The sequence below is a fragment of the Sylvia atricapilla genome, chromosome 1 (genome assembly GCF_009819655.1).
Source record: "Sylvia atricapilla isolate bSylAtr1 chromosome 1, bSylAtr1.pri, whole genome shotgun sequence".
In the NCBI taxonomy this organism is placed as follows: Eukaryota; Metazoa; Chordata; class Aves; order Passeriformes; family Sylviidae; genus Sylvia; species Sylvia atricapilla.
Window position 1 is genome coordinate 35,770,011 of NC_089140.1, and position 144,179 is coordinate 35,914,189.

The following is a 144,179-nucleotide window of genomic DNA, read 5'->3' on the forward strand; positions in this document are numbered from 1 at the left end:
GTCGGCGCCCGGCAGGGCGCGGGAACAGCCGCTCCACCGCCGCCCCCCGCCCTTCCGCAGCCCCTCGGGTGGGTGAAGGGCCCGGGGCCCCGACGGCAGGAGCCGCCGTCCGGGGCGGAGGGGAGCGGAGGATGCGGGGGCCGGGGAGCGGGCTCCTTTGTGCCAGCGCGGAGCGCGGCCGAGCGGCGCGGGGCGGGAGCGTGCGGAGGAATCCCCCGGCGAGCGCGGGCGCGGGAAGGGGCGGGCGCGGGTCCTGCCCTCCGGCGGAGCGCCCCCGAGCTGCCGGAGCGGGGCGCTGGCGGCGGGGCCGCCAATCCGCGCGGGGCCGGCCCTGTGACTGGCGGCGGCGGCGGAGGGGGCGAGCCCGGATCGCTCGCTCCGCTTTCCCCGGAGAGTTTCCTCGCGGGGGCGGCCGGGGCTGCCTCTCCCCTCGGCGCTGCCGGCGCTTCCCCCCACGGGACCGCTGCCGAGCGTCGGGCCGGGGAAGGCGGCGGCGGCGGCAGCGGCAGAGAGCGAGGGAAGCAGCCACATGAATCAGTTTCTCTCTGTATCCGGCTCCGGGCAGAGGCGGCGACCATAGCGGGGAGGAGGGGAGAGGGGGAAAAGCGGCTCCTGCAGCGGCGGCAGCCGGGGGCTCCGCTCGCCGCCGAGGTGGGTATCGGGGCCGCAGCGTGCCGGCGGGGGGCGGCTGCGGGCGGGGGTGCCGCGGGGGCCGGGGCTGCCGCTGCCCCGGCCGGGCTGGCTCCGCTCTGGGGCGGCTGGATGTCGGCAGGCAGCGGCAAGGGAGAAAAGTTGCCGAGGGCGCCCGGGGGCTGCCCCGCGGGGCGGCGGCGGCGACCCTGCTCGTGTTCCGCCGCTTCTCGTGGCCGGAGAGGGGCTGCGGGATCGTCCCCGCCGTGCGTGGGACGGGCTTTCCCCCGGGCCGGGGCCGGAGGCTTTGGGGCATGTTGTTCTGCAAGTTCTCTTTTCGCTCCCGCTTCGTTTCTTCAGCGATTGTGGGTGTCGCTGTGTCAGGGTGAGAAAATACCGCCATCAACGCCTCTCGTTTTTCCCGGCTGAGCAGCCCCAAAAGCGCAGTTCCTCCGGTCCCCTGCAGCCTCCCCCCGCCCCGCGGTGGCCCGGGCGGGCTGGTCCCTGTCCCCGCGGCGGGGACACCGAGCTCTGCCCGCTCTGTGCCTTCGCGGGTCGCGCGTGTGCGGGCGGGGACCCCGGGCAGCCCCTCTCCTCCCACGCGTGTCCGTGTGTGCGCGCAGGGCAGCGCGCCGCGATGCGACGCTCCCCCGCCTCGTGTGAGGACCGGTTGTCACGTTTCGTCTCCTTTTCCCTCCCCAGGTGCTGCGGGACTGGTGCTCGCCGAGCCGCCACCGACACGTTTCGTCCGTCCCCCCTCCCTTCTTGGAGCTACGCGGCCTCGGCTGCCAAATGCGCGGGGGGGAGAGACTTTGGCTCAAAATCCCCCGATCGTAAATAGAGAGAAAGCGGAAGGAGAGCCACCGCCGAGCGGCCGCGGGAGGAGGGGAGCGGGGCAGCGGCGGTGCTTCTGCCGTAGCCAGGGAGGCTGATGGCGGAGTTTGGCAGCGGTGGCGGCACCGGCGGCGGGGGGCTGCCCTCCTCCCCGGGGCCGGTCCAAGGAAAGGTGGCGTTCAAGGCAGGAGATGGGGAAGGAGGAGGCGGCGGCGGCGGGAGATCCCGCTTTGACAGTGCGGGCAGCCGGGTCTCCAACGGGGACTGTGCCCAGCCGGGAGCTGGTGAGGAGCCGGGATCAGCTCCTCCTGCAAGCCCGGAGAGCAGCAGCAAAGAAAAAGGATTTTCCACCAGTCAACAACGAGAAGGCAAACCCGGCATCCCCCGGAGGAGCAGCATAATTAAGGTAAGAGCTCTTGCTCCTCCCCATCGGCGTCTTTTTCTCGGTGGCAGAGGCAGGGAGATAACGGGCAATACATTGGGTTCACAGAGCCTTGGTTCTAGATGAACGGACAGGCAGCTTTTTTCTTTCTCTTCTATTCCTCCCCCACTGTGGTGAGGGGACTTGATTTTTCCTTTGTCAGAAGTGGACAGCGGTGGGAGGATGGCTTTGTATACATCCACGCTTGGAGGTAGCAGGGCGTCATGTTTTGAGGTTTATCAAAGTAGAAGGCTCTAACTCCTGTTAGGGAAGGTGAGAGAAACTAGCTGGCTGGTGACAAGACAACATGGGCACCAGCCTGGCAGCGAAAGACGTGAATTGCACAGTATGCTTGTTATTTGGGATGCACCTGTGCAGAGCAATTTTGTGGCTTCATTGGCTTGTGTGTGTGACAGGCACACAGCAGGTGATGAGAGATTCAGGATCTCATTGGGCTGGGGGTGGGAGAAGGTATAATAGGGAACATTCTTCTTGTTAGAAATGACAGCTCGTTTAGCAGTAGGCTGAGTTGTACTTCACCTATAGAAACATCTTTATACTTAGCTCTGCACATTCTGAATGCTTTTATGTTTCAGCTTGAAAGGTAGGGGGAGCATCAGTGGTAGAATGTAGCTTGGGCAAAAAGGAATGACATTTTTTTTTTTAAATGCAATTCTTTCTACAAATACTCTTATTTTGGTTTCTTAAATCCACGGTTCCCTAGATATGTGTTGGGTTAGCTTTCCCAACTCCAGTGAAAAGGCTGAGTGAACATAGAGGAATTGCTCCAGTGGTATAACAGCTGTGAAATGAGGCACAACTTCAAGTACTTAAGATCTGAGTTTAATCAAGATCAGCTAGATCTAAATTAAGCTAGATGTGTTGTCTTCTTAGATATTTATATGCTTCCAAATTCAGCTGTGGTGGGATGACCTTGGCTGGATTTCAGACACCCACCAAAGCCACTCTGTCACTGCCCTCCTCAGCTGGACAGGGAAGAGAAGATAGAATGTAAGGCTGAAAGGCTCATGGGTCGAGATAAGGACACGGGAGAGAGCTCTCAGAAATTACTGCCATGGACAAAACATGACAGTAATTTGTTAATTACCGTTAATTTGGGGAAATCAATATATTACTAATCAAATCAGTATAGGATAATATGAAACAAAACAAAATCTTAAAAACACCTTCCTTCCATTCTGCCCCTCTCCTGTGGTGCAGGGGGATGTTGTGGTCAGTTCATCACATGTTTCTGCTGTTCCTTCCTCCTCGGGGGGAGGACTCCTCACACTTCTACCCTGTTCCAGCATTGCGTCTCCTCCCATGGGAGGAGAACTTCTCCAGCCTGAGTCCTACCTACAGGGTGCAGTTCTTCATGAACTGCTCTGGTGTATTTCCCACATAAGGTCACAAATCCTTGCAGGAGCTCTCTCTAATGTGGGTTTCCCACAGGGTTGCAGCTTTCTTCAGGCACTCACCTCCTCTGTTATGGAGTCCTCCACAGGCTGCTAGGGAACATCCTGTCTCACCATGGTCTTCTCTGTGGGCTGCAGAGGTGCACTTGGAGCACCTCCTCCCACCCCTTCACTGACCTTGGTGTTTGCAGTGTTGTTTCACTTGTCTAGTCCCCCCCCTTCTCTGGCTTCAGTTGCTTCTGAACAGTTTTTTTCCCCTACCCTAAGTCTGTTATCCCAGGGACACTACCACAGTCACTGGTGGGGCCCTTGGCCATCTTGGAGCTGGCTGGCGTTGGCTGCGTCGGTCATAGGGGAAGCTACTGGCAGCTTCTCACAGCAGACACCCTTCTAGTCCCCCTGCTACCAAAATCTTGCCGTGCAAACCCAAGAGACATTCCATCCCTTGTCATTAAAATCCACATCCATCCTACAATTTTCACAAATTTCAGTCACATCAACAAAAAAGAATTTCCCACGCCAAAATCAAAAACAACACCATCACAACACCAAACAAAACACGCGCAATTTACCGCAGTTAGAACATAAATTTCACTCAGTTAGTCCATGTTTTGCCCATTATCTCTGTTGTTCTGTTGATTGGATGACAGAAAAACGTGTGGAATATCAAGACTGGTAGTGTGTTGAAAGTTGTGTTACTGTCTCCTGGGCCTTGCTGTAAAAGCCAAGGGGAGAGCAAGGGCAGTCAGTGAGCAGTCGAACACATTTGACAGGCTGTACCCACCCTTCCTGTTTGAGCAGTGATGCTGGGCGTGTGTGTGTGTGTGTGTGTGTGTGTGCGCGCTAAAGAAATCATAACAATGGACAGAGGGCAGCTCAGCTTGGTATTGGAATAACTTTATATATGCTGGATTTGCCAGTGATGTTTTTTTACAGGTCTGATACTTAATGCTTTTACGTTTCTTCTGTGTGAGCCCAAGAAAGACAGAAGTGTTGTTTGCAGTGTGTACCATGCTGTTGTACACTACTTTGTAGTGTATGATTTAATTATACAGCAGCCTTCTGCCTCTCTGGGGACCCAGCAAGGTCACAGTACCTAGGGATTTGTGATATATTAAGATCAAGAAGCATGAGATAAGGAAATAGGTTTTGAATTACATTTCATGGATACTCGAGTCAAGGTTCTTAGTTTCTGCAGCAATGGTAGCACTTTAGAATACAAGATTATTCAACTTTCTGCTATTATTGCTGCTGAATACCGTTTTGCAGATGTGAACAGTAATCTGTGCAGCAGCCAAGAACTGATTTCTAAAACTTTGTATTATTACTTGAATAATTATCTCGAGTGGAAAACTGTGACAACACTGCATTTAAGGTTATGTGGTCCATATTTATTTTAGATATGACTGTTTTAATAGTTTTGAGGAAAAAATCACTTGTCTAAATATATTCTGAACGTGATTCTGCCTGCTTGGTTCAGCAGTTCAGGCGGTTTGAGTGCTGGTGCCTGGTTTTCACTATGAAACCTTCTGGAACATCTGGCATATGGGTGCTAAACCTTAAGATGCTTCTTGCTTGCTCTTTCAGAGTAGAAGTCTGTAAAGAGTGGAAAAAGTAAGACGTAATATGCTTTCGGAAAGTGTTCCTGGAGTTTTAATAGCTTATATTGCTAAAACTGCTGTTAAAGAGGATACAAAGTAACCTCAAGGAACAGGTTTGTTCCATGCAGATGTAGATTTTGTACATTCATGCAAAACATGACTTTTAATAGTAGTTGATCTGTAAAATGCCCCTTTATGGAATACCTAATACTTAAATGTTGTGTCCGCCAGTTACTGTGTAGGTGTTTGGGTCATAAATGGAAAATTGACGTTTGAATAATAGTTCTAGTTCAGATTAAATTCTTTAGAACCACATGTTTGTGCATGAAAATCAGGAGCCCAGATCCGTGTTTTATTTTGGTTTCAGTCTGTGCTTCCATTGGCTGTCTATTTTCATAACTCTGAGAAGAGCAGTTGCTGCCTTTTTCCCTTTCCTTTCTTACTTGCAGTCTCTGTTCCCTTTTTCCAGTAGCTCCATATTTTTTCTGTCTTATTTATTTTGTGCACCTGCTAATTTTGACTTTTTCTTTCTCGTTTGGTGTAAGATGATGTACTCTTAAGGCCGGGGTGTCCCCTAGGATGATGACAGGTGGTACAGCTGTTATTACTGGAAAAAGTAACGCAGTCTTTATACGTAGTAGTTTACTTGGCCTTTCGCTCGTGTATCAGCTGTGTTTAGGGTGAAAGGAATAAAGACTGTACTCTTCATTTGTAGCAATTTTTATGGAATAACCTATTTTATTGCTTGCCTTTGTTGAACCAAATTTGAGGGCCAGGGACTACATACATGTGTTTATAGAGACCTTTTCACGTCTATTTCTTATTCTCAGTATTTATGAGATTCTGAGTTTTCAAGAGGCAATAATGATGATACATTGTGTATCCATAGGATTAAGGCTCTTGGAATACCTGATTTGTGAACTTATTCAAATGCTGCTTGTTTGTATGTACTGGGTTTTGGAGTGACTGTTTTGTTTTTCCATAATATTTTCCTTGGTGCAGCTAGCTGTGGTTTCCTATTATGTAATTTCCTACAACATTTCCTATAATATTCTGTGAAACAAATTCACATCTTGCAGTTCAAAGTGGGTTTAAGCATCCTGTGAACTTTTCTTAGCTTCCCTGACAGTTGGCAGTGAGCTTGCTTTATTTTTGTGTGAGGTTCCTTCACGCCTGTCTTAAGGAGACTTTGGAGGTGGTAGGCGTTTGAGAATCTTTGAGGCAGCAAGTGGTGTATGGATATGTTTCCTCAGAGCCTCCTGCTTCCAGGGGAGTCCAATAAATGCTTACAGAACCTCATGGTTTCCCAGAGCTATAGGCCTAGACAGAAAGAGATCCATGGGGATAAATATGTCTCTATTAGGAGACAGGTTGCACTAATAAAATGGGAAGGGATACACTTAGGAGAGATTGCAGTTATTTAGGAAGGCAGCAGTGAGAAACACGTGTCGAAAGGTGGCTTTTCCATTCTGTGAGCAGGAGTCTTTTTATCAACATGTGTGTGGAAGCAAAGTCCAGGGTGGTTTTTTTTGCATATACCAATACTGTGTCTCAGTGTCAATAAATTTCTTGGCTGATAACGTAAACAAATTTGTATCTTTTTTATTTTTTTCTCATGGGTCTAAACTCAAGCTTTCGTTCTGTAAAGTCATGTACTTGCTGAGGATTATAAACTCTTAACTTTCGAAGCCTGTAAAAAGAGAGGAACCAAATTTAGCAGGTAGATACTCTAGGGTATAATTTTCAGCAGAGCTTTGCTTTTGAAACTAAACGTATCCATGTCTTGCTATGACAGGGAATTTAGACAGCATATACATCACGATCTTCTTTCTTGTTCGAATGCCAGTATATGTTGCTAACTTGTTCAGTCTTTTGTGATCTCTAGTTCATCCTGTAAAACCATTTGTATCAGGTGTAAAAAATATGAAATATGGAAAATGTTGGACAATGTTTTCTGCAATTGTGATAATTTTTAAAAGCTTTTATATAAACCCTTTTGTGTTCATGGTATACTCTAGTGTCTCATTTTCAGTGGACTTAGGTTCTCTGCAGTCCTAAATTATCTTAGCCACGATGTTTGCAAGTCTTCATGGAGGCCCAGGAATAGGTCATACGTATTTGGCTTCCATCTGAAAGAATATCAAGGAATTAGGTTGTCAGACTCAGTGTAAAGTATGTGAAATTACCCGATTTTCAATAATTTTTCATATTGCAAACAAACCCGTGTAACGATGCAAGGAAATTCGATTAAGCAGTCTGGCTTGAAGATGCAAAAGTTCCCTAATTTCAAAGAAAACAGCCATGGAGAGGAAAGAAGGGGAAAGCTAATGTGTTTGGTTTACTCATGCCCTTCCCCTTTGGAAACAAACTGTGACAGTATCGGCTGAATTCCTTCTGGTTACAGAAGATCTTTGGAAGACCAAGGTGGATCTCCCAGCAGTAAAAGATATTTTGCCTAGAGCGCGTGTGCTAGTTGACACCCAAACTGACAGCACAAAAAAGGCACATATTTAGGAAAGAAGGCTGTGATAGTTGAGCTCCCCCTGCTTCTTACCCTGGACAGTCATTCAACTACACAGCCAAAGGTTTGTTTGGTTTTTCTGGGAGGCTCTTCCTGGATTTGTTTTTGCTTGTTTCTTAGTTTTTTTCTTTTTGTATTAATGCAGATCTATCTTGTCTCTCAGATTTGTCAGTATGAGAAACCTGAATAGGTAATTGCAGCTGTGTGAATCCTGGAGCTTTCTTTTAGAGGATGTTGTCTCTATGATTTGTTGGACTCTCAGCTAGATTCCAGAAGGTTACCAGCCTATCCATATCTGCATTCCTTCTCCATCCTCTACTACTGATTGTGTACCAGCTTCTTAATTTTTAAAAAATAGAATATTTTTAGAAGAATATTTGACACCATAAAGGTCATATCCTCTGTGATACAAAAGCTATATACCTTAAGTATTTGCATAGAGTACCATATATATACATCAGACCCATGTCCCAGGCAGTTTACTACTTGTTAACTGTAACACTGTATGTCACAGCCACCGAGTGGGTATGTTGTGCACTGCGTTTTGTGTGTATTTTATTTGCATGAGTAGTTTCTGTAGACCATGGTAATCAAAATTTTATTTGAAGATATGCAACACACACACAAAAAAGTTGTTTGTAGAAATGCATACATGAGAATACTGCCTTTATGTAATTTAGTTAGCTTATGTGCTATTGCGCACAAAGAGAAGTACTTTTTCTGAGAGCTGACTGGGAGCGGGAGCTTAATTTGGGTGAATTTAGCTTCTCTGACTTCTCTTCTGGAAGATCTTATCTGTCTATTTCTCTTGACTGGGTAAAGAGCTTGGCTAGTTGTGAATAATAGCAACTGCTTCACCCCCTCTGCCCACAAGACCTTAGACTATCCACGAAATGTGTTCAGTGGTGAAAAATTAATTAATGAAATTAAAAATCATTATGAATACCTGATGAGCTTTTTACTTATGCCTGTTATCAGGCTTGATCAAAAACATGACTAGTTTAGCCTATTTTTAAACTAGGAATTAGAGCAGTGGTGTCCTGCCCATGCCTTACAAATAATACGCTGGGCTCTCATGATTTGCTTGCATTCATGGAAGATTAAAGAGTTTAAACAGAGACTGACAGGACAAGTTAACTGTGTAGTTTCCCAGCCTTTGTTGGTCCATGGGTGATATTGTCATCAATCCTTGTATTATTATTTGCACCGACTCTGTTAGGAAAAATCCTTATATAAATTCACCAAGTGTCAATCTCTAAGAGCCAAATTAAGTTGGAACACATATTGTAATATTAGTACATGGATTCTAGATTACTTATTTTTTCACACAAATCTGGGATTGTGTTCAAAATTTAGAAGTCGAAATGTAAACAGACTAGCAGGTAGATTTTGGGGGAGGAAAGAAATATAATAATTTATGTGTAATATACACGGAGAAGAGGAAATTATAAAAATGTGATAAAAATCATCAATGTATATGTATTGAAGAATGCTTAAAAATAGGGCTGGAAGAAACCTCAAGAGGTCAGTCTACTCTGCTCCACTGCTCTGCTACAGGATCAACTGTTAATAAATTTCAGTATGGTGCTTTTGTCTTTTAATCACCTTTTTTATGTGATCCTTCTATGCAGGCTGCTCCTTGATTGTTCCTCTTTGTAATGGGCAAAAGTAATCATCTGCAAAAAGCTTGTACTTGTCCTATTAACTGCATTCTAATTATTTCAGATTATACCTTCAATTTGTCATGTTCTTTCTGATTTTAACTTACCTTCTAGCATACATGCAGCTCTTCCATCTTCAAGTAAACATCCTGTTTTAACTATACTCTCATTTTATCATACGTCATATGTGATTTTTTTTCTTAAGTGATTGTAGATTTTGGTACAAGATCATGTTATATATTCCATGGTTATATAAAATAAAAACTGGTTATTTGTATGCTTTACCACCTCTAGATAGAGAAATATGATGTTGCAGAATCGAGTTAAAAAATACAATTTATGAGAAAATATTGTTCCTTCTAAATATATTAGAATAGTAGTCAGTAAGTACAAATTGATACTGTTATTATTACTGGATTGCAAGCACTGGCACAAAAAAGGCCCTTTGGAAGGGGCTGGTTTGTTTGTCTTTAAGGAGAGTAGGTAGCAAGTAGCCTCTTTCCCTGTTTTGCAGCTGTGTTTATGAAGACTATTGTTACTATTTTACAGTCGATCTTCACATCTGGTGTGCCTTTTACACATGAGGCAGTACCATCACTGCACTTACTTTTCCCTGTTGTAGAGGACTGTGCATGAAGCAGTCCTTTGAAAGGATTGTTGCCCATCCTCTCAACTGCAGTGCATCTCTTAATATCTTAGTACCTACTTAAATCACTTATTTTGCAGAGCTGTCTGTATAAACTCCCCTGTCCCTTGTTTCTGGAGAGGAACATCCCTGAGTTCACTCACCTGTTCCCTCCCAGACCGTGACCTCACAAAACATGAATGTTCAAAACAGTGAAGAGTGCACTATAGTGAGTGACTGGAAATCAGCAGTACTGAGGCTGGCAGTGTTAACTGGTGCAGCCTTGGGAAAGTAAAATAGCTGTGATTAATTTCTGCTTCTCTTGGGGTTCTTTTTAATGTCATTTGGCCTTTTGAAGTAAGTACTAAAATATCCCTGAGTACTTCAGATTGTATACCATGCTCAGGGATGTATTCAGATACCAAATATTCACATTCTGGAAATAAGTGCAGGCAGACAGGAAGTATCTTTAAACAAACAAACCAGCTCCTTTTCAGAATAGCAGCTGACAGTTTTATAAAATGAACAATAAAAAAAAGTAAGATATTAAGCTGGATTTCAAAATTAACTGTAAAAAATCTTTGAAAAAAGAAACTTATTTAGGTGTTTTATTTTGGTATAAGAAATGGGCACCTTTACAAGTACATGGCAGATAATTGATATTATGCCTATTGGTGTAAAGACTGTCCTAATGCCTTTGCTAGAATTGATTAAAATGGTTTAATATTTCCTTTAAATTGTGAGATAATCAGTACTGCAGAAGAAAAAGAACTGCTGTTTTTTTTAAAAAAAACATGTCCACGGAATTTTCAAGATCTTTTTGTGGTTGAGTTTCTGTGATTATAGCTTTTCCCCTCTATTTTCTTTTTTATTTTTTTTCTTCTTACCAGCATTATTATTTTGCTTACACTAAAAAAAGGCAGAGCATTATACAGTTCTGTATGTGCTTTGTTGTTTTGGCATCTGTGAACATATCCCCATCCTTTACTGCCCTTTTTAGTGTAGGATAGGAGAGGAAGAATGGTTGTGAAATTCTGCAGCAGCAGAATGGTCTGCATGGGTTTAGTTTCATAAAGTACCTCATGATGGAAAATTCAGCATGCTTTATGTATTTCATTACCTAGTTCCCTGTGTTAAAAGTGTTTGACATTGTCCACTGTTTGCTCTAGCTGCATTCCTTAAAATAAAATGTAAATGACTGCTTACTTAAAAAAAAAAAATACAATTTTATTGCTTTGTATTACCAAAGTGGACTAAAAGGACAGGATTTCAGCTTGTGTTGAAGCTTTTGTTAAGAATGTTTTCTTTCCTATTGTTGGGGGTTTTAGTATAGGCAGTTATTTATTGATTTTAAGTAACTCCTGTGAGCAGTACAGGAACACAAAAAAAGAGGCAAGACAGTGACTTTGTATATCTGCTATGATCTTTTGTTTAGTAAATTTAAAGCAGAGTGAATCTCTTTCATGTAGGTATTGTAGCAAATATTAGTTTCTGAGTTGCTGAAATAATACTTAGATCATTCCAATATTCACATGCTTACAATGTGAATTTTGCTACATATGGCAGGAAAAACTTTGTAATAGTTGGAAATGCATTGCTTCAGGAAATGGCTTGAATCAACTGCAATGTATTTTGTTGTTTACAGAGAATGGTCCCTAAATAATTTTTGTTTTGAGATACATTGGTAGTGATTTGTTACAAAAAGTCAGTGTAAATTCTAGAGTTCAAGACCAATATTTATGTGAAATGAGAATGTATTTAGTCATGGCACATTACTACCACACAGTGGAGAAAGCTAGATCAGACATGAGTAGTTAGAGTCCCTGTAGTATTAGGTTTCCTTGCTTTTGAAGAACCCCCCCAAGACTTTTGCATGGCTTACTGGATGTACTTCATTTGTTAAACCCAAGTGTCCTCTAATTTCTTATTGTTCTTCCCTGTTGTAGTAGTTGTGGAGAGTTGTGTTTCACAAGCATGGTCTGAGATTCACACTTTCCAGCTTAAATAATGTGTTCCATGTTCCACCTCACGCTTGGTCCTTCTTCAGTGAGCGGCCAGCCTGCTCTGGAATCTGCTCTGGGAGCAGTGGTGTGGTGTGAAGGCACCGAATGCTTTCAGTTGTGGCAATTGTCTTGTGCTATTTTGTAGATTTAGAAAGATGCTCTGGAATCGATAGTGTTGGTCTTTCACTAGCCTGCTTGGCCTGGATCTGGTTCGTGTCTGTCACCTCTTCTGTTGTGTCACCCTGCCTGCTTGTCCCTCCCTTTCTTGGGTCTCTACATCCCTCATACAGCTTGGCCTTCCTGCTTCAGCAGTAGCAGCCTGGCCACACTCTGCTTTTTGTCTGGGACAGCTGGTGGAAAAGCTTTTATTCCCAGCAAAGGGCTGGAGCAGAGCAGAACTCTGTGTGCTCTGTGCAGTACTCCGTGTCTGCTTGTGAATCCCCAGAAAAGGAGCGATGAAAGGGGAGTGCACATTCCAGTGCAAGGCGCTCCACCTTCACAGTGGCTTGAAGTCCCACAGGCTTTGGGGCTTGAACCTGTGATGAAGGCTGACTGCACAGCTTGGGGTAGATGCCTCTGTTTCCCCCGGTCTTCAAAAGCTCCCAGCCCTTGTGAATTTTAAGGATGGCTTGCCAGGGTCAGGCTGAAAAGTCTGTTTCGCTCATGATGTTGCCTCCAACAGGAAGAATAGGAAAAGCCTCCTTTCCTGACATCTGCTTCCAGCCTTTAAGTCATCTGGAGCTAAGATGCATTTAATCCTTATGGGTGGTTTTTCTCCCCAATTAGTTGTCAAAGGCCAGTTTGAGTTTTGGAAGCTTTTAACATCCTATGACAGTTTCTTAACTAAGTGTTATGTGAAGAAGTTGTGTTGTTTTTTTTTTTTTTTCTTTGCATGATTTTACCAGGCGACTATTTGCTTGTTTACCTGGTATCCCCTGGTTCTTATGTTAGAACAACAGTTTCTCTTTTCCACAAGTGAGCTGAAAGGTATTCCTCACATTTGCTTTATGTAATTTTTCTTTTCTGGGCTAAAAAATCTTGATGTTTTTAGTCGTTCCACCTATTGAAGCTTTTCTATGCTTCTTTATTCTGATTCTCTTTTATATAAATATTTTTTCCTTCAATTTTATTAATTTTTTGCAGGGCAGGACTAAAATGGTATTCCAAATGTGTGCCAGTCAAATGTGTAAATCCACTGTAATGTAACGAAGGTTTAGCAATATTGTGATACTAAATTGGACTGTAATTTATTTATTTTTAGAGTTGTCTTCATCAAATATTTAAATGGTATCACTGCTGCTAATTGGCAGTGGGAGAGTGCTGTTAAAACCTCTTGCTAAATATTTAAAACGTTCTTTTTAAAGAACTGTCTAAGAAAGGCAATACTGCTGGTGATACTTGTGTTGGAAGTGGCTGCCATTAACGTCTTTTAATGTGTTACAGAGTCTTTTCTTGGTGCTGGTGACACCATTGGTGATTAGCGCATCGAGCTTCCAGCTGTGCTTGACTTTTAAGGTTCTTGTTCAGCACTCACATTAATGGATTATTTTATTCAATCTTTTATTACTTTCGCTTTATAATGTCTGAGGCTCTTCAGAATGACTGTGTCAGTCCAGAAGAGTCAAGAAGGCATTTTTATTCTTTAGAAAACTCAGACAAAGTATAACAATGAAATCAGATAGTTTCCTGAAAATAGAACATCTAAAGTTTCACTTCAGAAAATCATTCAACTGAGGATTAAAAAGATTATTAAATACAGTAAGCAATGAAGGACAAAAATAACTAGAAGTTTCTGTGTCCCACAAGATTGATACAACATTATCTTGGAAGGAAATCCCAACACTGTTGCTTGTCCGTCTTTCTCCTTTGAGGAGGGAAACTGATTTGTTTTCTTTCCCTTTTACAGTGCTTTCTCACTTCTGAGAAGGAAAGTAATCCCTATTAGCCTTTTCCTGCTCATCTGGCCTGCTGTGTTGAGACATACCTTGGTTATTCCTGAATTCCTCAGGATTTTTGAATCCTCATGCTTTTGTGTGCCCATTTTGTGACGAGAGTCCAGAGTCTGACTCCTAATTTCTTAGCATCACTGTCAGCAACATTATCTTTATGCAATTAAGTCTCAAAGCTTCAGGTACTTCTCCTTGTTCTAAAATGTCTAATTATGTGCTGTTTTTCTTCTGTGTGTAAGTGACGTACACTCAGTTGGAGTAGCAAGAATAGAACATGACATGGATTTTCATTATTTCACGTGTGGAAATTAATATTTCTGTCCATAAGTGTTGAACTTCAGCTCCAAAAATAGTAGTTTGGGAGTTCTTGCCCTACTGGGAGAAAATTCACCATTTTTTTGTCGTGATAATTGCTGATGAATTTTTCTATTAGTTGGAAATCATAGCTCAAGTATATACTTTCATTGGGTTCAGCTGCAGAAATTTCTTTTTTTCTACATCTAATCCCAAATTCAACTCAGTCCTTAGTGGATATAAAAAGTTTACTATAATCATTTGAGGACCTTGTGATTAAAGCTTTGGCTACTAATAATGATTTAGAAGATCAACCACTTGCTAAATATCTAAGAATCTTAAATTAATTTTATTTCAAGAAAAATGAGATTCTAATGTTTAGATTTATAATACAGTCCGCAAACCATTTCTTCATGTGTTGGAAGTATTCTGAATTGAAGTTACAGAATTACTGAATTAATTTCTGGTCTTTCCCACTTTTTCTGGTGAATATAGTAAAATTGCGTGATGAGATAACATCAACTAAATGCATCTTTTGCTGAGAAAAACCTTTCACTTGGTAGTTTAACCTAAGGCCTGATTATCCACCATCATGTAGGCTTTATGTAAATCTGCCCAATGTACTTTATCAAATGGTACCTTTGGCTGAGGTGATGGAGCAATAAGATTTTTCTGATATGTTCTATTGAATTACAGCATAGCCGTTAAATATTTAAGAAATTTCGTGTAAAATAAATCCAAATTTTTTTTTAGGTATGTAAGACAAATGCAGAGCAGTATTATGTTTTTTTCTGTTTGGTTCAGAACCTTACTCCTAGCTCCCATGTCACTGAATTTTGCAAGAGTCAAAATGAATCGTGGTGAAAGCTACTCCCTACCTTTTTTTCCTTACCATTTAAGATATTTGGAATACAATTCTGTATTCTAGAAATATACACCTTATAACCCTTTCTTATTTTAAATATCTCATCTGCCCTTCTAACAGTGGTTGATGGGAATAAGTCATGGGCTTCTGCTGAAAACATCTGTTGGCTGGTTTCCTTGCAGGACAATGTAAAGTGTATTGGTCTTGCACCGATCAGGTGATTATGCAGTTAAAGATTCTTAAAATGCTGTTGTTGGCAGACAAAACTCCAGAAAAAAAGAGCAAGGCCTCAATTCAAAGCTCTCAATTTGTTATACTAGAAAGGATGAAAAAAATGTTCTGTATTATTTCAGGCCAACGACTTGGCAGGAATTTAAATCCGAGTCCAAGGTTCCTGAAACCAGAGGCGTGAGAATGCAAGCAGGTTGTGGGGGAAAATACAATGATTTCACAGGCAGCTGAGATATAAATCTTAGTCACCATGTTTAGAGGAATTACTTGGAAAATGTAGTATTCCATATGATAACAAACAGAGGTGTGTTAGGTGTGGAATTTATTCCTTGTTGTTAAGTAATAAGGCAGTTCTTGAAAGCTGGTAAAAAAATAATGGATTTTTGGCCATAGGTCAGGGTGAGTTTTATGCAAAGAATAACATGACTGAAGGAGGCAAAATATTTTTGAGTTCTTTTCCTACAAGTTTGGTAGTTTATAGTTTTCACAGATTTTTTTTTTTTTTTTTAATCAGTTAATTTCTTGCTGGAAAGTGTCTTGGGAGATCTTATTGTGAAAGGTATTGTTGAACAGCACCAAAGTCACTCTCTGGGCTTGTCAAATCACCTTGGAACACTACAGCGTATGAAATTACAGTGTATTAACCTTCTTTCTAAAAGGAAATATGGTCCTTTTAATGACAGTTCTTAATTTATAAGATTTCTTTTTTAATATAGACAGAATAAATTTATGTCTAATGTTTTTGTTTTGTTACTACCCTGTTTTTAATAAAAGTCATGGTCATCTTAGGGAGCAGGCTTCTTCCAGTGGGAAAACAAAACAGGACTGCCATTCTTGCACTTGCTATGTTGAGAGAAGGGAGAGAGGCAACATCTAGAGAAAATAAAAAATGTTTGAACTTGTGTCTTGCATTATACTACTGCTAAGAAATGTTCTCATCCAGCTGTGTTCAGATGATACAGGAGAACTCTCTTCACTCTGTGGTCATTCTGTGCCTTACATTAGCTGCAGGTCTGTGAGCAGAAATTCTGCTGCTTGAAACTTCATTTCCATCTCTGTTGTCTTTGTAGCTTGCCAAACTCATTACTTGTTTTAAATAAGCAATGAAAAGCCATTTCTTCTTGCCTCCAGGAAATCTTTGTTTTAATGTAATTTGTTACTGTAAAACACAATAAGAAATGTAGTAAAACTCTAGGAGACTTTGAACCAAACTCTTACTGAAAAATGTACTTAATTCACATTATATTTTTTCTTTCAGTATTCACAATAGATAACTGGGATGACACCTACTAGAATTTTATAACACTGTTTTGCTTATATGTAAAAATTTAGAACCACTGCTTACTCCCCCCAAAAAAAACCAAACCCCACATTTTAAGCTCTAACTTGAAAAATATCAGAGTTTATGGGCATCTTTTCTCCAATTCCTCATCCAATTTATTTTGGAATTCTTTACTGAAGATACTTGTTATACTTAGCTGTCACAACCTGTTTTGCTTCAGTTATTGCAAAGCTTATCGGGTCTGAGATACTTGTTTTTCCTAGGGAAACAAATTCTCAGAAATCTATGTGAGGGGCAGAAGTCTTTTCCTTACAAATGCTGTTCCAAATGCTTTGGAAAGAAATGTAGCAGATTTTAAAATAGAGTAAATAAGCAAATGAACCAGGAAGCTGACTTTTAAGGTGACATAATGTAAATCCTTCACTTTAAATTCTGTCCGTGTTACCCTTTTGTTTGTTTGTGATTTGGGGGTTTTTTGTTTCTGGGGGTTTTGTGTGTGTGTGAGACTGAGGGGTCGCTTGTCTGGCCTGAGTGTTACGTGACTTCTAGTAGTTGACCTGTGCTGGTAGGTAGGAACAACAGAAAGAATAGAGTAATTATATTTTTCTCTACTATAGTATTATTTTAATATATCTGGTCCTTGATTTTTGTAGCATGTATACTCAGTGTGTATCACTCCATGCTTTTGAAACGTTTTCTTTTTTCTTTAAAGGAAGTTGCATAAGGTGGTGTTATTTTCTTGGGTCAAAACTGTAAGCTTATTCTGTTTACTTCGATGTGCAGGATTAATTGAATAGACTGGTTTTAGTTTGGTGGATATATATTTATATACATATAAAGGGGAAGATGAAATTACCAGGAAGACAAAATACTCAGTTCAATATGAGCGAATCAGAATTGTAGTTTTCATTTTATTTCTCCCTGATTCATAGGGTTCATTGGAAGAGACCCATATAATAAAACAGAATAAAATAAAATTCCACTTACATTTAAAATAGTCTATATAAGCTTAAAGGCAGAAATATTTGAACTATTCTTTATTTATTTGACACCAATTAAAAATAGTTACTTTTGGGGTTTATTTCAGGGCTTGGAGACTATCAAGTACATGGGAAGAGAATATTGTATTGCTGTGGTGTTCCATGTGCTGGGCCAAGCAGCATCTGGTCCATCATGATACCAATTTGCTGTTCCAATAAATTTATATTGTTAAAAAGCCATGCCACAAAGCAGGTCACAGCCTTAAGAGGGAGAGTGCTTATTTAAAGAAAAGAAAGAAAGTTACAGAATACTGAAATTTCACATCTTTTGTGCTCAATTTCTTTAACATTTCATTTTCCTTTACACTTTCAAACAGCCAAGGATAATGGAAATGGAAAATATCTCGAAACTCACCTTGAGCTGCAAGGGGGAGTGGTTTTAAACTAAAAGATAAGAGGTGTAGATTAGATGCTAGGAAGAAATTTTTTACTCTGAGGGTTGTGAGGCACTGGAACGGGTTGCCCAGAGAAGTTGTGGATGCCTCATTCCCAGAGGTGTTCAGGGCAAGTCTGCATGGGTCTTTGAGCATTCTGGTCTAGTGAGCGGCATCCCTGCCCACAATGGGGAAAGGGAGGATTGGAACTAGATGATCTTTAAGGTCCATTCCACTGTAAGCCATTCTGTGGTTATATATTCCTCTTGGGGCCATCCACAAAGATGATAATAGGATTGTTGCCATGATTTGCTACAAAGGCTCTCTATGTAAGTTCCTCAGTAAAATGCTTCCATCTAGCTTGTGTTACTCCTGAGAAATAAAAGGTGGGCTTTGGAATCTCCTAAACTGGTGGTCGTGAGCTGCTCTGTTAATTGGTGTGCTGTAATGCAGGCATGGCAATGCAACCATCTCCACAGTGTGAAATGGATCAGAGACCAAAAAACTGGAATATAAATTCAACTCAAACACACAAATAAACAAATTCCTAAATGCACAGCTTTTCATAAGCTGTGTGAAGTCTTCTGTTGAGAGTGGCCTTTTTACATCTAGCTCATCATCCTATCTCCAGAAGGAGAATCTTCTGGAAGATTCTTCTCTTCTCTGTAGAAGAGTGCTCGAATGTGGGCTCTGAGAAGCATGCAAGGAAGGCAAAGCTGAAGGTTGTCTAGTCAAAAGATAAGCAAGAAGAGAGAATGAACTGCTGTATGTGCCCACTAAATAGATACTAGGTGGGAAACTCTGCTCAGGAGAGTACAGGGAGTGCAGTTGCATGGTTTGGTAAAGGCTGAACTCCTAATGACTGAGAAAGATAACTCAGTGCTGAATGTCCAGGCTTCACTGTCCCCAGTCCACAAGCACTGGGTGGATTCTAACGCTGGGAAGGACAAGGTAACAATCACACTGGATTCCCTCTGGCAGGGCAGGTACTTCCCGCTGGGTCACCTGGAGGGCATGGTCACGCTGGGGCCAGTGCAGCCATCACTGCTGTCTGCCTCCTGGGCTGCTTGGTCCTGGAGCTGTTGAGAGCAGCCAAGGCAGCCAGGAGAGGGATGCTGGGTGAGAGCTGCACCAGGCAGCCAGGCATCCAACTGTGCAGCCTCATCCCCTGTGCGGAGGGTGAGAGGCCTCAGGGAGGTGCCCAGCTGCTGTAAGAGCCTCTCAAGCTGGGTCGTGTGTGGAGGTAAGGATGGCAGCCCCCGTTGTCTCAGAAGCCTCAGTGTGCACAAAGGAGACAGGCAGTGAAGTGCTTTGACTTTTCATTACTGAAGTTCATTGCTTCCCCCTGCCCTGCTTTTTGTAGGGAGAAGTGCAGTGATGAACTAACCTGTATCATTATCCCTCAATACTGACCTAGTAGTTTTCAGTGACCTATTGCTCAAGGGTTCTTGGGGTCAGCAGTGGTATGCTCATATTTAGTATCTACACTTAAAGGATAGGTTTTGCTCCCATTATTTTTTCCCAGTTTCTTTTTGAGGCCTGTACACTTTGGCATCTGTAACACAACCTGTGGCTCAGAGTTTTGTATCTTGGATGTGCTGGTGAGGAAAAGGTACCCACTCTTCTTTATTTTGAATCTGCCACCTGCTAATTTCATTTGGTGTGTCTTTATTCTCTTTATAGGGTGAGATGGTGAGAAATCATTCCTTATTGTTCTTAGTTTTACTTTGTATTCTGATGTCATGTTTGCTCTCCTGTAAATAAATCAGGTATGATATATAGATTAAAAGATTTCTTAAGACTTTGACATCTTATTTTAAACATAACAACTGTCCTGTCTACTTGGAAAGAATTGAAGTCTTTCATTAATAATGTGTCGTGTTCCTTTGCTTCTTTTGCCTCAATACGTGAAAGTAGATTGGTCTTGAAATCCCAATGCATAAGGATCTTGTGATATGTTTTGACAGAGGTAGTTTATCTGATTTAACTGTAAGGCACCTTTCATGGATAGCAGAGCCCTCTACAATAACAACTTCTTTTGACTTGATGAACTTCTGTGCTGGCAATAATTTCCCATTGATAGTCTTCATTACCTGGAGTTTTGGAAACATCTGTCACATCAACATCCTCATTTAAGGTTTGGCATTCCTGCTTCTCCATCTTGTTTGTCTGCATTATTTAAATATCTCTGTTCTGTTTTATCCTCTGTCTCTATTGAAGTGGAGTCACTTTCTATCCTCTCTCTTATTTGAGTATATAACGTTAGTGTGGTTATTCCACAAAGGATTCACAAACTGTGAGCTATTGAATCCTTCACAGCTTTTCTCAGGTATTAAAATTTAAAAGGTCACAGGAAAATATTGAATTAAATCACTGACACTGTTCTTTTTTGGTTTAGAGGAAGCCTTCTTCTTGCTTGTGCTCACTCTGTTTTTTCCAATTTCAGCAAATCTACTTGGAATTATTCTTCCCAGAATTAGCCTCTCTCGGGAGATAGCACTTATTTTCCTCCCCTTCCATTCACCTCTTTCATCCACATAAGAAAAAAAACCCTTCTTGGCTCTGAAAATGATTGGAACAATTTGATGACTTCTGTGTGTGGGAGAGAGGAAAGTTATTTTCATTACTTTTCATGCCTTTTTCTCTTTTTGAGGAGTTCAAGCTGGCCTTTTGTTAACAGAAATTGCTTGCTGCTTGAATCCATTAAAGTTCTTGCATTGAACTTAAGATACCTGTGGCAATCTCGTGGTGGGCACTGAAATTATTCCTTCACACTCAGCAGAAGAGGGAAATGTGGTGTGTACGAGTGAGGAAAATGAACAGAAAATTCTTTGCTGGTTGTCCATGTGTTTAGTAATATACTGATGGGAATTCATAAAATCCAGTTGATCTGAAGGGTCCTTAGCAGGTCCATCTGAATTATTTGGAACTGAAGAGTATTCTGCAGAGGTGACAGTTGTCAGTGTTCATCTTAAAAACTGAGTCTGCAAGGAAACTTTTTCTTCCACAATTCCTGATAAGGATTCAGGTCTTATTGCTGCCATGTATTTATTATTGATTTGTTCAACTATTTGTGCTATCGTCATGCTTTTTTAAAAACGGTATTTTTTTATTTTAAATTGTAAATCTAAGTTAAAACATAGAATTAAACACAAACCCTAGAACTGTAAGGAAGATGACCTTGTAAATCTGGTTGCTTATAATGACAGTTTCTGCCTGGAATATTCTTAGAAGTTATAGTTTTGCTTTCAAGTGAGAATTTTGTTACTTTTGGTACTAGTTGGATTTGAACTCCAGTCCATGTCAAGAACTTTGGGAGAATCCTCCTTTTCTCCCAGGGAAAATACAGAGAATGGATAGCTCCTCAGAAGATTGTTGAACATGTTTTGTCTAGAGTACTAGAAACCAGAGATAATTTGGAAGTAGGATCTAGAAAAAACAATCTGGACTGTGACTGGTTAGATTAAACAAATGGTAGTTTCTGTGGTACTGAGAAAAAAAAAATGGAAATGCTTTGGCAACACAGCTGTTGAACGATGTGCTAAAATGACTCCTTCTAACTTAAGGATTTAAAATTATTTCCCTGACTTATACAAATGTATAAAGGTTTAGTATCAAAGTAATGAGAAGAAACTGAAGAAATTGAGTTAGTAAGTTTTCTTAGTCAGATACTTGCCCATTTTGTTATTTCTCTGCAGCATTTTTCTTGGGTGTTTTCTTTTCTGTTTTTTCCCCTCTTTATATTGGTATTTTAAATACAAGAGGAGAATGTTGATAATTCCAAGAAGATGCCAGTGATGATCCTTTTAGCAGAAGACAGGGTTGGAAAGGATCTTAAACTTACCGTGTGCAGTGGGTTGGTTGACCTTGGATGGCAGCCAAGCACCCACATGTTTGCTCACTTGCCTGCCCCTCCCATGGCTACAGGAGAGAGTAAGAACAACAAAAGCAAAATATCATCTGGTTTAAGATAAAGGCTGTGTAATAAGTGAAGAAAAGAGGAAAGAAAAATAAGTGATGCAAAGGAAATGACTTTCTACCTCCCACAAGCATCTTGGTGGCTCCCAGCAGTCAGACACTTCCTTTCTGCTACCTGAATTTTGTGGCTGAGCGTAAGGATTATACAGCGTGTAATATCCCTTTGACCAGCTCAGGTCATTTCTTCTGGCTCTTTTCCCTCCCAGCTTCTTGTCCACCCCTAGCCTATTTGCTGGAATGGGGCCAGAGTGAGGGGGTGAAAAAGGAGCCCTAACACTGTGTAAGCACTGTCCAGCAGCAGCCAAAACACTGGCTTATCCACACCCTTTTAAGCACAAGTTCAAAACACAGCTCCATACAGACTGTGAAGAAAATTAACTGTCAGCCAGACCATGGGTTTTTCCCATGTGCTAGGGTAGAATCATCAGAGTAAAACAAATCTCTGAAATAAATACATGATTGTATGGTCTGGAGTTTCTCTGCATCTTTCAATTTGGTACACTGATGTCTTTTAAATAAATCTCTTCTGGTAGTTTGATATTGATGTATGTAAGGAGTATGATAGATATGTGATCAGAAACCTTTGTATAGCTACTATGGCTTTGAAAAGTGATTGCATTTAAATGCTCAACAGCTCCTCAGAGTACTTAATTTTTTAAGTATTACATACATTAATTAAAAATTTTGACTCAGTCTGTCATAGGGATTGAATCATTACAAAGCTGGCACAGTGCGCAGGCCATCAAGTCTGGCTTTATAACTGCTCTGTCTTCAAACTTGCCTGGCTGCTGCTAATATAATTTTCTGTCTCTTCTACCGTCATAGATGCATCTTCCTGTCATTTTGCCAGTTGAGGAGAGTGGCATTCATAAAAATAATCCTGAGTCTGTCACGTGTTTTCAGCCTTAAAAGAAAAAAAAGGCTGATGTTGGTCATTTGGAGAGGGATCCAGTTTCGCTCCTCTCAGTGCCAGGGAGCTAAAATCCTCATAGATTTTTGAAGTACCAATTTTAATAATAGTAACAAGGGAAGATTTTCATCAATTCTGCCTTTCATTTCACAATCCATCCTGTGCATCAAACTTCCTTATAACTTCAGAAATCATATGTTTAGGAATGTAGGTCAAAAAGTCTGATAAGATAATACTTTCATAATATCGTAAAACAATTGCTTCTGAACTATAAAGATTTGTTTTGAATTCAAAGAGGAAGTGCTATGGCTTGTAATCTAAAGTACTTATACTGGGGAAAAGTGAGCTTATCTTTTATATAAAAACTGTTACACAGAAACGATCATAGTTACTGTTCCATTGTTCAGGCTGATTTATATCCTCTATTATTACTATACATCTTAGCAGGGATTAGAGAAATAGGTCCTGGATTTTGTATCTCCTATTCTTCTGTGTGTAGATATTTACAATAGCACCTTAAGTTAACTGGTACAGAATGCCCTTGTGTATTTTAGTTTGCATAAAAGTTTGGTTTAGATGGTTGATTTATTATATCCTTTAGTTAAAACTGGAAGTTGCTATCTTCATGTAAAAACAACTAATGATTTCTGATTATCTTAGTTATTCTTCAGCCTATATTGATTTTTATAAAAGTATTATATGCTTAGAGAAAATGCAAAATTTGACTTGAATTCTTTTCCTGTAACCTAACTACATTGGCACAAATAGGTGCAATTTTATACATGAATGGTTTTGAATTAAATGAGAGATACACCAAGTGCTAAATTAGCATTAATTGAATTGGCATACATCTATTACTACTTTCTGCAGCCATCAGAATATTGCCAGCTAAAGTGCTCTTTGGTTGACATGTGAATGCATATTGTACACTCTCTGCTTAATGTTTCTTTGAATATTTCATAAAACAAGGCAGTGTTAGTTTTGCCTCTGTTTTGTTACAGAGCTCAGTATGTGAGTGCCCTTAGCATCTCAGGCTCTTCTTGTGGTTTTATGCCTCACAAATGGAGGACTGGGAAAGCCCTTTTGCCTGAACTTGCACTTTGGGTTGCTGTGCAGTGCTCTGGCCTTGCTGAACAGGCAAGCAAACAGGTCGTCAGAAGGCTTGAGACACAGACGGCTGAGAAGGCAGGCGTAGATGGAACTGCCACCGATGGAAAAGTACATTCCTGAGCTTGGCGTCTGAGCCTCTCCCAGCCAAAAACATCCCTGAATGGTCTGTCTGAAACATTAGGGAGGAAAGGTCAAAAAGGAGCACAGTAATAATACTAGAAGCAGGAGAAAGCAGTGCCAAGGCAGTGTTGGATTTATCCTCCGGCCAGTTTTCTCTTTTGCTGCAGTAGTGGTAGAAGGACAGAGTGTGAGGTGCAGACTGTGTTTCATTCACCCCATACAGAAGCTGCAGAGAGAGGAGTGCTGAGCTATCAAACAAGTTTTGATCAACTGTCACTAAAATGACAGATAGTTGGGTTTTTGTTTGTGCATTGTTAGGAAAAGTTCATTAGTCCTAAGGCATGTTGGTTCTATTAAACTTGGGATCTTCAAACTGGAGGGAAAAACTGCTCTTGTTTTAAGATTTGGGAACAGAACAGTATTGTTAATGTTGGAACCAAGGACATCACACTGTTAAAAACAATAGTTTGAAGCTGGTATTTTTATCATGTATTTCCTTGGCGTTTTTACACTCATTCCTTAGTTGTTGTAATTTTACACTCATTCTTTAGTTGTTGTAATTTAACATATAAAACTTGCGAAAGTTAAAAGAGAATGTGGGAAGAGCATGGTTCTTAATTAGCATCCATTTAGAAGTTAGGGAACAGCAGTGGGGGGAAAATTTACTTTGCAGAGTCTAATATTTCTTCTAGCTTCTAATACTGACAAGTGTTACTATGTTCTTAGTCTTTGAAATATGAAATAGTGTTTTTTTTTTTTTTTTTTTAATGCTTGGAAGCTTTAAAGATACAAAAAGATAACATTGAATAGATGAAGGTAGAAAGAAGTTGTGAAATGTCACATGTTACACAGCCAGCTGCTTTTTTATTTGGTGGAGTACGGAAATGAAGACAAACCTTACTTATATTGCACTTTGCACTCACTAAAGCAAAAGTAAGCAGCTATTATATGACTCAATGTTAAACACATTAGTGCAAGGGTCATATCGGTAAAAGCAAAAAATTAACTTCCGGTGTTGTGTACAAGAATTTTTGCTCGTGCTATTCTCAGAATAAGATCTGACCTGAAGGATAGTTTATGCTAGTTTTAAACAATGAGATAATCATCACACTTTTCTGCATTGCCTCCAAGCATATGACTGTGCAAACATATGCTGGCTCCTCCCCACTTCATTAAGTTTATCCGTGGAAGGAAACTTTTCTCTAAACAGCACTGCTGTTTTGGTTTGTAGTCAGAAACAACAAGAAAATTGCAGATAAGCTTCAGTACTTTGTTAAACAAACAAACAAACAAACCCCAAAAAAACATGAGTAAAACCATTTCTCTAAATTGCAGGAGTATATAGTTTGAACACACCTGAAATTAAAAATACAACTTTTCTATTTCTTTTCAAATTTTACCAGACTTCTTGCAGTACTTAGACAAGGAGCAGTATGTTAAAACACGGTAAAATAGCAGCAAAGTCATGCAAGCTTGAAAATAGATAGGTGATTCTTAGGTTGCTTGGATATAATTAATAAAAAAAAGATTGCAGAAATACACAAATGCCATGACCACTTTCAGAATCTTTTTGTATAAAGATTTGTACTCCTGCAGAGACAGTAGCAGACCACAACAACCTAATTTGGTCTGCCTAATATTATCTGCTCTTGGTCACAGTATAAATATACCTTTTGAAAGGAGGTAGAAAGGAATCTTTAGTTGGAGACTTATTCAGTTAAGATGCAGATGTTTAAAACTACCGATTATTAATGATAATGTCTTTTACTGCTATTAATGATAATTAATATCCTTATTCCAAGGGGTAAGAATGAAAATAGCTCTGTACTATCATGTCTAAATATGCCTGCACAACAGCATTCTAAAGCTAGTGCGTTTACCTTGCAAGGGACCTGTGCGCTGGGGAAGGAGTATTATCCCTGTCCTGCAGACGTAGTTTCTTGGGATTGAGTTTCATTCCACTGCTGCAATGTTTCTCAGTGAAAAGTGGCCCAAAGGTGATAGGTTAGTTACCATGTGAAACATTGCTCACAAGTCACCACTTCCTTTTTACTTTACCCTTTTTCCTTGTGAGGCTTCTTCAGGCTGCGTTTGCCTTTTCCTGGAGTTCCATGGTCTTGAGGGTGAAGCAGAGCTTTCCAATCTTCATCAACTGGCACAAAATCCGGTCTTAATTTCTTAAAATCAAACAAACAAACACCATAGAGAAGTAATGTGGCTTTTGCCTTCTTCACCAGTGCTGATTGTTTTCTTCTGGTTGCCCTCATTATGCTACTTTCTATAACGATACAATACCTTGTTGTTTACCTCGCTTCTCTATGCATCATTTTCCTTTTATTTGTGCTTTCCTTAGGTTCTACCAAGTTTTATCCCAATGGGATACCCGTACAGACCTTTACCTTGCTAATTGCAAATGCTGTCTTATGCTCTCTGTGCTGTTTATTCTGCGTGCCCTGTCAGCAGTGAAAGGCAGTAAACCTGTATGTGATTTTATGCTGGAGGGTCTGGTAGTGTATCAAAAAATTCTTGATCTTTTAATGACACATTCAGCCTAGTTGTTTTGCAGTTTATAGGCTGCAGAGCAAAACCTATGGACTCTTGATTTATTTCTGTAAACTCTGAAACTGCCAGTGTCTAATAACAATATTCAGGTGCCTTTCCTAGCTGTGCCTCTGGGTGCTATCACAACATACTGTAGTAATTGTTTAACTGACATAGTTTTGTATTCACTTCTGTTCAAACTTTGGAGGTTGGTGTAGAGGTTGTGCCTCTTCCTACTGCTGGCCTTCAGGAATTAGCAAAATGCGTGCAAACATTTGTAATCTCTCACCCAAGAGCAGAATAAATTTACTGGGATAATTCTGTAGTATGTTTGCAGTAGCTGTTAGCATTTGCTTTGAATTTATGGCATGGCAGCTAGAAATGTGAGTATGTAACTAAGAGAAATTAGTTAATTACAAAGCAGCAGCTTCTACCCGTTGTAAATAATGATAGGTGAAGAGTGCAGCACTGGCATTAGCAGCTTGTTTCTGTGGTGTATACGTAGGTACACTATCCAGCTTTTATATTTTTGTTAAGCTTAAAAGTATTCATATTTGCCCTACTGATGTCACAGTTTCCTGGTATTTATTTCAGTGTATATGCGGTTTAAACAAAAGTTCAAGTGAGATAGTGAGATAAGGCAGTGTTTTGAAAGCTACTCCTGATATTCATATAGAACGGCCTCTTTCACTGTGGACTTTGTGGGTAGAATAGGGTAGCATTATAGATCACAAGGTAATAGTAATAAGAGCTTGAATTTGGCAAGGTTATATACAGTATGATGACAGAAAAACGGGCAAGATACTGACTTTCAAGTTTCCAGGTATAATGGATTAATGTAAATCAATGTTACCCATTGTTATTAAGGCCTGTGATAGTAAACTTTCAAATCAATACAGGTGTTTAAATAGCTTCATTAGAAATCAGAACTTGAAAATTATTTTGTGACTGGTGTTGACATTTTAAGGTATAATGGGTAATCCAACTGTTTATATCATGTTGTGACATACACTTAGTAAATGCAGAGTTCAGGCTCATTCCTCACCGCTTTATTGAGAAGCAGGAGGACTTTTTGTTTCGAGTGTCTGATTGTCAGTGGTCACAGGAAGTAATTTCTTCCCCTCCCAGCCAACACAATTCCACATTTGGCGTTGAGAGTTGCCTGAATTGCCCCAGTATCTGAAAGACTTGTATAACCTTTTATACAGAGTAATTTTTTGTTTATCAGATCATAATGATCTATGTCATTAGAAAAACCATGTAATTGTTTTCATACATTGATTGTGTGTGCAACCCTTGTGTCAGTATAAATAGGAGATGTAGTACTGGAAGTGGAGTATGCGAAGTACTGATTGCTTAATAAACGTTATTACTTCAATTACTTATATTTATTTGGGTACTTGACTGTACTGCTGATGCAATCAGAACTTTCATAATAGCTAAATCTGTTGACATTCTGTATAGACAAAAATGTGTTGGGAAAAGAGATCTCTGAGAAACATTATATCAATTCATTGCTAATGCAGATGTTTAAATTAAAGTTGCTATAAAAATGCAAAGGTATCATATTAGGGTTCACGTGTCCAAAGTCTTTTGGAAATGTTCTGAGGCATTTCACATGATTGTCCTGGTAGGGATTACATTCTGCTGAAACATTCAATCTTGTTACACTGGTTATCTGAGGAAAATTTTTTTGTCAATATAAACATATACCAAAAGATAAGTCTGTGGTTTTTTTTTTTTTTTGTTTGTTTTTTTTTTTTTTTTTAACATTTCATGTTATAAGGTTCCTGGCCAACAAGAAGTCTTGATGCTGATGTGGTTCTTAATTGGTAAACTTTTATAACCTCATGTAAGTGTAGATGAAACTAAAGGTTCGTTTTGACCGTGCAGCCTAGGAAAACCCAGAACTCGCAACTTGTTTCCAGAAGAGGTAACAACAACAGTTGACTTTGCCACATTCAGGAAGTAATTGAAAATATCTGTTTTGCTACATTTTCGGAACATGATGTTCTCATTGGCAAAGGATTTTTAAAGGGAAGAAATAAATCTTACTTTTTGATTTTTGGAAAGTAAAGTGAAAAGAGCATTTCAAAATGGTGTGATGTAAGTTGGTTCAAGGTCTATTTTTTAGCAGCACTGGATATGTATAAGCTTTCTATACATTTATATGTGCATGAGGAGAGGTAGAAATTAATAGAAAACATCTAAAAGCTGTAGTCAGTGTAATGACTGTTGCTATGTTTGGAGTCCCCTTATATCCACCCAGTATTCCCTATTACCCTGATTGAGATTCAAGTCAGGATTCTTTAAGGGACTCATGCTGAATTGTTCTTGAAGATGTCTTGATTTTAATATATCCCATTACCTATCAACAGTCTTCAAACCTCAGATGTACCATTTTCTGCTTTGCATAAGTAGCACTAGCTTTTAAAAGCATAGAGCTAATTTATTCTGCAAACCAAATCAGGTCATCAGTTCTCATTATTTTTATTCTTAGCTGACTGCAATTCTGTAAAACTCAAAATATGCCCATAAAAGCAGTAGTAAGACAAAAGATGTTTTAAAAACTGCACTTGTAAATTGAGAAATTCTAGTCTAAAATTGCAACTGCATAAGCTGCAAATGAATCAGACGTTTCTCTAAACTGCATTAACTTCGTCATGAAAAATAGTTCACTCTAAAAATATGAGATGTAAGCCTTGGTATCTTTCTGAGCATTCTATAATCCAGAGAAACTTCTGATGTTCCATAATCGGTTCTACAGCCTGGGGGAAAGGGGTGTGCTTTATTTATAGGACGATACACCACGAGGGTATTCTGGGGCTGATGAGAGATTTCTGATTACCATCTGCTGCAGCTACTCAAGTTTCAGACTGGATTAACTGTGTATACCAAGACCTTAAGATCTTAAATCCAGCTGTAGGCTGTTTATCAGTAGTGGTAGGCTATGTAAGATCTCCTTGAGTAGAGTGTCTGAGCCCTTGTCTACAGCAAAAGAAGTTTGGCTGTTGAAAGTCAGTGTTAATAAAACAGTTTTCAGTGAAAACACAGATTTTTTATTTCTTGAGCACCACGTTTCCATTTTGGAGAAGATGAAAGTGGAAATGTAATCACTTGGGTCTAAAGGTGAGCCACTGGCCAAAATGACATTGCAGGAGTTTGCCAAATCAGCAGCCATCGTTTTGCTGTCTGAAGAAGCTGAGGATGAGGATAGGATTTTGTTTGAAATTCTGGGTCTAAGATATCTGATTCAGCGCAGATCTCGAGATTCTCGATCACTCGCGCATCTTTCTGTTTAGGAACACAAGGTGTTTTACAGTTAGTTGAAAAAATGAGGCTTTACAAAAATAATTGTCAAGTTTGAATAGATATCTTCAGGAAACGAAGAACATGAGGATCATGATGGTGAAGTTCTCATGTTAAGTCCCGTTCTTGAGGAGGCAGCTCTATAGGTAGCTATAGGTTGGCCAGTTGGGTGATGGCTTTTCATGAGCATTTTAATTTTGCCCATTTTTTTTCTCTCTCTTTCTCACACTAACTTTGGGAAAACCACTGCAATAAAATAATGTTAAGACGTCTGTTTCCTTTTTCAGACTTCTTTAAGATAGGCCAGTACATTTAAAAGCTCAAACTAGGGGACTAAAAGAGACAGCTAGGTGAACATTTAAAATATTTACTGATTATCTGTGTTCTTAGGGAAAGTTGGTTTAAAATACAGACTTACATGTGTCTGAAGAAAGAAACTTAATTGCATCAATAGGGATAAAAACCTCTTTCTTTGGAGGAATGCCAAGACCTTATGTGACTTCTCTTGTGCCTCAGTTGTCAGTCTGTCATAAATTTCCTGCCTGACATTCTCCTGTAGGAATTTACTTTCTTTTTAGGGGAGCTTTTTGCCATTGATATGTGATCATAATATAACTCTGGTATACTACTCATGCTATATAATTTTTTCTTGCACTGTAGTTTGTAACTGTAGCCTGACTGAAGAAGCTTCCTAGTTGAATATGTTTTGCATTCCTTCAATCTGCTGCATCCTCTCTAACTCCTGATGCCAGGTTACTCTGTCATTTGAACCCTACAGTCTGAAAGGGGGGCAGAGAGGCTTTTTAATTATTCTTAAAACAGCTGCAACAGGAAAGAGAATAAACTGTACTTAAACTCTTTTTGGCCCAGTGCTTTACCAAGCTAATTTTAGTAAATACGTTTTGTAAAGCCTGTAAAATTAAAATACATATTCCAAGAGCTTTTTTTTTTTTTTTTCCCCCTGGATGTGTGGATTGATTTTTTTTTTTCTTTTTTATTGCAGTGGTTGATCAATTAATGTTTGTGGTATAGTCATTGGCCTTGTGGCTGGTAGTTAGAAGATCTTGTGGTTGAGGACTTGGCAAGTAATTCTAAATGAGAAACACTTGCTACATTTTGTAAAATGGGTGTTAATCTCTCTGGCAATCTGAAGTAGTATTATCAGATGGAAAAACACATTTTTACTGTTAACTAAAGAATTCACTTTCTAACTTTATGTTGCCTCTGGATTAATACAAAAGGATTTCACCCTTCCTTGTCTTTTTAGCTGCCTAGGAGCAATTGGTTTACACTACTGCCAAGTATAGAATTGTAGAATTTCACAAACAACACAGTACCATGCTTAGGAAATGATGAGTAATTTTGACTTTCTCTGTCATGATTATTGTTGTTGGAATGCATGCTATGAACATTTTTGTAGTGTCTGCAAAGGAAGAAAAACCCACACATGAACTAAAACTTGTACATACTAGAATAAATTTTCTGTGAAGTTACAGAAGGGCGTCCATGGAGATTGTGAACAATAGGATCACCAGTTATGTTCTAAAAATGTCCAGAATAAGCCAGTTCTAGTGTAATTTTAAGGCTGTTGGGTCAAATTCTGCTTAGTTGCACTGCACTGCACTGCAAAACCAGAGTACTTGATTTTAATATTTGGTTTAGAAGCAGGTCAATAAGGGGAAATCTGGTTGCTGTTCTGCAGGTAGTAGTTAGAGAGTACCTGAGCTGACAAAGTTTCTCTTGGGGAAATTAGAGACAGGGTCATGAATTTTGGAACAGAAAATTCTTATTAAAACAGCATTACAATATTTTTTTCTCTTGTTTTCTAATTTCTATTTAAGTTTTTCAGCTTTTACCTGGAATTGTTTCCTGTGCTCTTCAGTAACTCCTCGAAGACCTCAGGCATGGTTTCAGTTTGCAAACCACTAGTACTTACTTAAGAAATTCAGTTGAAGGCAAATAATACACGTAATAAGAAGAGGGGAAGAGACCATTGTTTGATTAATATAAAAAAGTGTGATAGTATATTTGATTAGAAGTGCAACCTTTATTTTTTGCTTTATAAGAGAGAATTTTTTTCCACATATAGTCATTCTTATAAAAGGAAAGGTTTCTTACTCCACTGCAGCTTCTGCTTATTTGTGGATGTTGACTTTACAGGTTCAGAATCAGTTGCAAGGATGGGTTGCAGAGCAGATGTGATCTTCATTCATTGGCATTGTCTGCTTTGTCTGAACTGGATAAACTTATTTTTAGTCATCTCTAAGTTTTCAGTTTTCTGGTTTTTACACACGAATTTCTTTCAGGTTAAACCTATGGAGTCATGTGTTACCCAAGCAGGCGTAAAGAATTCAGAAACTACCTGTATCACAGAAGTTCCAGATCAGTCCCTTATGTATGTGTTTGTGTATTTGCTATGGCATTCTAAATGCAGGTGTTTCTAGGAGAGATTAGGAAAAAACTGTGATTCCAAAGTACATGGATCAAAATATTTTTACCTCTTTCCGGTCAGAATATGTAACTAATACCCTTCAAAATGTTTGTTCCAAAAGTACAGGACATTCCTTTGGGAGTAACTTGCTACTCACTTGATAGTAATTGAATATGTCTTTAAATATTTGCATTGAAATATGAAGGGCTAGTGCTCTCGGGGGGTAATTTCAAGACTTAGAGAATGTTGAGAATGTCACTTCATGCAACAACAAAGGAGCTTCTCCTTCCAATCTGTAGGTATGATCACTTGACTGTGTATTTAGAAGTAAGGAAATGCCTGGAAAAGTTTTCTGACTTATTTCTGAGAACAATGTGACATATTTTCATTATTCTAAAATGTAGAGAATGTACTGTACAGATGTAAAGATGTAGAGAGTATGTTTGGGAAATAGTTGGAGACCAAGCTAAATAAACATTTATAATTCTGTTTTCATTTTCATTCCTTTTTGGTACATTTCACTGAGCCTTCAGAATGAATACCAGCTATTGTTTTCTCTTTCCCACTTATATAGTGCATGCAATATTTTATGCATCATTTGGGCCTCAGATGTTGTGGGTGAACCTTGTAATTCAAATAACATTTTTCATTGGAAGGCAAACACATTGTTTTCAGAAACTGTTGTAAACAGTTTTTTCCAGTGATTATCTATATAATTTATTGAATTCATTCCCCCATAATTTATGGATCTGGATAATTCTTAGTAATTGTAAAGCAGTGGAAAAATCAGGTTGAAGTGTGTTGTTTGATAAAGTTTTGAAAGCTTGTTGCTCTGAATTTGGGGCACTTCTGCTTATGACAAATGCTATGGAAATATTCTGATTCAATCAAAGCACACAGAGCAGAAGATGTGTAATGCAGGTAGCAAAATTTGGTGGAATGCAGGGCCTTGTGCTTGGTTTCAAAGTAGTAACTATATGAGACTGGAAGATGGTTATTTTCCCATCCTGCTTGACTTTTTGTATTTACGTGTATTTATATGTGCACACCCAGTGTCGCCTAAATTTCTCTCCCATCCAAGGTAGAATCATTACACTTGTACATTCATTTATTAGAGTACATGATGTGCAATGCTTGGGAATCATGGGTTGGTTCCACCAAAGGAGACATCCTTCTTCAGAAATTTGACCTTTACTGTGAAGTGTTTTTAACTCTAGAAAATAAGCTGTATATAAGACATTATTTTAATATTAAAAATAAAATGTATAAGAAAGCTAAATTATAAGAAAGTAGTTTGTCCTCTTTTTTTTGACTTTAAGAAAGCATATTGCTTTTTCTTTTTGGAATGGATAAAAAAATCTCAGAATCTTCAAAATTTTTATATCAGTTTTTAATTCTTAATATATTGTGGAGTTTGGTTGCAGGTTTTTTGTTTGTTTGTTTTGTTTTGTTTTTCCCCTTGGTGTTTTTTTTTTTTTTTTTTTTAAAATCAGGTTTGGAGAGTGTGATGATCACTTTTTCCACTGTGCTGAAGAGGAATAGGGTCAGCTGTTTTGGAAGTGGTTCAGAGCTGTGCTTTATTCTGTCTGAAGTCTTGAGCTTGGAGGATGATGCCAAAACTCTTACTGATCTTCTGAATATGTTTTGTTGAAAGAATCTGTAGATGATAGAAGTCCACTGGCTTTTTTACTGAGTGATGGCATCTTCTACAAATGAGTTTTATATATATATATATACTACAGGCTGGCTTGTCTAGTCTCCTTCCAAAAACAGGACATAATAAAGAGCAGATACGCTTCTATATTGTTGATTCAAAATTGTAGCAAAAGGTTTATAATTGTAGCAAAAGTAAATAGAAAGCTGTGATTCTTTCAGAGAATAGTGCAAATTAGTTTCAAATGTAAGAGTGGCTATAGTAAACAAATTAGAAAGTTCTGTGCGGCAGCATGGCTTACTGTATATGAATGGAAACATTTCTGATAAATGAGAAAATACCCAGGTTTTACTGTGTTTTCTCCAAGTCTGTAGTCTTTTCTCTTCTGTAAAAGATATCTGGTTTTCATAAACCCAGCAGGAGACAGATCTTTTGTATGTGCTTCCTGTCTGAAGTGCTCAGACAATATATTTGCCATATAATGTGTTTTCCCTTTAATGATCCAGAGATCCAGACAGATCTCCTTACTTAGCTGGGGGGAAAAAAACGCCAAAAGAGGCAGTGTTTATTTTTCATGGCAATAACTTGGGGAAAGTGCAGCCACTTTCTGTTCTTTTAGCGTTGACTTAACTGAGCAGGTGCCAGGTCTGCACTGCCAGGCCTTCCAGCGCAGGTGCTGTTCCAAAGGAGCCGCGACATGTGCTGTCTCTTGGCTCTCCTGCAAGCCATGCAAACAAAGGAAAGCATCAGGATTTGCATGAGCTAGGTCAGGAATATTGCTGGAGTTGGGAGGGGCGCATGAAAGATGGGAAGAGGTTAGTGGAGAGGAGTGAGCATGCTTGGGAAGATCAGGAATGTGATCAAACATGAGACTTACTGTGACACGAGGCCGCTGTGGAATCTGGCGATGGGAGAAGATGTGGCTTCAGGCAGTGGTCAGGTGTGTTGGGGCTGAGAATTAGTGTTTTCCTCCCCATGTTCTCCGCTGTCACTTTCATTGACAGGAATTCTCCCTGAAGCCCCCTTTTAGACTTGGGCTGTCTTGTGGGGCTGCAGCAGCTGCATGGCTTCGATGCGGTGCTGTGGGTTGCAGTCATGCATGGTACATGCAATTTTAACATGTAAATTGGAGTCTCTTGAAACTTCTGCAATTTACAGTAGCTCCTGTAACCTCAGAGGTTGCCCTGGTAACTGGTGTCCCAGGAGCCTCTGGAAATACACTTGAAAAGTGTCTCAAAGTCTGCATGCCAATGTAATGTCTAAAAATATTGAGTAATTATGTTTATATTTAAAACTGGTTATCAAGATGTCTTTGGTAGCAGACTTCCCCAAATGTATAAGAGAAGAAAAATTGCATGCACTTTGAAATTATGTGGCTTAAAAATTCCTAAGAAGGCATCATGAACAGTCTCCCAAATTATGAACCATTGTTTGATGATGCTTTCTACTTTCATTTTAATAACATAATAAAAGATTGTATTTATTTAGTATTTAAGTCATTAGAAGAATGACTTCTGCCTTCATATGTCAAAAAAGAGAGGTGTGGGTTAAAGTACTTTAATATTGTTGGTCTCCAAAAGAAGGAAGCCAAGAGGATACAATATTTTGACTGAGAGACAAAAGGAATGCTGCCCAAAGCATTTCTTCTATAAAAGCTTCAGCAGAAAATAGTTATGTAATGGTGGAATGTTCAACCTCCCTTCATTTTAAGGAATAATTCTCATAATTTTAAGCATTTGTTCCCTTTGTTTACCTCCCACTCTCTCAGTTGTCGACCTGGAGCATAAACTGACTTAGCAGTGTTGGCGCCTTGCATTTGTTTATGCAGTTAGAGGAAGACTGAGCTGCATTAGTACCAGCTTTTCATTGGAAGGTGAGCAGTACTGCCCAAGTCAAAGAATGCCTGCTCTCTCATAGTTACCTTGGCTTCTGAAATGCTTTTACTTTTTTTTTTTTTTTTTTTTTTTTGCGGTTTTTCATAACTAGCTATAAATAAAAATTGTAGAAAGAAGTCTAGTTTGTTCCATGTAAGAAAAAGTGGGACTTCTGAATCCTTACTTAAATCTTGACATGTGGTGAGGATTTAAATTTAGTTGCTCTACAGCTTGGTTTCAAAACATACCTCAGTGGAATTTCCTTAGTAAAACAGGAAATTAGACTAGTTCTACTGTAATCTCAATAAAATAAGAAAACCAGATAAGTGTACACCACTGATGATTATTGGATGGTGAATAAAAGAATTGAACAACAATGTTAAAATATCAAAGGGTGTAACAGTGCATGCAACTGATATGCCTTTGCATTTTGTAGTAAAGTGAGAGTGGTCCACTTCTGAAGGAAATGCTGATTTGTTTTCCAAACGGAATCAAAGTGATATTCTTTAAACCAGTTCGTGGTTACAGAAGTAATTTATCTAAATACTGTCTTTAAATAAATAAAAAAGATTACCAGATGAATGTTATGACTGTATCAAACAAGCTCCAGAATGTTACTGGTTCTATAAATACTGGCTTGCTGGGACAACATGGAAAAAACCCAAAGAAAACATATGCAAAAGTCCTATTCATCTGTGTTGCTATATATTAGGGAGATGACTGTGAGGTAAAGAATATATGATCAAACCCCTTGTCTTCCATGTACCTGCATCCTTGTCTTATCTTTATATCTTTCATCTTTGTCATTCTTCATCTGATTACAACAAGTGAGCCTGTCCATTTTCCTTAGGCTTAGGCTACATTTGTAACATTTACAGTTTGTTAAAACAAGTGAATCTTACACAGTGAGGCAGAGTTGTGTAAGATTGAAATGTAAGAACATTAAGAAATTAAAATGTAAGAACATTTTCTTGAAACTGGTTAAAGTCTTAGGATGTGAAGCATCCAAAAGATTTGCTGTTGTTTACCCTTTGGGTTCAGCTGTTCAGTTTGTTTCTGGAAGCAGCCAGCGGATGTGTGTGCAGTCTCACCACCAGCACTTGTTGCCTTCCAGTCACACATTTTTATGAGTTTTCCACACACTGCCAGATCCAGAGCTGTGACAAGTCTGCCAGTTTTTCCTGAGGAGTCTTGTATTGCTAATGTGTATGTTGTTCAGTTATGTCCACAAGAAAATGATATGTATGGCAGATTTGCTGTTCATAAAGTTATGTTTATACCTGGTGTGTGGTTTTGGATACAGTAATTTACTCCTAATCCCAAGCAGAATTGCAGCCCTATTACCATAGAACATAGAATTTTAGGAAGGTTGCCTGTGTAAACATTTCTCTTGTTAGCCACCAGTATCTTATAAATCAGTGAATAATACACTTGGATACATCCATAAAATATATCTATTTTCTCTGCATAACATTTGTTCAATCTGGCATATGGGAACAAAACTAGAATTATAATTCTGTAGCTGTGATATGTTCACATAAAGTGCAGCGAACAGCTAAAAGGAGGAGAAAAATTTAGGATATGTTTTCATCCATCTTGAAGTATAATATTGTTGGTATGATGTTACTTCACCTACTCTTAGTTAGTTAAGAACTGGAGAAGGAATACAGTCCTGTATGATTTGCTTGAAGTTGAACATGCAGTAATGAGGAGCTGATGATGATGTTCACTTTGGGGTTCCTGACTTCCAGCACTTCCTTAAATAAGTAATTGATTATTGCTAGGGGTCAGGAAAATGGATTGTTTAAAAAGGTTCGCTGGAAAAAGCTGAAAGTTGAACTCCAAAAATAAATAGCTGTTCCAGAAAGTTTGGGCCTGTGTAATAACACTTAATTACATTTTGGAATTTTCTCATGGTTTTTAAAGTGTATTTTAGTCTTACCTACTTTATGCAGAATTACCTGGTAGTGTTATACTACTGTAGGGAAGGTTTCTAACACCGTGTGTGCTTTGAGTTGTGTTTTCTATATTGCTTAGAAATTTACCAGAAACTCTGGGAAAAGCACAGACTGTAAGTCTTAAGTCTTGAAGAGCACAGAAGATATTCTCTTCAAGTTTTCAGAATGTTTATAATCAGTATTAACAAGTTAATCAGTGAAATGTGGTATGTGTAATATGGTTTTTAAGGATTTTTCAGTGCTGCATCTTGGTGTTTTCTCATTAACCAGCAGGTAGGCTGTGTGCTCAAGTGGTATCTTTTCTCTCTAGTTTACAGAGTATAGGCAAATGTGTGAGTTAACTGATCACTGGACAGATCTGAAGGGTGGCGATGAGTGGAATTATATCTGTCTGGTGGCTGGTCTCCAGTGACGTTGCCCAGAGCTGAGTATTGGGCAAGCTCTGTTTGCTATCTTTATCTGTGATCTGGATGAAGGGATGGAGTGCACCCTCTGTAAGTTTGCAGGTGATGCCAAGCTGGGCAGGAGTGTTGATCTGCTGGAACGTGGGAAGGCTCTGCAGAAGGATCTGGACAGTCTGGATCTTGGGTTGAGGCTAAATGTCAGAGGTTCAACAAGGCCAAGTGCTGGGTCCTTGCACTTGGGTCACATCAACCCCAGGTAGTGCTACAGGCTGGGGCAGAGTGGCTAGAAAGCTTCCTGGAGGAAAAGGACCTGGGGGTACTGGTTGACAGAAGCTGAACATGAGCCAGGAGTGAGCCCAGGTGGCCAAAAAGGCCCATGGCATCCTGGTTTGTACCAGCAACAGTGTGGCCAAGCAGGATCTGGGCAGTGATTGTCCCCCTGTACTTGGCACTGGGTAGGCTGATAATGATTAGTGGAACAAGTTATTAAATAATAGGCAAAGGGCTTCCTAACAATGGATAAAGAAACCATGGCCAGCCTTGGCACTTTGTTGAAAATACAAACAACTGCTAAATTACTCTGAAATTATAATAAGTTTTAGCCAATATGAACGCTCTGTATAATGGATTTTCATTCCGTTTATGTCACTGAGTACACTATATTTAGGACCAAACCTCCTAAAATGGACTGTGTTTAAAACAAACAAATTACACAGAAATGGTTCTAAATTGCAATAAAATTATCAATACTACATGTGTTAACTTTTCTTTTTCCTATTGACAGTCTCTTTAGCTATTTTTAAGACCTGTCAATGAAATTTGTTCATACTTTGCTGAGGAGGAACTTAGGGCCCTGGTGGACGAGAATCTGGCACTTGGTCAGCAATTCATCCTTGCAGCAAAGAGGGGCAACAATATCCTGCAGGTAGAGTGCTGTCAGCAGCTTAAGGGGGATGTCAGCCTATTTTATTGATTACTAAATGTTCTTGGTATATTTGGGGCAAAAATTATGCAGGATTATCCACCCACGTGTAAAGAGTTCTCCAGTTACTGTTATCCTTTGGACAGACGTGCACGAAATTGTCTTAATGATCAGTTATCAGTAAATGTGACTGTGGGTATCCTGAGGTTACTGACCTGTGTGTGGGAAGCTCAAAGTCTGCTGCCCCTGAGGAGCAATGTCTGTGGAAGACTGCTCCAGTCACCCTCGTACAAAGCTCTGATCTCCCTGTGGAAATAAATCATCTGAGATTAGGGTAGTCTGAGGAGAAGTAATTTCTGAAATCTTATGGTTTAATGCAGGTGTCCCAGCACAGATGAAAGTGTCTTCATGCAAGGAAGGTCCATGACTTTCTTGTGCGGGTCTGTCACCTGTCAGTATCTGCTAAGGGCACTGGGATGGCTGGTTTTATTCAGATGCAGTTTGCAGTTGTCTTGGTGAAAAAAGAAGGTGAATAATACAGTGCTGGTTTTAAGCACTTCAGGCAATACATGAATTTCTTACATGGAAAAAAATAGTTTGTACAGTGGAGATTTTGATACAGGTTAAGATCTCTTCTGAAACCTTTCTGATTCCCTTTCAAAATTGCTGGGAACTTCTGTGGGAAGACAGCAGGTCGTGCTCTGATGAGATAAGCCTCTCTGGTGTATCCTAGAAGAGATAAGGAATCTCAGTCTGTGTAGTAGCAGAGAATGCTGTCTTTGAAGAGGCAGGTACTCTACACCTGCCCTTCTTAGAGCAGGGTTTGATTGATAATGTTAAACAACATGCTTTTGTTTTTCTTATCGAGCCCTTGGGAGTCCTCGGCTGTGCCGTAATGTCTGCTCAGGAAATCTCAGTGAGAGGCAGTAAAGAGTTCAGATGTTTAGATCTTAGCATTATATATCCATTTCATTTAAGTGAAACCAGAATGGGGAAAAAAAAAAAAAAAAAAAGAGGGGAAAAATTGTTCTTTGGGCGAAGATTTTACATTGTGGAAAGTATCAGGTGCACCAGCTCCAGTGGGATTGTGTCTCATTGGTTGACTTGGGGATCAAAGGAGGTGTGAACTCCCAGTCTAAAGGTTTTTTTATAATCTGAATTTTACTGATTCATTTTTTTTCTTCTCAACTGCCTGGTTTTGGAAAGTCTATGGAACCTTGTCATCTTTAGATCTCCTCTTTTATCAGATTTATTTGAAATCAAGAAATAAATTTTAAGGCCAGGAGAATGTGTGTTTTATGCATTCTTAGATGATGTGATCCCTAGGATTATTTTCCTAGGAAGCCATCTAAAATATAATATATGGCTCATTGGTAGCCCTGGAAACAGCCTGCTTCCGTCTCAATCACTTTTATCATCACGAAGCTTACTCTTCCACAATTTCCTTTCTTCTCATAAATCTTTTAAGAAATAGTTTTTATTGTAACTAAATGCCATAGTGAGAAGCGTGCAAATAATGTGGTAGGGAAAAGATTCTAGGACATTTCTGCTGTATTCGAGAGCAGATCATTTAACAGAGCTATCTGAAGGTTCAGTTCCTTAACATTCTGGAAATAATATTGTGCTGGATGAGACTGGCAGAAGATGATGGGTATTTAAAAGAAGGGTATTTATAATAAATTACTGAGGCCAAAATTTATTCTTTTTTATGTAATGTGTGCAACTAGGACTATTCTTAAAAAATGTTAAAGTAAATAATCCAGTGCAACAGGCTGTGACCAAATTGTTGTTGATTTTCCAAATTTGTAAAATTTCTGTCCTATTTCTACAAGTCCAAATAGGTAATTCACACTTGGTTGGAAGATAGAGTTGCAGCATAAAACAAGTTGTTGAAATAAGCATTCAACATGTATCAAATGAGAAGTTATCAAATGTCAGTGTGAAATGGTTATACCACTTATTGTTTGTTCTTTTCTACTGATCTATACTGACAGTTAAAATCCACTGATAAGGAAAAATTGGCCAGCAACAAGTTGCTGCAAATATGAATAGACAGTACTGTTAATATTGCCTGAATATTTTTGCTCTGTTCAGTTAACTTTGTGTCTCAGAGAATTGGTTGATTTATAGCATTTTCAATTATAATGTGACTATTTTTAGATCAGGATTCAAAGTGGGTAATAGATACTGAATTCTATAGTCACATGTGTGTATATATATATATACAAAATGCAGTATTCAAATTATTTAATATTTTTGTTAACTTTTCAATTAACTTTCGCATCAAGTTAGTTCAGCAAATTGTTTTCCTTTGGATGTTTTCTTTCTGTTCTCTCTTAGTACAGCAATATAAATCTTCTAAAGCAGCATTCCTTTAATGGCACATCCGCTTCTTCTCAGTACTTAGATTTCCCTTTACTTTGTAAGTTCAAACTTCAGTTCTGTTGAGTCCAATGGGGCAAGTCATGTTGCAGTATGAATTTACAGAAATGTGTGGAAATCTGGGTAAAGCTGATTGAAGATGTGCTTTTAAAATGTTTTACATATAGTCTATTTTTAAAGAAAAAGATTAAATGCCGAAAGCTTTGAATTTTGATATCAGTGTTTTTCATTACTGTTTTTTAAAAAACCTAATAATCTCTCTGGTTTGGTAAATTAAGGGTTTGCTATTTTAGTTTTTGTATCAGTTAAACTATTCTGAGAGTTCTTAAATGTATAAAATGTTGTTCCTTCAGATTTCATTATGGCGTTTGAATGCTTGCCTTTATTTTCAGGGTTCAAGTGTAAGTATTAATACTGAAGGCTTGTCTGCTTTTGCCTAGATTTATTGGTGTAGGAGACATGAGGGCCAGCTCCATTTTTGGGACCACACAAATTGTAACAGCAGTCTTTTCTTCCTGGCATAATTCAACTACTGGGAGGAGTAAGCTGGGTAACCAAAAGACACATTTGCAAATATAACCGTGTCCATTCTAGTGTACTTTTCTTGGTTCACTGGTGTCATTTCAGCTGGGATTTTCTTTACATTACTGTCCACTGTACAGGCAAACTTCCAAGTACAATCTAAATTTACTCTCTACCACATCTTGATTAAACTTTCTGCATGCTTTAGGTACCAAAGTGGCTCCTGTGATGTATTTTCAATTCTGACTGACAGTTTCAGGAAAAGAAAACATTTTTTTTTCACAAAGATTTCCATGTTGAAGATGAATGTTCAAATAATTTTAAAACAAGAAAATATGAACTATTAAAATAATATATTTGGAAAAATTTGTTAAACCAATAGTTATAACAAAAGAGGAAATAAAGTCGGATGTAGGAAACTGGGAGAGTGAGGATGTTGACTGTAAGGAGACAGTTCTAGTTTCTGTCTTTGTTGCATTGAGCAAGAATGAAACTTCTCCCTGTGAAATCATTTAATCACTGGGAGTTTTCACAGTGGGTGGCCATAATGTTGAGATAGGGCAAATTTATGTAGTTTCTAAAGATTGTCTGAACTTTACTTCTTCAGCCTTGTTTTGCCCACCTTAGGCATGCACATGTTTTTCCTGTTGGTTTAGGCAGGGGGCCCTTCATGGTGCGACCCGAGTTGATTTCAAAGGACAACATAGCTGTGAGCAGAATCAGTGGAGCCCTTTGGTTTCAGAGTGAACAGAAAGAAAATTCAATTTGAAGAAAACAGATGAGAAAATTGTTTTGATTCTGTGATTTGTTTTAGTTTTGAATATCACATGAGTTAATTTTTGTGCTCTACAATGGGGCTGTTTGAGTATTTGTGATGTGTAAAAGATTTAGAGAGCTGCATACAGGGTATTGAGATATGGTACATGAACATAGTAATAAAAGATTAATGATATTTCCCTTGTACTACTTAGTGGTTAAAAAAGGAGTCTTGTTTTCCTAGTAATTATTTTTTTCCTTCACAAAACACTGTTATGGTATTAATACATTTTCATTATTGCCTAAACCAAGTATAAATACAGTGAGTTCTGAAAATTACAAGTTGGATTTTTTTGCCTGCCATATTGTACTGAAGTTTGAATGCACGCTATATCCTTAGCCTTCCTTCACAACTAGAAGGGTTATAAACTGTATTTGACAATATTTTAAAATTCTTTCATATCGTTTTACCATCCCAAGTGCTATAATTCTAATTTATATTGAGAATTTCTTAACAGCTACGTGCTAACATGCTTCTGTTGCAGATTTAAAAATTCTTTAGTGTATTTGTTCTTGACTCTTGCATCCTTTAACATCTTGAAACTGTAATGTCCTGTAGTGATACTTCTTCAGCATTCCTCACAAGGCCAACTTGAAGCAAACGATCAAAATAGATCCCTTTAAAATACTAAAAGTCTGAAGAAAATTGGTATACCTGCCAATTTTTATTTGTTTAGTTTTAATTATTTGGTAAAACATACTGATGACTTACTAGGTTTGATTTGTCAAAACGATGAACATTTATATAAATATAAAGGTTGCCTGCCTTGCTTTTTATTTTGCTTAGGATAAACAAATACTTTATTTGATTTTTGTAGTCTCTCTCATGTCTTTCTGTTACAGGCATCTTGTATTAAATATTTATAGTTCACTGTTCTTTCCTAAGTGCCTGTAACTGTTATGAATAATTAAAGAACTGAGTTAAGGGGGGGAGAAGGGCATTGATGTAGCATTCAGCATGAGAATTTCCTGTTATTTTTTGACAACTCTCAATTACATACACCTGAAAATCAACAAGGAAAACAAGTCAGAAACTGCTTTCTGTGGTTAGCAAAGATACTTGGGTACTCATGTCTTTTCTGCCTAGAAAGTGTTTTTTATCAACATCATAAGAATTGTCCTTAAAAATCAACAGCTAGTTATCACTGTTTAACTGTTGTTGCTATCTAAGTAATAAGGCTGAAGCGGCAACTCAAGAATTTGTAAGATAGTATTTGTTTAGCAAGCTGTAAGTTTCTATAAGTTCTAACTTTTGTATTTAATTTAATACTGAATTATTTGCATGAACTCTTTGTGGCATTGAAGAGTTAATATATTGGTAATAGTCACTCTCCTAATTGACAAAAAGGAACTTCTGTCAAACCACACAAGGAGAACAATTCAGTTCCATTTCTTTCTTAAAAGTTATCATCTGAAATTTGCTAGTCCAGTTACAATTAGTCCAGAAGCAAATCTGAAGACACCATTCATCAATCACTAGAATGAGGAAAATCAGTTGATGAATTGAAAGCTGCAGGGCAGTGATAATGATAGTTTTAGAATGAAAAAGAATTTTACATTTAATGCTCTGTAGCCTGAATGTCTGACTTGCAAGAAATAACATATATGTGATCGTTTTACTTCTGTGTTGTTCCCTGGAAAACACCCAGTGACAGGAAAGGACACAAAAACACCGGGAGCTTTCCAAGAGAACAGATGACATTTGGATCGAAATTTGAACAAAGTACACAAATTGACAGCACAGGTGGAAGTGAACATTTTATCATATCAGGGAAAGTAAAAATGCATGATTAAGTCATAACATTGTGCTGAGAGGTTGTGTGGGATGACCTGTAAGGATGTGTGAAAAATCCATTTCTATACATCAGATAACACATTCCTGGTCAATCTGGTTTTTATTTTTTGTGAACAAGAGATGTTGACAGTTAAGGGAATGTCATGTAGACTTTCTCTTGCAGTAAAGGAGAAAGACGGGGTACTTTTCTGCTTTCTGACTAAATTAGTCAATCATAACAAACACAATTATTTTCATTTGTTGGCTGCATATGCTTCATCAAAAATCTTGTCTGCATGGAGTAAGGTGTCATTTTCCATATTACTGTTTTTTTAGTATTTAAATATATCTAATTTCATGGAGTAAGAACCTGTTATGGCATCCTAAGATGCACACTCTACAAGCTTGTTTTTGTCAGGTGGTTTCTCCTGGGTTTTCTTTTGAATCTGTCAGGATAATATCTGTGCCTGCTATGCTGGAAAGTTGGTAAAAACCCAAACAGATAAACCAAACCAAACACTTATGTCTATGGGAAAACCTGGAAAAGCTGCTGGGAAGGCTTTCTCAAGAGTGGAAAAGGGCTGGGAGTCTTGAGCCAGTGCTCAGTCTCAGCTCTTGGTGGTGGTGCTGTTGGCTTCTCTTCTTCTGTGACGCTGAAGGGCAGCAGCAGAGGGAGAGGTAAAGCAGCTTTCTGCAGAGCCTGCATCTGAAATTACAGAAATCTTAAATGTAATTACTCTGTTATAGTTCAAGTCATCCACATGCTGTACTTTTGCTTTAAAGGCTGACAGCTGTGCTATGTAAAATACAGTGAAATTGCTGTTTATGACTGAAACAAGAAATGGAAAAATGCCATGCTTTTTACCAGTGGAACTAACATGCAGCTATGAATACTTGAAAGGGGTATGATGTTCAACTTCAGACTGCTGCATATTAAACCTTGTTGATAAGTTTTGATTAGAATGCTCCTGAAAGTTTATCTTAGCTATAATGTTTGGGTATTTAAAACATTATTGACGACCTGAAGATGAAAATGCTTAGAGTTTAAATAGGTGGGCATGTATGCAGAAAGAACATCTTGCTGGTTATATGTATAGCAGTGAAGACTCAGAGCCTTCTTCCCTCGTGAGCTGTGCTGAAACCTGTTGAACCTTTTTGTTGAGCCAATTTCAAGTCCTTTAGTACCCTTACATGCAGCATCAGCTTTGTCATCTGCAGTTATTCAAACTAAAAGCATCTGTAGCTTCTACTTTTTCTGATAATTGATGGCAGAAAAAATAAATGGTTATGATTAAGTTTCTCTATAGTAGTTAAAATTACCTGTTTGTCGTAGTTTAGATATAATTTCTTAGTATGTGTGAAATTAGGAATCCAAAAAACTCACTACTTACCTAGGGTTAAAAAAACTCTTCATGCCATCAAGCAATTTTTAGCAGCTTTTTCTCAGTGCACTTTTCTCAGTTTAAGACTCAGTACTTAGTAACTGCTTTTTTTTCATAAATAGTTATTGCAGTTTATATGGATTTGGTTAAGATGTTGGATATTTGGATGTGAAATATGCATGTTTTGCTTTTATTGAGTTTTTGAAAATGGGATGCCTCTTTTGCTCCGTTGGAAATTCTCCCCAGAAGTCTGAACTGTAACTGACTCAGTAACACTAAGAACTGAGATATTCATGCCAAGCATAACTCAGGCTTTTGCTCTCCCAGTGCTCACAGCAGTCTGGTAGTTTCCTTAAATGCTTCTTATTTATTTTCTTTTCAGATCAGACTTCCCTCCCCCCTTTTCCCCTCCTAATCTGTATTGTAAATTAACCCCTGAAACCAAATGGCCCTTCATTTTAATTTCATAAATATGCAGATGAATTTATGCAAGAAAGAATGCCTCAATGGTGTTTGAATTTTGCTTTTGGTACTGTGTTTCAATCTTCATATTATATATTTTACATATATATAATATATTAAGGTGTTATAGAATTATAATGTCATACATAATATAATATAATTAAATTATAAATTTATGTCATAAAATGACAGAAATAAATATAAAATCTTAAAATGGTATATCCTATAAAATCTGAGAGTGCTGCTAGAATGCAAACATACATGGCAGCATTAAACTGCAGAATGTAAAAGTCTTAGTTGCCACAGAGTTTTTAAAGTTTAGGTCAAAATCAAACATAGTACAAGTGGCTTCAAGTCCTTTATTTTCAGCAGAATAGGCAATATCAGATTGTCTAATTTCTCTTCAAAAGAATATGGAGTGGTTTTATGAAGAGCCAAGTGAGAAGAGAGCAAGCGGCATCATGCCCCGTGGATGTCTTCAGCATCTCTGTGGAAGAAGTCCGCAGAGTTGGAGTTGATGATGCTCGCTGGGTCCTGTCCGATTTAGAATATTCTGGGAATCTGTATCTGTGCCATGGAGCATAGGGAAAGCTCCCCTGTGACATCCTGTGAGAGCACTTGAATAATGAAAAACCTGAGGATACTTGAGACAGCAACATGAAAAACATATTAAAAGATGGTTTCTTTGCTCTTGGTAAGCTGATCAAATGACTAAATAAGCTCTTCTGTGGAAAATTTTGCAAAGAAAGCCTTTAGTCTAGACTCTATTTGCAAAACTATCCTGTTACCTCCTGGTTCGTCGCAGTCTTTTGAGTTAAATTGCTGCTATAACAGCAGCAAGGCCAACACAGGCTGCTGTTTTTCTCTGCTCTTTCTAATAGGCAGTATGAAAGTGATCTCTCTCATATCATAGAATCATAAATTTTCTAGTGTCCTGTTTTCTTGAAATGAGGCAGAACAAAATGAGCCCAAGAGCCTGAGAACCTCAGTTCTGTTATTTTATGATGTTGGCAGTTCTGTCTTATAGCTTGCTTTATTGTTTTATATGTTTGTGAAATTGTTGCTGTACTCTGCGAGGTGGACCAAGATGAGAGATTTTGTTTTGCCTAATAGAATTGTTTATGTTGGAAAAGACCTCTAAGATTATTGAGTCCACCACAGCACCTAATGACATAAAACTCTTCTGTCAGTTCATGTGGGATCGAATTTCAACAGAACAGTTTCAACTACATTGATTTTAATTGAATTAATTTCTTGATAAAAGTGAGTGTCTCTGTTCTTTCCTCCTATTTTTAATCGGTTCCTTGATTCTAGTGGTTATTTTGAACCAGCTCTGATACTTAGCTGGTCACATGGAAAATTGTTTCAGCTCACTAAAATTGCAGAAAACTAATTTGGAAGAAAATAGATTTTTTGTTTCCTGAGGTAGTGAGGTAAATTAACTTACTGTGTGTCAGACAGCTGCTAATGAGGGCCTGAGGAGCTGAAGTGGGGAGAAGGGAGATGCAACTGGGGCAGGAGGAGGAAGAGACAGGACGGAAAATTAATGTTTTGAAGAGGAGTTGAAGAGAGAATTGGTTTAACTGTATCATGAACCATGCAGTTTGCTCATCTGAAATAATATAGGTCATTTTTGTTTGAATATTGAACACCTGTGTCCATATTTCTTTAATCACGTAATTCCTTTAGTAAAAAACAAACAAACAAAACCACAAACCCAGAATTGTTCCTTGTTCAACGTATCATATTTTCATTCCTCCTCATTGTTATTTATAACGTTGTGTAACTGGGTCTGGCTGGGGTCAGCCCTCCACACATTAGAAAAATATGTTCGTCTTAAAAGATTTCTGCAAACAACAGATACATCATGAGTACTTTTGGGGGAAATATTTCAATGCTGAGCACAAATACAGTGATTCACAACAAGTGGGAAGACTTGTGTTTTCCAAATAGCTGATGTTTTGTCTCTCCTCAGATGGTTGTTATTTCAGTCGAGGGCTCTGCTTTGTTTTACACACAACTGCAGTTAAACAGTGCCTGCAGAAACTGCTGGACACAGTCTGATTTTGATATAACAGGTGCTTTTTTCTGAAGTGTTTGGGATCCTGTCAGCAGAACTGCTGATTACTTAGAGAGTTTTTTCTTGCTGTGGTTTCTGCATGCTCTGGGAGCTTTGGGCAGCTGTGTTACAGCACCGAAAAGCGCGTGCCTTTTGGTGAATCCGGGTCACTGTGCTAGTGAGAATCTCCGGTAATGGCAAATTAGAAGGTGCTGACTAGGAAGAGAGGATGCTCGGCTGGAAGAGAGGGGCTGAGTGGTGGCTGTCAGCAGATTCTTCTGCTGAGTTGTTGATTCCAGGAGAATTAGGCTGAGAGGGTGCATCGAGGACAAGGATGTAGAGCTCCAAGCTCCTGCCTTTGGGGACGTGGCTCCTGATGGTGAAGTGCCTTTTCTGCACCACCACCCCTCTCCTTCCTCCTCCCAGCTCTTTTCTCCCTTCTCCCCACACGCTCTTCCAAAGAAGAATCACTCTGCCTTTAACTGCACGTAACTTTTGAAATTGGTGCTAAATTTCGTGAAAGATGAAACATTGTTGATTTGAGTTACCTGATGTTTTCCTTCTTTTTTTCCTACTGCCTCTTTTACACAAAAACTTGCTTAGCTTCCTTTATAATGCTGCGTTCTATGTTGTAGAATGAGTTGGCAGCTGTGCATGGGTAAACTGTACATAATAATATTTGTTTTTTTGTATGTGTTTGCAAAAACAAGTGGTCCTGTTCATTATTGATGTTTCAGGTGTTTTTTCAAAGAAAATCCTAAATATTTTTGTGCTAAAAATATTTATAGAAATAAAGATGATATGATATTGACATCACATTTGTAGCTCATTTCCCCATCTACAGTAGCATTTTTATCTCTAAAACACAGGTGGAACCTTAGAAAAAAACAAGTTACTGATACTTTTAACAAAATGCATTAAAAATTAGTATTTTAAAGTACTAACTTAAAGATGTAGGGTTTTTTTCTTTGAGTAGACTTAACTGTGTACAGACATGCTTCCTTAAGTGTGAAGAAATTCTATAAATTTCAAGTTTTTTGTTTTGAAGAAAAATGCTTAAGAATCTTAATTAAGTAAACAAAGCATCAATTGTATTTTTTTTAACTTACCACTTCATGAAATAGGCTGTTTTGCATCATGTCTTCAAGCTAGGTGATTTCAGAATTACTGCTGAATTTGATTTGATGAAAACAGGCAGGTCTTGTACTCAAATTTGCTACCTAAGTATCACATCTACTATTAAAAAAAAAGGTCATCACTGAGCTGTGTAGTGTCAGAAGAGTAGTTCACTCTGTGTTCATTATGTAGATCATCAGGCTGCCTGTTCTCATCATAAAGTATTGAATTTTACTGAAACTGTACATTAAATTACATTTAAAACACCTTTCAGGCTATATTACATGCAAATAATGGTGTAATTTGATAAAAATTAAAATTACCAAACTTAGGTCTGGCCTTTCTTCTCACCCACTCACCTGTAATTGCTCAGTGTTGGCACACCACCGGCCTTCAAGTTCACAAGCATGCCACTTAATTCAGAACTTCTATAAAAAAGAAAAAAATTACATTTGAAAGCTCTTGAGACAGTGTACATGATTGCAGTCTTATTATTACACCTCTGTACAGAGGTGTACTTACTAGGCTGAATGGCTCACATTTATCTTGTTTCTAAGCCTGTTTGGGATGAACTAAGAAGACATTCTTGGAATTCTAGCTCCTGCAGACTCTGTACCATCCTTTCCTCTAGTGTGTGGGTTTTCTCAGAGGTTATCCAAGCTCAGCCCTTGGAAATCAGAAAGCCTGCAGTGAGGTGCTGCACTTCAGGGAGCGTGTTTGGTGGTTTTGTTTCTTGTGTAATCTCTTGGCTGGCAGAGCACTCACCTACTCAGGGAGTGGTTGGGCTCTGGTCCCTCTGCTTGGGCATCTTGGAGTGCTCAGCCATGTGCCCTCGAGACATGGAGCTGCCTTCCATGCTCTGGTGAACCTCTTTTCTTATAAAAATGAATGAAAATTCTTTATGGTTAGAGCATAAACAAGTAGCAGCAGGACCTGGGGAGGTGCATATTTAGAGAACAAAATTCGGTGTTCAGGTGCTTGCTACATAGACAAAATTTGGCATTCAGGGTCACCAAGTGAAATGTTTGTTTTATTACATCAGAGACTTTCACTTCTCAGACGAGTACTCTAGAAATCTGTCATTGTGCCGCTTCCTCTTGTTACCATTGTCTTTCCTTTTTGAAGTCCTCTGTTTAAAAGGAGCCTTTTAGTGGGCTAAATGCATGTAGAGTCCTGGATTTTCCAGTCTAGGAAGTACCACCTCAAGGCTGCAGGTGGTTTTAGTCACAGGGAGAGGCAGGACCACAGGCACCCATCTCCAAAGACTGCACAGGTCAGTGTGGGAGCCGTTTTGTGTTGGCAGGTGGATGAGTGTCCTGCAATGTGCTCTGGCTGCAGCTCCACACTTGCCACTTTGAGAGGTTGGCCAGCTCCTGCCTTGGGCTGTAAATGTTCTTAATTCCACTGGACCAAGTGGTACCTAAACATCTTGGCAGCTTGGTGTTTAAATATTTTTTAAGTATTTCTTCTGGAGCATGATTCACTCTTTAGGTCATGAAGCTCACTTTCTGCTTCCTTTCCTTTAGGAGATAGTTACAAACTTTACACTATTCATTATTTTCTCTGTCATTCTGATCTATTACATTGTCAAATCTCTGTTTGGATTCTACTGCTGGCCCTATTAGTACCAGTGGATGTTGGCCTTATAAGTAATTTTATCATAAAATTGCATAAATTAAAAGCTCTGCAGTTCAGGAATTATGTGCATCTCTGTCAATGTTTGATTCAAGATTCTCTGTTGTCTCCAGAATTCTATTTTGTGGATAGTGCTGTCTTAGTCACACAGCTATTTCTTTATTGGCACCTTAAGAGGAATAAAAAAAGTTATCATGGATACATTCTTCCCTCCTTATGCTTTTAATCCATTTTCTCCAGCTGTGTCTGTCGCTTAAGTGCCACAGGTGACAGCTGAGATTATTTCTATTTTTTAAACTGCTAGATGCTTTGCTTTCTGTTGCTAGGAACTCCTGGATAAGCTAAACTCTTTGTGTGGTTGCTTGTAGTCGTTATGAGCAATGTTTCCAAACAGTTCTATCTGTGGTCTCGTCTGTTCCTCAAAACGTCTTGCAGGTGACCTTGGCTGGGGCATGAATAGTATAAGGAAATGTATTGATGAGGTGGTTGTTCTGGTTTCAGTGATTGTCTTATGAAGCACAGACAGTCTTTAGGGGAAATCCTGTAATGATTACAGGACGTTATAAATGATTACAGGATGTTATAAATTGAAGATTGACATGGTCTTCATTGTGTGAGAGGTCCTAGAATGAATGAAAGTTGTTTCAGCACAAAAATTGTAGCTGCTGCTTTGGACTGAATTGTGCATGTGCACTACACAGTCAGTGTCACTTTGAGCACGTTCAACAGCAAGAACTTTGTAAGTCTCATGAATGCCAAGAAACCACTCCTATGTTTGTTCAGATATGTGCAGTTTTTTTGATGTGCCATTCTTATTGATTCAAGGCAGACCTAAGACCATGAGAGACTTGACCCATTTCATAAATGCCACCTGACTTTTAGGGTAAAATTCTCCACATCTTACAGCAGAATAAATCTGTCTCCTCCATACCAGACTATATTGCCAAGGCTCACAAGTGAGTTTCACACAGTTTGTGAATCCTCTATGCAATTGCGTTCTCAGCTTGTGGTGTGAGAGTTTCTCTTCTGTGTCTTTTCAAACAGGTGGGTAGTTCAGACAGGTGAATTCTTCTCAACAATATCTTTGGTAAAATATCCTTGAAGTTACTCTGATCACACAGATTGATCATGACTGCCGTGTCTCTGTCACGATAGGGACTTGACAGGCAATCTGGTAGTTCAGGATTATTGATCTCTGGTGAATAAGGGTTATGAAGGGTTTTGGAGCTCAGGATGTTTTCACAGTAATTCACACTGTGGTGCTGGCTTTATATAATCTGAGTGGCTAGAATTTTGCCCTCCAAAAATGAAGAGTACTGCTGAACTGGCTGCAAATCTATCTGGCAGGGAGGCAAAATAATCTTACCTTACTTCACCAGGTGATATATTGAATTGTTCCTCTGATCCACATGCATGAACTCCAGTTCAAACTTTCAGTAACCAGAGCTGGCAATGGAATTGCCTTGAGATGGGCTTGTTTACATCAGATGGTGTCAAGAAATGGAAGATATTTTTTTCCTTCATGGTTCAGTGACTTGGATCAGATACAGTCCTGATCATAGAAAAAGGTGTAGACCTTTCTGCTGATCATGGTCAGGCAAGGTAATACTTGCTGGACCTTGATGTTTCTGGTGTCAGGAGGTTATTTGTCAGCTGTCTCTCACTCAACAGTTTGAGAAATGTATTCCTCTCCCAGGTCTATGACTGAGAAAACTGGAGTGTTAAGGAGTTTCAAAATGCTTAATTCCAAGCCCTGAAGTACCAGGCAGAAATGTCATTGCACGTTTATGTGGGACTGTCCTTTGCCACTTTTTCAGGTTAGGAGATATAAATAGGTAGACAAACAAGTCAGGCTAAAAATAGAACAAAAACTGCTGTAAACAAAAATCACATTTGAATTATTTATTATTATTTTTTTTAAAGTTAAGGAAATTTGCTGTTGTTTGAAAACAATCCTTATTCCTAAACTACATGTAATGAGATTCTGAGAATCAAGCCTGTGCAGTATCCATTGCAGGTGTTTGATCTGCAGTTGGAAATAAAGCAGTCCTCTACAGGGTTATTCGCTTTTACTGGTCTCTTGAGAACTTGAACAAAGCAAATTCTGCTGTCATTAAAGGTGCAAGAATAGTATGGTTGATTAATTTTCTCAAACATAGAGGAGCAAATATAAAGGCTGCTCACTTTACTAATCATTGTTTTCAATGAAAGACTTCTCAGATGTTTATAAATTAAAACCAGGACTCTGCATTTTTAATTTAATGAAATTAAACATACAGCACATGTGCACTGAGCTTGAAATGCATTTTGTAATGGATGGTTTTTATTTGAACATCTGTTCAGCATAGCAATTGTTAAAAGTTTTCTTTCACTTTCCTTTCTGCCATTTAAGCAATGCTGATTTGCACTGGAACATACTTCAAATGGAAAACTATTTCAAGGAATATAAACTTTTTTTTTTAAATAAAGCTGGAAAAGTAATTTTTTTGCGATGTGCTGGTTTATAAGAAGAACATTTCGAATTAAGGTATCTAATAGAAAAATATTCTTAATGTAAGTGTTATTTCAGACTAAAAGTTACCTTCTCAAGACACATTGCTTTCAGAAAAAACATCCCAGCATTTTTCAGTCTCAGAAAATGCAGATAATGAAAACACTCTTAAATTTCTTAAATTCTTAAGTTTCTTAAATTCAGTTCTTATGAAATTGATTGTACTTATGTCATGCATTGCTGATTTATTTGCACTTGTTTTAATTAATGCAAATAGGTACAATGAAGGTAGCTAAATTACCTTTCCTCTCCTTTCTTATGCTTATATATCCTTATATAGCTAAGCTTTCTCTAGTGAAGCAAGACCTCTGGGTTATCTCATTGCTTTAAGAGCAATGGTGAATCACTTTTGCTTCCCTTCCTGACCAGATCTTCTGTTCAAGTTCTTTCTAATGACATGAAGGTTCTTCAGAAACAGTTAAACTTCAACCGTCTCAGGAGTTCCCTTCTGAGTCACTGCTCTATTTTCTGAAACTCACAACTTGCAGAGCTACATCTGCTCCAGTCCTATTCTTTGTGTTTCAATCCAGCTTCTTTAGACTGTCATGGGTATTTTCCTGCTAAGGAGAGGGATCTGTGAGTGCTCTGGGCAGTCTGAGGGAAGAACATGGATGAGTACACTGGTGAAGGAAGCTTTGCATAAAGAAGTGCTGTTAATGTCTTGTGTGCTTAGATTAAGGCCACGTCCTATGGATTTTATGTAGTTAGGACTATGTCCTATGGATTTTATGTAGTTAATTGTGTATTAATGTTTCTCCAGTGTTCACAAGGACCATATCAGCATAGTATCGAAGCATTATATTCTGTACTGACATGTTTGGCAAGTATCTGTAGGACTGTTTAGGGACGTAGAGAAAAGCTTGCTTCCTACTGCCTTGACTTTAGAACATGTTTTCTCTCTGAGTAGGGTACAACTCATAAAATGCACATATGTGTATGCAATAATGCAGCGTTATTATTTTGTTAACATTCAAAACTTGTTTTTTTTTCTCATTTTGTGTCCATCAAAATTACTAAAAATAAACTCTGGAAGATTATTTATAGAAGCAAAAGCAAATATTAAGGCATTATTAGTATTAGATACCAGTAAGAATTTCCATCTTACTAGTCATCACACAGACTTTATCGACCTACTTGATGAACTTTCAGCTCTAAGTTAGAAACCTATTTCAGTGTTGAGCAAAATCATACTGATACATTATTTTGTTCTCCACCCCGCCCCCTTGTTTTACCAGGACGGTACGAAACAGAAACGAGAAAGGAAGAAGACCGTGTCGTTCAGCAGCATGCCCACAGAAAAGAAGATCAGCAGTGCAAGTGACTGCATCAACGCCATGGTGGAAGGCTCTGAGCTCAAAAAGGTCCGGTCCAACTCCAGGGTGTACCACCGATACTTCCTGTTGGATGCTGATGTGCAGTCTCTGCGCTGGGAGCCTTCGAAAAAGGATTCTGAAAAAGCAAAGATCGATATCAAGTCGATCAAAGAAGTGAGAACGGGAAAAAATACGGATATCTTCCGCAGCAATGGGATATATGACCAGATATCGGAAGACTGTGCATTTTCAATTATATATGGAGAAAATTATGAGTCATTAGATCTGGTTGCTAACTCAGCAGATGTTGCAAATATTTGGGTTACTGGCTTAAGATACCTGATTTCTTATGGAAAACATACTCTAGATATGCTGGGAACTACTCAAGATAACATGCGGACTTCATGGCTGTCACAAATGTTCAGTGAATCAGATGTAGATAATTTGGGACATATACCCCTATGTAATGCTGTACAATTTATAAAAGACTTAAACCCTGGTTTAAAAACTAATAAAATTGAATTAAAATTCAAGGAGTTACATAGATCCAGGGAAAAAACTGGTACTGAAGTAACAAAAGAAGAATTTATCGAAGTTTTTCATGAGCTTTGTACCAGACCTGAGATCTATTTCCTGTTAGTTCAGTTTTCAAGCAATAAAGAATTTCTAGATACCAAGGACCTCATGATGTTTTTGGAAGCAGAGCAGGGTATGGCACAGGTCACAGAAGAAATAAGCCTTGAAATTATTCAGAAATATGAGCCAGCCAAAGAGGGCCAGGAGAAGGGTTGTCTTTCTATAGATGGGTTTACGAATTACCTTACTTCACCAGACTGCCACATATTTGATCCAGAGCATAAAAAAGTTTGTCAAGATATGAAACAACCTTTATCTCATTATTTTATAAACTCATCTCATAACACATACTTGATAGAGGATCAGTTTCGAGGGCCTTCTGACATCACGGGTTACATTCGTGCTCTAAAAATGGGCTGTCGAAGTGTCGAACTGGACGTGTGGGATGGTCCAGATAATGAGCCTGTGATTTACACGGGGCATACAATGACATCACAAATTGTCTTCCGTAGTGTGATTGACATTATTAACAAGTATGCCTTTTTTGCTTCAGAATACCCTCTTATTTTGTGTTTAGAAAATCATTGTTCTATTAAGCAGCAGAAAGTGATGGTACAACACATGAAGAAAATTTTGGGGGACAAACTGCATACGCAGTCTCCAAACATTGAAGAGTCTTATCTTCCATCACCGGAATCACTTAAAGGGAAAATACTAATTAAAGCAAAGAAGCTTTCTGCTAATTGTTCTGGACTAGAGGGAGATGTTACAGATGAAGACGAAGGAGCAGAAATGTCACAGAGAGTGGCGAAAGAGGGGGTGGAACAGCAAAACTCAGTGACAGGGAAACGATTCCAGCTCTGCAAAGATCTCTCTGAGTTGGTAAGCATATGTAAATCAGTTCAGTTCAAAGAGTTTCAAGTTTCATTTCAGCTCCAGAAGTACTGGGAAGTGTGCTCTTTTAACGAAGTGCTTGCTAGCAAATATGCCAACGAAAACCCAGGAGACTTTGTAAATTATAACAAGCGTTTTCTTGCAAGGGTTTTCCCCAGTCCTATGAGGATTGACTCTAGTAATATGAATCCCCAGGACTTTTGGAAATGTGGTTGTCAGATAGTAGCAATGAACTTCCAAACGCCTGGCTTAATGATGGACCTTAACATTGGTTGGTTTCGACAAAACGGCAACTGTGGCTATGTCCTTCGTCCTGCTATCATGAGAGAAGAAGTTTCCTTCTTTAGTGCAAATACAAAAGACACCGTGCCTGGAGTTTCGCCTCAGCTGCTTCATATTAAAATCATTAGTGGGCAAAACTTCCCTAAACCCAAAGGATCAGGTGCCAAAGGTGATGTTGTGGATCCTTATGTCTATGTTGAAATACATGGAATCCCCGCTGACTGTGCTGAGCAAAGGACGAAAACTATGCATCAAAACGGGGATAATCCAATTTTTGATGAGAGCTTTGAATTTCAAATAAATTTACCAGAGCTAGCTATGGTGCGTTTTGTAGTACTGGATGATGATTACATTGGGGACGAGTTTATCGGGCAATACACTATTCCCTTTGAGTGTCTCCAGACTGGGTATCGGCACGTTCCTCTGCAGTCATTGACTGGTGAAAGTTTAGCTCATGCTTCCCTGTTTGTGCATGTGGCCATTACTAATCGAAGGGGTGGTGGGAAACCTCATAAGAGGGGCCTCTCTGTGAGGAAGGGCAAGAAATCCAGGGAATATGCTTCTATGAGAACATTATGGATTAAAGCAATAGATGAAGTATTCAAGAATGCCCTCCAACCTATTCGGGATGCTACGGATTTGAGAGAAAATATGCAGGTACAGTTTTATAATCAATTTTTTAGTTCATATGTGTGCCTTTGTGTTATGATTCATATGGAATACCTGCTTTTTTAAGTGTCCTGTATGTTGAACTATTTAAGTCTAACTCTGAACAGCTCTAAGAATGGATCGTATCAGAGCAGTCTCTTAGGTGAACTGTCCACTGATGCAACCTTGAATGTGCATGTGTACTTTGTTGGATGTGGACTGTAAATATGACTTCAGTGCTAGGACTCGACCCTGCTGACTCATCCTGTGTCTTTGAAAGAGTATTAGAAGTACACTGAAAGAAAGCAAAAGAAAGTATATTTTAGTTTTAAAAAATTAGGTAGAAATGTGGGAAGAATATACAACAGATAGAAAAGGCAGACCTTAATGCTTATGAGAGACCTTACTTATGTATCTAAGAATGTTTAGCATAGTTTCACCTAAGTTATGTTTTTCCTTTAGTCCTAACTTGAATGCAGTACTTTAAAGAAAATATCCATTTGCTTTCCATGATTCTTTCTAGTTATGTTAGAAATACATGCCATTAGCACTGAGGTATTAGAAGGCATCTTCTAGATAAAGTTCATGTTAGCAAACACATTGAATTTAGGGAGAAAGTGCAGTCCGAGGTGCTTTGTTTTGTGGAAGCCAAGAGATTGCACTTTAAAAGTGTTACTTGGAGATTCCAGGTAAATAACTTCTTTTAGAAATGTAATGAAATTGAGTTGTAAAGTTACATTCTGTTTAATAAAACTTTTAACTATTTATGAACTCCTGATGGAATACTAGCAGTAATCAACAAAATTGAGAATTGTTATTTCAAATGGACAGACCTGTCAAATCCTCTTGGCATTATACAGTTTTAAGGGAAAAGAGATTAAAGGAAATGTCTGAAACCTGATTCTGGATTTCAAAGGCACATCAGTATATATGAATTTCTTTCATGAGTAATCTTATATTAAGGAGATTCTAATAGTAATACAATTTTTAAGCTAATTTTATATGAAAGAAGAAATTAATATGTCATTATGCAGCTCTCCCTTTCCACTTCATATATAAATTTGCTCTTTTAAAAGATAATTTAAAAAATACAGGGATAATACCTTGACTCATAAATATTGCAAACTACAGGCTGCATGTAAAATGGACTTCACCTGTAGTTTACCTATTGAAGGCTAGAATTCTGTCATATGAAGAATACTGTATTTTAAGATAGTTTGCAAGGAAGAACTAAATTGAGAAAGCAGTGAAAACATAGAATTTTGTATAGCTACATTAAACTCTTGAATGTGCAAGCTGCAGTATGCACTGTATAATGATATAATCAAAACCAGATTCTACAGTGGGGTTTCTTTGAACATGAGATATTAAAAGGTATTTTATGTGTTCTGTCAGTTTGAAAGATGTACTCTCAACTACATTTATCACTATCTCAAAATACTATCGAGAAGTTATTTTAGGCACATGAGGGAAGATTAGTTTTTCTTAACTTTGCTAACAGCTTATATAATGTGCACCATTTAAACTCTGTGTAACTAAGTTTTTACAGCTAATGAAAGGAAATAAACCATTCAATTAAAATAAGTATAAATTTATGTCAGGGAATGTGAGATTTGTTTAATTTCTTTATTACTGAAATCTTGTGTTACAAATAGTAATGATTTTTATGACCATTATACCTCATAATATCCTCAGAAGCCAGATTATAAAGGGCAAAGTTGGTTCGTTTGATTTTTTTAATATAAGATGGAATAAGAGGAAAAAAGAAAATACGCAGCAGTGAGTTTAATAGTTTCTTTAATTCTGTATAAGGATAGCCTTGTTTCTTTTCTTCCTGTATTACCATTACAAAAGCTGATGTCATAACTTGTTATGTATTAATCACTGATAGAAGTATAATATGGGTGAAACTGGATGTGATGATACATTTTTATGTTACTTAACAGTATGAGGAATAGTCTCTGGATACAGAGCTGGAAGTCCAAAGATTTATAATAGTAGTACATGTTAGTCCTGTCCTGCCTGTCATTAATGAATATATGCAATCCCTGGGTCCTCATTAACCTCTCTGTAAAATGGTCGTTCATAATGGCTTATCCGTGGTACTTATCTCAAGCAAAATCTGTTTGAATGGATTTCCCAATGTCTGTCTCTTTAGCTGTGTAATTATTGTGTCATTGAAGTATATATCAGTTGATAAAAGAAGTTTCTGTTCCCTGGACGTTTACTAAAAATACACTGTAAGTGACTGGGTAGGTGCAATTTAGTGTTCACATAATTTTTCATGAATATGCTGTGCATACGTATTTGGAAATCTGCTTTGGTATTTTGTCTGATAAAGGGACAGCAAAATATTTCACATTTGATTCCTGTTTGAGTTAAGGTTGGCATTATGTCTTTCTAGGAGACATGTCCACAAATAGGTTTTACCATGCCAGCAAGATGAAAAGTGATTTGGATTAAAATGAAAATTTGTACCAGATACTCTCCCTGGGTGCAACATGAGAGAAAGGAGCACTGAGCACATTTGTAACTTAAATATACCGTATTTTTGTTTTTATTTCCTACAGGAACACAAACTCCAGACCTGCCATAGATCACCAGTTCTCAATTGGTAGAAAAATCCTAAATTCTGTACAGTGCTGACAATGTTCCCATCATGGAATGTCAGTGGCTACTTGGAGTCACACTGTATTTCCAGTGCTGTAAACTTTCTTCAATTTTAAACCTATGGCTTTATATTCTACCGTACTGGATATAAAATATGGCTGTAAGAAATTTTAGGGAAAGGTACAGAATCAGTGTTTAAGTTAAAGTACCTTAAAAGATTCACTGAAGTGTGACTCTATGATAGGAATACATCAATAGTGGAGTGCTGGGTTTGTGAGTCACACCAAATGGGAGCCTGCAGATCCACAGCACATCTGGAGTGTAGTTCAGGTATGTTTAAAGTTACAAATGTGCTGAATTCCTCCTTCTATTTCACTTTGCTTGACTGGGGCATTCAACATCTAATATTTTTTCCTCTTGGTGGCATTTAAAAATGTCTAAATTTTTTTCAAAATATATAACTACTATGTTTTAGAACCTGTTTATTTCCAGAGTTAATTGTAGCCATGATAGAGAGGAGATATACTCGTTCTAAATAAATGAGGGTTTTTTTCTGTGGCATGTACTGCATTCCCTGAATTTTTAACATTTTTGTAAAATGTATGTGTAATATTGGTTGGTTTTGAAGATGCCAGTTCTTCAGGGAAAAGCTGTGGTAATTGTAGCTCAAGTATAACAGTAAAGTATTTTATCCTGAAATAACAAGACTTTATATTTCATATTTAACTGTAGAGGAAACTCTTTCTTTCCTTTTTGCAGAATGCAGTAGTTTCATTCAAAGAATTATGTGGCCTCTCTCCTGTAGCAAATCTTATGCAGTGCATTTTGGCAGTGTCTATGCACTTGGTTGGTCCTGATAATACACCCTTGGTAGTAGTGAATCTCAGCGATCAGTATCCAGCTATGGAGCTCCAAGGGATTGTTCCAGAGGTCTTGAAAAAGATTGTAACAGCATATGAAATGGTGAGTAGCTTTTTGTGCTTGTCTTATACTGTCTGTTTGAAAGACTTTTTAAATATATGTGTAATATAATGTCTGTTTCAAAAGTAATTTTAACCTGTGACTTCCTATTTCGTGGCTCATTACTTGTGCTTGAAGGTTATTCCCATGAATGTACAGCAATGATAGTGTTTTTATACAGAGTAAAACATAGAGATTATTAATACGTTGCATGCAATCACATGTTTGTACACTTCAGAAGGTAAAGTGGTTATAATCAAGAGGATGTAATATGAAGAGGATGTATTGATTTACCTGTTTTTCAGTGGTTTGAAACGTACTATATATCCATAAACCTCTGACTACATTTTCCACTTTGTGGACCTTGGTTTATTTTGGCTTTGACTCAACATAGAATACAATGTGAGGCACTGCTTTTAGGTATTGTAGTTTCATAAGCACTTTGGTGTGTAAAATTCTACACATGCTTTTTTATTTTCCTTTTCTCTATCTTTCATCTTATAGATGTCATTTGATTAGCCATTTTTACACATATAAGCAGCTGTAATGTTAGCTTCTGACATTATGTTTCAGTAAATACATAAATTATGTCTTTAGAGACTGGAAATTGAACATGTTGGAAGAAAAAAGGAAGGAAGAACTAATGCACCAATAAATACTGATTTACATCTGCTTTGAGTTAATTTGAAATATGGAAAAAAGATCCAGAAGATCTTTTTTTGAAATGTTCTCCTTACTTCCAAAGTAATTTGGCAGAGTGTAATTGATTATTTATTAATTTATTTAATGTTCTCTTTCACATGATGATAATTTTGCAAATATTTTGGTGCTAAAAGGAAAAAATCTCACCTTGCAGTATCAAGTCATTTGCCAGAAAAAAAAGAAGGAAAAAAATTAACCAATAGCCCAGTTTCATATGTATCTTGTAAACTGCTTTCTAAAGAAAAAGTAGGTTTAGAATTATGCTGTACCAAAGTCAAAAACCCACTAATTGATAATTAGCAATTTAGGCAGAATTTATGTAGTTCAGTGGTGTTGTAAATACAAAATCTGGCTGGAATGATAGCACAGCTATGACAGGATAGTGTATGTCCTCTTAGTGGTGGCTTGCAGGATATCACTATAATTAGGATGTACAGAAGCCTGACTGTTGGGATTACAGCTGCAACACGTAAGGATGTTCTGTTTTCTACATGGAGATGTCTCTACCTGCAGTTCATTCTGATGTGGTGATTCTGCTTGTTAGTTATTAAGCTGTTCTAGGTACTTAAAAAATCTTAGTTCTAAATCTGCAATGAATTTTTTGTTTGAATATCACTTAGACAAAGGTGACTTGTGACTCCAGAAATCTTTACAATCCAAGTTTGAATTGCTTTTTGTTTCTCACATATGTTTTTTCCCATGAACGTCTTATACTCTATACATGATTTGAATACTTTGGTACTTGAGAAATCTATACTTATACATGTAAAAGTAATGGAACTTTTTTTTTACTGGCAAAAAAAGCATTTTTCCATCTTCTTGTCCCTAAAATATAAATACTCAGTTTCAAACAAAGAGTATGATAGTGCTTCTAGCTCTAAATTATATTGAAGATAAGTAAATTTAAGGTTACTTTAATCAAATAAAAGTTATAAGATAAAATAATGAGAAGCATTTCAATTTGTGACATTTGGGTTTTGCCAATACTCTGTTCAATTTGACACAAGATTTTTGGCAATTAAAATCGATAGGGTATGAAGTCATGGAAAATGAAGTCAGCCATGGGAGACATATTCCCATGCTCTTATTTCTGAAAGCACATTGTGGAACAGCAGGAGACATCTGTATCATCCTTTCCTCAAAGAGAGAAGAAATGTGACACTGTTTAGTTCATATATTGGTATTTGCTGCAGTGGCAGATATTTAGAGTCTGACAGTTTTATAGATTGTGAGGGGGGGTTGTATGATTTTGGTGTGTATTAATATAACGAGCGCTCAAAAGGACAAATCTTACCTCATTAGTTTTGACTTGGGGCTATTTTTGTCATGATTAATTAATACGGGGGTGTAAAATTCTGCTTAATAACAAGAATTCTTCATGCTGAACTGAGAAAGGGTAGATGCACTGTCAGAGTAACAATTGCCAACTTGTCTTTCTTTCTGCTTGCTTAGGCCTCCATATAGGTCAGAATTATGTAACTGTGTGCTTCCAGTGTGTCAAGTACTACATGAAATCAAGTGGATAAGAAAAATAGAGTTCAATGTTTATGAAACAAACCTTGATTGGTATAACAAATGAATGCATAGGCTGTTACTACCTTGTGTGTCCTCATATGTGGCACATGTAATGGCATTCTCAAAGCGTGATTGTTTCAGTTTTATGATATTTATAGCTAATGACGGGATTCTTTTGTGTCAGAGGTACTCTCTTTTCTATAAAATGACGATAAGCATAGAAAGCAATATTGAAGATTTTAATTATTCAGAATTTGTTTACATTGGGAGTGCTTGAAGGACTCGTTGCTCTGTCAGGTGAGAAAGGATGTAAGACCTTAGGAGCAGGACAGTCAGTCCACCTTGAAATAATTGCAAATAAGTGCAATACTGCAGGGGCACATGGAAAGGAAGGAGTATCTTCATTGTAACATGGGTTTTTTTAAAGAAACAGTGAGGTAAATGATAAAAAATAGTGTGTCAGTAGATACTTGGGGTTTTTTAATCTTTAAACAAATAGCACATAGTACTTTCTTAAATTGTCTGCATTCACTGCTATGTTAATGGAGGAGCTTTTAACTGGTCAAGACTAGTAGTAGTCATGGGTTGAAAAACCCTCCTATCCATGTTACAGGAACTGGAATATCTTCTCAGAATAATAAAAATCATATACAGCTAGGTGTGTATTTTTTCTTTAGCTTCTCCATGCTCCTGAGTATTTTTCACCCTACCATCTTTTCACTGTTTAACAATGTTTTATTTTTCCCTCTTGTTCATGAACTTCAGCTTCCTTTATGTGATACTTCAGCATGCACTCTGTTGGTGTCATCACACCCATCACTGATCAGTGCTGCAGACTGAAGCTTGGAGTTAAGGCAAGTGCCTCTTCCACACCATTGCATGTTTTTTTAATGTCTTATAACCTTTTAAACCGTAAGTAAACCTTAAAAGTTATACGATGGCAAGAAAAAAAAAATAAATTATCTCCCCCTAAGTCTGCAGCATTATTCAGTGATGAGTATAATAGCACTGCAAAGATATGCTAGAGGGCCATACAAATAATGCCAGATACTATCAAGAACTTGACTGTCTGGTTGCCCTTAGTGGAGAATGAATTGTCCTATCTGCTGAGGATAAGGTTTTCTGAACTTTGCAAGCAGGGATTTATTTCTAAGAGAAAAACTAACACAGGACAGGCAGATAACTGTACCTGTGTGAAAAAGTAGTAGTGCTGCTAGAAGAATTAGGATTAGATGTTGTTAAATCATAATTAGATACTGCTTACTGCTGCTAGTTCTGTGGGTTTTTTGTTGCTTTTTTTTTTTTTTTTTTTTTTTTAATTTTCTGGGGGTAGTTTTTAAAGTTGGTGTTTTTTTTTTTTTTTTTTTAAATTTTGAGGTGATTTTGTAATTCAGAATGTCTACAAAATGCGGTATTGGTCTGTATTTGATTTAAATGAAATCAAACAAGACTAATAGATCTTGTATATACACCCTAGGGATGGACTTGGAAGCAGGTCTGTGTTTATTGGTGGTGGGAGTTGTGAAATAGTGAAAATGAGAGATATTAAAATAGAGTGAAGCTATTAAATTGGAAAGCATCATATCATTGGGGATGGGCAGTGCTGTCATAAGCTTAAATCTGGTTACCTTATTTTTGACTCTTTCCAGCTACTGACTCAATACAGCAGATTGCAGGTGCAATCATGCAGAAGTTAACTTCATGTTACAGAGCTGGAAATTTCAGTAATGACATAAACTAAATAAGATAGTCTATATTTTGAACTTGAACATGTCCCTCCCATAGATAGCAGATAGGATAGCAAATAGCAGATAGAAAGCAGATAGACCCTTTATCTGGTAAAGACTGGACTGATACTCATAGGGCTTACAAAAGCCTATCTGAAAAGGACTGATTGTCAAGGTTTTGGTAAAATGTTAGTCGTCCTCTCACGCTTCAGCTACTGCTCAAAATCTTAAATAGTCTTGTCTTTAAAAACTCATCTTGATATTAATATAGATTAATTGAGTGGAGCATTTCTTTATTAGGGATTGTAATGGTTGCAGTGTAGTGTTGGATTGAACCTTATAATTCTGAAGGAAGCAAAGGGTATATCCATTGCCTCTTTCACAGAGCCTAAGAAAGAGTGATTAGCAGATCTGTTTGGAGTTACACTTAGCTCATAAAATCTGTATTAGTTACCTGTTGATGTAGTTCCTTGGTTATGGTTACTGTGCAAATATGGTAAAAGAGGATTACAGTCATTATGCAGTGATTATAGATTTGTATCTTGAGAGAACAAATAGAGCTAGACTTTTCTATTTCAACTCAGCCTACTAATGTGTCAGAGTTATTCAGCTGAGAAGCCTTCTTTCCTCAAGTTACCCTTTAAGGTTTCAAACTACTGGGGCAACCAAAAAATACTGGATCCAGTGCTGGTAATTCTCTCCTAAAACTGAGTGAATACATTGCTTCAACTTGTGCACAGGCCTGAATATTCAGATCCTGATTGTGTCAGAGGAGGCTGAGTTCAATGTCACCAATCTCCTGTAGTAGAACTCAGTCTTTGAATATCACATGATTTTAAGTCACATGAGAACATCTGCTCACCATTTGCATTGTGTATTCGAAGAAAATTCAGTTTTGTCCGTGTAGTGCTTTCCTGGGGAATATGTGACTGGCATAGACCATGACAGCTGTGTTCTGAGCCCAGTTGGTTCAGAATGTTGTTCTTGACCCCATGACTTTGAAGTCGAGCTCCATGTGTGTTCCATGTTACAATTTTCCTCTTAGCATTATCTGGTTTTTGAAGAAGACAACTTAATGCTTTGCACAGAAGATTGAAAAGCAATTATTCCTTGCTTTTATACTTGAGAGCATAACTACATAAAACAAAACGAAAAGATAAAAGAGGTAGTCAAAAGAGCAGATATCACAGACACTAAAGAAACCACCTGGCGAGCTGGAAGTATATATGTACCACTTATCAAAATACATATGGGGAGAACAAAAAAATGGATGAGGTTCTCATGAAAAGAAGGCATCTTCCAAATAGCTGAAGTCATGTGCAAATGGGGAAGACAGGATCCATATTTAACCCTGCCATGGTTAAATAAGAAATAAAAGAAAACTGACAGTGAAGAATTTCAAAAATTATCTGCACAGACTTAAAATAACAGTAACCTCTTTTCTGAAAAAGCAAGAACAGAAGTCAGTCAAACATTATGTAAGATCACTAGCTGATCAATGTTTAAAAGAAAGCCCCAGCTGAAGAGGCAAAGCCACAATACTTAGTTTTTGTATCCATATACCTTTAGAGATGAAGTTTTCACACGAAATACTTCTTTATGAATGACTAATTGGAGAATTAATTTTTAAGTGAAATGGTGACAGAAGATAATCCACAGGAAAGGTAAAAGACTGGAAAAATAATACACCAGAAAGAAGAGATAGTCATCTAAGAGCTCTGAAAGATCTCAAGAGTTGATGTATCAAAACTGCTAATTGTTGTGTGTATTCTCTCACTTGAAACTGACTATCAAAGTAGTTAGTGTGGTATCAGTGTTTTAAGAGATTTCCAGGGAAGATGATGAAATTACAGATCAGACAGGCTGACATCTGTACTGTGAAAATGGGTAGAAACTGTTTTGAAGAAGAAAATTAGAGGAAACATGGAGAAATGTGTCATGTTGGGGAAGAGTCAATACAGCTTTTATAAAATGAAGGGCTCGTTAATCCCTTGGAGTTCTTTGATGTCAAAAAGCATGCAGACACAGCAGATCAATCTGGTTAGATTTCCCAAAGCATTTGACAAAGTTTCCTTTCAAATGATGTTAAAATAAAGTTACCATTAAATTTTTTGACTTTTAAAGTTATTGGATCTTTTCTGGTGGCTAAAGTGAGTGTTGGACTTAACCTGGTGCTCCAGCAGGAAAAGAATTGTTAAGGACAGTTACTTGTGTTGATTTTTGCATTAAGGCTGTGGTTTTCCAGTAAGTGGATTAGAGATAGTAGGTCTAGCTCCTGCAACTTTGATCTAGCTAAAGTAGCTAAGCACTCTGGAAGCTTTTTGAATTAATGCTGCCCCTAGATTTGTAAAGATCATCGAGGTGTGAGGTATGTTGCTGCTTAGACTTTCAACAACTTTCTCAGTCTTAGTGGTAGATTGTTATAATATGTGTTAAAACAGTAAATTTCAGAGTTTGCAACACAAATGCAGTATTTAAACTGCAATAACACTCAGTGTCTCACTGTTTCCATTATTGCCTCTGACTTTCTACAGCATTGCTCACTTACCTTATCAGTCTCTGCAGAATAGAACTATATTTATTTAAGTAATAAATGAATATAGTTTGGTGGTAAAGAGATCTAAGGGAAAACTTACATCATTCATTGCCATTTAATATTGCAAGTAGCCCAGGTAGTGTTTTTTGCCATGTTTAGTAAATTATAGTAATTGTAGATTGTGTTTTTTGAGATGAATTGAAATAGTTACTGATTGTGTAGCTGTTGGTCTGTCGCAAAAACTGAAAACAAAGCATTCATGGAAAATAAAGGGAATAGCTTGGACAGTTTCTTCAGGAAGAGTTGTGCTGCTTATTATCACTTTTTATTTTCTTGTTTTATAACAGCAGGAAGGTTGTAATTATGCTTCCAAAAACAGAGCTGCTGATGATAACCTTAGCTTATACTGGGCTTTTTCAATCCACAAAGCAAAAATCTAATTTTGGGTACTCAAGACTCCAGTGCCAAATGTTGTAAAATATGAGCTGTTTTGCATTGATTGAAAAGCTCTGATAATGACAATTTAATGTTTCTGTGAAGTCAAGATTTCTGCATTTCTTGTTGAGAGCACGAATGGTGAAGCTTTTTGTATCCTCTCACTAATCCCATTATGTCTAATGGCTGACTCACAGTATTCATAAGAGCATAAAATAATACGGCCACTTAGGAAGAGGAGTTCGTGTAGCTTTCTGTCCTGTTCTAATGTAGTGCAATGAAATGTTTATGGACGAGCATAAAAATAGGTCAGATGCATAGCAACTTCTCATATGTATTCCATATTTCCAACAGGAGTTCTCTTTCTCAGTAAATTTTAAATTTAGTATTTGTCTTTTTGATTCCATCTGTGTGAAAAAAAATCTGGCTATTAGAACTGTTGCTGATAGTTTTCATTTCAGAAATGACCTATTAACTACCTATTAATTTTGTCAAACAGATGATAGATTTTTGCTTCTTATTCAGAGAGAGGATATTTTCATTTCAAATACATGTCCTTACTTTTCCACTTTTCACATGGTTCTTCATTCTATCAGGTTTAGTTTTAAAATGATGAAAATCATTTTGCTACAAAAACCAGATTATCAGGAAAGAGAAAAGAAGTGACTGTTGGATTTGAAAGCGTTAATTGTCCTTGGGTGCATAGTTTGGAAGAGAGCTGCTGATTTTTATATTTAGGTTTTCAGCCTAGTCTTTCTCATATACTTGGCTGGTGAGGAATTAAGAACAAATAGAAGACTCTTTATTGGAGAACTCATGGACAGTTTGTTCCTTTGGTAAATTTTCTTGAACTGGGGAAAATTAATTCATTTATTGCAGAATTACAGACAGATTATATCCTGTTTTTTCTCAGGGCTACAAGAATCAGTTTTGGTAAGTGGATTTCATATCTTCTGATCCTGCGATGTGTTATGGCATAATCTTGTCTTGCTTCTTTCTGAAGGGAAAAACCATTTTCCATGTATGTTTTCTAGAATATAAAACATTTTAAAAAAAGTGACAGAGGGCAGACAGGTAGGCTGAAAAAGTTAAACCATGAGTCTGTTCCTATGTTTTTCCCACTTAAATGGATAAACTGCCACTGTCAGGCATTACATTTTTATCGTAATATGCCAGTGAATTCAGGAAGCGTAAGGGAAATCTCATCTACATTTTTCTTATTGTGTTTGGTTGGGGTTTTTTTGGGGGGTGGGGTTGTTTTGTTTTATTTTTGTTTGTTTGTTTGAGTTTTTTTGAGAGGACAGTGGTTTAAAGTCTAAAGAGAAACAAAATATTTGATTATATCATAACATAAGTTATGCTTGAAGGAGATGAGCCATCCCCTCTATTCGGTGCTGCAGAGGCCACACCTGCAGTGCTGTGTCCTGTCCTGGGTTCCCCAGTGCCAGGAAGGCATGGACATGCTGAAGATTCAAACAAATGGTCACTAAGGTGATGGAGCATCTCTCCTGCACAGAAAGGCTGTTTTGTCTGGAGAAAAGAAGGCTGGTGGATCTCATCAATGCATATAAATGCCTGAGGAGAGGTGCAAAGAGGCCAGAGATGGGCTATTTTCATTGGTGCCTGGTGACAGGACACAAGGCATGAAATGAAAAACAGGAGGCTCTGTCAGAACATCAGGTAACACTTTTTGACTGTAAGGGTGACTGAGCATGGGAACAGGTTGCCCAGAGAGATTGTGGAGTCTCCAGCTCTGGAGACTTTCCCCCGCCCCCCCGCCCCCCCCCTCTCAAAAGCCATCTGGACATGGCCCTGGGCATCCAGGCATGGTAAGTGGCCCTGCATGAGCAAGGATCAGATGACCTCCTGAGGTCCCTTCTAACTTCAATGACTCCGTGCTTCTGTGCTAAACTTACTTTCTTGCATAGTTGAAGAAATACTTTCTAATTTAGACAATGCATTTGCTAAAAACCTTAGTGCTTTGAGGGAAATTTGGTTTGATGTGATGAGTCCTCTGTGTGTAGAGAAGTAGTAGCAGCTTAGTTTTCTTACCTTGGTACTTTGGACTGTATTTGGATAGGAGAAAGATGAGCTTTTGTTTATAGAGCTTTGAACTTTCTGTGCAAAATCACACCTGATTTTTATCTACAATAACATTATTATTAATTGCTGTTTTCAGCCAGATAGCTCAGTTCTTTTGACTGGAGATGTCAACTTTACTAAAATTCTTTTTCACATAGAGTCATTTAGGTTGGAAGGCACCTCTGGAGATCATCTAACCCCAAAAAGCAGGATCAGACAGAGCAGGTTGCCCAGGACTGTGTCTAGTTGGCTATTGAGTATTACCAAGGGTGGAGACTCCACAGTCAAACTGGGTGACTGTAGCAAGAGTCCTGACAATTAGGAGATGGGACAGAACAGACGACACGTCTAGACCGATACGGCTTCAATGTCGAATTCCCGTCCACTATCAGCCCGTGGCGAGCCACACAGGTTCACCACATAGTCCACAGCCACAGGCCACACAAAGAATGCAAACAACCCCCACCCATCCAAGCCTCAAGGTGGCCAAAGTGCCGGAACCACAACTCCACGCCTAGAAACCCACCACCTCCCAGAACACCCCACTACAAACTGGGAACCCTCCACTGTGTCACTGTGGGGCACTGTGGGGCTCAGGGGCCTGCAGGTGAAAGGGCCCAGTCTGGAACTGCTCACCCTCAACCAATCCAAATATCCAAAAAATCTCAACAGGTAACCTCTTCCAGTGCTGACCACCCAAGATTCCCCCTGAGCCTTCTCTGCTCCAGGCTGACCTGTCCCAGCCCTCTCAGCCTCTCCTCATATAAAAGATACTCCAGTTCCTTGAATCTCTGTGGCTTTGTGCTGGGCAGCCAGCACAGCAAACATCCATACGTTTCTTGTGTTGAAAAACCCCAAAATGAGATGAATGCTCCAGCTGTGGCCTCACAAGAAAGAAAGAAGTTGGAAAAACTCAGCATGGCTTTACAAAAGGGAAATCAGCCTTCTACAATGAGGTAACAGTCTTGGCACAGCAGAGGGAAGCTGTGGATGTTTTTTTCTTGGTAGAAGTCAACTTTTGTTGCTTATGGTGGTCCTGTTAGAAGTTGGATGTTTCAGAATTCTTTCAGTGTGGTGTCCACACTTCTGGAATGATTCATTTGAGTTGTGAGGTTTACAATCTGATTTTACGGACTTACCTTTCTTATTTGCTATAACACCATTCTTCACCAGTGGAAAATAAAAGGCAACACATATAGTTTAAAAGAACTCCTTATGCAGCTACAGAGCAAGCTGACCATGGCAGTTGTCACTGAAAAGGACTAAGAATAGTTCTTTTGCCTGTTCCAGTGCCACAACAAAGATGCCTTCTGGTGCATTGACATTGAATACTGGACTGCTTGGATACAATATACAGACATTCAATTAGACCTGGCCATGTTTTGTTTGAGTTCCCAGTACCTATAATAGTTCTTGAGGGCAAAGAGTTTATAAGGTGTCCCTACCAGAGTTCCTTTCCTTGCTGTTGCTGCTTGGGGCAATGGTAGCAGCTTCTGATCCTCACTGTGTAATACATTTTTTGAAGTGGTGCAGATGCTATTAGTAGTTTGGGATGCCCTATGTTTGGTTTCCTGTTTTTGTGAAGTGCTGTTTGCTATTTGTGCTATTTGTACCATCCTGGGCGTAATAAAATGTCTGGAAAATGCAAATTACATGTTTATTACTGCTGTTAAGGGCTCTAGTTTGGCTTCTGAATAGTAAAGATACATACATTCATTAGAAAGGGTGTAGTGATTTCAGAAATATATCTAATATGCAGAGGTTTGGATGAAAGTAGAATGTGAGGACCATTTTAATGAAGATTTGATTTATACCTACTGTAAGCATGGTTTCAGTTTTGCTGTTGGAATGTAGGTTTGACAGTATTGGCAGCACATTTACAGATTCTGAAATCTAAATGTGTGGTGTGCTTTTCTTGCTAAAAATAACGTTCATCCTTGGTATTGCAATTCTGTCAGTGAAGGTGTTTTCTCTCGCTGATTTTCATTAGCCAGACAGTTTATCATTGGTTGATTTTTCTATTTTAAAATGCAGCTGATGTCTCCTTGTGTGCTACCAACTAGTTCCACATGCAGAGGATTGGATATATCTTGGGGTTTTTGAAAGATTTCTTTCCTAAAGGTGTATGTTAAATGTGATATTTAAAATATTTACAGTTGAGTTGAGTTACATATTTCCCCCAAGTTGGAGGCATAAACAGAACGTTTTATCTTCTACCAGAAGACCTGTCTGTGTGAGTCTAGTAGAAATAAATCTTGTTCAAATTCAGCTGAAATAAAATAAATGGTTTCAAGTACATGCATGTGTACGTACATGTGAGCACTTGTATTGATCTGCATGGTGTTAGTTCATAGCACTTAACTCTTTCATAAAACTACAAATCAGACAACAAACTTGGAAACATAAAAAAATTATCCTAAAGGGTCTAGACATGTATGTATTTAATTTTAAGTAAGCATTTTAATGAGAGGCTTCTGTTTTGCCGAGGAAGATAAATTTTTTTTTTTTTTGGTTTGTGAGGACAGCATCACGTAAGTGATAAACTGTTAACAATGCAGTTCCATCAGTTTGAAGCAACAATTGTGATTTCTAACCATCATAATTTGCTTTTTAAGATAAGAACAATATATATAATAGTACAGGTTTCCTATACTCACTGAGAATTCTGAACTAATAATTTCGTGTTTATTCATGAATCCCCTTAATAATAATTTAATTTTAAAATATCTTTCTTGACATTTGTCCATTTGTTAGAATTACTAGGTTAAATTACTAGGCTTGCGTGGTTTAACCAGTAGAGTTTGAAGAATATAACAAATAGGTCAAACTGTCAACCTGGCCTCTGTAAAAATGTATTGACTTCTAGGCACATAAAGCATACCATTCTGCACTTCCCATTTTCCAACGAAAAATAGGATAGTCCAGTCTGTAATGAGTTCTGAGAAGTAATGAGACCTGAGAAGTTCTCTTGTCATGCTAAGATTGGAGTGTGGTGGTGGTGTGGAAATTGAAAGGACTGTTGAAGCATTTTCAGTGTTTTATTTTATAAGTTCTATATTTAAAATACATTTTTGGGTATTTTGAATCTTTGTTTCCAGAAAAAAAAGCAACATAGGTTAGAAATGTAAATCAGTATTGTAAAAGGCTTATGCTAGAAAATATGGCTTCCTAAACTTCATGTAACGTGTTCTTTTCTTGAATACGTATGGGTAATTTGAGTACCTTTTTAACAATCAGGTGGTAACAGATTGTTCCCTATTACATTTGTTTCCATTTCTCTTTCCAGATTTGTCACTGATAATATTTTAGAAGTTGGATGTGATTAGAAAATACCTCCTTATTGATTGGCTCGTTCAATATAGACTAGTTTAGTCTAGAGCAGGTTCTACCTGGTCTTTCTCCTCAATTTCCACCACTAATTTGCCTTGAGCGGTCCAGCTCCTACTCTGCTGCAGACATAGTGTTTTTTCACACTGAAGTTCCTGCTTACTCATCATTTTCTATTTCACTTTCATATCAATCACACATATGCATACTAGTATCATTTGGATTAGGCTAATTTTCTGTTTAAATATAGCCATTTTTACATAGTTGTTCCATATGCTGTGTCTACCAAAAGTCTTTCAGTCTCTGTGAATGTCTACATGAGTGTTTTCATGAGGTTATAATTTTGGCTTGAACACTAGAAAGAATTCATATGTTCAAACATTTCATAAGAGTAATTTAACAAATAGCTGAATACATACTAAAAGGTGACTGCCTGGTGAAGAGCAAAGTAAGAATAAAATTATAATGAACTAATACTATTACTTTATTAATCAAGCACAACTAGAAGGTGACACCTACTCATGCACACAGCATACTGCTCCATTATTTTCTTAGGGAAGGACAATTGAAAATTGGGGTGTTCCATAATACTGATTGAATGGTAGTGGCAGTCAACCCCTGAATTATCGCCAGCTCAGCTAGTTTTGCTCTGCAGTGCTGCTAATCTTAAATACAGCTTTGTACGTATTTTAGAAACCAAAGATAATGCAAGTAACTGTTACTGGTCTTGATAATATAAAAGTGAATATTAGAATAATTTCTGCTACATAAAACGCATTGCCATTTTTCTTCAGAAGTTGGAAAGAAGGCATTCCTTTTGATCTGAGGGTATTTAGCAGCTTTCCATACTAGAACTGTGAAATATGAAATTGGCATGTTATTATAGATTCTTCAGTGTTAGCCTGACTATGATGAAAGAACACTAATACAACTATTAGTTTATTTTCCTTTCATCTTGCAAAGCTAGTAAAACTTTCTTGTTTCGTCAATACAGAGAGTAAACAAAAAAGCAGTAATGTAAGCATTTTTATTCATCTTAGAATTCTCTTACCTCTGAAAATCAGTGCAGTGTCTCAGAGTAAGTTTTCTAATCAGCTGATACTTATTCTCCATTGCTTCTAAATTATCTGATGTTCATGTAGGGCATATGAAGGAAGTAGGGGAGATAGAGATTTTCTGTGTCTGGAATAGGACCAAACTGAGATGACTTATAAAATATGTTATTATACACATGGGGTCAGGAGAACAGAGTAGGGCAGTTGTAATAGTTCTTACAATTCCTTCCAAATAAATGCCTTGAACAGGCATTTATAGAAAAAGTTCTCTTTTTCTATGGACTACAGTCAAAAGAATGCTCAGGTGAAAGGACTCGAGTATATTGATAGAGAATCCCTCTCTAGTCCTTATTATTTTGTATTAGCATCCCAGAAGAGCCATATGTACTCAGCATTTCATTTTTCAAGGTGATTTTTCATTCAAGAAAACCTTCTTTGCAGTTTCCTTTTAGCAAGTTAGCAAAATAACATCAGCTATTGGAAGTGTACAGCTGACATCAGCTGTGTTTTGGTTCTCTTGATTTAAATTCATCGCAGAAACAAATGTGTTATGTGACATACATACTGAAACAGGTAAATCCTTGCTTGTCAAGCAAATTTATAGTGATCTTATTTCAATTTGTGAATTCTGTTTTAGAGCCTGAATAGTAATGAAACACAGTGAAATGGGTCTTTCTCCTTGACTGATTAAGAATAGTCATTTTGCAGTGCTCCCTATGTGAGTGAAATATAGTATTCTCTTACTTAAATTGTCCTCAATTTGTTACACTTAAATAGTAATCAGCATAATTCTATTTGTAGGTAGTTTTTGCTTGAGTGAAAATTGATATTTGTATCCAAAGAACAATGCAGTTAAAAATGGGGTAAGCTAAAGTTTTTCACTTGCAGCTTAGCAACCTGATCCAGTTATTTTTACTTCATACATTATAATTTTCATTTATTTAAAACAACCCCAACAACTGACATAATATAAATCAGGTGAAGCAGATACTTTAAATAGATATTAATTGGGATGTGAGGATTAAATTAAATTATCCAGTATGGTGACCTCCACATATTCTAAAGTTGTTTATTCACTTGCTGTTTGTGTGTATGAACAGCATGTGAATAAGCAACTTTATGTATTTTAGAACTAAAAATTTCAGGGTTTGCATAATTTTCTTTATTGATTCAAATCAAAATAATAGCAATAGAACTAGAATTATTTTTGACTGCTTTGTCATTTGTTTAAACCACGTTTTTGTGCACCTGACAATTATAAAAGCCTATAGAGTCATTTGTCTGTGCAGGTGTTTTTCCTCTTCACTTGCTTGCAGGCTTGTCATGATCAAAAATCTGAGACTTGCTTGCCTGCTTCTCAAAATTGATTTATGCTTTACTTGGAGCAATGTTAAAACAGAAAAACAGTCTCAATGTCATTCAGCTGGAGAAGGCTCCTTCAAATATGAGTGAGGAAGTCATGCCTCTTACAGTAATTTTTCTCTGAGGAAGAGTGTTAGAGAGGTTTGGGCTTTTTTTCCCTGTGACATGGAATGTTCCTCCTCATAAAAGCAAATTGTAGTCTTCTAAGGAAAAGCAAGTCCCACATGAACACCCACATAAGTAACATGTCAAAAATGTAGTCATTGTTTTAGTGGAGAGGAAATTGTCTGCTTGAGTGGAGACTGGAGACGTCAGTGGGTAAGGTGTGAAGCAAAGTTGTTACTTCTCAGTACATACCCTAGGCTGAAAATTCTGCACAGTTCCATCTCAGTAACTGTGCATTCAGCCTTCCCTGAAAGGCTTTTTGTTTAGAAAGATCAGCTAAAGGAATAACTTATTTTTCTTATCCTCCACTACCAGCCTCAAGTGGTTTGTTTTCCTCCATAAAGCATTGCCTCATACATATGTGCAGGTCAAGCCACAAAAGGGAAAATGTAGAGGGAAAAAATCTGGAAAAACAGGTGCCTAGGCAAAAAGACGCACTTGGTCATGAGTGATCATTATCCTGAATGTTGGAGTGAATGAGGAAGAGGAAAATTGCATCCAGGTTATCTCATCCAAGCCACCAAAAGGGAACTTGCCTGGTTGTAAAATTTCCAGTTGCTTTGATAGGCAGCCAACTGTGGAGTAGATATTTTGCGTCAGTATTCACAGATCCCAGCCCAAAATCGTTGTATTTTTTATGCCTTTATACTATGTTTAGGGCACTGCCTCATTATGACCAGGAAAATGAGTCTATTCATTATGTTAAGGATACTTATTAGTTTATCGGTTTGAGTTCAATTTTAAGCATCATTTGCAGATTAAAAATTTTAAGTAAAAATTAAATTTCACTGATATTCTGTATATTTTATTTTCTCTACAGATGATTCACACCATCAAGACTCTGGTTGAAAATACAGATAGCTTATATGAGAAGATAGTACAGTGTCAGAAAGCAGGTAAGTACAAGCTGCTTTTAAAAAATATTATACAGAACTTACTGGGGTTTTTTATTTTCCAAAACTTATAATCAATAGTCCACTGTATCAAAAAAAAAAAAAGCAACAAAACCACAAAAAAACCCCACCAAGCCAAAAAAACTAAAACCCAACAACCAAACAAAAAAAACCCTAAAAAACCAAACCAAACCAAAAACCCCTAAAAAATACTGTAATTCTGTAGTTTAGGCACATTATTCAGTAAGAGTGAAAAGACTTTTCAAATCATAGAAATCAAAGATTCATAGAATTACATCTTGAATTTGGAAATTGCAAGTATTTTATATGTGAACAGTAGCTTGTCAGTATAGTCATTTCCACAAATTAAAACACAAGATGAAAACACAACAGGAAACAAAGAGGATGATCTTTCTTCACACTGAAATTTTTTAACCATTTGCTGCTCTTCCTCTATGTGAGAACTCTTCTTTTGTTGTGGCAGCCCAGTGTCTTCATGAGCCTCGGTGAAGCTTGAATTGTCAGAAGAACATTGCCTTCTGATAATTATGTGACATTAGTTCAGATATTTGATTCCTGTATTTCTCTAGATCTGTTGGCTGGATACCCTCTGGTTCTGTGTTATTCCCACAAGTTCTCTGAAAGGTTTCCTGGGTCTGATATATATGTGAAGTAGATGGTGTAACTACTTCTTGACCCCTTCACAAACTGCCCCTTTTTTACATATTTTGTAACAGTTTTCTCATTTCAACACAAGAGAGTTTTGATAGCATGTCTGACCTTGCTGTTTAAACATGCTTGTTTTCTTTTGACCTTTAAACTGTTTTATAAATAATGTTACAAATTTGCTCAAAGTAATGCATTATTTTTTGCATCAGAAACGGGAATGCTGTCAAAGACTCAGCCAAAGCATTTACAGCCATGCTTTGTATGACTTAATTGGAACAAAAGCTTTTTATATACAAATACATTTTATCTACCTGATATTCAGCATCCTGCAGCTCCCAGTATCTTCCATGCTTTTCTTCCATTCTTTGATTTGCTTTGCTGCTCTCCTAAAAATTCCAGTCTCTTTGTTTTGTTCCTTTTCCCCAAAAAGAAAAAAATAATGCTCTTACACCCTCAGCCTTCCTTTACAAAAACTCTCTCCTATTAACAGTGGCTTCCATCTCAGATCAGCAGCAAGGAAGGCTTACCCACTGGAAATTTCTAGATCTCCCTTTGACTGGCAGGACATACTCCTCAGACACTTTGGACTTTAGTCAAGCCACAGAACTGTCAAAATACCTGAAAAATTTAAAGTTGCCCTATTTACTTGAAGTTGTCAAACATAAAGACCAAACATAAATACCATGACTGACAAAATATTATTTCACACATCTTACTGATAAATGCAAAGATTTGCCTAAAATACTGTGGTGGTTTTGGCTGGTATGGTTATTTTTCTTCCTAGTCACAGGTATGGGACTGTGTTAGAGAGCTGTGCTTTAAAATGGGGCTGATAATGCAGAGATGTTTTTGTTACTGCTGAGCAGTGCTTACACAGGATGATGTTTTGCTCTGCTTGTGTGCACTGCTTTTGCTTTACCCATTAAACTGTCTTTATCTCTCAACCCACGAGTTTTCTCACTTTTGCTCTTCTGATTCTCTCCCCCATCCCACCCAGGAGGAGTAAGCAAATGTGTAGTTCTTGGTTGCTGGCTGGGGTTAAACCACAGCAGTACCAAACACAGAAGTGCTGTCGTTAGGATGTTGCCTGATAGACATGTGTGCTTCCTTCTTAAATCACCTCCCATTTGTGTGGTGAGAGTGTGCTGGTTTTTTTTAGTGTCACCAGTGACTTAGGCAGTTTAGATCCTTGATTAGACGTGACGCAAAAGCTAGTTGCCCAAATTTTTGTAGTTTAGAACTGTTGTTCTTCAGAAAAGATTGCTTCCTACTAGCTTATATGGATTCCTGTAAACTTCCATATGTCAGACTTTCTTGAGTCTTACCAGCTTATTTTACAATAGGGACGTTTGGGTCCAGGAATGCTTTGTTTAAGAATGCTAAAGACTTAAAGCCTGTGCTAAATAATGGAGATTTTGATCTCCTTCAAATGAGAACCCTCCAGCATGGTGACATAAGCCTTAGTATGGATTATGTAATAGATCCTGCTATTTAGGGCAGCTTTAGCCCTGAAGGGTCAAGGCATTTTTTAAGATGAATGAGCTGAACTGAATTACCTTTTAGAATCAATGGGTTTTGAAGATTATCTTATGACTGATTGATCTCATGATCTCAGTAGATGCTACTCTAATTATGAGTAAAAGATTATAAGTTTTCCTATGCAGTTTCTTGATAAGGAAAAAGCAAAATCATGCCTTTGTCTGGGCCTCTTTGTTCTATGGAACAAATAATGAAAACATTACTAAAAATAAGAAGTACACAAGCTGCCAATAAGCAGTAAATTTTTGTTGTCATAACCAGGCTTTTAAGAGTATTTTGTTAAATAGGCAAAGTGAATTCACTCTATTGAACTGTTTTCTATCTTAAATTTAATAATGAGACTTTTGGCCTCCTATAGAATTCAGACCTAATTTGAAAATAAATGCAGTATTAGTTCCTTGGTTTATAGCCTTTTGGATAAGCAAAGATACAATTACTGAGATGGCTATTTTCAGAATTCAGGTTCTTTGCTATTAATATTCTTTGAGAGCATTTCACTGTAAAACATCTCTCCTCATTCTAGTTCTTTAAAATCAGACCATATGGAAAACCTCTCTGTTTTCTTTGTATCAGCATATTAATTTCAGCTCAACACATTCAGGTTTCAGTTAAATAGTTATTGAAGGTATTTTAGATACATGAATAATGAAAAGATATGGGAACATGATATTGCTATGCTTCCCACTGTACTTTTCCTCTTTTCAGAATTTAAAAAAATCCACATGACTTCAAGATGACTGCAGTGCCATTTATTTTGTTGCTATTAAGCCAGTTAAAGATGCTGCAAGAAATTAGAATCTAAGTGCTAAAGGGAATTTGAAGATAATCTGGTCCATTCCGTGAATCTTTTGAGTCCTAAAATGTGCCTGTATGCTAGAGTAAAGAATTTTAATGTCCCGGTCACCTTACCCCATTTATAGCTTCCTTTGTAGTCAAATTCACGTAATTCCTGAACTCCTCTTTTGATTCTTGCATTGCAATTTTTGCTTTGTAATTCAAATACTGCCTGAGCTCATCCCTGGTTAAAAGAGAGAACCACGACTTAGGAATTAATTTTGGTGTTTAGCAGTGGTAGCTCAGAAGAATATTCCAAATTTTCATTAAATTATGGGGAACAATAATTACCAAACAGAGCTTACTGGTGACAAAGAACTGAATTTAATCAAATGTAGGTTTGACTGGAGGATTTTTGAGCAACCTGATGTGCTGGAAGATGTTCCTGCACATGGCAGAGAGTTTGGATCTAGATGATCTTTAAGGTCCCTTTGAACCCCAAACCATTCTATGATTCTATAATTGTGGGAAGTATAAAATCAGTGAGGGTAAATTTATAAGTGTAGGGGAAAAGATGGCCTTGACAATACCTGAAAGGATGGTTTTTGAGCTTTCTGTTTTGATTCAGAAAATGAAGTTATTGTATAGAGTTCTAGCAGTATCAGTTCAGTGTTAATTTGATGCATAAATGTGTGTTTCAGCACTGTTTGCTCAAACTAAGAATGAATTCATTTTTAAGATTTCAGATTCATTAAAAATATACGTATTTCTTTCTATATGGTTTTATAGGCATCTGTGCAGGCAGAATTCTTCTTCAGATTCTTATTTTCTGGAATCTCAGCTACACTATCCTTTCTCTGCATTTGACCATCATAACTTTGCCTTATGCACGTCATTTTCCTGGCTGTCATTTTGAGGATGTCTCTCCCTGGATGGATTTTTATACTTTTCTCCTCATTGTGCGTCAGGACTGAGCTGCTTTCAGTTTTCTTGTGTTTGCTCATTTGGTAGCAAGAGTTTCCTGTGCCTGCTGGATTTTCAGCCCTTGTCATGCTTTCTATCATGTTGTCCCACAGGCTCTCTGTAAACATCCACCAGGCTACTTCCTCTAAATTTGTTTTTAAAATTATCCCACAAATATAGCTAGATTGACACATGTCCTCCTACCACCTTAACCAAAATAGTTTTCACTGCTTCCTTGTACTCCCCAGTCTTCCTTTATCCATCTGTTCTCTTTCTTCCTCATACTTTGATTCTGAGTTGTTGGAGCAGAATCTGTCTTATTTATCCCATCCCTACAGTGACTGACTTTATTTAATAGTGCAAGTAATGAATGACATAGAAGGAGTATATTTTCTAACACGTACTTCCAAGCAGCCCTTCAGCAGCATCAGTAACAGGATATGGTTTCAAGAAAGGAAATTCTGGGTGCCATTAAAGATAAACCCAGTACTCACTGTATGTTGGAAAAAGGTTGCATGCAGAAAAATACTAGGATGGTGGCCATACAGACACTTCAAATACTTCTGGTAGTTGAAAATTAAAGGAACAAGATCAGTTTTGTTCGAATAGTTGTAACTCTTATTTCCCCACTGTGACTACTTAAGCTTTCCATCAAAATGACACTTCTACTGAGCTGTTGTGGTGGTTTTTTTTGTATTCTAGGTTGATTTTTGACTCAGGTTGACCAAAATAAAACATGTAAGAAAAGTAATATTCTGACAGATGAGATAATCCACTAACAGTGCAAAAGAAATTTATGTATTTAACTATTGAGGAGCACTTTTGACTTGGCATATAGGTAGGCAGTTGAGTTTTTATTTAAACTGTGAAAGGCAATGACTAGGTTCCCAATATTTTTGCAGTTATCCCTGACTTGGAAGAGAATTTATGTTTTTTATGGTTTGGATGCTGTGGAGTTCAGCAGAATTTGTTAAGCCATGTCTTCTGAAATACTGCCTTTCATCAGCAGGTCTTGATTCTTGGTTAGAAGCCATTGCATTTAAACTACTGTTTTGTAAATAAAGAGTGAAGGAATGCTGCTCCATCTGTTACTGGACTTTGCACCTGAGAATGTTTAATTGTTTTGACTGCCATCAGCAGGACATGCTGATCTTCAAGTTACATCTTAGAGTTGGATCCATTACTATATTTTTCATGAGGTTCACTGTCAAAACAAAGCAATCTGTAATATTTATCACCATCACATAAACTGCAAGATCACCTGCTAGGGGTAAAACAGTACTTCAAGACCCCTCTCATCCAGTCTGCATGCTTTTGAAATACCTGCTCTTCCTTGTTTTCTCTGTTTTCCCATTTTTTAATAAGCCAGTTATCAAATTGTTTGAATTCCTTTCTCCACACTTGTCACAACATAATTTTCAATGTTTATTAGCACAATAGACTTTTGCTGATAGTTAAGGGAAAAAAGGATGTAGTCAAGTTATTCCCTTTATTTATGCTTCTAACCTTTCTGTATTCTGTCCATCACTTTTACCTGTTTTTTTATTGTTTGCTCTTTGTCCTGTCTACTCCTTTTTTCTGTATTGTTTTCTTCCTGTTTGTCCTTCCACCTCAAATAACTCCACTGAGCCTCTCCAGGTACAGCTCCACAGCAGCTCAGATTATATTGTCATTGCATGTACTGGGGAGGAGTGGAAGTGAAGAATTGCACTTAGATCAACTTAAGTATTATTAGTGAATAGGTGATGAGACATTATTCTTTATGTTCAAATCTTTTTCACCATAGTTATTCACACCAGGCATACACCACATTTTTCCCGTGTTGCTTCTCGAACATAGCTGCCTGTAATACCTTGGATGGTACTGGGGTTTTTTTGTGAATCTAATGTATTTTGCAAATGGGTGGATGATTCCTAGGAGACATCTCACATACTTCTTAATGATCTTACTCACTGTTACCAGGGCAAATGCTTGCCCAGCACAGACATGCATTACTCTCTTGAGTTTACCCTTTCACATGAAGCCTTTTTTCCCCCTCCTGTTAATGTAATGCTAGAAAAAAAAAAGAAACTAGATTTCTGTGGAAGTGTAAGAGATTCATTACTATTGCCAGTGAAACAATGTGGGCTCAGCCAGATCTGAACACTGGGAAAAATTGCAATGTGCCATAAATCAATATCTTTATTGAATCTCCATTCTAACATTCAGCAAAATCAGAAACTTTTCAATAAATTCTCATTGCTCCCTCTTGAGTATCAAGACTGATAAACAAAAGATGGAAACAGCAGTCTGTGGAGAAAAATCCTCTCCTTTGTACCTCTCTTGTGTTTATGCCCTTTATTGACAGTCTGAATTTATTCTCATACATGTGGTGGCTGAACTTGACCCCGTTCAGAAATATAGTCTGTCTTCACAGAGGAGTGTCTTTGTGGAATGAAGTTTTCTGTACATTGGGGGTGGAATACTATGAGTCAGTTTTTCAGAACAACTGTTTTAATATTGAAGGTCTGTTTCTCTGTGAATTTTGTACAAGTGTTGTTTTGGAGGAACAGAAAACATGTTGGTGTGGGTTTTATGAGTTTTGTCAGTTGATACTCCTTTTGTTGACTTTGGTATCTAGAAGGGTAATTTTACATAGGATTGTTCTTGAAAGCGTTTGGTTACTTAACCCTTGGAAGTAACGAAGTTGTAGCATAGATGGTACATGAGTTGCTTTTCAGCTTTCATACCAGGGTAAGCTTGGTACTGCAGCTACTTTGAATTTCTTCTGATGGTGTTGCTTAAAGAATTTAGTGAGCATCCTAATTCCTCAGTTGCTCCTCAGCATTGAAGAAAGTCTTACACAGAAAACTGAATTACTGTGATTGCATATGGGAGTGTGTGAGTCTGGATTGGAAGACTAAATACTAATTTAAAGGAAAGGATGGTGCTCAGCAGGCTGTGATGCCATTGTTGTTTGGGATAAGAAGGTTCTCTTAAGTATGCAGTTTGTCTTTACTATTTTTTAAGAATAATAGGGCACCAAGCACCAAAATGGTTTTTAACCACCTAAGTAGAGACAGTCCATACATGTCTGTCTGTGTCTGAACAACATTTCCACTTACTACCGAGACAGTGCACAGTGCCAAAGAAGTTGAAGTAATTAAACAATACTGAATAACTAATTAAGATACTGTATTCTTTTTCTAAATAATTATCTGAATATATTGAATGCAAATAATTCATGCCCTGAGCATCTTAAATCTGCAGCAAAATATTCTTTGAATCTGCCAAGAAATTCTGATTCTCTAGTTATGGTGTAACATTTTTTCAGTGTCTTCAGTGGAAACGAAGTATTTGGAAGTACTTCAACATCTAATATTTGTTCCTGCTAAGACTCTGTTTTTGCAGTTAGTAATGATTTTTAAAAAATACAGAGATACATTAAGCATGAGTTTATTAAGGTTCATTTTAAATCTTTGTGTGAAGTGTGTTTTGTAAGCAAACTATATGAGAATTTACAAGTTTAGTGACTTCTACTGCTTTTCTAACATGATAGATTTGATTTATTTTTGCTATGGTCTGGTAGCCAGACTCTTTTCCCAATCTCTTTTTCTGTTAAAATTAATTTTAAGAGAAAATTATATGTGAGGCTGAAATTGCTGACTGTTTAAGGAATATAATTTAAAATAAAAATATTAAGAAACATTATCAATGCTGTAAAAAATTAAAGCTGTAGCTTTCAAAGATGTGGCCAAGAGTAACAGCTGTATAAGCAAATTAAATATTTATATGTGGAAATGAATAATTATAGCTTTAATCCTTTCCTAGAATTCTTTAATTTCTTCTATTACCATTTAACTTACACAGTGGAGGAAGAAATATTGGAATATATAAACTGATTTCTTGGGTTGTATTTTTTTTTCTCTTGTAAAGAACAAATCTATTTATGCAAATTATTCTCAGTGTCTGTATAAGTGTACAGACATAGTATACATAGTAGTAGACCTGCAAGGTGTGGTAATCTAATCAAAAGTAGTGAGGTATTTTCCTTACATATAAAAGTTTTTAATGTTTATTTAGTTTTATTTTGTATTTATAAGTCTTTTGAAAAGTATTTAATTTGCTTTTAAATCGAAGATCTCTAGCAGAAATTAAATAAACTGTATTTGTCTTGACTGAACTTAAGGCTTTGTACCTGGAGTATTACCAGCGTGTATTTCATATAGACATAGTCAAATTTTGTTTGTTACTCATTTCACATTAGGCCTACTCAGTATATTCATTTATTGCCAGAGTTTCATCACTGTGCTGTTTCACTGATAAAGTTCTTTGTTAAGAGAAAAAACATAGCAGGAGGAGCCCACCTGCTGTGTAGTCATGTCTCAGCTAGGTTGTAAATCATGTCTTGGCAAGAAAGCTTTCATCAAAGAAAACAAATGAGCAAGTCAAAGAGAGATTTGGCTTTTGAAGCCAAAAGCTTCAACAGCTAAGCAAGTGTTGTGCTGGTTGTTTTGCTAAAGATTCCTTGAAAAATTAGTATCTTGGTTCTCAGTTAAAGAAAAAGTGTGAATTTTTTTTTGCTATAAATTGAGATTGTATGCCAGGGCTTTGTGATTGGAACTCTTACAAAAGCAAACAAATCTCAGAGTTCCAAAATGTTCCTGAACTTGTACTGTACGGCTATGTACTCATGTTCTCCATGTTTCAGTTTCTTTTCACGTCTTGATTTTAATAAATGTGTAATTATCATCAGGGAGTTCAAAGATACATATATTGTATGTAAAACTATAATTACATGCAGCTCAGAGATCCAAGACCACTTTCCTTTTTAATATATGCTTCTTAACTAGTTTAAAAATAGCAAAATCACTTACATTGCTTTATATATCACATTTTAATTAGTATCTTAAGTATGGTTCTTTGGAACTACAGTGAGAGTCCAGTAGTGGGAGGAATTGCTAACCAATTTCCAACAGGTGTTATTTCTAGTTAGTAATTAAGGATAATGAATTTCATATGAAGTAGCTTAATTTTAAAGAAAGGAAGAAAATATATTTTCAAGCTAAATACAGTTGAAGATGAGTGTCTTTTAATAGTAACAAAAATGTTGCTTTTGAGATATGTCACCAAATAATATTTTTTTATGAGGATATAATGTTGGGACTAGAACAATAGGCACAGCATCTTTGTCTAGCATTTCAAGCACTGGTAGAACAATAACACATATTTTAAACTCATATGAAGTTCTGAATGGTTTTGTATCTGCTGAACATTTTTGTAAAAAATTAAACATTAAGAATCCAGGACATAAAACAAAGATGAAGTTCCAATTTGGAAGCTATTCTGAGAGGGGATGACTCAAAATTATCATCCTGTCAATGCAATTATATTGCCTTATATGTTGTATTTAGGAAAACTTTTTTGTAATAAAGTATGTCATAGCAATAAGACACCTTGCTCTTTATACTGTCATTTAGTACTTGTTGAGTTTATGGACGTAAATGTTCCATCAGGATATGTTAAGCATAAATTAATACAGGTTTGACATGTGATTTACATGTAAAATACATTTTTTGCATGTAATACTGTAGGTCATCCTGCACCTGGTTGAGGAAACACAGGGCCTGCTTATCAGTAAAGCTCTTGAAAATTGATCATGTTGAGCTGTATTTTAAAATGAACATGAGTTTTTGATCTGAGTAATTTTCTAATTTTAAGGCTGATCACAGAACCACATCTACAATGGTAATAAATTTTACATAAGTTCTGATTTTGCTGGTGGACATCCATCCTAATATTATCCTTTAGCTGCAGTGATGCTTTGAGGTCCAAGGTCTTACCTGACTGGTCTAGAGTATCTAGAGAGCAATTGCTCCTCTTTTGGTTTTCTTTTTTGCAAGATTAACCAAGCAAATTTTTGTTAGTCTCCTCAATGATACATGGTACTTACTGCATTGAGTAGTCTTATAGTACTTCTCTTTCTCTCATGATGTTTGAAGGTATTTAAAATGGGAGAATTGTGCGTAAGATTTCAGAGTAGCATCTTGAATGGTAAGGTATTCCTGAGGGAAGGAAGAGGTTAAAGCCATCTAATGCATTCCAGAGCTGTGGGAAAGGGTCTGAGAGAGAGGGAAAAGCTGAGACAATCATGAAATTTAATCTAACCAGCATTCACTGGGGAACCAGAAAGAGATTCAGCACTGATGGGGAAAAATATTATTTGGAAATACTGAAGGTTTGCTTATGAGAATGCTTTAGAATAAACAAGTGTAGCACAGAGGAGAAGAATATGCTGTGAAATCGCCGGTTATGATTAGGAAAATTTGTCAGCAGTATTTTGTTCACTGTAGAAACCTGCTGTTGAATCATGCTATTGCTGTTTTATTACATATATTCCAGTGTATTTACATGGCTTGCAATAGTTGGGTGAATATTTCACTGGAAAGCTGGTCTTTTTAATGTGGAAGATTTGAATCAGTTTTTGTTTTGCAGAAGGTTAGGGAATTGTATGGCTTCTGTCAGTTCACCCTTACTTATGCAGAGATGATGAGACTTCTTAGTGCAGGTTATGCAAACTAAGTGCCCTTAGTACCCCTAAGCAGAAACTCAGAATGGGAACAAATAGTGATGTTTGAAATCTCAGCACACTGTCATAAACAGTAGAGTTACCACAGTCAAACAAGTTAAAGAAAGATAGAAAGTAGGACTAAACCAGTCAGCCTCACTTCAATATCATGAAAGGTGGGATGTCCACCCTTGGTGATGCTGAACAGCCACTTTAGCACAGTCCTGGGCCACCTGTTCTCTCCAATCCTGGTTTGAGCAGTGGGGTTGGTCCAGAGCTGCCTTCCAGTCTCAGTGATTCTATGCAAATAAGGAAATTTTAGTAAAGAGTCTCCAGTCAAAACAGCTTTTTTGATCTGAGCTTTCTGGCTGAAGGCAGCAATCAATAATAATTTCATTGTAGATAAATACATTTGTGCAGTGGGCAAAAATTGAAACAGAGAAAATACCGTCCAAACAGAAGAGCACACATCCTATATATTCTTCATGGTCACAACTCAGAAAGTTGTGAATTATATTGTTCTTAACATCTGCCACAATAAATGGAAAATATGACTAATTTGTGCTTTCTTTGATTGAGGTGGTATGTGCAAAAATATAGTGAGTGATACATCAGGTTAATAGTATGGCTGTTATCATTCAAGAGCTCTCAGGCAGTTCAAAATTACTAATTGACTAATAAATCTAGGAGTAATTAAGCCTCATAAAAGTGACTTGTTTACTATATCTTAATGAGAGTGAGAGCTGAATTTTTACTTGCAAGGGGACAGAAAATTGTGTATATAAAAAAGTAATTTAAGGTTGAGTTTTATTTGTAGGCATATCCTAAAGGCACATTTATATGGGTTTATATCATCACGTAATTTCTTTTATTAATTTAACTGTAAATGAGAATGTCTTTCCTCTTTTTTTTTCCTTTTTCTGTTAACTTGTATTAAGTTTAATTTTGGAATTTAACACTTGTCTTATTCCTGTGTCATGGTTAATGCATAAAATAATTCCAAGGGAAATGCAAGAAAACCAAGTGGGAACATACAAGAATGCCAAGAGAGATATGGTCAACAGTTAATTTTGTTGTACCACGTTCATGCTCTAAAATTTAATTTTCCATATATTGTATAGCAAATACAATTCATTTGTTTCAGCAGATGGAGACATGGAGACAAAGAGACAAAATAATTCATTTCAGTTAATCAGGCAAGAGCTACTAGTGGAAGCAGAAATAAAAGTCAAATCTACATGTCCCTGCTTGTATGTTTAGGCTCAGAGTAGGATAGGTTTAGCGTAGCATGATGATGAGGAGTTGGCCGGTCTGCGAGAGATGTTGAGGATAGGAGAGTGATCAGTGCTGTTTAAGCAGGGGGCACCTGTTAGCTGAGGGTTTACATGTGTGTGTAATGGTAGGGTGATTTGACCTTTCATTTTCTGAATAAGGGTGATGAGATTTTCCTGGCAACTTCCAAGTGTTTTTAGCTGGGGTGGAATGGCTTTGGCAGGACAGAAAAGTATCATGGCATGAGTGTAGACCTGGAAGAGCATCACCACACAAGGTTGTTGGTGAGTGTAAAGGAGCTTTCTGGATGGCAGAATACATGGTCATCATTGTGTCCACATCTGTGATATCAGGAACTTCGTATACATCAAAATAATCTGAAATCTACCAAGCACCAATTTCACATTTAACATGCAGGCACTCAGCAGTATTCTTAATATCTGTCTGAGTGGCTTTAGTTATCGATTGCTAGTGTCTACCATCTTAAAAAACAATAATTGGTAAGATGGAAATGAGGTATAGAACTTCAAAAGCTTACCAGTATGTATCAGAATTCATTGTACAGATCAGAAAATCTATACTGTTGTGATGGCTCTAGAAGTGTAATATTGTAAATATGGATCTGATAATCTTTCCATAATCATATTGGGAGTTTATTATTTTGGTTGATATGAATGAGAAGTGGATACTTACAACAAAGATGGGTTAATGAATTTTAATTTCTCACCTGATTAGAAATCTGTTTTGGGACAATATAAAATGAACATTATATTTGAGACTGCAGAGGCAGAGCTATAGAGAAATGATTGAAATAAAAATGATACAGTATGTTAATTCAGGGAAAATATTTGCCATTTATTTTTATTGTAGCAAAATTTAAAATAGTAAGAAAAGGTAGAAAGAACAATTTTGCCTTTCAAATGAATCTATCAATACTTTTAAAAATGTGTGTGTGCATATGTGGGAGTAAGGTAAGGGAGTATACAATGAAAACATTCAGTCATCTCTCTTTCTTTTAATGAGACCTGAGTGTGGGATAAAAAGATTCTGAAGAAGAGATAATGTCCTTAAAAGTCAGTCTTCTCACAGATTGACAGCCAACCCGAGTTTATATGCTTATTCATGGTAATTAAGTACATGTAAATTTTTAAGTACACACACTCACTGGGCAAATAGAAGATCATAACCAACATAGTTAAAATTACATTTTGTGCTTTAACTGTTACATTCATTTGGTGTATGTCACAACTACTTGCTAACCTTTGGCCTCAAAATACCCTGTGTGTTATTAGAGATGGTGATCCTGAGAGCACAACTGAGCTGTGACTTTCATAGGAGAGTAGCTGTAATCCATGTTAGGTTGCTCTGTGTACCCATGGAAGGACCATTTGACTTCTCCTGTGTGAAGGAAGCTTGTTTTTGTATGGCTTGTAAAAGCAGCATGGAAAGCAAGTAATGTTTCTACTACATGTAAAATATAAAAACAAACTTTGGTTGGTCCATTCAGTGCTTAGATCAGGCTAATATAAATTTTACCAAAAATTTTTGATTTGGAGTTCGACAGATACAGGTTTCATGGACACAGTAGTTTACATGGTACAGTAAAATGTCCTTGGCATTCCTTGTCAAGTTTGCTTGGCATTTCTCCTTCACAGTTATTCCTTTATTCTCAGGGACAAGGTAAAGTGTGTATCTTCCGGGCAGACTCCACCATAGAAGCTGTAAGTTGGACAGCTATGATGTAAATGTATAAAAGAGCAAAGCACAAATGTATAAAACAGCAAAATTTATTGGGCTAGAGTAATTAATGAAATTACTGTTTCCATCCTGTAGTAACTACAAAAAGGTTTTTGCATGAGGTACAACAAAATCAGTTGTGCTTAGAGATTATATTTCTATAGGAAACACTTGCTGGGCTCCATCTTTGTATAGCAATGACCTAACAGGTGCTTCAGTGGATTTTAGCTTGGAGAGATTTGCATATATTGGCATGTTGTATAACATTGCATCTTATATCAGATAGATTTGTGCTTAAAGAATAAAATTTCTGAAGAATAAAATTTCTGAAGCTTTTTCACTGTTTTTTTGCCATATTAGTTTCAAGTTGCTGTCTCTATGATGACAAAAATGCACTAAAATTGATACTATATTTGTTCCTCTTTTATTCTCCACAGCAATGGAGTTTCATGAAAACCTGCACAATATAGGAGCAAGAGAAGGCCTAAAAGAAAGAAAACTGCAAAAATCAGTAGAAAGTTTTACGTGGAACATTACAATTTTAAAGGTAATGTGTCTTCCTGTGGTTAGTTACTGTACTTTTCAATAATACTTAACAATATTAGTGTCATTCTAATATTGTTACTGGTCATTACTCTGTGTCACAGTTGAACTGGATTTATTAACTTCTGTAATCATAGTCAGTTTGGTTTATATAACCTGAAGCACAGCAGTCTCAATGTGACTTGTCATTCTCATGTGGTGTTATGGAGGCTTATTTCATTTAGTTTGTTTGACATTTTCTTCTTGCAGTCTTTTAACATTTGCAGGATCCTTGGTAATCTTTAATACCTGACTTAAACAATGAGTCTTGACTTCTGCAAAGTGGCTCAGGCTGGAAGGAAGCTATGCCATTGTTTAAGCTTGGTTTTGTGATTTGAAAGGGAATAAGTGTTAAGGTTAATGCAATTTCTGAAAAACAAAAGGAAAGCTGTTACTGCTGCAGTCAGTGATGAATGGTGATTAATGGTAGAAGCAAATTATGTTCATAATCCAGGCTGGAATAAATTGAGTGTATGAGCTGGAGACTCTCTACATTTTGTCACCACATTTGCTTACATTTTGATTAAAGAGTAAATGATGAAGTATAAGAAAAGCTTTCAGCCAGAGACCCTCAGGAAACTAGAACATGGAACAGTTCAGGTTTTGCTATTGGTGGTCTTTCATCTCAGCAGAGTATATCAAAATTTCTAGAGATAGCAAAACTGCCTCCCTTAATTTATTCCCTTGACACTATTCTTCTAGATCAAATTATTCAAGTTTTGTGTTTACATCCACTAATGAGTTCTTCTCTCCCACTCAATCAAATATTTCTTCACTACATTAAACAAAAACGTCTGTTTTAATTATTATGAAAATTATGTTCCCCTACCTAGTTTTTATTTTTAGTTCTTCTTGAAAATATCATCCCATACTGCCTCTTCTTACAGTGAACTATGACAGAAAAGCAGCAATGCATATGTATTTCTCCACCTTCCCATGTTGGTTTGAACTGTTAAGCTTTTCATGATGTTGCTTGGTGCTCCAGTCCCTCTTGTGTTATACTGCACAAATCCAGTGCTGAGGAAAATCAAAAAAGTGGTGAAATTTGCTACAGCATGTACAGTTAATACATTCTAAAAATACACATGCAGGTTCTGCTTACAGGTAAAGGACCAGAACATCACATTTCCTGTATCAGAACAGTTTCCTGAAGACAGTGTATAGGATGTGTCGGCATCAGTCCTGTGCTTCCTAGGGGATAGAGAAGAGTCAGTTCAGTGGCTTTGGGCAAATGTCAAAGAAATAAATTCTTATCGCTTCTTTTCTGTCAAAGGTGTCAGATACCAGCTTGGATAGGCAAATCTATTTTAATGCTTCCTGAAACAGCAGTACCTTTGCTTCATCTCTGCTTTACATTCTGAACAGAAGGGTTGGTGGGGGAGAGGTTTGCAGTTGTGAGTGATGGAAATGTGAAGTCGTGATTTCTGCGTTAGCCAGGAATGGGAAAAGCCACATGGTAGGTCTGGCTCTGAGGAGCACTGAAGGGCTTGTGTACATGTCCTTAGGATTAACATTATAATGAAGTTAGAAGACCTTCCTTTTGAGGAGATTATTGAGAAATCTCTTCAACATGGACTCGGTGGTATTCTTCTACTCAGAGATTAAGACCCTTTCTTTAGGAAGGTACAATTTGTCCCATAATTAATACTTTAGTTTAAAAAAATTGGTGAGATTTTAATCAGTCTGTTCTTGAAACTTTAACAGGAGGCATTACAGAAAGTTCTGGTATGTTGTTACATCTTTGAAGTTATTTACTGCAGTTCAGGTACTGCAGTTCAGATAGGCATCTGCTAAGTGTTGTTGCTCATGTTCAGATGTAGAGAAGTTAAAGGCTGAGATTTGTTTCAAGTGACACACTGAGGTTTTTCACTCCAGACTCTTTAACTGTGGGCTATAACCATACTCTCATGCCATATAATTAAGCAGAAATTAAACAGTTTCTAAGATACTATTTTCCTGCCTGGAGAAAAAAGATCTGTAATCATAATTTTGATGTAACTGTCTTTCCATTGCCATGTTCCCAGTTCTCAAAAGACTATGCGTGAACAGGGATGAAAAGTGAATGTCTGCCTTTTTTTTGAGTAGAAATTGAGTACAAGAGCAACAATCTGAACAACTTTAAGAATTTCTTTTATGTGTTGAATTCCCTGCCTTCTTCAAATTAACTTCCTTCTCAAATAGTACAAAAATCCATGTGAAAATATGCAATAAATACGTGGACTCTTGGCTATGAGATAGGAATTACTGTGTGGCTCTGAGCAGCTTTACTAAAAAACCCTACATGAGTGCCATCCTTGGCCCCTGCAGGGAGGACTCATGCAATGTTCACATGGTGTGGCTAATGTATTTTCCAAACTGATCAAGCTGCATTTTACCCTTGAGACACATATTGATAATTCTCTTTCAATTGGGACATTTTGACTGCAGTTGATGCAATGGAAAGTTTGATAAAATAACAAAATTGACAACTTAATTCTAGGGAAACTTTGTTTAGAACATCTGACACAGTTATTAAGTATCTCTATGTGTTTTGCATGCACATGAATTACAGTTGCTGTTTTAAAGGATTTTTCTTAATTTGAATTAATTTTTCTTAATTTGAAGCCATGTGACAAATTTATTATTAGTATAGTGTGTTTGAATTCAGCTGAAATACTTTCATCCAAATTGTGTATGTGTGCATGCACACATGCCCATTCTTATTCACCCCATATATGTACACAGAGGTATTTAACTTCACAACATCACTTAGAATAAAATTGGTTTGTTGCCTGATTTAGAGATTGTAAACTGCTAAAATATTCAACTGTTTCAAATTGATAGTTATTTGCTAGTAATTTATTTATTTATTGTTACTTCTCAGGCTGATAGAATTCATATTTTCTAAACATAGATAGTCAGACTTTCTGCCAAAAGTACTCTGTTGAAGAAGGAAAATTGCTCTTAAGTGCTGTTGCAGCAGACTCCTACAACCTGTTGTACAAATTTATGGACTTGACTGGCATAGAAGAACTTTGAGGAAAACCCTTCTAAGGCTCAGATTTTGAGATGCCCATAGGAAGAACATAGCAGCATCTGTAAATTAGTCTTGGCAATGAAGAGCTGTTCTAGACACGAAGGGAAAGGTCGATGGAAGTATTTGGAATGAAGGTGGGACTCCTAACTTCAGCATTTGTTAGATGTTTCTTGTTGGCTATGAGCTTTTAGGCATGCCACATTATATGATGTGATTTACTTTCTCTTGCGAGGCATGCAGTCCACGGCATCTGTTATATCTGTAATAGCATTGGTTCTGCATGTACAGTATTTTTAAAAATGTATTTATAAATGGAACATTCAAAGCACTTACAGGACTGCAGCTTCTTACCTTTTTTTTTGAATAATCTGAACTTTTTCCACCAAGTGAATTCTGGCAGCCATGGAACATTCATAAAGCCTCTGATAGTCAGTGCCTGGTCCTGTAAGTCCTCAGAAGACATCCCAGTTCAATTTAAATACCTGAAACTACTAGTCTCCTGATGTTGCTGGACTGATGGGATTTTGGCCCCTTAATTTAGAAGTTAGGAAATTAAGGCCTTTATATCCTAATTCCAAAACTGCACTCAGAGCACGTCAGCTGGGCATGGAACATTGTAGTGTCTCACAGAATAACAGGATGGCTGGGGTTGGAAAGAGCCTTAAAGACCATCAGTTTCAACCCTTCTGCCATTGGCAGGACACCTGCCACTCAACCAGGCTGCCCCAAACAATGTTCCATTGTACTCTGAGGAACACTTTGAGAGAGGGACAGTGGCTTCTTACATTTCCTGATAGGAGCTTCAGGTTCCAGATCCTGAGCTAAAGACCAGTCATTAACGATAGACTTTTTTGGGATTTTTTTTTTGCGTGGGGGGGGGAAAGGGTGCTCATGCAGTTATTTCAAATGTCGTCTGTACAATTTTACTTTCAGGTTCACACACCTAATGAAGAACCATTTAATTAAAAATCATGAGTGACTACATAACATAGCTTATGAAGGTAGCTGTGCTGAGACATTCTAGTTGATTCTATATCCAACTGACTCTGAAATGGTATCTCATTTTGGATGTGCAAGAACTGATAGTAACCATTTTGGATTTGTTTTCTGTTACTATTAAGGAGGTATGATATAAAAACACTGTCTCTTAGCCAAAGTTTCAAAAACAAACAGAATGTTTTTAAAAGGATTTAAGAAAAAATAAACCAGACTAGATGACATGGGCAAATAGGGGCAGAGAGGTTTAAAGGGTACTGAATTTGGCTTCCAAATGAATCTATATTCTTTATTGCTGCTGTTTACTAAAAGCTTTTGAATGAATATCAGTTTTGTTCTTTGGTTTTCTTTAAGGTCTTTTTACATGTCTGCCTAGAAAACAACTTTTTCTGAAGCCTGTAAACATGAAATATTCAAGTTACATAGAGCTCAGTTCTGTGAGTGAATTTTAACCATGGTGAAGGAAAGGGAGCAGTGGTTGCTGTGTGCTGCTGTGAGGAGAGCACTCTCCCAGTGCTCTGCAGGGCCTAAATCCATCCTGCTCCCAGTTGAGAATTGCCACAAGCTGCCTGTTAACCACACTGCTGGAAGTAAATTCAAGTTTTTTTGGTGTGCTTGCCAGACAACACTAAGGACTAAATTAATTTACATTTTGACTTAATCTGAGATGAAAGCCTGGTGAAGGCAGCCCTTCCACACAGCAAGAAACACACTGGTTTGCTTTTGCAACTGCTTCAGATCCTAGCATCGAGTTCTCTATGCAAACCAGCTTTGTTTCTTGGAAAGTGGGGTTTTGGTACTCCCTTAAAATAAATATGCTTGCCTAAAGTTTGGGCTCTTTGTAGGTTTTTGTATTGAATTTACAATATGCATTTTATCAGAGCAAGTTGCTACAGTCATTTGGGTCTGCTGAGAAGGTAAAAGACCCTGGAGTTGTCCACAGATCTGAGAGATTCCCATGTTCCAGCTTGCAGTCAACTGACTTTGCTATGAAGTCAACAGCATCTGCTGTGAAAATCAGGACGCATAGAGTATAAAGAATTGAAACTGAATCTTGAGAGCCCTTGGAGAAGAGACATTTGATACCTAACCAGAAAGAAAGTCTTTGAGATATTGTTTCATTGAGTCTGTGATGGCAGTTTTTTCCCAGATCTGGATGACTTTTTAAACTTTCTGCCTTTCCGATGCATTGTGTTACTTTTCAGTGGTGTTCACTGTGATGACAACTTGAATTTTTGAGATGCATGTTGTTTCATTTCCTCAGCATATGTCTTCATGATCGTGTATCAACAGAACTAGGCACTTCACACGAATCGTGCAGAGCTCTCTCACTTGAGCTCTGGCATTTTTGGTAGCAGTGGTTGGCTCTTGCTTTATCTTGAGATCAAGACCTACCAGCAGATAATGACAACCCAGTTGGTTTCACAAATATTTTTCTGAGTTCAATGGCATTCAGAAATAAATTCTGAACATTGGAGAAGAGAGTGATGAGCACTGATACATTTTTCTATTTCACCCTGGTCTGAACATGATACCACTTAGTCAACTGTGTTTAGTCTGAACACCTTGTCTGCAATAATCCAGCCATTTATCCTAGATCCTCTTGTGTCTTCAAAGTTCATCTTCCCTGATGGGAATTGTCCAGACACTCACAGTCCCTTGCTGAAAACCAGCCATTCCTGCTAAGCCCCGATTCCTTCTTCCCGGCTTTCCTACATCCATTACTCTTTTTCCACTTGGTGCCTAGTATTTTCTTCTTCCTCCTTGTTACCTCTTGAGATTCTTCCCAACGAGTGCTAATTTTCATTTTCTCATCACCTTACCCAATTCATTGCATTCAGCAGCCTTGTCCCTGCTCAGCGTTTTTTTTTTTCTTTCTCAGCAGCTTTTATTCTCCTTACCAATCTCTCACTCTTTTTGAGTTGCTAGTCCTTCTACTTGTGTATAATTTTTAGGCTACTTTCAATGCGGTGAATTTTGTCGATCTGTTTTCTTTTTGTATTCCAGTCCCAAATGTTTCCTCAATCTCTCCCTTTCTCTGCTCACCTGTCACATCCAAATTTAGTGTTGTTGCACTGTTTGTGTTTCACAGTCTCCTCTTGCAGTAAGATCTAGCATCTGCCCAGTATAATGCAGTCCAGCTTCCTTTTTTGCAGCCCTAGGCTTCTTGCCAGGTCAGTCCCAGAGATTGCTCTTGCACCCTCTTTTCCTCATCTGCCTCTTTTCCAGAGTCTGTCTCAGGCCCTTCCTTTCTCCCCTCTAGGCTTTTGGACTGCCTGCACTGGCAACCCAATCTTTGTGGCTTGGAGAAGCCATCCAGGAAAAAAACCCAACTTTTTTCCAAATGCACATTCATTATTCTGTGGGAATGGAATACACATTGTCTTGCCACATTGCTGGAGCTGTCAAGAGATGAAGGATGATGAAGAGTGGAATCCTGAGTGGTTGTACTAACCACATTCAAAATCTGATTTTTGTTTATTAAAAGCTCGTAACTTGGATCTACTGCCCTGTAGTCATTTGAATTACAAGTCCCTACCCCAAGTGAGAGTAGGGAAGGGGGTATAGAAGATTGTTAACAAACTTCTGATGGCATTTCCCCATCTTTATTCTCAGAACTGAATGAACCATATGGATGAGGTTAAAGAATAATATTAAACAGAAATAATAATAAAATCTACCAAATCTGCCAATGGCAAGAATCCTGCATAGAAAGTATCAGCTTAAGTAGTTAAAGTTTGGCAAGCATATAAGTAACTGAAAACAGGGGTGTTTTTTTAACTGAGAAGTTTTGGGCAACCTTATTAATAGACTGTTTGCTAGCAGCTCTGCCTATAATAAACAACTTGATTAAAATTCCAGAACTATATTCTACTAATCCATGTAAAACAGAACTTGGGCTAGAAACAGATGCACTCCAGATATGACTCATTTAGTGTGCTGGAGTGTTTTAAATTAGCTTTTAGTTGTTTGTTAGTTTGGAAAAAAGTATGTAATTTAAAAAAAAAAAAAAAAGTAGCCCTGGTTTTCTTTAGAAGAAAATATTACTGAAGCTTGTGCTTTGATTGATGACATTCTAGATTTTTTCCTCTCTGGTGATCAGAAAAAAAGACTTTGGCTATTAAGGTCTTGGGTAAGGGGAGGGGGACATTATTTCTTTTAAGAAAGTAATATTTGTTTTCAGTTTGTGTGTCTCAAAAACATAAGTGTGCTCACTTCATTGGGTAGTATTTATGTTTTGAGTTGCTAAAGAGGCATCAGAAGTATCACACCATTAGTGCACATGTTTTTATCTGACTGCTATTCTATCTCTACTCCTATATTTTTAAAATCAAGAGGTAAAAACACATTTCAACCTTATTTGGCAGAGGAGAGGCAACATATGATCTGTGAAAGAGATACTAGCGTGTCTTCAAGAGAAGTGTCTGTCATGATAGAGAATTTATCCAGGATGGACAGACCTGACAGGAGAAGGTGCAGTCAGTGTTCATTGGACCCATTGGTACTGGCAGTCTCAGGGAACTACAGTACCTGGGCTTTTTGTGTGTATTTCTCTCCTTCAGGTATTTTCCTGTGAGCTATGGAGCAGTTCTCCCTCAGGAGCACGGGCACAGCACAATCACTTTGGCCCTTGCAGACTTGCTGCTCTTGTTTTTGAACTTTTCTGTGCCCACCAGTAAGACAGACATGCTCACCATGTGCTATACCCTTGACCATTTGCTCCAGGTGGGCAGGATAGGCAGATACCAGCTGCAGGGAAGGCTGTCCACAGTCTACCAGTGGGAGCTGTTGCTGTTGGAGGGCTTTAATCAATATGAAGACATGGAGGACTGTAGAACAAGAGCCAAATCACCTAAGCCTGGGACAATTTCTCTTACAGCTTTGCTTTTAACTTAATTGATATGAAGAGGGAGAATGATGTGGCTCTCTCAAGTATGTGGTGGACTTGGCAGTGTTAGGTAAATGGTTGGACTTGATGGTTCTAAAGGGCTTTTGCAACATAAATGGTTCTATAATTCTGAAGAGGGATAGCAATAGTGCTGAACTTCAGACAGCCTTGTGAAGTCTTTGTCATCACTGTCCTTTTATGTATTGCTCACCAGTCTGTGTTTTCATATTTCATGCATTGACAAGCACTGGTCCTTTGCCATCCTCCTATTGAGTGAATCACATCTCTAAGAAAAAAAAATCCCTAGGAACGAAAAAAAGGAGGAAAGCTTTAAATGGCTCCCTGAGGTATTAAAATCAATCATCACAATTTTATGCAGAAACATTTATATGTTATGCAGAAACATTTATAGTCCCCATGGATTAAAAATACAGCACTGATTACTTCCTTAAAAACAGTTAGGCAGAAATTACCTATACCCTCTTGCTAATGCCACCAATCAGCTTCAGAAAGCAAAGAGCTTGATTCTTTCTAGCACCAAATTATCCATATTTGGGCTTTGTTTTGGTTTTTGAGGAGGTTGTTTGTTTGTTTCATTGGTTGATTTGGTTTTGGTTTGTAGTCTTTTTTGGGGTTGTTTTTTTTTTTTTTTTAGCAGGACAGCTATGCTTCTAATCTGAAACAAGCAGAAGGGTAAAAGAGAAGAGAATGCTGTTATCAAATGTGTATTCTAACTGCATTTTTTTCCTTACAGGGACAAGCTGATCTTCTCAAATATGCTAAAAATGAAGCACTGGAAAATCTGAAGCAAATCCATTATGCCACTCTTTCATGTGGACTTAATAAGCCAGGCACTGAAAATGCAGAAATCTCAAAGCCTCGTCGAAGTCTGGAAGTCATACCTGAAAAAGCAGGTGATGAAAATGGAGAATGAGAGAAGGCTCTTCTCGTAATTTTGGAGTTTATAACTCTGTGACCAATTGTAGCTGCATAAGACATTTGCTTTGCACTTACTGTTGGAAAATATTCGGAATTTTTAAAGCACAACTGGAGAAGCTAATTACAATCTATTGAAACTGTGAATGTATGTAGCAACTCTGCTTGTGAAGGCAATGATTTTGTGTAACATGGAAATTACATTATTGGCCTAAATATAGCATATATATGTAAAAGATACTGTAATTCAGTAATCACGTGCTGAAAAGTTCATTGTAATGCCATCAGGAAATGAACATTTTTTAAATGAGCTGTAACTAGCAGGAAATTGGTTGACAGAATTTGGCAAGAGGCCTTGATTTTTAAACCAATTTGATGCAAAGGTTGTTTCTTTCTTTGCACAGTTTGTTAATTGTGCTGGTGAGATATATTATTCTTTTGAAAATCAGGTCTGAAAAAGTGGAATCCACAAGTTTCACACTATATGTAATTCAGCCGCTTGGATATTTGGGTTTGAAGTGATATTGATTTTATTGTTGAGCCATAAATTAAAATGAGAATGTAATTAGACAGTGATCACTGACTTCAGTGCACTATAGGAGAGCCATTATGTAAAAGGAAAATGTGCAATCAATCTGATAGCCTATGTCAGAAGAAGATACATACCTATTTTGCCTAAAATCTTCTGCAAATGTGTGTAGATAATGTGACCAAACCGCAAGCAAAATGATGTAAATAGTTTTTCATTTTGTGAAGTGAAGTGCTCATATTAAAGAGTTTTATGAGATTGCTCCCAAACAAGTAAAGCTTTTAACTAAATTTTAACTTTTTTATTTTTTGAGTATTTTCTTCCTTACAGAATAAGTGATATCTCAATAAGCAGGTTTGTCAAAAAAATAAATCAATTGCTGTTCTGATGCTGTTTTGGTTTTCTGACAACATTAGGTAAAGGTATTGTAGCTGATATGCTCATTGTAAAATGACTATACCAACCTAGAGTGTTCTCTTACTGTTTCTGATTTAACAATAAAATGGACTATATAATTACAGAAGCTAATAAATTTGAAGAAAAACAAGTGAAATCCTACAGAGATCAAAATGCACTTTTTGTTCAGCTGAGGGGGAAAAGGGAAAGTGGTGATGGTTGTTGAAAATCATTGACCTAAGTAGAAGTCTTCCAGACATGCATTCTGCATGAATTTTTGTTTTAACCAGTTCAGGATGCTCTTTCTGCACTGAGAGTGTAATGAAATCTACATATTTATAACATCCTGTAAAAGTCAATAGAGCTCTGAACAGGAACAGTTACAATGTGCAGTTACACTTGGACTTCATTGAATTATTAGGGACTTAATTTATTTTCTAGTCGTTATAAAATTAAGGTGGGGATGGGGCGGGATGAAAACAGTTTGCATAGTAAATGTCACATCTTGAGCCTGCACTTTTAAATGTCAAACTGTATGGGTTAGGAGCAGTTTTAGAAGGTGCTAAGCTCTTCCAGTATCTGGTTACAGACTGTGTGCCTTAATGTTAGGATCTTGCCAGGAGTGAGTTCTATTCTGTGTGGTACATAATGAAGCATTTAACCTGTGGTAAACACCTGCAAGTGTTGCTTTTTAGGCAGTCCTTTTCTGTGTTGGCAGCCGAAAGTCTTCTGATGGAACCTGAAGTTGATGGGAAGCAACTTGAAATTCACACTGTTAACTGTATTCTGAGCCACTGTGAAATTAGTCTTCCAGGGCCAAATCTATTACATCTAAATCTGATTTAGTTTTAAATCTATCTACAGCGAAACAACTGTGTTAGGTGAAGATCTATCTGCACTGTCAATATGCAAGGTCAGTTTCACTTTATCAGAAATTCCAAATCCCAGACCGTTGGAATTTTTTCTCTGACTTTTAGTCCTAATTGAAAGATGTAGGCTGTGGGAAAATGTCGTCACTATTCACATTATGCTTCAGAGAGACCAAAACCAGTAAGGTTCCTTTTGCAGTCCTGCCCCAGCACTGTTTGCGTGGCATTCACAGCATGACATAAATTATGTCACAAATGAATTGTTTCTGTAGAGTCTCTTCCTCAAACCAGGTTATCAGAACTGATGTCTTGGCGATTCTTAGCATTTATGTATTTCTGTTTAGCACATTACAACCTGAACAGAAGTGTGGGAACATTGAAAAGATTCAACACAGTTTGATGGTTTTTCCTGTGTTTTAAGGCAAAAAATAGTAAGTGAAGAATGATTATCACATAGACAAGGGCTGAGAGATTTTGAATGTTCCACTCTTACAATATATGTAATTGTTAATTTTTCTACCTTGTTAAAAAGGAAGATAATATTTTTGAGTAATATGGATATATAACACATTTTTTAAAAACTTAAAATGCATGCATTTAGCTAACTGGCCCTTTAAATATGTTAGGGTCTGATTTTAGTGCTGATTCCTTTACATGGAGCTCACTTTTGTGCATTATTCATGCTCAGTCCAAATCTGTATGTACCATAAAGTCTTAAAGTGAGCTGAGTCAAGTAGATACTCTGAAAGATGATGTGTAGCTAAAAGTGCTTCGGAGAGTTTACATGTTGCATGTTTAAAGAGTTCAGGATAAACACTTGCAAGCAAAGTATCTGGCTCTATTGGTAGCCCAGTGATGATTTCAACACCAAATGTATTTTTTTTTCAGTTGCATTCTCTTAAAGCATTCTTTGCATCCGTATTATTAACTAATAATTTTTTAACAATGTTTATTTTAGGTTATATAGAAAGATGCAAGCAAGACCCAGCGGAGTATTCTAAATAAAATTAATCACAGATTGACTTTGCACTTTTTTGGGGCCTTTATTTTCTTAAATGTGCTGTAATGCAGTTGAACTGTTTATGTAGTTTTTAACTGTGGAAGATGGACCCAAATTATGAGTGACTATTTATCTAACTGCCTTTTTAGCTTTTGTTTTATTCCAATAATGATTGAATGAGTACATGGCAGTATGTTGCTCAGTTTAAAATTAAAGGATAATTGGGAAGGGACATGTTCACATACAGATTAACCATATAGACACTGACAGTTAACTCTCTTTTTGGACACAAGAAAAATGTTAAACAGTGCCTGTTTGAAAAAGGAGTACCTCTCTAAACCTCCTCTGCAGTCTTCCTCTCTTCCTCATTGCTTTTGCTTGGTGCAGTACATAGCAGCCATTGGATATTTAATCACAGAGACAGGACCATGCCTTCCATCCTCTGTACACACCAGCCAGCTGTAGCAGGCAACTCTGTTCTCCAGGAATCCCCCAGCAGCAGTTGCCAAGGGACACTCCTGAGCCTGGTGATGCCACCAAAACAGCAAAAGCCTTCAAAGCAGAGCTGAGGGCTGAGCTCTACTGTTGAAGCTGTGGCTTTTCTGATGTCCATGGTAGTCTTCTAATCTAGTCACTAGGACTGGGGTTTAAGTGCAATGTTGCAAATTTTCCCCTTTTTCTCTGGTCCTTCTTTCTTTTTGTACCTTCACGTTGTTCTGTTGCTGAAGCAAAGAGTGCTAGAATGGTGCCTTGCACAATTTCACGAGCTGGCCCATGGTGAAAGATGCTGTATGAGTCAACCATTTTTTCAGCAAATTTGTACAGGACAAGAATAATTTTATAAGACTCCATCCATGGCTGGTTACTGTATTCACTTTTTCCTGTTTTGAAGTTGAAACAGCAAAGAGAGATGATTCAGAGTTGCCAGCATGAAAAATAGAAGTGAGCTCCAAAAATTTAACACTGGTCTACTAATCAAATAAGCTAATCTGAAAGGACACAATCCTTTGCTTTTACAGTGCTTGAGTATCCCTTCCATTTATATTGTTTCCTGACATAGTTCTCTCTGGCATGGATTTTAAAAGTAATGCTGATTTCTTCTTGATGTATTAATTTGCTGGCACAGATCAAGGAAGCTCCTGAGTGTCTTGTGCATGGTGTAATAATCTTTGAATGAGCTTTAGCCTACCTAGGTTTGTATTTGTGTTAATTGAAGGTTAAAAGTTAATACAAAGAGTGATACTTGCAAGAAGGGTAATCATACAGCCATAATCATGGCACAGTGTGCCCTTGCCAGAGGTATGTTCTTCACTGTGGAATCATTTTATGCTTATATAGCTGAGAGCTAGAGTGCTACAGCTGAAGGATGATGAACCCATGGGTTTTGATACTACGAGCAGAATTCTGAAACTGATGATGTCCCCAGCTAGCTTCTTTTAACTGTAATGGGTGTAGGACTTTACCACATTTTTTTTCTCTGTTCACACCTACTCATTCTTTACACACCAATTAAACTTTCTAAATGGAGTATTTAACAACTTGGTTTAAAGATTAAGAGATCTGCATGTATCCTGTAAGGACCTTCAGTCTTTTGATCTCCTGTAAACACTTCAATCAAACCCTCCACCATCCTCAACACTCCCTGATTCCTGTTGCTGTCAGTATTATGAAAGCAGCTGTGGAACAGATCAGTCTAATAATTTTCAAAACTAACCCGTGTGATGTTCTTTAGTCATTACAACTTGTTTGTTCTCAATAAGAAAAGGGCAGTAAACTGCCTAAGTAAAACTCCTGAGGTTTTCTAGTTATTTCTGTTTTAAGACCCCATTAAACTTCCCTTTCTGACTCATCACCTCTGTTCTGTGGGTGGCTGTGGAAACAGGGTAGCAAAAAGGAGCACAGCAGAAAGATTAGAAATAGGATTTTGTATACAAGAGAACAACAAGTCCTCACAGGCTTGGGGGAGCATTCATTGTTGTCAACCAAGCTGAAAAGCCCTTAAGGACTGAAAGGCAGCATTGAGGAAGAGAGTGACAAACAGAATTGGATGTTTTAAAAAAAAAAAAATAGCTCAGAAGTGTGGGTAACCAGAGGATGGGATGGTCCTAGTGCCATTCTGATGGATCCCTAATGCTTCCCATTGGTTACTGGTGCTTTGAGACAAAAGATAATGTTTCTTCCCATTACCATATAATCTAGTGTGGCAAAGAGAGCAGTGATGCTGGAGAGTGGTCAGGTACAAACTCCAAAATGTTAATTTCTCTTTTTGGGCCTAGATGCACGCACTGCTTTGAGGTTCATACTTTTGCCACTTGAGGTCATAGAACTTCCCACTGAGTGCCTCTGTGGCACAGCAGAGTCAGAGGAAGGAGAGTGTGTGTGTGTGTGTGATCACAAGGAGAGTGTTCAGGAGGTGACGTGGGAGGGTGGTATGAAAGGAGGCAGCTTGAGCTGTAGTGGGAGTAGCACAACCAAATAGTGATTCAGCTGTCATGAACCTCTCCTGTTTGTCAAGAGCAATCCAGCCTCGTTAAGCTATCTTAACAGTCTGTAGAAGAGCTTTCTGAATAAGCTTGGGTGTTTAATTAGTTGCCTCTTTTCCATGGAGATAAATGTGAGGGAGCAGAGACTCTTCTTGGCTGGCTGCAGCGTTGGCCTGTGTGTTGGGGACTGGCTGGGAGAGGGAAGCTGCACAGCCAGGAAACCATACGGGAACTCGAAGGCGTGCACTTTGTTCTCTGGCCCTCAGCTTCCTCCATCAATAAATGGGAGGAAATGACATCTACCACATTTTAAAGTAGCAGGAGAAAAAATACTGTGTAATGGCAGAAAAGAAATAACCCCCTCAGAAGGTGGCTAGGAGTGAAATGAACTGACATATAAATAAGTGCTTTGTGAGAGGGCAGCACTCTGTGTTAGAAAGCCATGAACATTAGGTTTCACTAGATACTGGTTTACAGAGTGCACTAATGCCTACGTAGCTGTTCCGTGGCATGTACTTAGCAGGCATTCTTAAACATGCTACTGATTGGTGAAAAGGGTTTTGAAATACAAATCCTGTCAGTTGATTACGAACTAACCATGTCTGTGTGAGGTCCCAGGTCTTGGAGAGTTCCAGTATTTTTCCTGTCTAGTAAGAGAGTAAAAAAGAATTTGTTTCACTCTTATAATACAGACTTTATGCTGTGGCTCACAGCACAAGCACTTCTTTTATTCTCAGATGTGTTATTATCTGGATAAAAAACCCAAAACCTCACAAAAATCTTAGAAAAAGCCTTAGGATTCAGCTGTCTCTGTTCTGAATTCCAGAACTGATGATAGCTGCTGTGATTTGGATATGTCCTTAGGCAAATAATGATTAAATTTTTCAATTATTAATGTATAACAAAATCTTCCATTCTTTATTTTTATATAATTTACTGGTGCTGCCACTTGTGCAAGGATTACTGAAAAAAAAAGCAATTTCATTTTATGGAGAAATAAGGACCACATCTTAGACCAGGAATCTGTTATTGTGGAGGTGAATGGTGAATTTCCTGGAAGAGTGATGGTCTGCTGCTGCATTTCAGAGACCCATGCCTCTGTCAGGGAGCAGTCAGTAAGCAGGACAGGAAACAGCATTTCACGAACATTATTCTCTAGGGTATTGGCACACAGTTGTACAGAAGCATACAGAAGTATACAACTTTTTTTTTTTTTTTTAGCCTTGATTCATTACCAGTATTCAAAGTTTATTTGTTTGGAGAATGTTGGATTGATTTGCTGAGTAATTTTACACTGCTATTTCCAACATGCTTTTAACAGCTAATAGCTGACAGATAGTAAGAACCAGACTGCATGAAGAGCACTAGTGATGTCAACACTGTGACAACACATAGTTCTGGACTGAAAATCTGGTCAGTATAATGTGAGCACAGCATAATGCTCAGAGAGGCTGCACTGGAGATGGTATTAACTGAGGAGACCTGTTAGCCCATGAAGAGGAGGTTGCAGCTGTTAGGAGATTAAGGACAGAACTGGGTATGAGAGATAGGATATGTTCAGTCCTGGAAGAGGAATCAGCTGCTAAATTCAGCTCCTTCCACTACCCTGTGTCACAGCCAAGACTTCTCAGACACGACAGTTCAAGATAAAAACTCAATTTTGTATTGGAGATAATTCTCTGTAAGTGATGATCTGTCACATGTGATGGAGCACTCTGACAGCATCTCCCCAGAAGAATTCTAGCAAAAGAAAAATGGCATTTTCTACCTACGTAAAATATCTACCACAGCTCAAAGCCCAGAGGAAAACTGCATGAACAATGATTAAATATGAACAGAGTGTTTCAAGCTAATCGGTGATGTACTTTGCCTACCATAGCTACATTAGCAAAAGTAGAATGATCCAAGAGTAGGACCCTGAAAAGACAACTTGCACCAGTAATGGAGGAGATGCACATGATGGGTGGGAGCACTATATGCTCTAAAATCCATCACCTCCACAGTTTTCATAATCCACATAGAAAAAGCCAACTTTAACCCAGTTTCCAGCAGTGCTATATTTGCCGTATACTTTCTTCCTTGTACACACACAAACTAGAAAATAGTTAATAAATAACACTGTAGTAAGAAAGATGGAATTGCAGCTTTTGTAAAATGCCTAAGTACATAACATGCAAATGACGGTGATGCAATTCCCCCAAGTGCTGAATCTCTGAAAATTAGACCCTCACATTTAAGATTCCATTCACAGACTATTCATTAAAGAGCCATATTAAAATTATCTTATGATCTGTGCAGCAAGTAGTAGTATCTATAACGCTGTAAGAATTGCTGTATTTCATTTGTGTATTGTTGTTTCATAGGTTCTAGGCTGTTTCAGATACAGATAAAGTAAGTAAATGGTGAAACACATTAATGAAATAAAAGGCTGCAAAATACTGAGATCCATAAAGGATTTCTCCATAGTAGCTAGTAGTTACAAGCCACAGGATTTCATTGAGGCTTAGCAAGCTCAACAAGGATACCACGCAATTTATATGGAATAACAGAGTTATAGTGTATTGCACTAAATAAAGAATGAGTAGATGTCATGCACCAGGGCCTTAAATATTCTCTGTTTCAGGCTATCTACTGAAACAAGTGGTACAAGTCAATGGCCAATGCCAGCCAGATCTCCTGCTGCAGATCTTCTGTTTTCTGTAGATATTTCTGTGTTACACTTAGTGCACATAACTTTTAATTAGCTTTATTGAGCCATAAACATGTAGAAAACAAGCCTTCCTCCTCCAGCATTAGTGATAGTAAGCAGGACTTCCCACAGATTTCAGAACTCTTCAGAAGCACATGATCACACTGAATACCACGAGCCCTGCCTGTACATTGGAATTCAGAGACCGGGTTGTGTATCTAAATTAATTTCCCAGTGATGTAGCAAAGTATTCATGAAACACCTGACATCAAGAGATGTCTTTAGCTTGGCAGGGCTGCTGATGGCTGCTGTGTGCTTGACAGACTCTTCTCAGGGAGCTCAGAAACACAATTTGGTCTCATTCTTTTTTTCTCAGTGTCAGCAGCTTCCAAACCTGCCGTTTCCATTGTGGTTTACATACTTCCCTCCAACAGCTACCACTGACCTGGCATGGGCTGCAGCAAGGCTCAAAACACCCTGCAGAGCAGTTTTGAGGCAGGGTACAGCAGTTTTTGAGTTGTAGAGATGAACCCTGCTGCTGAACTGCAGGGTTCAGCAACTGCAGCTTTATCCCAAGGCCCTGGAGGCAAGAGAGAAAGTCTGGAGAAAGGAATACTTTTCCTTAGTTGAGGAGGATTGGGTTAGAGGCACTATGGTGCCCTGATGGGATGAGTGCTAAGGAAGCTATACGTTATTGTTAAACAACTGTCCATCACCTTTGAGGGGTCATGGAGAACTGGAGAAATGCCAGAGGGCTGGAGGAAAAGCGGTGTCATACCCGTCTTCAAGAAGGGTAAGAAGGACCCAGGAAACTATAGGCCAGTCACCTCACCTCAATCCCAGGAATGGTGATTGAACTACTCATCCTGGATGTCATCTCTTTTCAGTAGTTCCTGCGATAGGACAAGACACAATGGGCACAAACTGGAGCACAGGAAGTTGCACCTGAACATAAGGAAGAATTTTTTCCTGTGAAGGTGACAGCACACTGGGAGAGATTGCCTGTAGAGACTGTGGAATCTCCTTCTCTGGAGATATCAAAAAGCCATCTCAACACGATCCTGTCCAAGCTGCTGTAGGTGAAACTGCTTTAGCAGGGGTGTTGGACTAGATGACCTCCAGAGGTCTCATTCAATCCCAGGGTGGACTGTTCTGCAAGAGCTGAGAAAGAAAGGGGCTGGGGACTGACAGTGAAAGCACTTCTGAAACAGGAGTGAGGGAACCCTGCAGTATTAGGGAGCAGAGGGTCACAGAGAAAGGCACGTGAAAACTAGAACTCTTTAGACACCTTTCTGAACCTTTCTTCTTGGCATCAGTCTAAGTATGTATCAAGTGGCTTGTAAAATCTTTGATTAATCTGCAGGGAAGAGTAAAAATTTATGAATAATCAGAAGAAAAACAATGATGTTTGGCAATGCAAAGAACAAGATAAAAATACTTTTATATATAGTCATATTGATATTTATGATGTTTCTATAAGGATAGAATAAAAAACCCAGAAAGGGATGAGAGCCATCCTGATCATACATTTGCATGTTCATAGCCTGGACTTAACTGTGGTTTAGGGAGAGACAGACTCTAAACAGAACTTTATCACATTCTGTCTTCCCAGGCAAAAATCAACAACTAGAAAGAGATAAGCATCTTTTGTCAAAATCAGGCAACAACTTTGGCCTGGGTCATTTCTAGCTGTTTTAGACTGAGCATGCAGAAAAAAATGAATCCTTTTGCAGTAATTGGTTCTGCTACTGTACTTATCCCCAATTTTCTGAACTGTCAAGCCTTATTTCTTCTGTTATGTAGATTGACAGTCCTCTCCACAGTAATTCTCATTATGGTTTGAAGGACACCATGGCCTACTTTTCTGGGGCGAGCACTGACCGAGGGAAATGTAGCCTGCCATTACATTGTCCATGGTGTTCTGTAATGCTGGTAGTGATATTTGGTTCCTTCTCCTATGCTGGCAATTTGCTAGACAGGAAGATTACAGAACTGTAATTCATCAGCCACAAGCTTGGGTGTAATAGACTGTGGCAAGGTGACAAGTGTCCCAGTGCAGATGATTTGAGCTGAAAAAACCAGGGGGATTTCAAAGGTATAGCTGCTATTTTTAGGTATTTTGATGCAGCCACTTTGAATAATAATTCACTCAGGATTACAAAGGGAGAGGATGGGCTGCTGAAAAGAGAGGAGGAACTTCTACTAAAACATGTGGTGGAGGGCAGGGTTTTCTCTGCGCTTGTCAGTCCTCCTCTGAAATAATATCCCTCATAGAGTTCTTTGAATTCATTACCAATTCGATATGAAAAAGGTTATGTTTCCAGCAAGCCTTTCATTCTTTAATTAGATTTTTCTGTTATTGATGCTCTCATAATAAAGGTTATATTTGAATGGAACTTATACACTTACATGACATTTAAAACTGCATAGAAACAGTGTGTGAAGTCATTGCATGCAAAAGTGCTATTAATTGCATGTCAGCATCCAATAAACTCTCTGCACTTTTAATCCTTTTTGAAGATCTTGAAGTTTATCTAATGTAGTGACATTTTATAGTATTTAACTGTCTCATCAGTAGGACTTTGATCTTCTCCTCATGCACTCAGCTCTTCTAGGACTGAAAGAACTCTAACATTGCAGATGAAGCAGGGAAGATGACAAAATAGGATGGATTGCCAACTGTTTCTCAAGTAAATTGTTATAGTCAGCTGAACTGCAAACATAAGCTGAAAGCTCAGGCTTCTCCAGAGGTTTGAAGCATCCTGAGGTGATCTGGAGTTGGAAGGATGCTTATGCTGAAAACAAAGTTAAATTTACATTTAAGCTGGAAGGCTTAAAGGGCAGAAATATAAAACACCAGTCTTGGTACCATAAAGCCATATTACCACATACTGTATGATCCATTGTGAAACTGTTCTTAAAAGTTTCAAACTGCCAACTGGTTTCAGATGCAACGTGAGGGGTTTGTGAAATGAAACCTGACATGTGAAAGTAATTTAAATGATTGAGAAATGGAGTGAACTGTTTATTTTATTAACTGTTTTCCCTGCAGTGCTTCAAACTCTAATGTCACAGCAGTGGGCAGGTGAACAAGGAACCCAAACCCCAGCTCCAGCACAGCAGCTGCCTTTGCATCCAACGCACACATGGTGTGAGTGGAAAGCAGGGTAGGAGAGTGGTCAAGCCTTTCCCCCTTTGGTAATGGGATTGGGCACTTTGCAAGTCACTGTTCTCTCACTGGCTCCACACATTAGGTGTGAACACACTCTCCGTCACACCACAGTTTTTGGTTAAGTGTTGTCAGCCACTCACACGAGTGTGGCCTGTCTTCCACCAGGCCTCCCAGCTCTCAGGTAAGAAGGACTGTGACAAACCACCTCATCCATCCTGTGCTGCACCTCCGCCTTGCAGCCATACAGAGGTGACTCAGTAAAGGAGGAGCTGTTAACAGAAAGTGCAATGAATTCAAAAGAGTCAATGGTTGTCTTTGTTACTTGGGTGCTTTCCGTGGGTCTGCTCTGCTGATCTGGATGCTGGTGCATAGCACTGATGAAGGAGAGGATGTTGAGTCTTGTGGGAGCATTGGAGAGGTCTGCCCTTAATTAAAGGAGCTTCTAATATATAAATCTGTACATAAGATTTATATAAGAAAATGAGATGGGTATGAACAGACCTTGTGCATGGGTCTTGCACATATCATGTGCATCAGAGACATTTTGAGGTGAAATCCACAACGGGCTCTTCCTAGTTTCCATTGTCTGTCATCTCATTGCAGAGTGGTGTGTTTCCAGAGACCTTCAAATGCTTGCGCTGATTTACTGCTTGTCCTGTTACTGAGCCAGGAAAAGTCTGAAATCAAATGGCTTTGTCTCGTAAAGAATGGCCAACACCCTTCTAAGAAACAGAATTTCATCTTTTTCCAAGTAGCATAAATTTTGTGCTTGCTGAGCTCAGCCTCCAAATTGCTTCCCTGAGAAAACTGATCACACATAAAGAAAGAGTTGTTTAGTGCCTGTAATTGAGAGGAGAAATGAGATCTCAGGGGTGTTTGAGACTGAGCTGAGGCTGATCTGGAATATTTTGAGAAAGAAATATATTTTTGTAGACCTCAAAACATACTGTGTTGTTGAGCCCAGCTGAACACGACTGGGTGTCTGTGGGACTGAATATAGGTGTGCTGGCATCCTGGGATGTGGCAGGAAGGCTGTGTATGGTTTATGTGAAACATGTTACTTGGGGTGCACCACAATCTATTTATGGCTATCCTGTGGCAGAGCTCTGGATTGTCTCCCTGAGAATACTTAACAAAACTAAACTACTTCCACACTCACTGAGAGATCTCATGTGCTATTTAGAAGGAGCTCAGCTCTAGGTGAGCAAAAGCTGGGCCAGATGGATGTCATCACTGCTGCTGGGAATGGCTATACACAGACCAAAATTCTCAAAACGGAGAAGCACCATTGAAAATCAGGGTTTGTGGGGCTACACTTCTGGGACTCCAGCTTAGAAATCATCAAGTCATGATGAAAATAGCCATCAGATGTCTTCCCTGGGGTGCTTTACTCATGTAAAACATCCTGACTTTAGCCACTGACAGCTATTTATATTCCAATTTTACCACATATTTTGTGTAAATATTAGTCTGTGTCCAGGCTGAGGTTGTTTCTAATTTTACCTCAGGTGGTTTGTCTGCCCCTATTTATAACACTCTTGCCTCCTTTCCTTAAAATTTGCCACACAGCTAAATTTATGATCTGACCAGCCACCATTTGTTTACTCTGCACCTTTGCAGAAAAGGAAAGAAAACATCACAGCTCCATCTCCTCAGCATGAGGGATGCCACTGTGCAGGCTTAAGTTGGTCTCAGATACACTTTACTGAAAAATTCTGGCAAATATCCTTTTAATACATGAGAAAAAGAGGTATTCAGAAATTTAGATTGAAACACTTCAAGTAACTGCCTGACACCACATATAAGCACCAGTTCACCTAGTTCTCCTGTCTAGACTCTTCACCTTCAGCAGTTTTTAAAATCTACATCCCTTCCTTCCTCAGAGCTCTGAAATGATTAAAATTAAAAACTAAACAATTTTTGTAGGTTATGTTTTTCAAAGGCTAGTTTTTCTCATGGTAGAACTTGCACTTTGAGTTTGTCTGCCTTGAGCTTTCAGTCATCCACCGAGATCACAGTTCCCTCTATAATCCAAAATCTTTCCTGTAGTCTAACCATGATGGAACATGTATTATGTATCAGAGGAAGAATCTCACTGAAGTGCATTGTCAATACCTCAGGTCACTCTTTAGCTTTCATTATTATTCTTTTTTGATCTCTCAGCATAAATTTTGGTGTTGACAGTATGAAAATGTTTTCAGGAATGACAGAGACAGGATCCCTAATAGTGCTATATCACATGAATTTCCATTACTAATCGCAAGGTTTTTTCTTTCCTAAATGCACTTAATGATGTCATGTAGTCAAGTGATGCAATTCCATCTGTACAACATGATTTCATCTCACTTTTGTTTACACTTTTTTACATGATTATATGTGTTCTCTGTAAATTGGATATTTAATTATATTGTTTTTCAGATCAATATAAAGAAACTGAAAGCAGCCATCAGGCACTGCCTGACACTCATCCAGAAACACTCCTAGGTGGTGTCTACCCACTTGAAGTTAATTACATATTAGTATCATTAAACTAATTTCAGATAGTTTGAATTATTTTAAAATTGAAGATATGGGGCATGGCATGGAGCATAGTACAAAATTACCAAGTTATAATCATACCAATGAAGAAGGTAATCTTACTTGACATTTTGCTTGGTAAAATAACTTTAACTGAAATTTAATAAGTTGTCACTCTTTGGTTGCCCCTATCCACCTGTCCAACGTAAATAACACTTTATGTTATATATTTTTCCATGATGGCCCAGATAATGAAAGTTTCTATATTTACTCCTTTGGAGTACTACAGGTCTTCTGGCTTTTCTGTCCTGGGAACTTTCTCAGCTTACCTTACTTAGTCAGAAACAATGTCAAATCTTCAGAAAGTTTCTGAACAATTATTTTGATATTTCTACATAAAAAAGGGATCCAGATCCATCCTTCTTACTTAAAGGGTACCACTTCTTTAGCAATAAACATTTGGTTGAAGCAATGTTGTAGGACTCAGAAACATCAATTGACACAGTAAGAGCAGATGGCATCTTCAGTGTGAAACAGGAGTTTATGCTCAATAAACAAAGCACAGACCAGGGCTTGGGTTTTGCTGCTGAACATCATGTGAGTGTTGATGGTCCCCCAGCAGGAAATACGAAACACCACTTTGGTGTGTACTGCAAAAACTCACAAAACACTATTCTTTGAGTCTCACACATCTCAGGCTTGGCAAAGACCACCAATTTATGCATTTCTTCCATTTTTTTTGAAGTATATTTTCTGTATATATTTTGAAGTATATTTTCTGAGGAAATTGTTAAAGCTTGTGCTTGCACAGGGCTATGATGGTGAGAAACCTGTCAGAGCCACCTCATTGCCTCATGCTACCTCCCTTTACAGGATCTCTCTGCTTCTGTAAGGATGGAGTCATTGTTCTGAAACACTATCCTTTGGAAGGACAGCAACAAGCAATCCTAAGTTGTGTTCATTTCAAGTATCTGTGAAAAAAGGGGAAGTTTCAAAGCTTATTCTTCAGATTTCAGAATAGACGTGCGAACAAATTTTCAACAAACCACAGCAGTTACCAGTTAGTATTTAATGAGTGACAGGTTTCATTCAGACTAAGATACACACTTTTTTTTTGCCTTCCTTCCCCCCACCTCCCCTCACTTTCTGGCACTGAAATATAGAGCCAGACTCTTTATGATAACTCTATTTTGCTAATTAATCTAATTAAGTGCTGTATGTAATTTTGCAGAGTAGAACAAGCTATTCAAGATTGTCATCATTAGGTTAAAGAGCTGACAATTGATGGAGATGATTTTTTTCTTAACAGGCTGTAACCTTTCTGCAGGCAACCCCCTCCCCCAGGGGAGTTCTTCAATTAAATCAATAATGCTTCTGGGGAGAAAGAAGAACTTTGCTTTTTAAGAATCATGTAAACAGACCTTAAGCAGCTTCTCATTGCTTTGCTTGAGAAGAAAAGCAGCAGCTGTTTATTAGTACCTGCTGTGTTTAGATGAGTTTGCCTTTAAGAACAGCAGCTACTGTCTAGGTATGGTACAAGTTGAGAAGTAAAGGTTTTGAATGTATTGTGTGGGGTCTAGAGAAACCTTGGCAAAATAAAACAATTTCTGGATCGGGTAAATGTCAGGACTTGGAGTGGTTCCTAGGCAGGCTGGGGAAATGAGCTTTAAACTGCTGGCACATTTGTTATTGTTTGGATAGAGAAGGCCTGACGAGAAGATAAATGTAACCGGAGGAAGAGGTGGGGAAAGCTCATTGTGATGACTTTTGCCAGCCTTAAGGCTTTAATAAGCAGGATGTGGTTGAGGCTTTTTTGGTTTTTTTAACACAATTCCCAAATGACATTGTTTTGCCTGCAGAATACCCAGTGGGCTCAGAAGTCCTGGAGAACCGAGTGTTCTTATGTCCCTGCAGGAAAGAGCCCCTCAGCCCTCAGAGGTGACCAAACACTGATGTCCCTGGTCTAAGCAAGCTCTGGGAAAATTCAGTGGTGAAAAATGCAGCTAGAACAGAGCTGTGCCCATGGAGTGCCTAAATCCATGTGTGTCCTTCTGATGGCTCTGGGGGGCTCTGTAAATGGAGGCTTCTCTAGCAGTCAGTGGGAGATTTTCTTGTGCTTAATCTACTTAAGATGCCTGCTTTTCTTTTCTGAGAAAAAAGGGTGTGTAACAGCTTGCTGTGGCTGGGTTTCACCTTTTTTCCTTGGCTCAGCTCCTCTCGTCTGCTGGCTCAGGGTGTCCCGAGGATGTGACCACAGAGATGCCTCTGTCTCCCTCTCTGCACAGCCTGACTTCACTGGTAAAAAGCTCATCTTCTTTAGCTCCTGCTTTTGTGTGAAATATCCCTTTGCTTGTAGCTAGGATGGCTACTTTCTCTCTTTTACTTCCCAGACTGATCCTTTAACCATAGCACTTCTCAGGCTGTCAGGCACTGGAGCAGTGTCTGCTGCAGAGTCCATTCTCCTTGATGGAGGAGTGCCAGGTCTGCTGCACAAGGATTTCACCAGTTTGGAGAAGTACATGAGAAACAAAACTCACATGAGGTAATACGTAACAACAAAACTTAGGCTACAACAAGAAGCAAGCCTGAAACATCACAGTAGCTTTGGGTTTTGGTGCATTTTTAAGGTTTGGTACCATGTTAAGATCACCCTTAGCTTGTCTGAGTATCTATCATCTCCACTCAATACGGTTCATTAAAAGCTCCATCAGTATGACACGGGGTACACCATGCTTCATAAAAGGTCTCTGAGCATGGACTGCCGATACTGAAACAGGAAAGTTAAGTGAAAATGCAAGTCAGTGCTGAACTGGCTATCAGGGATCCCATTGGGCAGGGAATATTTGGACAAATGAATTTGGAGAATTTTCACTATGAATTCAGAGACTCAAAAGATTGGGCACTTTTTTTTTTTTTTTTTTTTTTTTTTTTTTTTTTTTTGGCTAGGTCTGCAACCCTGAACACTGCAATAGGTAATATACCAAAGCATACCATTGTTTCTTGTTCATTTGTTAAATGGGACTTTGATACTGTTAAGGACATTAAAACTATTTCATTCCCTGTATCATACAATTATAGTGGTTTTTATTTAATTTGGTTTCTGTCCTTGGCTGTTAGAGCTAGAAAGTTACTTTATGTAATAAGGAAAGAGAATTATAGCTTTTATTGAAATGTGAAACCAGCTTTATAGGGGTTTTGAAGGTCTTATTCAAGTCCTTTCATCACTTTTGCAGTATTCAGTTAAATTTCTCCTAGAGATGCACACAGAAAATAGCTCATAGAGGTGCTGTCCCAGCAAAGCTGACTGTGCCACCCAGAGAGTCAGTGGCACAATGTGACTTCTATGTGACTTCAATGCTATGGCCACAACTGAAAGCTTTCTGTTTGCGTCAAGAAGAAAGTGTGGTGGAGAAAAAAAAAAATCATCCACTTACTTTTCTGTTGCTGTTGTGTGTTCAGTGTGGTTTTAGTGACAAGAACTATTGACAAGACTCAGAAGCAATGGTACAAGAGGTTCTCAATGTAGGAGATGCGGTACCATTAGCCGGTAGAATGATACTGAAGCTTAAAGTTTTTAGGACTGAAAAATGGGACTGCAAGTTTTGCACTGGACACTGTTTCTCCTATGGGGCATTTCCACTAACTACAACTGTAACTATGCTCAGCATTGCTTTCTTCTGAGGGATTGAACCATGTGCTTGTCAGAGCGCAAGTGCTGCTGCAAGGCTATTTATGTAGCTCCTGGTCTGTGACAGATGCGCCAAAGGAAAGGGGCTGCTTTGATCTCAGGCAGTGAGAGCAGAGTGGTGCACACACGAGACCTGAGCCCTCTTCCTGGCGTTGTCATTCAGCGCATCATATTACACCAGGCAAATCAGCTTCCTTACCTCTCCACCTCAAAAGTGAAACAGATGGGCTGTATCAGCTTTCTCCCTCTGTTACAGGAGGATGAAGCACATACTGATGAAAACTCCCCCTGGCAAATGATTCTGAGAGCTACAGGCTCCAAGGAGCACAAAAGGGTTAACCTTACAGAAGGGTGAATTTTTTCCGTGTTGTGGGTTTAGCGAGAAGAGATGTTTATTTTTAATAATCTTCCATTTAGATTTTGTCTTAGATTAGTTTTTGAGGGTGGATCTACATTAACAGAATGTTCATCACACTCACTGCACATGGCCACGCGGATAATTTTGCCTTTAGGAGGAGGCAGCACATAAATGGCAGCAAACACTGGACATTTCTCCTGTTGTATTGGTATTATACAAGTGAAAACAACCCATGCCTCTGCAGATGCTGTGTGTGATTTAAGGGGAACTAGATGGACCTCAGTTTTTTAAATCCAGTTCTTTGTGAAATGTAATTTTAGTAGGAAAATAACATCTGATACACAGTCAGAAACAAATTCAAGTCAAAATTAATCTAGAGATAACAGACCTATACTACATAGTGATCTTCAAATGGGGAAAACAGCAGTGTAGATTTATACATTCATATATCTTGCTTAACACTGTTTACTTCTTCTAACGACTTCAGTTTACTCAATCAATTTTCCTCCAGCATGGCTTATGGCTGGAGGGTATTTTGGACTTATTCAAGCATCTCAGAATACTTTACAAATAAAACAGAGGCAACTGACCGTAAAGCACATGATATTGCCAGTAGTGTTATTAACTTTTTCTCAACAAAAGTGATGGAGGTGAGAAAAGCCCACTCCCTCTTTGGGGAACGAGAGCTACATCTTGGGCTGGGGGGATCTAAGAAGGAATGTGGACTTGTAAATAATTGCCCTGCATCTTAATTGCATCAACATCATTGTTTCTCAGGCCAGGACTGTGTTTTGGTAAAGTTACTGCAAGACCAACATGAGCCTTCCCTGCATTCTCTGGAAATCATGAAGGGATTAGATGTGTATGTTGTTTGTGGTCACCTTGTCCACAGACTGTTGTGCTAAGGGTGACCCAAAGAAGCTGCTTGCAGTGGGAACAGGATGGATCTCCTGTACAGATAAATCTAGGACAGGGGATGGCTCTATTCAGTGTTGAACTGGCAAGGCAAAATAAGGAAAACAAAAAAAGGCAAATGCGTTACATGAACGAAAGAGGGAACTTATTCAAAGCAAGAACTAAGATTGCTGGAATCTTTGTCTGCTTTTCAAAATAAAATCTCTGTCAGAGTAAGGGGAAAGAGTATATTTAGAGCCTGAGAAACAACTTGGCTTTCCTGGCTCTATATATGTGCAATTTTGCCAGGCTCCAGCTAAAACCACCCAGTTCTTCCCCTTAGAAACAAACAACCCTGTTTGCTCCCAAAACTCAAAGAAAGCTTAATTCGCTTTAAGCTGCTAAAAAACCTTCCTGCATCTTGGGTTAGCATTGTGTGCCAGGCTTCAGCATGCTGAGAAATGAAAAACTGCTTTGTAATGGAAAGCTAGCTCACTCTGCGCTATGTGGTGCCACAGCAATAAAAAAGAAGGTTGCAAACCTTTTGCTCTTAAAGAGGCCAGAAGGAACAGGGGATTAATTAAAAAAGTTCAGACTCAAGATCACTGTGATCAAAACTATAGTTTCTGACCATTCCCAACCTCAGAGAATGCTGGTTTTCTTGGATATTTGGTAATTCAATGAATTGCACGATAGAAAAAGAAAGCTTCACAAAGCTACACACTGTTATGGAGTGGGAGGTTAATGAAGTTCATTTAACAGACCAATGGTGCAAACCTGTTATCAGATGGCTTGTGCAGATCCCAGATGGCTTAAGAAAAGCTGAGAGCTTGAAACAGGTTCTTCACATTTTGTCTTTAGATTACTAAAGCATCAAGATACAGCTCTTCTGCAGCAAGGTTAATGACTTTCCATAATTATGTGTTTTCACCAAGAAGGAACATATTTCAGCAGCTCTAAGTCATATTTTTTGTCAGATAATTGAACTATTTTTCTCATGGCAGAACAGTACTGGAAAACCTCAGACTTTGTTCTTAATTGCTACGTTGTCCATGAAGCAGGCATCATACTGAGCATGAGCTACTCCTCCTCCTTCCCTGCCAGCTGAGGAGCCACATCTGGCCACTGGAAGGAGAAATCAAGGAGTCCCCCACTGCATTGCTGGCTGTGGTAACTGCAGAGCTGGACAGGACAAGATACTCCACCCTAGCTGGGCAGTACATGAGATGCAGAACTAGCTCAGTTTCCAGAAACTTCTTTGTGTCTGTGGCTAAATTCTTCAGACTGTCATATATCACTAATGCCCTGCCAGCTCAGTCTCTGCACCACCTAATGCTTGTAACACCAGCCTTCACACTTGAATATATGTCATATATACTATTGTTTGTTTGTAAAGCAAACTGTATTAATTAATTCTGCCATTGGTCAGTTGGCCACACCATTCAGGTAAACCAGCAACTCCTCTTGACAGCCTTGGTTCCCCTCATCACAGCAGGTATGCAGTGAACTACCATCACTGGTTAACCTTTCACATACAGCTTTCTCCATTCTCTCCTCCAGATGGGTAGACAGTGTTTTGATAATGCAGTTCTTCTAAGTGCTGAGAGGATGGAAATCAAATGTTTTGTCGGTCTTCTAGAAAAAAAATTCAAGGCAAGGTCTTGCAAGAGCAGGTGTGGTTCTAGGTTCAGGCACGTGGTTGCTGTGAGACTATGAAAAGTTTGGTGGGGTGTAGACTGTGTGTATATATGTACACATGTGAATATAGATATATAATCTTCATAGATATCCTCTTCATTCCCAGGGTTATGTTTACTATAAACACCTAAAAAGCCCTGCTGGCTCCACATTTTTCACCCAGCACCCGAAAGCTTTGCTCTTTTAGGACTGAGCACCTTGAACCACTTCATCCGCACATGTGCTTCTTGGTGAGAGGTGTTTGTGGAAGGCTGTGGGGAGGTGCCCCAGGAGTGACCTTCAGGTGGGACACCTACCTCCAGCTCCTTTGACCACCCAGAAAGAGCTCTCCTGCATAGACCCATGTCCTGCACTTACCTGGACACACTCCGAGAAACTGTGGCCAGCATTGCTGCAGGGATTGGGTAGGGAAGGCAAGAGCCCTGTGACAAGAGGGCTTTCCCTGCATCTCTCTGCAGATTTTCTTGGCAGCCACTGGAGGACAAAATGGCAGGCACCCGCCCCATGGTCTGTGTCTCTGCAGTTAGAATGTTTGCAGATGTCTTTCTCCCTCCACACTCACCCCAGCAGGCCATGGTCACATCTTCCCTCTGGCCAGAATAAGGCTCTGTGCCTGCCTCTCCCTGGGGATCTTAGACTCAGTGCACCCCTCAGGATAGAGGCACAGGCACTGCAGCAAGAACAGGAAGGTTGCTGGTGCCCAGGCCCTTCTTCAGGCCATCAAACAGCAAGACTTGATTTCTGGAGACATCAAGAAATATTCCCTCTGAGCCCACCCCAAAAGCAAAGCACTCATGGGGGTTTCAGCAGCTCCCTTTCCTGACACTAGAGCAGCAGCTTCTGGGTGTGAGACCAGGCCCTGACACAGGGAGGATAATACAATCACATAACATATTACATAATAAATATAGGTAACAGTAGCACTAACTTTAATAATCTATTGCTTTCAAGGGCCAAAGCACAGCATTTTAGTTAAGACATTGCATTTCACTTGCATCTGGTGTTTACACAAGCCAGTGATTCAATGCCAGACAAATCGTGCATAATCTGTTTGGTAAAGGGCTGTTGAAATAGCTGCCTGCAGCATTTCTTCTCTGTCATCTCACTAGTGGCAGTGCCTGGTTCTGTGGGCAATAAAAAGCCAATGACAGTTCCAGCTTAATCAGTTCATTCACCTTTCAGGAGAAATGCCCAAAAAACAGCAACAATTTTATGTGTCTCCAAAACTGGATAACTTGGTAAAGTCATGTCTTCAAGGTGGCTCTCTAAGCAGCTCTCTTTTCTGCATATCAAGAATGATAACATATGGCATCTATGAAAGAGGAGATTTAAAGCTATGAAAGTTAGCTTTAATCTTCTGAGGATGCCTCAGCAAAGCTTTGTGGAGGTCACTCAAAGGACTTCTGCCAATGTTGCTTAAATAAAAGTAAACTCAGTTATTCATTCATTTTTTTTAGTCCCTGTTTGCTTCAAGTTCTCTGTCAAAGATATCTTGATCTTTCTTCTTTTTTCTGTGCCTCCTGGCTGAGTAAAATTAGTAATTTCGGGTTTGAGGATGTGGTAGGACGAGCTATGCTATGAAAGCAGTTTCAGACTGCTTATCTATGGATCTGTTTTTGGTTTCCTTTTCAGAAGTATATTCCATGAAGAGACAGTCAGGTTGACTAGGTGCATCCTGCACTTATGAAAATAAAAATGTGGACATCAGAGTAAAGGGAAGAAACAAACACTCAAAATTAATTCCTATGCACTCATTCACTAATCTTCCTGGAAGTAAAGTCCTGTGTGGAGATAAAACTCTTCTTTTTCTGTGCCAGTTTTTAAATGAAAGTCAGCATCCTTTGCTGAAACACACGAAGTTTGTTATTTAAGTGGAGCAAACAGATGTGTTGGTGTGGACAAGAATGGTGAATTAGGGTTAATACTACCAATCATATAAGAAAATTACTTAATGTAAACCACCATATCTATGCAAAAATAATTCATGAGTAGAGTGCAAGTGTTCAGTGGAGGCACTCTGGAGGATAAGCTGCCACCTTACTTACTGCATTCCTGTGCAGGACCCACAATACACTGAGGGTCCTGAACAGCACAGCCAAGAAAATGGTTTAAATTGCCCCTTGCTCCTTGTTGCTGCACATCTGCTAGGAGTGTGCTGCTTCCTGTTGCTCAGCTGGCAGTCTCAAGGATATTCTTGGGAGAGAGGAGAAGAAGCAAGTCCTGGTATACACCGTGTTAACATCAGCCCACTGCTTCCAGCCATGGACATGATCTATTTGGTGCATGACTGGAAGGTCTCTGCACTGTGCCATGTTGTCCAGATGCATCTTCACCCCACGGCTTGAGTGGAATCTCAAGAAATAAAACTGTCTTTTATGGACAATCAACTCAGGCAGGGCAAAAAGGAAATGAAAGCTAAAGCAACCGTGAGCTTATAATGAGTACTCCTGCCCAGTTTCATGTGGAAAGGCTTCTGTGCAGAAAACAAAAGGCATTAAAAAAGTGATCTAGCTAGTCACGACAGCAATTGTTGTAGGTGATAGAAGGAGAAAGATACAACGTCCTTGCTTTCCCCACAAATGCCACAAAGGGCTGGGAACACACTGCAGCACCTACCTCTTCCGCCTAGCAGGGCATTTGAACTGTTCTTTTCCTTCTTAGGGCAAAGATCAGTTTCAGCCCTTCGCCAGTGGACTCCAAAGGACATCCTTTGGTGGACTCACAGGATGTCTCTTGTCCTCTCTCTGCTGAAATGGGAAGTACCAGCCAGGCTGGCAGCTCCTTGCTTCTCTGTTCTAGTCCTAACTATTTGGAAAGCAGCTCCAAAATTCTCTGTGAGATTCATCCCAGATTCTCTAGAAGGGCAGATGATGTGAACCACGACGCAGTAACTCCTGTTAGGAATACCTTTGTAGATTGCCATACATGAGATCAAAATTAAATACCCTGAAGAGGCACATCTTGCAGAGCTTTCTCAGCATGTAGCACTATTCAGAAGCATCAATACACGGCAAGATAAAAACCCTTCATGGTGAAATAACATACTAGAATAAAAGAGCAGGGGAAGAAAAGGTCTCTCTCCAGCTTCGCATTAACCTACCCCCGACTGCCTTCATCATGTAAATTTTGTATTTTACACGTGTTAGATCGACAGGCAGCACAGGTGGCTGCACTCACGTGTGAGACTGCAGCCACCCACTGGGGCACCAGCATCACCTCTGTCACTTCCCTCTAATGTGGGGAGGGGGGCTCCTGCCAGCCGAACAACAGGAGTAGGTCACTGAAGGTTAACAAGAGCAGTCAGCACACAATTATCACTCCCCCGTTAGCCTCAGCCTCTCAGGAATAAATTAGAGGGACAAAGTAAGGAGGAGTAGTGAGAACATCAGAGTGGGCTGCACTTCTTCATGCAACGGGAGCGAGGGCCACCATCCTGGAGATCCCTGCTTCAGTTCACAGGGGTATTTTAGAGCCATCTATCTGAGGGGAACTACTAGCATTTGAACATTTTAGGTAGCTACATTAATTTTCCTTAAACATTTAATAGCTCTAAATATAAATCCAGAGAAAGCAAGTTTTCCTTCCTCTTTAATCCAGCGGCCATAGGCACATCTTTCAGAGGCATTGTTTTCACACATCTCTCCTCCAGTTCCTTAATCAATCTACATTACTCTGGGCTTGCAGTAAAAAGGACACTTTAAGATGATGAATAGTGCTCTTGAGACTACAGCTCCAGAATGCTGGTCTCATTTGCAACAAAGATGACAACAGCTCAATTAGCCATCTCTTTGCACACTGGTAAGCAATGAAGTAAAGATTTTCTCTGTATCAAGTTAAAGAAGCAGATGAATTCCCAAGGTAGTGTGCTTGCAAGGCAGAGCTTGCAAGAGTCATGTTTGCAATTAACTTACTGCTGGCTGTTTCATCTCTGTGCTGTCAAATAATGCATGAAATAGCTTGGGGTAATGCACAGTCAGGAAACATTGGTCACAGACCTAAAAGGTCACAAAGTCCCTATTCTGGCTGACAGCAGAGCAAAACAAACTAAGGGAGAATAAGAAGTTCACTTCTTAGGTGGAAGGCAGAGTGAAGTTACAAAAATAAAGCATAAAACTGAGGTATTCTGTTTATTGTGGCAGCCTTGAAAATCAGAAAAATACCACTCCTGGTGTCACTTCTTCACTTTCATTATAAAACACTGCTCTCCTTGTAGTTTTCCCTTACATTGGTAACACATACAAACTTCTGAACAGCACCCACATCAGAAACACTGAGGGGTTGCAGAACATTCTGTAAGTATGTGTGACCTGATGTCTGAGAAATCTGGCCTCCTTGGAGTGGAGCAGAGCTGGCAAAGCTCTCCTAGGGCTGCAGCTTCTCAGACTTCTCAAGGTAATGGGTGTCTGGCCACAGGGGCTGTCCAAGTATGTCCTGGGTTTATTAGGCATCTCCTCCTTTTCTCAAAAATAGATTTGTCTTGATGCCAGATACTAGTACAAGTTGTCACCATCCTTGGATGCTTATAGCTATTTTCCACTGGAACAAAGCTATAGACTGAAAGTCAGAAACTGTTTATTGAATAAATAATTGAATTAGGATCATGCTTTGCCTGTGTGGCTGGACAATTTTGTCAACTCTCCCAACCTGGATTCTAGTTTGCCAGTTCAATTCTTTACACTGGAATTTACTTACATTTAACTGTTTGGGGGATGCTTACTCCCAAACACCATTATCAAGGTTAAATATACAATGAAGGCATCTCTTTGGAGAAAACTTTTGTGGGGTTCATAACCCCACCATCTGCATGCACCAGACTTCAGGGCTCCTGCTGCCCAGCTTCTGCCAGACCTGCTGCCTTTCCTGTGTTGTATGCAGAGGACATTTTCCTCATGAAAGCTCTTCAGCAGGTAGATATCAAACCATATCTACAGATATGGGATCACTCTCCTGTAATATTCAGTATTCCACAAGTCACCAGAGCCATTTCTTCAAGCCTCACATGTTACCTGTAGTTTGTATTTTTCCGCTACATTCTTGGCTTCCTCTCCTCAGGGAATTTTCTGGCAATAGAAAATGAGTAATTTTTGTTAAATAAACCAAGGCTTTAAGAATTTTACCTTTGTATTTTCTTGCTAACAACAAAAAGAAATTGACAGACACAAAGTTAAACAAAAAAGGGAATGGGTTGAAGAGACCCCTCTATGGCTGCAAATTCCCAGACCCTCATCCACAGACTCAACACTTAGGTAGGCACCTTTATAACATCAGTGGAACAAAACCATTTTTGCCTTTGCACATTACCCTTTAAAATTACCTCTAAATCTCAGAATGACACAGCAACAAACATAATCCATGAAGTCATTGCCAGAAACTTCACAGGTCTCTCTTACTGTGGTGAATACAAATTCCTGTGTCAGTGTTCTCAACACCGAATACAAGATGTTCAAAAGTTGTGCATTCGGGACTTCCTGCAAAAGCTGTTCCCTTATATAAGCAGCAATCACTTATCTGCAGGAATGTGCTTCTGTGTGAGTCTGCCAATCATTTCTGTTAGAGACAATTCTGCCCAAAGAGATTTTTCTTTTCCCTTGAGAAAGCACTAAGAGAACACATTCTTCTGCATAGAACAATGAAAAAACTCCACAAACCCTTGAGCAGAGTATTCCTGCCTCTTTTCCTTGCTGCTTTTCCACATTTTCTATAATGAGCTGGTGTATGGCCTTGCAAAGCTGAACACCGTTGAGTCACCCCAATTTTGCCACCTGAACAATGACTGACTTTGGTGATGTAGCTGTTGTACAAAGGGATTCGGCTGAGACCTTACACTGCCTGGCATCTGGCCTTTGCTGGGCTGCATGTTTGAAAGAAGAGTGATTAAAACTCCACCATGAGAACAAAAATTCTACAGCATCCCTCTGCAACACAGCTTTATGGAGAGGTGGGATAATCTGGCCTGTATTGCTGGTCATTTGACAAGATTTTGTTTGGGAGACACACAAGAAACAGATAACTCCTGAAGGACTATAGGGAAGTCTACACTAAAAATTAACTCCCAGAGAAACAGCAGCTTCATGGTGTTAAATTTGTTTCACCTCTGGATTAAATAAAGAATTGAGATTTCAGGAAATCTAGGTGAACACTTTTAACCACTGCAAAAGCATCCATCTCTCCCTTCCTCTCTATTAAACAACCTAAAAATATCTCAGCAAGCACAGTTGTACAGCAATGTGACATTTTTACTGGCAGCTCCTTTCCTCTGATTACTCTTCCCTGCCCTATTTCAGGATAACTTCCCGTGGCTTGTGCTCTGCGATGAGGGCCTGGTTTGCTTGAAAGGCTATATGAAGTAAGGCAGGATCAGTCTGGGACAGAGCTGCCTCCAGCCACTCCTGTTACCCTATTTTCATCAAGATGTACAAGGCTGAAGTGAAACACGCCCCTTTCCGAGCTGTGTGGCTGCCTGCTGTGAAGATGCAGTGATGTCAGTGCTGAATAATTAAGTGATAATATAATAACTGTGAGTTTGTGCTCCATTAAGTGAGCTCCTGCTGACTGCTTAATGAGCAAACAAACACCCAAACCCCTCTTTCGTTTATAATATTATTCCTGTTACATTAAATGTAAGAAAGACTCAAATCTTTAACAGCAGGCTAACTGGGAGGCTTCTGAAAACACAGATCAAGAGGGAGATCTGGAACTATCACATTGCCAAAGTTTTGAAAGAACCAGAAGTCCTTTTTCTTTTCAAAGGGTGGAGAACGAGGTAACAAAACTGTCAGGGTTGCTGTTTCCTCTACATAACACCTAGATCCTTTGTGGCAATAAGAGCCTTGATAGGTCTCCTCTTCCTGTGGCAGCGTTGCAGTGACTGTAACTGTATTGCAGAGACTGGGAAATGCAGCTCCTTGGTTGCTGGGTGTTAGCAATTTGAGGAGAGTCTAGATGAAATATCCCAACTTGTCAATAAAACACACAAGATTTACAAGATTTACAAAAGATCTAAAAAAAAAAATAAAATTAAAAAAAAAAAAGAAAGAAGTATCAGTGGCATAGATGTTGCTGCAATGTTTGAGAAGAAGAAAATCTAAAGTCAATTTCCCGTCTCTGTTTCTCCTGCCAGGACAGTGAGTTAGTGCAACACCTTTTAGTGAGGAGTTGGATGAGATACGGACACTGTAAGGACACCTAGAGACAGAGCAGCCTCAGGCAGCCAGAACCTCAAGTCACACAGAGCTTTTAAGTTAAGCTTGCTGCTTTGAAAATAAAGCCATCATGGTTCAGAGATTAATCTGAGGTTTAGGCTTCACATGAACGATGACAGACTCAACACAACAAAGCAAGCGATAGCCCTTTTGCTTGTGTACGATCTGTGGAAAGACAGTAAAGCCTAGATTCCATTATTTTCCCCAGATGGTATTAAGGAAAAAACAGGATGTGAAGTTTACAGCTCAGTGCCCTAATTTCTGGAGGTCTGCTAGCTGAAATGGAGCTTCTAACAAAATATTTATATGCTCTTAGAAGTTTTCTCATAAAAAGGAAGAAGGATTATTTGCATTTTCACTGGTTTTATTTGAGAATCCTGGTTAACATAAATTATTCAATGTACAGAATTTAAAATCAAAGCCAAAAGATCTGTATTAGCTTAAGAAATCTTTCCTAGTGAAATATGCGTTCCTCTCACGTATCACAGAAGTAAGTGTAAGCCTGGTTTCAAGATTTGCTGTGCTATTAAGGAACTGAAACTTCGTACACAAATAATGTGAGCTACCTGCTATTTCAACTCATAACAACCTGCATCACTCATCTGGGTGTACCCTTATTTACTCCAACCAACATGCAGAGCCTTACAGGAAATACAGTAAGATAACAAGCAAGAACATCATCTCCCCGCTTCCTGAAGGACATTGTGACCAAGTGATTTTTTTTCTCCACTTAAAAGTACCCTGATCTATGTTATTTATCATATGATCTGCAAAGCAAGGCCTTCCCACCCTTAGTAATCATATTGGGTGTTTTGTAAGAGAGAGTAATAACAATGAAAACAATGACAAAGTATAAGAAAAGGACTGGGGGAAAGAGCAGGTTAATTGTCATTCCATTTTTATAGTTTGTAGCTTCAAAACAGATATCGAAGGGTGAGGTAAACTTCAGCCCTGATCCTCAGGGAATGCTTTCCAGTGATGCTCTTGGACACAGCTCTCTTCTCTAAGAACTGTAGCTATGCCAGGAAGATTCCTCTCCATCATAAAAGGTGTCTTCTCATGCCCCTCACTCCTCAAAAGAATTGTAATCAGTCCCAACAGAGTAATATTTGTGCCCTGTGCTGGGTTCTGTCTTTTGCTGTAAGAAGACAGGTAAGATGGAGATTGGGAGGTCCATTAGGGGTCTCATTCCCTAAGATGTTCAGATACGGAAGAATATCATTGTAAAGGACCAGTTTGGAAATGTCAGCATCTCACAGTAAGTTCTTTGCTTCCTAAAACTTACTGTATCAAAGGCACACTGAAGGATTTGCTTTTAAAAACAAAACAAAACAAACAGTCATGGCTATGGTGACTTTCAAAGACCATGATATTAGTATCTTATTCAAGGCAGATAAACATTGCACGTTCTTTATTTATTGCTTAAATGAAAGTTTTCATTATATACAAAGGGAACAAGATAAAATACAGCAACTGCCAAAATGTTTCAAACCAATGTTTGGTTTTTGATCTTGGCCAGGTCATCCTGGTCCAAAACTCCTTCATCCTTCCATAAAGGCTTGCTCATGCTCCCCAAAGATACTAGGTCCTCTGTTAATATTAGAGCTTTGCAGATGAAGAAAGATTATTTAAAGTCATCCCATGCATGAGAGTTCATTGGTATTCTTTCCCACACTTTCTAAAAGGAGAATTCTTGGTTTCCAGATTCAAACATGAAGCATATCGTATTTATTCTGTGCAGATTTCTACAAGTGATTTTTTTTTCCAGGAACCTTCCTCTCTCACAGATTAAATGAACAAGTGAATTCAAATAAAAAGTTCAGCAATTTTATGTAAAAATAATAAACACCCTGAAATAATAAACCACATGTACACACAGAATTACTTCTTCCTTTTTGCAGAATAGGTTGAATAGCAAAGGTCTGGAAATGTACTTCATGAAAGACTCTGAGAAGAACTTGCTCTAATTTTCTCTCATTTTCTCATGCTGCAGAGAGATTGCACTACATGATATTGGCTAAATTGGCACGTAACAGTGCAGTGGCTGACGTATCCAACACCCTTTTTTTTCTGTGCTGGATTTATTCATTAATGAAGGCATAAAGCTCGTCCACTCTTTATTGCTGAAAACTATGAAGGTAACCTAGAGCATGAATTATTTTTGCAGTCATTGGCAAACAATAGGCACTGTCTGTATTTTCTGCATTAGTACACATAGGCGAGTGACAATTCAGGAGAAGTCATGCATCCATCAGTCAATATTTCCATGCCCTGAGAGTTATTGAAGTCACAGAACGATTTGTTGGGGCAGCAGCTTTCTTTCAGCATAGCAAGCACAGTCTCATCTGATTACTTCTGTTGCATGTACCTATTTCATCAAAGCTATTCTTCAAACGTGGCCCTAATCTTGAATTCCGTGGAAAATCAAACCAAAGCAGAGCCATTACACTCTCAGCATCCAGGCCACTGCAGCTTTTTCTTTGCAGCATTAATACAAACAAGTGTGTGACAGGAGTGATATATCTATAGTACCTTTAGACTTAATCTCTGCCAACTACTTTTATTTCTTTTCTGAGTTTATAGTTCTCAGAAATGTTGTAATCACTAAACCTACTCCAGTTATCAATCCAAAGTAAAGCAGGGTCTTCCCATTATCTCAGCAGCAGAGGACACAATTTTTCATAGATTTGTTATGCAATATTAGGGAAGAGCTATAAGTATACTCTCCAGAGCTTAGAAAAGGGCATAGAGAACAGCTCAGACAAGACTTTAAAGCTCCTGTCAGTATTTTCAGAAGCAGCAAAGCACTTCAGCTATTAAATCCAAATATCCACTTCGGTGGTATTGAGGCAGTTAATTTGTTCAAATGCTATCTCTGGTCTCACCTCAGCACCCTATGCAGAGGCCGCTCTACCCTTGCAGATTACATGGGGTCACAATGAAACCAAAACCAAAGACAAACCAGCTTCTGCTTGGTGCAGCTCTGCCACTGTGAATTCAGACATCTGGTTTGCTGATAAGCTGTCACACCAGTCTTCTCCAACAGCCAAGTAGAAGCATTTGACTCCTCAATTCTCTGTATGACCCTGGGGTAGCTGGTGCAACTTGATGCAGCTGTGGTGGGAGCACAGCAAATTCCCTGTTTCCATAAGGACCACAGAGATCATAGCAGAGATGGCAGCATTACAATCTCAGACTCCCTGGTCACAGGTCATCGACAAAGGAGAAACAGTGTCCAAGGTGGGGCAAAAAAGGCAGTGCTTTCCCTGGCATTGAGGCAATTAAATGGGAATTGGCAGCCTCCATTTGTTATGAACAAAATCTCTCTTCAAGTCCCCATTTCTTGTCCTGTTACTACCAAGAGTTCTGTGAAAATAAGAGCTCAATGTAGGCTCTTCTCTTGATTTTAACGGTGCCTATGAATTTACGACACTTAAAGTTGAATCTGATAAAGCACGGATGCTCCAGGAGAATTTCTAACTTTCTCCAATTTATTGCTAATTCTGAAACAATGTTGGGTATCCTATCGTTGTCTCCCTTCCTAAGTGACCTAAACACTGGACAAATTAAATCCAGAACATGTTATCAGACCCATCTTAGTGAATTACTTCTGAAGGAAAGTGCTACAAGGCCACTTTTCATAAACACTTCATTAAGCCCTAATGTGACTAATGTACTTGTTATTCATGTGATCTTAAATTTATTCTTTGAGCTGTTTGTAGGTCTGTTTCAAGGCAACTAGAGTCAACAGCCTTCACACTGCTCTCACAGACTCTCCTCATTATGGTACAGCTAGTTTCTTTTACTCACCCACACCTTTACTTTGAAAAAATCATCTTTAGCTGAGAAGGTAGGTCACAAAATCACAAGACACTATATAACATTTTTTAGAAAAAGAAGTTCTTTTAATGAAATGTTCTACTTACCAAACATTCCTAAAATTATCCTCCTAATCAATCTTGCACAAGCATTTTCAGCTAAATCTCTTAGCCACTTTCATTAAGCTATCTGAGATGTAAAATAAGGGAATTCAGGAAAACTCTGAATGCAACAGTAATTATGGTGCTAAAACATGGACTCCATAACAAAAGTCTAACCAGATGTTAGCTGCCTCTTTACTGCTTAAGAAAATCTATTCAAATGCAAAAGTCAGCAGCAGCAGTGAGCTCATGCTTCCTTTTCGCTCTCCCCAGTCTTGTGTCTTGGGATCTATTTTTGATGCTGTTTCAGGTCAGTGCAGATTCATTGTGCTGAGGGGCACTGGCAGTCCACAGGGCACTGCCTGGCCCACGCATTGCCTGGAAGAGGACCTTTGGTGATGGGGCTCTTCATGCTCTGCTTATTGAAGAGCCTGGTTCACAGGAAACTTGGAGGCTGTGCTGAGCAGCCCCCTGCTGACACAGGCTGTGGCACAGCTTGGGTTTCCAGGTGTGCATGGGATGGGCAAGGGCTGGGCCTGCTCAGATGCAGACAGACTGGTGGTACCCATTGCTCCCTCTGAACATGCTGAGCAGCCTGTTGGAGCCCTGTGATCATCGCCCATGGCACAGAGCGGCACTGGAGAGGCAGTGTGCTCATCCCCAGGAGAAAGGCCCATGCATATTTGAAAGAAAGAAAATAACCTCTAACATTTCCTGACTCTGAAAAAGTGGAGAGCACCAATGCCTCTCCCTTCACCCCCCAATGAGTTTGAGTTCCAAGAACACCTCTGTGAAGATTTTTGGCAGGAAGCCAATTACGACCAAGAGGGAAACTTTTTTCCCCAAGTGTAGCCAAACTGGAGGACACATGGATGTATGAAAATTAGACTTACACCAGCCTGTAAGTGGCTCAGTGCCCACTCACACCAAAAGCCTTTGCAAACTTGCTGCTACCTCCACAGCAGCCCCAGAACAGCGATATGTGATGCTGAGGGGCTGGGGAGCAGAGCATGGGGGGGTGTCTGGCACAGAGTGCACTGCAGGACAGGTGCCAAATGCCCCATGCAGCCCCAAAATCAATGCTGGAGTGGGCAAGGGCCAGCTGCTGCTGTCCATGCGCTGCTGGTGCTCAGCGCTGGGCTGCTGGCAAGTGTCCCATCCCCACCCCAGAGCAGAGGCAGAGGGTGGCCTGTGATTCCTCGTCGAGACTTTCCCTGAACCGAGACGAGGACTTCCAAGAAGTGTCGGCTGCCGCCGCCCTCGCTGGGGTTTGCTACGTGCTTCAGCAGCGGCGGCGGCAGGCGCTGGCGGGAGCGCCTGTGGTGAGCTGCTCCCTGCAGAGCTGTAAGAACGCTTTCAACACGGATGTTCTGTGCACAACAGACCAGACCCACAAGTCCAAGTGTGATCAGTGTCTGGAGGCCTTGAAGACAGAGGGGTATTTAGGGGCTGTGTCTGCAGTGGGCATTTCCAGTGACCCTGGACAGGACAAGAACCCATTTCTTATGGGTTCTTAGAAGGACACACACCATCGGCAGAGATGAGCAAGTGCTAGCACAGAGGTATTTTGATGGAGCAGGAAGGGGAGAGGAGGCTCTCCCCAGTGCCCAGGTTACCCAAGTTACCAGTGCAGCAATGTAGCTGATAAACAAAATGCTCTCAATAAGCTTAGTCCTCTGTTATTCTCTCTAAGACTCTCAAATTTTAACTGATCCTCCTATCAAACAAAACAAACCAAACCCCCCAAAACCAAAAAAACCCCAAACCAAAACAAAAAACCCAGAACAAAAACTTCTCGGTGGTGCCTTTGTTTCTGGAGACTATTTGCACTCCCCTGACTTGCTGGCTTGCAGTGCCACCCCAAGCCCTGTGATGAACCACTGAGGCACATGGTTATCTAGGCCAGCAGATGTTGGATAAAAAAGAAATATACCTTGATCTGAATAAGCTGCTGTGGCTGTGGGCATCAAAGTGCACTGATTAACACTCAGGATGATCTGATCCAAGCAGGCTGGGTCTGCACTGCAGGCTCTGGAAATGGGGATTTACCTCTCCCCATGGCGGCCCTGCAAGCATAATAAGGTTAGAGAGAAGATTGCCCAGCACACCGCTAAAAAACCTTGGGTTAACCTACTCTTCTTTCATCCAAAATATGGTGAATACTGATCATACAGCTAATGGTTTCAATATTGATGCATCACCCCAATCTGCCAGCCAGCCAGCCAGGCATGTTCAGAGACAGGAGACAGACAGACAGCTCCATCTGCCTCAGTGTATGAGCTGTCCTTGACAGTGCTGCTTACCAGCTCTCCTAGACGAGTGAGTTTTTCAGGTCAGCATCTACCTCCAGCAGCCAGCCCCATAAAATGCCAGCCCTGTCTTTTATGTAAGCCATAAAGCCTCACTTTCTGTTTTAAGTATCTCTCAGTTTTAAACTTGCCCGGCTCTGTTTCTAAGGAGCATCCTGCAGCACAGGCCCACCTGCCTCATATAGATTTTATTTCTTATTAAAGATAATCTCCCCTCTATCCAAAAACCAGTGATCGACGAAGGAATTTTAAAACACTATGAATTGAAATATATTAGTTTTAAAATTTTTGTATATGTTTCACCTTTTGTATATATTTCACTTTCTGTAAAGGATTACATAAAACTTCCAACTGAAATAATTTTGACTTTCTCTTAGAGTATCAAAGTAGTATACTTGAAATTTTTACTGTTTCTTTCTGAAGGAAGGGAATGGTATTTCACATTTTGTTGAACTCACCTGATGGTTCTATTTGGTCTCATCAGCATTTTGCAGAAGAAACTGTAGTTGATGTTTTTATCACCAGTCACCAGCGCCTGTTGCTATCTTGATCAAGGCAACATCCACTGTGTGCATTGACAGGCTTATGAAATGTGAGAATTTTGGGCTGTTTCTCTGGGATTGAGGTCTTTGCTGTGCATTTTATAAACTTGCTGAAGGTTAGACTCACATTTTCTGATTTTCAAGGTAAAGGATAGAGTTATTCTCAAATAACGATACACCGCTTTAACATGCAGATTGCTTCCTACAAATGATTCCCCTTCACAAGAGGCCAGACTCAACAGCCTGAGACCTTTGGGGTGCCTGTGGCTTTCCAAGGCCAGAGAACCACTGGATGTTTGCTGGCAGGGTGTGACTTGCTCATTTGCATAAGGTTGCGATTTGTATTGTACTCTCGCATCTCTTGGTGCAGTTTCTCCCAAATAATTTGCAACTGGATGCCTCATAAATCCCAACCTGGGGAAGGCAGAGATGGGGAGATGAGATGGTTCTGCAGGTCATCCACATGCCAGGGTGCAAATAAAAGATAGAGGATGGTGAGGAAGAAAAATATCTTATAGAAGCCAAACAAAAAGGTCTTTTCAGAGAATTAAAGATTTTAGAAAACAGTAAGAAATTTTATATGCAAATGCAAGTTACTGATTTTATTTCTTAAAAAAACCCAAAAAATCTGCAGAAGCCATACTCATTGTGTATCTTCCTCCAGTACAGCCAGATTAAGGCACCTTAACAAGCACTGTGCTTGTTAACACACTGCTCACGTGGATGAAAATTTGTGGACACTTTTTTTCTCTCTAACATGTTTGAATAGACGCTGGTTGTCTACTCAGTGCAAGGCTACCAAGCATACTAATACTAATAATCACATAAAAACTCAGCACTTAGATTACAGGAATTTTAAAGATGCTCTTACTTTCTCTTCTTCCTTTGGCTTACTTCAGAATGTCTGATACATGGAGGAGAGAGGAGGGAAGTTGCTGCAATCTCTATGTGGACATACACCAATAACATCTCTTTTAAAACCCAAAATATTCACATACAGCAAAAATGTCAGAATATGAAAAAGGAGATTTTTATTTGCTCTTTATAGGCCCCTCCACAATGCAAAATTTGCATCCCAGAGAAGGAAAACACTGAGGAAAGCACATTTCTGTGACTGCAATGCCAGCACAGTTAATGATGCTTGCAATTTTCTCATTTTTATTTTCTCTGAAGCTTAAAGATCCCCAGAAGGTAAAACACACTAATTTTCATCTTCTGTTCCTCCATCTGTCCAGCAACACTACAGCCTGTGGCCCCTGCACAAGGATGGGTCTTCCTATGCTCCAGTCATGGGAATCCATGCCAGTGTGGCGTGGCCTTGGGTGTCCTGCCTTCCCACCACGCACAACCACAGGCCACCTTCCTCTGTGCCCAGGAGCACCTTGTCCCAAACAGAGTTCTTCCTCTCCGTGGTCTCACCAGGGGGAATAGTAAATTTTAACTTTTTTTTTTTTTTTTTTTTTTTTTTTTTTTTTTTAAGAAAATGGCATAGTTTGGTAGAGGGTATTATTTGTCCTCCAGTCTGTTTACTAAAATACGTTGTTTTTTGGAAATTGAAAATAGACACTATTCCCATTCGTATTTTTTTTAAAGTTTATGCTTAACTCAAGCCCCATTTATTATGGGACGAAGTTCAGAGAGATCAGTGTTTTGTTTCAGCATTTTTAAAGAGAACATATATCAGAACTTTACCTCACAAGCAGTATAAAAACACATAGGCAGTTTTACAAGAAACAACCAAAATTGCTCTGTACAGAGACTTTACCAGTAAAGGCAGAAGACAAAAAGCCAAGCATTTTTGAGTGAAGCCAAGATTTTCTTCTATTTTTTCTTGATTGTAAGAATTACAACAGAAGTATGGCTAGAGAAAATATTATGCAATAAAACTGACAATAAAGTTTACCACAGGGAAGTCATGAGGACTGGATATGGACACCACCTGCTGTTGAAGTATTGTGAGATTTTCATAAGATTTCACATTTTACATGAGAACAAGAAGCACACTGGTTGGGCTGGTGGCCAGGCTGCAGGCATAGGGTATTAGAGTCCTGAGACGATTAATAGCTAACTTTGATCACAGTGACTGAGAATTCACTTGTTCAAGAAGATTAAACAGCTGAAGTTTTTATGGGGACCACAAAATTGTCAGATGGGCTTGACTGTGGGTAATGAGAACAAAAGAAGTTTGGAAAGAGGGTCTGCTGAGGAATTCCCCCATCATGACTTCTTTGCAACTCAGTAAACATGTGCAATTCATTGCTTACATGCTGGAATTAATGTTCTCCAGAATTTGAATGTTACAAGTCTGAAGCACAAGAAGTTCATTGCAGTCCCAAAGTCCTGTAGGTGCTTCTTTAAGTCACCCAGTGTTATCACATGGAAACTGGAGTTCCATCTCTTCTAAGAAGAGAAGTCGTAGTTCCAACTTCTCTAAACTAAACTTTTTTGAGACCTGATAATCTTTACAAACCTAAATAAGCTTTGTGTGTATTTATTTTGTATTAAAAAATAATTTTGGTCCATTTTTATCCTTGAAGCTTTAAAAATGTTTTTATGAACAGGCTCACTTTCACTTACATTTTCTGCTGCATGTTCCAGCACGTTGCAAGCCTCCCCTTTTTGTGGCTAGAAATGATGCATGTTCCTGACTAACAAAGAGATACAATTATCCAGCAAGTTATATGACACTGCTGACAATCTGCCTTCTAGTATCTGTTTGCTTGATACACTCTTATTTTAAAGGGCAGTTTAATGATGCTCTAGAAATGCTGCTATATTCCCCATCTGCTGAATTCAATTAACACAGCAGGTGGGCAGTCAAGATATTTTGACAACTATTCTTCCATCTCAAAACTATGCAGCATTTATATTCCAAAGAGCTCAAATACTGACATGATAATTTGCAATATCTTCAAATGCTTCTTTGTATGCGTTAAAAATTCAGACAAACCTGGTTTTGCTACAGTCCTCAAAACTAACAGTCAAAGGCATAGCTGTGAAAACTTTCTCAGCTCAAAGCTCTGCAACTGCACGTGATGACAAGCAGTGGAGTTCCCATCAGGTCTCTGGAAATGACTACAGGGTTTTTCATGTTGTTACCATGGAAGACAGTGAAAGTGTTAAACCAGTGGGATTTGAAGGATCAAATTCTTACCATTCATAGAAAATGGAACCTCAATGTCTTCCTTCTGCAGCTGATATATTTTAATACTTCCCCCATCCTGGCATCAGCTAGGCTTTTACAAGTTAAAACCAAAGACAGGTTTGCATAAACCTACCTGACATAGTCAAACAAGGTACACAAGTACTACCTGAAGCAAAGTTTAGAAAATACTTTTTATATTTCATATATATCTGGAAAAAATACAGCTTTTTGTATTTGGCAATATTATAGTCCTGTTTCTGGTGTAAGGTTTCTTTGGTTTTAATTTATTTATTTAAACTTCTGTTCCTCATCTGGACTTATTTCAGCACTGTGGGACCAGATTCTGCTGCTCCAACACTACTGCTATCAGCTGAGTTACTGTTACTGGATTAAATCTAGCTCACTGTTTGAAAGAGCAAAATCTGGTGAAGTAATGAGTATATCATTATTATTGTTATCCTAATTTTGACAGTGTTTGTGTTGCACAACATCAGAGAAAAAGATGGTTCCTGCCCTAAAGAACCCATACTTTCAGAGTCTCAAGCTGCATCCCTTCCAGCTCATTGTCTGTTTATAGGGTTATGCACTTTGCCTCTTGCAGGATCCCCTCACATACCTAAAACTTCCCTTACCATTTCAGTGGTTAAGTAAGTTGAGAGAAGCAGGAAAGCAAGTTGCCCGTGTGCACACTTCAAGTTGCTGTTACTGTAATGACCTTTTATCATGCTCTTTCATCTCTAAATTTAGCTAACTACTAAAGCCAGAGTCTAGCAGACTGGGGCATACAGGAAATACTAATGCACAGACTATATATAATCACTCTCAAAAGAACAGCACAGATTACAAGACAGTGTAATTACTATTCTGTAGCCAAAATGAAGTTTATTTTATGAAACTGCACCATTTCAACTCTAATAAACCATTAAAATCATTCATTCAAGACCTACACATGCAGCGCAAAATCAAAAGTATTATTAAAGAGTTGGCACCAAGAAGTGTTCACCAATTTTGAACACTTGAAAATCTGTTCTTGTTAGAATTGTATTTGAACAGATGATATTGTAACTGCCAGGCACAAGTACACCTTAAATCTGAAATGTAATCTTTAAAAGAGTTGCCTCAATACCATTTAATGCGAACATACTGGAGAATCATGGGAAAGAATTACGAGTGTGAATTCAAGTATAGAGATTCAGAAATGCACGGTACAGATACTGGCACTGTTACTGAGACACAATGATGATATTATACTGAGCTTTATGAAATTGCAGAAAAGTTAGGTCATGGTAAATTCTGGTTCATTTTCAGATACAAGAAATATGGTAAACCAGAAAATATTCTATATTGTTTAGTTGAGATAAAAGACAAGCAGTCTTATTCCCTGGATCACATACATAAAATCAGATTGAAGTATTAATAAACTTTGTGCTTATATAAATAGTTTTAAAGTTTTAATCATGCTAGTTCTCAGAAATTATACTTGTATTCTCTCCAAGAAGCTTTCCCTCTTTTTCAAGAAAACAGCACAAGCACAACCCAGAAAGTTTGTTAATTCTTTCTTTAATAAAGCGGGCTAGATGTTCTTCCAGAGTAAAGATACAAAGCTCCACGACTAAATCAATACCCAGTCAAAATATGACACTGCCTTTCTGCAGTACATACAATTGACATGACATGCAAGAGACTTTAAGGGAATAAATTACAGATGTGAGATAGAGTAAAACAGTCTCAGATCAGCAATCTTAATGCAGCTGTAGTTTTTGTCAGCAATTTGCAATGCTTATAATTTTTCTATCTGATTATTGTTATCCAGAAACATTCTGAGCAGGTCATTTCCGGAGGGAAAAAAAAATCTTGTATTTTAAATGACAATTTCTCTTTCAGTATATTCTTAACACAAAACAGGATGATGATTTGACGTTTTATCTAACTTACAAGTTTCTAACTTAATGAATATACTAAAATACTTTTGACTATCTCTGCACTATGATCAAATACCAGAGTCAACATATTTGAGATGTGGAAGGACATGGTACAACCAAAGCAGATTCATTTACTGGAGTTACTCTAATCTTATTTGTATAATCATCTCTCTGCCTTTGAAGATTTTTATCATATCCCATGGCATGAAACGCATTCAGTTCATCGGTATTCACTGATTCTTCTTAGAAACTCCTCAAGTATTTATATACTTTTACTACTGTTTTAAAATATGCAATATTAAAGATACAACTAATTTACAAAAATAAAAAACCTGTACAAATCACGCTCTTCTATTGGCAATGAGACTGTTCAAGAAAATAGCAATGTGATCCCTGAAACAACCCACTAGAATAGAAATCAAAAGACTGATGCTTAAAAAAATAAAAAAGAAGTAAAAACATTTTCTCCTGCCAAGCTACTGGAATCTTTGAAGGTTTATGTATCACAGAATATAAAACTTTTCTCTCTGTCCCTAGAATATTTCTTTCATCTTTCCACAGGTACTTCTTCAACAGCCACCCTTTGCTGATGGTGCCACAAGCCTTGCCGTATAGGTTAAGGCTAGAAAAGCTTGAAAGACCTAAATGAATCAACTAGCCACCCAATCCCCTGGCATTCATGCAAACTCAGGGTAATGAAATAAACTGGAGACAGGCATGCATGCTGAATTCCAAAGTGATTTTTTATGAAGCTTAAAATGAAATCAAAATAAACACCTCTCCAAAATGTTACACATTTAAGATCCTTCATCAAAATAGTCATCTGACTGTTTGCATCATTCTGTTGCAGAGAGGTGTGATGCTATGCCTCCTCATAACATTCTAGTATTTTAACATTTTACAAGGCACAAATAATCTCTGAAGAACTTCATGGTGGCTTCTGAACATGTAAGGATGGCAGCTACCATGTAATTACATGACAATTCATTCAGTCACTGACACAGACCTTGTAAAATCTAAGATCAGCAAATTACATGTCACCTCATTTTTGGGATACGGTACTTAATTTACAATTACAGACTAAGCAGCAAATAACTACAATTTCATAACTTTGAACAAACACAAGCTTTGCCATGCAAATAGGAAGTTGTTGCATGGTATGATGTATATGCATCTTAAAAGCAAATAATGCTTTTTTTTGCTGCTGTGACAGTGACGTTTTTTCCTCAAGCTAACTCTGTGTAGGTCTTGCAAGAGGAGCAGTCCACTCACCACCAGTTTTGTTCTGTGAATTCCAACAGAGGTTAAAGGGATCAGAGAGTACAGAAAGCCCCCCTCATCTACTTGAAAAAAAAGCTGTTATTAAATGTACTATTGACTTGATGTGAAAGAAATACACTTTTCCATAGAAGAACAAGTAACAGAGTTAATCAGAAACTTTCTGTTGGTTAACGCTGCTGCACCATTATGTTTCTCTTGGTTAAAAATATGGAAATCGTATAGGAATACATGTAAACAGAGTCTATAGAAGATAACAGCAATGACACATAAAGTGCTTTTAATTATAAACATTTCATCTCACTTTGCAACTTTCCCTGGTAAGTTATCATACTTGAGCTAGCTTTAGTTCAACCAGCTCAGATCTACATTATGAAACACTGTTATTTCCCTTGCACCTACTGTTTTAACTGTGGTAGTCTGACTAAAATGAAAAAAAAAATCATGCCAGGGCAAGTAAAAGTAGACAAAGATAAAGAGGGAAAGAGGTGAACTGGGAACTCAAGGGGAAAAAGCAGACAAAGGCAAATAAGTCTCTGCTGTGTAGGTCCCCATTCTCAAGGAGTTTGTCACGTCTCCTGTAAGCACTGAGGAACACCTACACAAACCTCTGCCCTGAACACGGCTCAGGCTATTGCCAGATGAAAATGAAGAAACTAGGATTCCTCAAGGGAGAACAAACTTCCTACCAGGATGATGCTTTTAATCTTTTTGATACTCATTCTCTACTTCTCTAATCACAGTCTCTGAAGAAACAGTACCCTTTCCTACACAAAAAACCCAGTCAAGCATATTTTGTAAAAGGACAATATTAAATCTAGCCTGTCTTTGCTTCTTCAGGTCTGATGCCAAGTACTCACATATTTCCATTATGGTACCTAGCATATACTATTCTATGTTCTGGGAAAGCAAGAGTTCTATAGCAACAAAGCCCCTAAGTAAGGTAACAGCATCATTAATAATAACTGTATATTAGAACTGGGTTTTTCTGGGTCTTTATTTAAGGCAGTTATTAAAATGTATCTATTATTTTTTAAAAGTAGCAAATTTATGTCTTATTTTTTGTTTGTTTGTTTGGCTTTTTATTTTAATCCAGGCTTTTGGCAGCTGAAATGGGTTACCTTTATCTATTTTCTGTCCTTGTAATCCAAAGAACTATCCGGCCTGTGGAACCACAGAAATTAGAGCTGAGTTGTAATGACAAATTTCCCAAACTCTCCCAGCCTGCTTCTTTAGATGTCCAGTGGGCTGACAATAGCAAAGTCAGAATCTTTGCTGTTATTACTACTGTCGTCATCAGGGCTGGAGCTCAGATTGCTGGAGGAGGCTGAAATGGAACCCATCAGAGGGTCAGAAAATATCAAAGAAGAACGAGACGGAGCTTCTGGCTTCACCGCTGCCTCCTTGTGTGCCTGAAGGGCCTGCACCGGCTCTGGAACAGCACTTTTACTTCTTTCCTCTTCTTTGGAAACCATAATATAGTCATCAGCACTCTTGCTCTCACTAGTGCTCGAATCAGTCGTACTCTGTGAAACAATGGCACAGAAAGGATTTAAGTGAGCACCAGTGTTACCACTTAAGAGGCTTATGAAGCATATCAGGCATATGGGAATGGGACAAAGGAATAACTATTACCCAAAAGTGACAATAACTAAATAAAGTTAAAAATAAAGTGGATATTAACTTTGGATAACACCCTTTGTTATTTCACAGAATCACAGAATATTTTGAGCTGGACGAGACCCACAAGGATCATTGAGCCCAGCTGTTAAGTAAATGGCCCATATAGGGATCAAACCCACAACCTTGGCGTATGAGCACCATGCTCTGATCAACTGAGCTAATTTAAAAAAGCATAAAATATAACACTCTAAAAACATGTTTTTTGGTCTAAGAGTCTTACATGTCTCATCATCATAGTGCATCCATGTAGTGACCACAGCAGTCAAGCATCGAACACACAGATTTCAGCTGAGAAGATTTTCAGCAATTACAGTGGGTTTCTGTAGTATGTAGTGAAGTAGTTTTGAGAATTTTTTTGCTGGTTTGCCTGTATAATAGTATTTTGGAGCTTGTCAGGAGAATGGTTTGATAAAAAATTTCCTAGTAAAACCTGGACTTGTGAAATGTGAACCACCCATAGACCTGGTTTAGGGTGCACCAGTTTAGGTTCAAACAATCAGGGCTGCCAGAGCTTCCAGGGTTAGTGTTGTTCACTATTTCCTAAGTATTCCAGAAAATGAGGGTCTGTGAGTCCCAATTCTGTCTGGTTACACCCTGGGAAATGTGTGTACACCCTGTGCACTTAGACAATGGCTCAAGACCACGCATCACTTCATCAGAAAACTCTACAAAGTCTCAGTCTTACATTCCATTATACTAGCCACACTCAGAATCACAGCTTTTCCAGTCAGAGCCATATGTAATTAGAAAGGGATGCTGCCCTACACAGTCAAGTGGAATTTCTCACTTGTTGACAACTGGCAGCCTTTTAGTTTGGTTGCAACCCAAATGGACAACACCTAGTTTCCTTCTGCAAGAGCTGCAATCAGCTCCTGCAGGGCTGAATTCTAGTGCTGTGTTCCTCTGGCAAGAACATGACTGCTTTCTTGGTTGCTTCCACACAGGTCTTTTTCAGAGTAATAACGCAACCTGCCAAACAGCCTGTAGGTACAAGCATCCTGAAGTGGTGTGATGCCAAAACCAATATATTTGATTACCTGAATCCAAGTCTGAGAAAAAGAAGTAGAGGGAAACGTGTATGTCCACATTTGTGGCAATACAAGTCCTCCAGCTGTGACGCTTCCCCAAAAAAAAAACCAACCAAACCCAACCCCCCCCCGCCCCAAAAACCCAACAAACAAACAACAACAAAAAACCCCAATCTGAGTGAGATAAAGGTGAACCTACACCATGGTATATAAAATTGGAGTATCAAAAGCATCAGCAAGCCACAAGTGCAGTTGCAGAATCCATGGCTGCCAGCAAAATTTATTTCGAAGAATTTCTTATTACAGCTGAAAATTATTTTCTTGTTTTGAGTACTGATTACAGATCAGAATGTTCTTGAAATGGTACTGTAGAGTAGCTCAGGAAGCAAAACCCACCTGTGATTATAAATGACTGTAAGATGAAATGAGGGAGCTGGAAGTTTTTGGTTGTCATTTACATAGTCATTACAAATGGTTAGAAGTCACAGTCAAGATAAATATCAGCTGAATGTGAGAATATACTAAAATACAGAATTGTGCCCAAATTTATATTAATAAGGATTCAAGGATCTCCCTTTTAGTAGATTTTGAAATATTCTGTTCTCATAATTTATAATTTTTGTGTGTTATCTACAAGTATGCAAGTATAATTATATTATATATTATGATATGTTTAATAACATATAATATTCTGTTTTGTAATGAACTAATTTGAATACTTTGTAATTCAAGTGGAAGTATCTTAATTCCAGAGCATTGGTTAAAATTTTACCTGGCGCAATGTAAGACGGTTGTCACACTGATAGGAATTGACATTATTATTTTTGATAGTAATTCTCTTTTCACAGAAGACTTAATAAAAATCATATAAAAAAACCAGATCAGTTTTAGAAAGATCAACAACTAGCCTTTTTTGAGTGTTATCAATCTTGATCTCTAACTCTCCTGATACATGCAGAACCAGAGTAGTTCAAATGTCAAAACCTTCATGCAGTTTCCACGAAGTTAAAACCACAGAGTTCTATACTATAAGGAGAGATACTTCACTGTTGAAACACTTCTGAGCTGAAACATAATTTGTTATTAATTAGCCTTTTGCTTTTATCTTGTCTGTTTTAAATGCTGTCTCCATGAGCTGTCAGTGAGTCAGCTGCCATCTCCACAGGGCTGAGGACACAGGCAGCACACAACGGTGTGCT

At 38.5% G+C, this 144,179-nt stretch overlaps 2 protein-coding genes across 5 annotated transcripts in view; one reads left to right on the forward strand and one right to left on the reverse strand.

Moving 5' to 3' along the window:
- The first annotated feature begins 411 nt into the window (after positions 1 to 411).
- On the forward strand, positions 412 to 100,745 carry PLCL2 (phospholipase C like 2). Of its 2 annotated transcripts, XM_066319596.1 has the most exons (7): positions 418 to 651; positions 1,333 to 1,870; positions 54,892 to 57,378; positions 60,739 to 60,942; positions 76,666 to 76,741; positions 90,677 to 90,786; positions 99,477 to 100,745. In XM_066319596.1, the coding sequence occupies exons 2-7, from the start codon at positions 1,562 to 1,564 to the stop codon at positions 99,654 to 99,656; spliced, it is 3,366 nt and encodes a 1,121-aa protein (XP_066175693.1). In that variant the 5' UTR covers positions 418 to 651; positions 1,333 to 1,561; the 3' UTR covers positions 99,657 to 100,745. The 2 variants fall into 2 exon arrangements, with proteins under 2 accessions (XP_066175700.1, XP_066175693.1); XM_066319603.1 differs by lacking the exons at positions 76,666 to 76,741; positions 90,677 to 90,786; positions 99,477 to 100,745 and adding an exon at positions 63,922 to 64,004 and having other exon boundaries at positions 412 to 651.
- Positions 100,746 to 138,613: 37,868 nt separating this feature from the next.
- The window catches only part of TBC1D5 (TBC1 domain family member 5), a 316,602-nt gene continuing 311,036 nt past the window's right edge, over positions 138,614 to 144,179 (reverse strand). For all 3 annotated transcript variants that reach the window (XM_066319616.1, XM_066319630.1, XM_066319620.1), the window contains one exon: positions 138,614 to 141,795. In XM_066319616.1, coding sequence (XP_066175713.1) covers positions 141,502 to 141,795 — 294 coding nt within the window. In that variant the 3' untranslated portion in view covers positions 138,614 to 141,501. The remainder of the gene's footprint in view (positions 141,796 to 144,179) is intronic.

Coding starts and splice junctions, on each gene's coding strand:
- PLCL2 (XM_066319596.1), top strand. CDS start 1,562: ATGGCGGAGTTTGGCAGCGGTGGCGGCACCGGCGGCGGGGGGCTGCCC. Junction 1,871..54,891: donor GGAGGAGCAGCATAATTAAG/GTAAGAGCTCTT, acceptor TTGTTTTACCAG/GACGGTACGAAACAGAAACG. Junction 57,379..60,738: donor ATTTGAGAGAAAATATGCAG/GTACAGTTTTAT, acceptor TCCTTTTTGCAG/AATGCAGTAGTTTCATTCAA.